At 42.0% G+C, this 121,896-nt stretch overlaps 6 protein-coding genes and 1 pseudogene across 8 annotated transcripts; 2 read left to right on the forward strand and 5 right to left on the reverse strand.

Moving 5' to 3' along the window:
* The first annotated feature begins 16,472 nt into the window (after positions 1-16,472).
* On the forward strand, positions 16,473-36,668 carry LOC127785690 (uncharacterized). Of its 3 annotated transcripts, none has more exons than XM_052313091.1 (2): positions 16,473-16,921; positions 34,841-36,668. In XM_052313091.1, exons 1-2 carry the CDS (start codon positions 16,547-16,549, stop codon positions 36,470-36,472), a joined length of 2,007 nt encoding a protein of 668 aa, XP_052169051.1. In that variant the 5' UTR covers positions 16,473-16,546; the 3' UTR covers positions 36,473-36,668. The 3 variants fall into 3 exon arrangements, 1 of the variants encoding a protein (XP_052169051.1); XR_008019852.1 differs by lacking the exon at positions 34,841-36,668 and adding an exon at positions 17,746-18,185 and having other exon boundaries at positions 16,809-16,921; XR_008019853.1 differs by lacking the exon at positions 34,841-36,668 and adding an exon at positions 29,965-30,422 and having other exon boundaries at positions 16,830-16,921.
* A 34,132-nt stretch (positions 36,669-70,800) lies between these two features.
* LOC127752623 (disease resistance protein RGA2-like) lies at positions 70,801-72,731 on the forward strand. Its single transcript, XM_052278033.1, has 2 exons — positions 70,801-72,381; positions 72,723-72,731. The coding sequence occupies exons 1-2, from the start codon at positions 70,801-70,803 to the stop codon at positions 72,729-72,731; spliced, it is 1,590 nt and encodes a 529-aa protein (XP_052133993.1).
* A 7,584-nt stretch (positions 72,732-80,315) lies between these two features.
* On the reverse strand, positions 80,316-95,636 carry LOC127752625 (F-box/LRR-repeat protein At4g14103-like). Its single transcript, XM_052278034.1, has 4 exons — positions 95,500-95,636; positions 84,564-85,455; positions 80,577-80,732; positions 80,316-80,498 (listed from the first exon to the last, which is right to left on the reverse strand). Exons 1-4 carry the CDS (start codon positions 95,634-95,636, stop codon positions 80,316-80,318), a joined length of 1,368 nt encoding a protein of 455 aa, XP_052133994.1.
* Positions 95,637-96,233: 597 nt separating this feature from the next.
* On the reverse strand, positions 96,234-99,616 carry LOC127753205 (MEIOTIC F-BOX protein MOF-like). The gene is made up of 4 exons (XM_052278671.1): positions 99,500-99,616; positions 98,281-99,211; positions 97,302-97,457; positions 96,234-97,205 (listed from the first exon to the last, which is right to left on the reverse strand). Exons 1-4 carry the CDS (start codon positions 99,508-99,510, stop codon positions 97,032-97,034), a joined length of 1,272 nt encoding a protein of 423 aa, XP_052134631.1. The 5' UTR covers positions 99,511-99,616; the 3' UTR covers positions 96,234-97,031.
* A 215-nt stretch (positions 99,617-99,831) lies between these two features.
* Positions 99,832-103,647, reverse strand: LOC127753206 (putative F-box/FBD/LRR-repeat protein At5g44950). Its single transcript, XM_052278672.1, has 2 exons — positions 103,580-103,647; positions 99,832-103,463 (listed from the first exon to the last, which is right to left on the reverse strand). The coding sequence occupies exon 2, from the start codon at positions 103,402-103,404 to the stop codon at positions 102,445-102,447; it is 960 nt and encodes a 319-aa protein (XP_052134632.1). The 5' UTR covers positions 103,405-103,463; positions 103,580-103,647; the 3' UTR covers positions 99,832-102,444.
* Positions 103,648-106,071: 2,424 nt separating this feature from the next.
* Positions 106,072-108,712, reverse strand: LOC127752876 (MEIOTIC F-BOX protein MOF-like). The gene is made up of 4 exons (XM_052278315.1): positions 108,651-108,712; positions 107,540-108,499; positions 106,652-106,807; positions 106,072-106,550 (listed from the first exon to the last, which is right to left on the reverse strand). The coding sequence occupies exons 2-4, from the start codon at positions 108,431-108,433 to the stop codon at positions 106,353-106,355; spliced, it is 1,248 nt and encodes a 415-aa protein (XP_052134275.1). The 5' UTR covers positions 108,434-108,499; positions 108,651-108,712; the 3' UTR covers positions 106,072-106,352.
* A 946-nt stretch (positions 108,713-109,658) lies between these two features.
* Positions 109,659-120,733, reverse strand: LOC127752626 (uncharacterized; annotated as a pseudogene).
* Between the last annotated feature and the right edge of the window lie 1,163 nt (positions 120,734-121,896).

A 121,896-nucleotide genomic window follows, 5' to 3' on the forward strand; every position in this document is an offset into this window, starting at 1 on the left:
TAGTGATAGGAGCTTAATCTCATATATTCCACAAGTGCTGATGTATATTTGTATGCAGATGATAAACCCTGAAGTTGGGAGGAAAATCAGACTAAAGTGAGGAGAAGTATGTATCCATACAAGGATGGGTTGTGAACTTCATAGAAGCATCAGTGAATCAGCCCAAAACTCCAAGAAATGGACAGAGGAGAGTCCAGGGAGTCCACCAACCGAAGGCCAGGCCAGGAGGGCCCAGCCCAGGTTCGGCCGAACCCCCCTGATCGCCGTTGATCCTGGGGTTTGGCGTGGACGCTCCAGATGTTCTCCCAATGACGGTTGCGGGGCAGTTCGGACATTTCCCCTTCTCACAACCGTCATAACTGCCTATAAAAGGACCTCACTTCATTCACTCTCGCACACACTTCCAAGCTTGAGCTGAATTATAAGAGGCTCTATTGTACTATATTGTATACTAGAATAGGAAGAGAGTAGAGTAGAAGAAGTCGGAAGAATTCTGGAGCTGTTGGTAATCTTCTCCTATTTCTTTTATTCTGTTTATTACTCTGAATTCAATATAATATTCTTCCTGAGTAATTTAGATTTACCTTTTGAGAATTATCTCTTGGTTAGTTCCTAAATAGCATACGGGATTATTGTTCACTATAATCAGCTAAAATATAGTGTTTGCTTTGGTGAGTTATAAACACTAAAGTAGATATTAATTGCTTAGACGTGGTGTTTAGGTAGTTGTTATCCAGTAATTACTGCATATCCCACAGTACGTTTGAGGTAGGCGTAGAGGTGGTGACAGCCCTCGAGATCACTTAAGTCCTTCCTGTCCGGGTACGTAGTAGAGCGACATCTGGGAACAGCGGGTTGTCAGTGCATGAAGTATTGCGTTAGGACTAAAGTTAAGCTTTCCCTAGACACTATTTCTCACTAGTAAATCCTCTCTATCCTGGCGTATCATTTGCTTGGTATCCTTGGATGAACCGGAGGAAGCTCTGATCACACACGTTCACTTGGATTCGATACCCTTGGAATACTCCATAGGGGAAGTGCTACATCGGTATATCCGTGCGCTTGCGAATTTTATCTGTGATCATAAGAAATACCAACACCGCCCTCGCCGCCGCTTCGGGGGAGGAGAGGGGGATGGATCTCGCCGCCCCGCCGCCGTCGCTGCCCCTTCGCCGTCTTCGCCGCATCGCCGCCAAGGCCCGCCGCCGGCGCCCTCCGCTGAGCCCGCCTCGAGGTCGTCCACCTCCGGGTCGTCCGCCGCCGGCTCCCGCACCACGTCGCTGCAGGCCAGCAGCCAGATCCGGAGGGGGAGAGCGGCGGAGGGGAGAGGGACGCCGGCGGAGGGGGAGAGGGGTGTCGGCGTGAGAGGAGAGACCGAGAGACGGGAAGGCGTGAGAGAGGGGGAGAAGAAAGGAAGCGGATAGAGAGAGGGAAAAAGTGGAGAAAAAAGAAGGAATATTTTATTTTTGTGGACTCCACGTGAGTTTGCTGTATTGTGAGACTTGTGGCCAGGGGCGGATCTACAGTATAAATGTCGGTGTCAGGTGACACCGATGACTTTCGACAAAACCTATAGCAAAACTACTTATCTATATATTATAACACTATGATCTAAACATAATTAGCATACCATGACACCGATAAACACGTTATGATACCGGATCCGCTATTGCTTGTGGCTATCACCGTTCCTAGCCCATGTGGCATCTCAGCTCCGGCAAATATATGGGATGCATTGCTATTGCCCTAAAAAGATCCCCATCTTTACCCGGTTTGGCAGTGTAGTACGATTTTGCTACTACTAGCTCACTTCTTCTGTTACAAACTGTACTTCTGTATGGTTTCGTCACAGTCGGAGGACGAGCTGGTCAGCTTGCTGCAGAGCCTCGCAGACATGGACATCACCTACAAGGCTCTCCAGGTCAAGAAGTACCACACCTTTCCGTGGTCCATTTCCTTTTCCGATTCGGTTTTCTTTGGCTTCGCACAAGATCAGGTTAGTGGTTGCTTGTTGGAGCAGCTGAGAGAGTGAAAAGTTTGCGTTTCTGATTTTGTGCAGGAGATTGACATCGGCTGCCATGTCAACGGCCTGCGCAGGCACATCGTTTACTCTACTACATCCTCCTCTACTCCAGTTGTAAGGCTAATCATATCGTCCTCTTATTTTGTTAAACCCGTTAGTTATTAATTGTACAGAGATTATGCTCTTGATTTTGTTTAGAATATATTAAGAAAGGTTCCCACGAACAAAAAGTTAGAGCAACTTCCATCAGCATGGACCCCAGATGTGGGCATCTTTTGACTAAAGATGCCTTGCTAGGCACCACTTATTGCACATTGATCTTATCATACAAAATAGTGAAAAAGTTACCCATGTTCCACTTGCCATGAGAAAATATGTTAGGAAACACATGAATATGGATCGTCTCTGCTTATATCTTGCAAAACAATGCTTACATTTTGACTGGTATTCGCAAATAATCTTTCAGAGGACTATGAAGGAGCAGAAAGATAATCTTCTTGATTCTGCTAGAAAGAGGCTCCAAGAAAACTACCAGGAAGCACAAAATGGTAACGATTTCATGACATATTTTTATGTTTTTGCTACTATGTGCCATGGACATAGAGGCATGTATAGTAGGATTAATTTATCATTACGTCTAATTGATTTCATCAAAATGGCATATTAACCTAATAGTGAGACTGATGGCCATGCATCTAACATTTTTTCCTCATCTTACACAGCGAAAAAGCAGAGGACATTGATGGATATCCACGATTATTTATTAAAAAAAATAAAATAAAATAAATATATATTTCATCTGACCTAACTCAATTCTGAACGAGTTAAGAGGTCGAAAGGCGGTGCGAAAGCGCGCGCTAGAGATTACCCAAAAATGCGACAAGTATACATTTTTTACAGGTCGTTGAGGTTTCGGCAGGAACATCGGCCGAAAAGGGACGTCTCATGCCATACTATACATTTTGCATGGTCTCGGCTAAAGCTCCCAACTCACCCTTGCCCGTGAGGGGCTTGTTGGAGGCACGTCATGAGGGCCTTCGACCGAAACTGCCGAAACCACTGTACCTGCGAAGCGCCGATCAGCGACCAAGGCGATTCATCTAGGGGAAAGCTAGAAGGGTTTGCCATCACGCCTAATGTCGGCCCCCGGTTTTAAAACACGGGAAACCACTTGTGTAATAATACCAAATCTCTGGATCAGTAGGTTGGTACACACATAATACATCACTAGTACAGAAGCGTCTGCAGCGTACGGATTACAATACATAATTTTACAAGGGATATCTGTGTGGAATCCCCGAATAGGACAGAGGCCGATACATTACCCACATAAGAGCTTAAGGTAGAGTAGCAGAAGCGAGGCTGCGGCGGTATGACTTTTTATTCCCACAGGCAACGACTGGGAATTAGTCCCTAAGGCGTCTGCTCGTGTTCTTCTTCTTCGAGGAGGTGTTCAGATGGGTCGTCCACAATTTCTGAGTGTAGGAGGTAGGAATAAAGCAAGAGTGAGTACAGGAGTACTCAGCAAATTACTACTGACAATATATGCATGTAATGTACGGGATATTCCAAGGGGGAAAAATAGCTATTTGCGTAAAGCCAATTTTAACAATTCTTTTCACAAACCTAGGACTTAGCAATTTTGACTGAAAAACACGTTAAGTTGAAGTTGTCATTTAACGGGAGTTCATCCACCTCTATAGGCCTTGCCTGGTTCGGTTTACCCCCACAAGTTTATCCTTCTCCACTATCTGTCAACCTTCCTACCCCGTAGGCAAGGTTATCACATTATCTCTTACTCTAACAGGATTAAAATTCTATGAGTCTAATCAAGAGTAGTACAAGTCCCGGCGCTCATTAACGGTGAGCACGGCTATTCGAATAGTTTGGTTTACTCACACTGCAGTGGATGTACGCTTTTAATCCCGCACTCCGCGGCTTGCCCAACACATGAGCCTAGTCCCAACACATGAGACTCGCCACGGCCCGGCTTTTCGGTCACTCTCGCATTTCGGCACCCGCTTCAAGGACTTTGAACCCCTATTGCACCCCAGCACTCCAAACTCCTACTACCGGATGGTGAAGGGAGTCCTGGCGCTCCAGGGGTAAGGGATATCTATTACTTGTCTAAGTTGTATTTTAGTTTTTATCTCTTGACGTCATTTTACCTTTCCGACACTGCCCTATTCTCATCAAACACATTCAGAACTACCATGACTTAGGTGCCGCCCCATGAGAGTTTCCTAATCCATCGGGTCTGCCCATACAAGAAATGCGGTCGTACTCAGTTCGTTTCTTGCATAGCTTCCTGACTCGGTCCTTAATTGACCAGGGTCGGCGGCTAACCGTTTCCTAGAACCACCCATATTCTATTCGTGCCGCCCCGGTCGAAATAGTTTTGTTGATTAGTTTTTGGTTTTCGCAGAAGTTTAGGTGTGATGGGCGGCGCTCATGTCTTCGCCCACAAATCATCTAGCACCCCTACCGGGTGTCCAACCATCCATAGTCTTATAGTGCATAAGCATGGAGTATATAGTCGTCTACAATAGTAATGCTAAGCCAGTGTCGATATTCGACTACGCATAAGTAAAGAACTCGGATGACAATGGAATGTAAAGTATGTAAGGATGAAACAATATCAAAGTAGGCATCATTCAAGTATAGGTACGCAATTTTTAAATAGCATGCATGTTTATTTTCAATCAACACATTTTATGATTGGGTTCAATATGTTCAAGAATGGGGTGTAGTAACTTGTCTTGGTCAGCTAAGGTCTCGGCCTCAACTGGTTTGCACTCCTGACACACGTAACTTGATAATTGAATGCGAGAATTAACGTCTAACCTATGTCTAACGCAAAGATTAAAATGGAGAAAATCCCTTGTGTGCCCATGAAAACTCACCTAATCCCTTCTATACCCCCGAATTTTACCCAATCCTCATGCTAGAAAAATCGGAAAAGTACCAAACCAGAGTCATTTGAAAGATCAAGATTTTAGAAGAATTTAGGCGAAGGTTTCATCGAAAACCGAGTTAAAATGAGGGGGGAAAACATAGACTTGTACTTTGGTGGGCTAGGCCGGGAAGGAAGCAAAGTAAACTTTGCGCGCAAAGCCGCACATGCTGAGGTTGGGTTCGGCAAGGGAGGAGAGACAGACTTTTCAGAGGACACATGAAATAAGTGCATCACCGGCAAGGAGATCAAATGAAAAATCCGGATTGATCCAAAACTTGACATGAAGCAACGACAGTCAAAAAGATTTTTGGATGACGGATTTTACTCGAGGGTTTTTATTTAGCGACTTTTCAGGATGTTACACCTAAGGACTTGCTGTCAAGTTTTCACTTCGGGTGAAGCTATAGGGCGAAGCAAGAGCGATTCGCCAAGGAGTTGGACGTCTTCGCCACCAAAACCGAAGGGGCAGCACAGTCCAAGAATACTATTCGCCATAGTTGGGCCGGTTTAGTGGCCCACTTAGGGGCCCATAGCTAAAAGGACACTATTTGCCCTCATAAATGCATATCATAAGGGTATCCATATAAAGGGTGCATGAGATTGTACTAAGGCTATAAATAGCCCCCTAGGGGCATGTCATGAGGGATTCCAAAAAATTCTATCAATTAATACATTGCTTTATTATTCCACCCTTCTAATATGTGAACCACGTCTTTCGACGTTCGCAGTCGTCTTTTGACAACACAATTATTATCTACAATATTATAAATCACACTTAGTATATCACATCATCACCCACTAGTAATTATTATTTAGAATATTTTAAATATCATGCAAATATGATATATCATTTACAATTTTGTTATATTTTTAGAACTCGATATGCAAGCAACATTAACTCATTATCTCCACATCATTTTCACATTGTTTAAACATATACATCTATTATTTTTATAATATATAACATGCATTCATCCACATATTCTGCAGCAAAGCGCATGATATCAACTAGTTAGCAAATGCTAAGGATCTGAATACTACTACCTCCGTTTCAAAGTATAAAAACTTTAAAATTTAAATCTTAGGGCACGTCCTAGTGACTAAGGGAGGTAGATACAGACCTTCCACTACTACAAAAACTAGATGATGTCCTGCGCTTTGCTGCGGGATATATGTTAGATATTGCAGAAATGATTCAATGATTTGGATTGAAATATTGTGAAAATGATTTGATAGTGATGATTTGGCATGTGTATGTTTAGTTTTAGAATGAAATAAATTATAGATATAATTACTATATGCTTGCATGTTGAGTTTTGTGTGCTTAGTGGGTTGATGTTGCATGGTTGCATGTTGATTTTAGGAGTGCTAATAAATACTATGCTTGCATGTTGAGTTTTAGGTGCTTAATGGGCATTAGCTTTATAGAAAGAAGAGATATGGATCGGTGCCGGTTGAGAAACTCCCATGGGTACCGGATTTCCCAACCGGCCCCCCACATATGGCACCTTTGAGGAGGACTCAAAGGTGCCGGTTTATGAACCGACACGTTTGAGGTTTCAGGAATGAAAAAAAAAAATCTATCTCGATGCATCGAGCAACTCCCCATCCCACATCCACATATCACCAACCATCCATCCCACATCCATCCGCCACACAAATCACACAACACCACAAATCAAAGAAATTCCATCCCACATCCATCCGCTGCACAAATCACACAGCACCACAAATCAAAGAAATTAAATCACATAAATTGAATCATAAATCACACATACGCCACACTATGCTGGGGAGAGGATGAGGCAGCCGCTGCCGTGCCGCGCCAAGGAAGATCTAGCCACACGCTGCGCCGCTTGCGCCATCTCGTCCCGGTCCCCCTCCCTCTCGTCTCCGGTGAGGTGGGGGAGGCGACCGGGGCTAGAGCCGGAGGGGGTGGCGCTGGATTCAGCCACCCCTGAACGCCTGGTGGGGAGGGGCGGAGAGGAGGAGGGGCGAGGAGGAGAGGAGGCGCGGTGGGAGGGGAGGGGGAGGAGTGTAGGATCGAGATGTCGACTTGAGGGGGGATGAATAGACGATATTAAAAACAAATACCACCTAATTAAAATTAACCTAAGTTGCTAGGCTTGGTGAAGGATAAGACTAACTAAGCAACTAAGTTATGTTTTGCAATCCTAAGGTGATAAGGGCTCAAGTATGTCTCTATGAATGTAAATTGTACAAAAGTAAATGTAATAAGTAAATGTGACAAGAAACAAGAAAATTTTCACCCGAGGTTTAGAAACTCGCCGGTTTTCTAATCCCAGTTGAGGCAAGCCCAACTTCACCACTCAAAACAACGAAGCCACTGCAAGCCCCCTTCGTTAAGGGGTGGGCAAGGTGGGAGCCGACCCATGAAGTGGACTACCCAAGCCTTGATCACTAAGGTAGTTCTTCCTTCACTTCGAAGGTGGTGAACTCCAAACCACTCACAAACCGGCACTGAGCCTTCTCCACAATCTCCTTGGAGAGGTCACTGGGAAACACCTCGACAAGATGTCTAGGCGGCGGCAACCTTCAAGGGTAACAAACAATGACCCGTCTCGGAAATGATCAAGTGCCACACTAGCTCTACAATAAAGCAATGCACTTTATTCTTGGCTCAATCAACTCTCAAACACACCGAATGGATGAACACAAGCTCAAGAGAGTGTGTGAGTAGATGGAAAGTTTGTATGCAAATGAAGCAAGTGCCAAGAGAGTCCCCTTGCTACTGATGGGGGTGTATTTATACCCCAATCCACAAAAACTAGCCGTTGGGGTCAAAGTCCTCAACCTTTGTTGCCTGCCGATCAGACCGCCATAGGGTGGCCAGTCAGACCGCCCATCGGTGTAACGGCTAGAAAACTAGCTGCTACAGGGCATTTAATGTGCAGGCAACAAGGAGCACGGTCTAACCACCATAGGCCAGCCGGTCAGACCACAAGAGGCTTGGTCAGACCGCCTGGGGCTCGGTCAGACCGACCTCGGCTCTAGCGGCTCTGGATCGTCAAGCCAAGGGCGTCCAACTGGTTCAGAGGGGGCCCGGTCAGACCGAGCCTGGCCTGGTCGGACTGGCCAGCACACGCCGGTTAGACCAGCATGGGGCCTTCAGTCAAACTGGCCATGGTCAGTGGATGCATGAATAAAAATAGTTAAACCAAGTCCAAATGCCAATGACCTAATATGGCATTTTGATAATTTCTTTGTTTAGGTCATTACTCCTCTTGATAGTACGGCAAAGCTATAAATAAGTCTAGCAAAATTTGATCGCCCAACACCTGAATCAATTAAAATAAAACCGCTAGTTTTTCCGTCTTTATTCCTTTTGCTTTGCGGCATCAATTTTAATCCTTGGTGATCATCCATGGCGTGCACATCATGTGGTCCTATCTAAAAAATGTATAACTAAAAAAAATAGTTAATCCACACTTAGTGCTTATCATTAATTATCAAAATTAACAACGGAGGCCTAAATGCTTCGAGAAGGCACATCAGAGGAGGGGTGGTGGGAGAGGAGGAGTGAAAAGGATAATGGGCTAATTCTTTTTTTGGACAAAAACGGTGGATACATGTGCTTGGCCCATTTCTCTTCTTTCTCATCACGTGGTGGTGATGGTGGTGGGCTTAGCCCTTTTTCTATTTATGTGAATGTATGGGCTAGATACATATATAGGGCTTCATATGTGTACGGACAAACTTGGTATATATACGTATAAAGTTTATACTACATATGTATAAACTTTATAACGTAGTATAAACTTTATACGTATATCTACAAAGTTTATATGTATAATTTTACACACATATGTATATATATGAAAAAAAAATTTATTCATGCCTTCATATATCATACCTATAAATATAAACTTTATACGTATACTTATAAAGTTTGTATATGTATATGTACAAAGTTTGTACATGTGTATATAATTTTTTTATGCATCAAAAGTGTAAATTTGTTTGGTACTCCATGGTACCCGGGCTCCATGATTCAAATTGAGTATATACCCAATTCAAATGAGTATGAAATTTTATTAAATGTTTAGGTATTAACATTAACTACTTTACTAACTAGTTCAAAACAAGTTTGAACTGAATTTGAACATGTTTTTGTTAGATTTTGATCCTAGGTATATAACATCTAAACATATAATTAGTTAGGTATGTAATAATGGATTGTGAAATAAAGTTGAATTTGAGTTGTTTTGATGCTACATATAGGTATGAAACAAATTCTTATACCTAGGTATATACTCACAATTTGACAATTTTGAAAAATTTGAGTGAACTTCTGTATTTCACACTATGGTGCCCCATATGGGTGTCATATTGTTGATGCAAAACACGGCGGCCTGGGAGATTTGCTTAACTCCAGTGCAGGTCCAAGGCTTGCCTCGAGTGTGCTAAGGGCGTGCCAGCTGGTTTGATCCTGCAACCAGCAAGGAAACAACAAATAGAGTTGGTCAGTCGATAGCCGATCGGCTGATAGGCCAATAGCGTATCATTGGTGGTCTCAGCCGATGAAGTTAGACCAAATCGGCTATGGACTGGATATATTAAGGAATATAAAGCCCTAAACATGCCTCATCGGCCGTAATACTGTCTATTAATGTTGATAAAGAAGTTTAAGACAATATTATGAAAATAGCCGATGGAATATCTTTTAGAACAGAAAAGATAGATAAAAATAACGTACCAGCTAATACTCTAGTACAAATCTATATTGGCAAATCAATCTATAATAATATATCAAGTAGAGATCAATAGTCAAATTGATAGCCCAGCCGATATAACCTAAACTTGATATATTACTATTAGGTGATCTGTCTATATAGATGACAAATATATATGAAACAAGTAAAGAAACATGCAATTAGATAAGATCGGCTGAAACCCCGATGTAACCCCTATTGGCAATCAACAAGCAGGCTAGAGATTATGGTTCTAAGTACGACTTAGTAGGTCAAACTTAACTGATGCAGCACTAAGTATGAAAATAAACATAATATCTAGATAATCAAGCCCTTGACTGATTTTCAGAGTGGTAGATGCCTAAGTTAATTTAATCTAGCAAGTTGATTTAGCCGATACCGGCAGAAACCCTAAATCGAGAGATAACCGATAGAGCTAAATCGATATGCTAAGATTAGATTAACAGAGACATATGATAGCAATGGTCATATGATACAAGAACTAAAATATCTATAACGACATAATAGCCCCGATAGCACAGGCTATCGAGATGGGTTACCTCTTATGAAGAGAACTCACCGAAAACAAGAAAAAGTAAAAGGGTGGCGATGCGCCGAAGTTGTATTGGATTGTTCCTCCCGTATTACAGAGCTATGGGGTTTATATTTACACCTCGAGTGCAAACTTAATCCATTATGGACACGACTCAAACCTTTCTAAAGATAATATACAAACAAGACCATGTACGGCAGTCCCTTGCCAAATCTATAACTAACCTAATTAATAGACACAATTGCCTGAAATGAGCTTTATCTCTAATTGACAATGATATTTATCCCGATCTAGGCCCATGTCAAGTCCAAATTATACCATATCGGTTGTATCAGCCATCAGCCTCATCAACCTTGATCGATTCATACTCTATTTTTAGCCGATACGGTATCCAGCCGATGCGCAGTCCGACTCCAAATCCAACTCGATTCAACACCAAATCCGCTTCAATCTTCTTCCTTCTCTGAATCTGATGCAAAATTCCAAATCTGATCAAAGCCTTGCCTTCTGAAAAGGCTCCGGGACTGGATGGGTTTACAAGTCACTTTTATAAGTCTTGTTGGGAGATTATCAAAAGTGACATACTATCAGCTCTTGCTGCAATTCAGCAGGGGCAGGTCTCAAAATTTAAGTTGTTAAATTCAGCTTTCATAACCTTTCTGCCCAAAAAGGTGGACGCATGCCGAGTTAAAGATTTTCGCCCAATAAGCCTTATTCATAGCTTTGCGAAATTGGTCACGAAGATTTTAGCCAATCGGCTTGCTCCTCTCCTGCCTTGCATGGTTTCAACTAATCAGAGTGCCTTCATCAAAGGAAGAAGTATTCATGATAATTTCTTCCTAGTGCAACAGAGGGCTAAATGTTTGCACGCAAAAAAAGAACCTCATGTTCTTCTCAAGCTGGATATCTCAAAGGCGTTTGATTCAGTGTCCTGGCCTTTTCTTCTAGAGGTATTGCAACAGTTGGGTTTTGGTCACCGATGGTGCAACCTCCTTAGCATGATTCTTGCTACTTCTTCTACTCAGGCTTGTTGGTATTTCTTAACGTCACAGATAGAATCCGCAAGCGCACGGAAGATACCAATGCAGCACTTCACCCGGGAGTATTCTCAGGTATCGATTTCCACAGGGAACGGGTGATATTTCCTTGTAAGGTTCACCCAAGGACACCAAGCTATGGTGGGCAAAGGATAGAGAGGATTTCCTAGTGAGAAACAGTGTCTAGGGAAAGCTTAATTTTAATCCTAACGTGATACTTCAGGCACTGGCAGCCCACTATTCCCAGATGTCGCTCTACTGCTTACCCGGGCAGGGAGGACTTAAGTGCTCTTGAGGGCTGTCATCACCTCTACACCCACCTCAAACGTACTGTGAGATGTGCAGCAATTACTGGATACTAATTACCTAAACACCACGTCTAAGCAATTAATAACTACTCTAGTGTTTATAACTCACTAAAGTAATCACTATATTTTAGTTGATTATAGTGAATAATAATCCCATAAGGTGATTAGGAACTAACCAAGAGGTAATTCTCACAAGTAAATCTAAATTACTCAGAAAGATTTTTCTATTAAAAACAGAGTAATTAACAGAATAAAAGAAACATGAGAGGATTACCGACAACTCCAGAATTCCTCCGACTTCTACTCTACTCTCTTCCTAATTCTAGTATACAAAATAGTACAATAGAACCTCTTATATTTCAGCTCAAGCTTGGAAGTGTGTATTGAAGTGAGTGAAGTGATGTCCTTATATAGGCAGGTATGATGGTTGGAATCAATGTGAAATGTCTGAAATGCCCCGCAACCGCCATCAGGAGGAGATCTGGAGCGTCCCTGCCAAACCCCACATCCAACGGTGTTTGGCCGAACCTGGGCTGGCCCATCTGGCCCTCAAATTTGGCCTGTGGACTCCTCATGTTCTGCCTTATCTATTTCTTGAAATTTTGGGCTGATTCTCTGGTATTTTGGTGAAATCTAAAGCCCAATTCTTGTATGGATACATTCTTACTTCACTGTAGTCTGATTTTCCTCCCAACTTTGGTGGTTTATGACCTGCATCAAATAAACGCCAACACTTGTAGAATATGTTAGAAATAGGTCCTATCACTATGTTTGATGTTTTATTATCTGAGTTTTATGCAGATGTTGGCGGTATAAAATTAGCACTTAATAGCCGCCAACAGGGTTCTGGTTAATGGGATACCAGGAGAGGTGGTTTATCATAGGTGTGGACTTCGGTGGCGAGACCCATCATCTCCAATGCCTTTTGTTTTGGTCATGGATGTTTTAAACTCACTGGTGTGCCAAGCAAGTAATGAGGGATGGCTGCAGCCCCTTGCGATCCGACAGACACAACAACGCTGTTCTTTTTATGCAGATGATGTCGTCTTATTCTCTAGACCCACAATTAATGACTTGTCGGTTATCAAGCATTTATTGGATTCTTTGGTCATGCTTCGGGCCTGGTTACAAATATGCAGAAGAGCTCACTCATTCCTATTAGACGTTCTAATGAAGAACTACAAGTAATCTCTAATACTTTGCCTTGTGAAGTGAATGAGTTTCCTTGCTCTTATTTGGGCCTCCCGCTGAATGTAAAGAAGCCTTCTAAAGCTGATTTTTTAGCTCTCATTGATAGAGTGGCGGATGAGCTCCCTTCGTGGAAGGCCTCGCTAATGAACAGGGCGGGTCGCCTAATAACTGTGAAAGCAGTTCTTTCAGCTATACCAATCTATCTCATGATCTCTATGGAACTTCCAAAATGGGTGATCAACTCCATTGACAAGAGAAGAAGAGGCTTCTTATGGGCAAGGCAGGAAAAAGCAAATGGAGGTAATTGTCTGGTCACTTGGAATAAGGTTTATCGACCCATTGAGTATGGGGGTTTGGGAGTGCTTAATTTGGAGTACGTGAGTTGGTCGCTCTGAATACGTTGGCTCTGGTTACAGAAGACTGACAGCGCTCGGGCATGGCACGGTCTACCACTCCAGGTGCCTTGTGTTTCTCGCGAGTTATTTAGTATAGCGGTAAAGACTTGCATAGGAGATGGACAATCCACCTTGTTTTGGACGAATAGATGGCTGGAAGAGGAAAACTGTTAGTGAGATAGCTCCTAATCTGACTAAGTTGATAGCCAAGAAGACTGTCAGGCGGTGTACGGTGGTGCAAGCCTTGGACAACAAAAAATAGGTAACAGATATTAACGGACCATTGACGGTTCAGGTTCTTGTGGAGTTTCTTCAGATTTGGGACTTGGTCGAAGGGGTGATCTTACAAGTTGGAATTCCAGATCAGCATGTTTGGAAGCTCTCAAACTCAGTTATTTATACTTCTAAATCTGCATATGAGGCCATCTTTGTTGGGACGGTAAGGTTTGCACCTTGGAGAAGAATTTGGAAGAGTTGGGCGCCTTTGAAATGCAAATTGTTTATATGGTTGGCGATTAATAACTGTTGTTGGACAGCAGACCGGTTGGACAAGCGAGGACTTCAACACTCGCCTGCATGTCCATTATGTGATCAAGCTGAGGAAACTATTAATCACATCCTAGTCACTTGCGTGTTTTCTCGACAAGTTTGGTGTTTGGTCCTACAATGGCTTGGTTACTCTAGCTGTCCAACCCAGGTTACTGCTAGGTTTGCCAATTGGTGGTCAAGAACAGTAAGGGGTTTACCTATTAATGAGAAGAAAGGGCTAATCTCTTTAATCATCTTGGTCGCTTGGGAAATTTGGAAGCACAAGAATAACTGTGTGTTTAATGGCGCTACCCCATGCTTGGCAGATGTCCTCCGAGCCATCACTAATGAGGGCGCTCTTTGGTGCCTAGGAGGAGCTGCTAGGCTACGTGATCTCTTTACTAGGACTGTGCTGCTAATGCACTAGTTTGTGCTTTTTTCCTTTGGGTGTGTGGTGTTCTGTTGTACCCTTAGTGTGCGGGTGTCGGAGACTTTCTCTAACACCGCACACTTTTTCTTCTCTACCTTAATGAAATGATACGCCGATCCCCTGCGTGTTCTAAAAAAAACACACATACACACATATATATATACACATACATATATACATATATGTATATACATATATATATACATGCATATACATATATATATATATATATACATACTTACATAAATTATATACATACGTATGTACATAGACGTATAGGAGGAGAGGACAGAGGGGGCAGCTGACTACGCGCATGCAGCCACGCGCGACTAGTCGTGGATCAGCACCCCCTCGAGGAGGTGGGGCGGAGAGGAGGAGGCGCTAGTGGGAGAGGATAAGGCAGACCGGATGTGGATGGTAACTCGGTGGGGGGGGGGGGGGTTAAAAGGATGGGCTCGGTTTGATCGGCTCAAGCACCTATTATATAAGTATAGGTACCGGTTCTTTTAAAAAAAGCCGGTACTAATACTATAGGTACCGGTTTTTATTTAGAACTACCACCTAAACTTTCTCAAAGGTGTTGGTTTCTTTTTTTTTTCCAATCCCGTGAAGGTGTTCAAAGGTACTGGTTTTTTTTCCCATCCTGTGAAGGTGAGAAATAGTTAATATATAGGTGTTGGTTTTAAATGAATCGGCACTTATGAGTCAGTCTCTATGTATATATTGTTCCGTAGTACTCCATCCGTCCCAAAAAACCTCAACCTAGAATAACTTATCCTAGAACAATGAATCTGACATATCCTAGGACAATGAATCTATACAAGCCTTTGTCCAGATTCATTAACATAGGATAGGTCACATGCTATCCTAGATTGATTCTTTTTGGGACGGAGGAAGTAGTGCTTAGTGGATGTAGTCTTCGCTTGCATTGTTTTTATTAAATTAAGTCACCGTTTTGGTTGGACCAATTTAAGAATTTTGCGTGCGAATGTAGTGAAAGCTTATTAGGATTTTCAGTTCCGGAATCCTTAACCTTTACAGCAAAAGGAGAACCACCACAAGCAAAATCGCCAATTTTATGGTAACCAACATACTTTTTTATACTAGAAGGTAATGTGGGCACGTCCTAGTGCCCAAGGGGAGTAGATACGGACATTCAGTGGATCTAGTCATCACTTGCATTATTTAGTTATTTAGATTAAATTAAGTTATCGTTTTGGTTGGAACAATTTAAGAATTTGATGTGCTAAGGTGATGGATATTTCAGTTCTATCCTTCAACCATGAAAGCAAAAGGAGAACTACCACACCCAAATCACCAACTTTGGTGACCAAAAGACTATATACCAGATGGTAGCGTCCACCTTGATAAATCTATTATTGTGTCATTGTTAAAAGTGAGTTTCGTCAAAATATCACTCCACCAAAATGTTTCGATAAAATGGTACTCTCAACCCATGGGTACATGCTAGAATACTATCCCGGACCAAATTATTTTTGACTCTCCATCCCCATCTTACCTTCCATCCAACTCTGGTGGTCCCTCACTGTCGTTGATGACACTAGACACCGGGGTGTGCATAGTATTTATTATAGTGATCCAAATGAGAAGGTGATAATAATATTTTTTTTTGGTTTTTGCGTTAGTTCTGATTACACCTTATATTTTTAGAATGGAGGGAGTAATTAATAACTACTTCTGAATGTGACCTCCATTGCAAATGCCTTGCTCCATCCCTTAAGCAGCCACAGGAGTTGTCACCTCTTTTCTTTTGTGACCCCCATCCATACAACTAACGTCTTTTTTAAATCGGTGAAGCCGTCGCCTGCATGACTCCCGGTCGACGACGACGCGCGCCTAGCACGCCACCAATGACTCTAGTTAGTGTCTTAGTTGTTCGTCCCATCAGGCGTCGTCATCCAATCATCCCACTCCAACTATTTCTGAATGCTAAAGATATATATGAGTTAAGTATACAAGAATTCACAATACAAAATTCGTAAGATAACTGGGCACAATATATATTTAAGTTTAATATTCCTATTATGCGCACGGGCTTCTTGCTAATAGTAAAGAAAAAAAAAGAGAAAGGTTATACGATGCATGAGAGAGCGAAGAGACCACTTAAATATATACTCTTTCTGTTTTATATTGTACAAAGAAGCTTTGATTTTTTTTCTAGTCAAATTTTTTAATTTTGAACGTTTTGTAATATTGAGCGGAGGGAGCTAGTACTGTACAATATAATAAAGAAAATGTGGTCAGGGCGACAGCTTGGCCGTGGATGCATACAAATATGTACGCCTATCAACCATTAGCACACGCAGATCGACCCAGCACACGCGCGAGCATCAGACCACCATCAAGTTAGCTAGCTAGAGAGCGAACAGGGAAGAAGCTAGCTAATGAAGGAATGCGTCACTCGGGTGCTACCGCTACAAGATGGTGGGACGAGTGGGGACTGCGCGTCCTGGTCCTTGCCAGCCTCGGCGTTCAGTATGCCATGTTGCTCATCGCCGGCAAGCGTAAATTCTGCACACCAGGCTGGTTCAGAATCATCGTGCGCATCCTATTCATAGGATGCGACGTTGTAGCGCTAGCTGCGCTTGCCACGCTCTTCAATCGTCAAAAGAGTTCCTCGCCGGCACACATAATTAGCAGCAGCAACCTAGAAGTTTTATGGGCGCCTATCCTGCTGATGCACATCGGTGGACAAGCTGTCGCTACCGTCTCCAGCATAGAAAAGCACGATCAGTTGCTGAGGTTCATCCAAACTGCCCTAACAAAGGTTAGTGTCGTGAACTCATAGCTTTAAATCTAGTGCCTAGCTGCATATTTCATGATCAAGAATCATCTTTAATTATTTTATTCCCTTCTATTTTTTACTCCATGCCTAGCTTCTGAATTGATCTTGTCAAAATTCCACATTCAGATATTTTTTTTCCAATCAGATGAATTTTCGCTATATAGTGGTTCCTAGAACTTGAACCTGCGAACTCAGTCAGCATAACTTCCTTCCCATACTCTCAATCTCAGTCTCAGGTGTCACTGATAGCAATGAGATGTTTTTTTTTTGGCAGTGTCTATACAACACCTGATCATTTTAGAGGCTTCTCTAACGCTTGATTTTTCAGCCATCCATTTTTAAGATGTTTTGCTCGGATTATATCTAACTTTATACTAACAAAAAAGATCAGGTGTTATGGGAGGTTCCAACACCCTAATTGTTTTATTCACTACCCCAGAATATCAAAAAGACACCCACCATTATATTGGTGCCGCTTCATCTAAAATTATCACATATGAGTCATTCTTCCCTCTCTACTCTACCACTCTACCCTAAGTCACAAGAAGGACCAACGATAAAAACCGGCACATATGACACTCCCATATATACCGGTTCTCAATAAAAAAGAGCACGCATGGTATCACATAACAATTGTTTTCTTAAAATACATAACTTTTTCATACCATCTTGTATAAAGATAAACTTTGTATCAAAGTTGTAGAGCTCGATGGCATCTATTACTTTGTAGTTGACTTGTGTGGCTGGAGATTGGTTTTTCGGACCACACAATTAGGGGTGTTAACGACCAAATTTGATAACCTCAGTATCGGAGATGAAGATCATATCGAAGCGGAGTTTAAGACGGAGATCGTTGCGAAACAGAGCAAGAATCGGCTGCAGTCCAAATCGGCTACGGTTAGGATCGGCAGAGTTCGAGTTGGATAGGGCTAGCCGATACAGCCGATTCCGATAATACGACTCGGTGTGCGTCATCGGGTTCGGATTGATGTGCTTCAAGATGATTGCCACGCATGGATAGAATCCTTGGAAGGCAATTGTATCTATTAATTAGGATATTCTATGTAATTTCCATAGAGATATGTTTGGGCAAAAGTCTGCCGTAAAGACTTATGGTATCTTAGAGTTTGTTAGAGATAATAGTCGTGTCCGTTATGGACGTATCTTGTAATTCTCGGGTATAAATAGACCCCGAGCCCTATGTACTAATAACAACACATTCAATACAATCTCGGCGCATCGCCACCCTTTTGCTTTAATTTTATTTCGACGAGTTCGTGCTTTCGGGTTGAGCTGCATCGATTTCGATCTTCAACAAGAGGTAAAACTTGTCATGACGACTTATGTTCTCAGGATTAGTGCTTCCATCTTTATGACACTCTAATCTTGTCTATATAATTTGTCGAGTTATCATATATCTCACATAATCTTCGATAATATCATTATCTAACCTATAATCGGCTAACATCTGTTAATGGAAGGTAGCCGATTAGGTTAGACAATGACGTTAACTTAGATTATGTGATATATCTACCATTCTATGAAACTTCCAGCGGCTTGATTGTCTAGATATTGTTCTTCTTTTCATACTTAATGCTGCATCAGTTGAGTTTGATCTATTATGTCATGCTTAGAACTGCAATCTCTAACCTGCTTTCTGGTTGCCGATTAGGGTAGTATCGGAGTTTCAACCGATCTTACCTGATTTAACTACTTTTGTCCCATATGCTTAATCCATATGATAAATCTGCCCTTTATGTTAAGATCTTGTCGCATCTAAATATATTAGGCTTCTGTTTGGTATATTCTACTTGCTTTAATATCTTAATATAGAGTGGTATCGGAGTATTAGCCGATACATGCTAGATCTATTTGATCGGCTATGCTATGAATGTATATAATCCCACTATTAATATATATTTCAATCAAGTGATTTATACTGTCTCGGCAAGGCGACCGATCTATCCCAATTATTTGATTTAAGTATATATCGATACAAGGATTATATATCGTTGATATCTACAGCCGATCGAGTAGATCTGGTTCTGGTTTGTTCATTGATATTTGCCGATCGATGTACATATGACATCGGCTTGAAATAAATGATATGTCATCAGCACCTAGCCGATCGGCTATCATTTATAGGATTAATTGCGGTTTCTTTGTTCTATTTCTTGTTGATTGCAGGATCAAATCAACTGGCATGCTCATACATCCGAAGGCGAGTTTTGGACCTACACTGGAGTTAAGCAGATCTCCCAGGCCTCGTGTTTTCTGTCAACACGCTTTTGGCACACCTGGTGGGACCAATTAGAAGTCAGAAATCAATCTTCCTCATGGCCGAGAAGCTGCCACCATCGCCATCCTCGGCTAGCCCGGGTACTGTTAAAGAGAAAATCCAGAGACTAGGTTTGAGTGAAGTCAATGAAGGGAATATTGTGACTATTGATCCGGAAAAGCTCACACCTGACCAGAGGAAGGATTTCGAAGCAATGATGCAACAAGCTCGAGATCAGTTCTTTAAATCGTTCACACAGACTCGCAAGGGAACATTTGTTCAAAAGTATAACGTAAAGGTGGTTCCCGATGAGCCTGAAACCAGTACCTCTAAGGATGGAGAAGGAAAGAGAGTCAGGGTGACGACTCTCAGGGGGTACATGGAGTTCAAGGTGATGGTGCTCACGAGTCACAAGGAGGAAATCTTAATCAGGACGGTGAGACAACACAAGATTTCTTCAACAATTTACAAGATCGAGTGGACTACGCCGTACACAATGCTTTGATCAATCAATCTGGAGTGTTAGTCAACACCTTGTCAAACATCATGAAGACGATAGCCGATGGATCAATAGCTGAGCATCAAGCTGCAGGCCCGGTCTATTTGCTGGGAGGTGTTTTTCTGAATTATCGGACTTTGATCACCGATGTTCAGCCACCTGCTCAAGCAGTTCTTCCGAGTGCACCATCGGCTCAGCCGATGGCACCGCCTTTGACTTCTCTGCCTGCTCCATCAGCATCGACACCAGGTCAGCCAATTAATCCTCGGCTATTGATGAGGGAGCAGCCACAGCATGGCGGGCAGACGGTAAATCGGCCAACACAGGATCAGGTGGCTGCTATGTTTCTACCCCTCCAAGCTACTGTCAATTTGATTCAGCAGACGCCACCAAGGCAACAGGTTGTGCAGCCGACTCAACAAACTCCACTAAGGCAGCAGGTTGTGCAGCCAGTTCAGCCAACACCTCCAGGACAACAAACTATATAGCCAATTCCACAGTAAGCCTTGATGAATCAATCGGCTAGACAATCGGCTAGACACGGCCTGAATCAGGTTGTTCCAGAGCATTTGGTTCACCATATGCAGCCAGATGGTACGGTGATGCCTCAGATTGTACCCGAGCACTTGGTGCAAAGTATTCAACCGAACTACCAGAATTACCAAGGGGGCAATCTAAATTATCAATATCAACCTCCTTCCCCGCAAGCCCAGTATCAGCAAGGAGGGCTAACCCAATCTCAGTTTGCTTCTCAATATAATTAGTTTGAACCAATGCAGCAACAGTCGCAAGGAGCAGCTCAGCAACGGCCATGGGCCGATGTAATTGCTGATGTGATGAGGGAACAATTTGGGCTTAAGCCGAAAGATACTGGAAAGTTGTATCGACAACCTTACCATGAGTGGTTTGAGAGAGTTCCTCTTCCTAACCGATTTAAAATCCCAGATTTCTCCAAATTTTCGGGACAAGATGGTGTGTCAACATATGAACACATTAGCTGATTTTTAGCTCAGTGTGGCGAAGCATCGGCTGTAGATGCTCTCAGAGTTAGGTTATTCCGGTTGTCCTTGTCTGGATCGGCTTTTACTTGGTTTTCTTCTTTACCATATGGGTCAGTCAATAGTTGGGCTGACTTGGAGAAGCAGTTTCACAGCTATTTCTACAGTGGAGTTCATGAGATGAAGTTATCTAACTTGACGGCAATTAAGCAAAGACATGATGAACCTGTACATGAGTATATTCAGAGGTTCAGAGAGATGAGGAATAAGTGCTTTAGCTTGATTTTGACTGATGCCCAGTTAGCCGATTTGGCTTTTCAAGGCATGATTCCTCCGATTAGGGAGAAATTCTCATATGAAGATTTCGATAGCCTGTCACATCTTATGCAGAAGGTAACATTGCATGAACAGAGGTTTGCAGAGGCCAGGAGAAGCTCTAAGAGGGTTAATCATGTTTGCCCTTACATGTATGTGTCGGATAATGATGATGATGACTCTGAAATAGCTGCAGCCGAATGGGTAAGGAGTAAAAAGGTTATACCTTGTTAGTGGTAAAGAATTCTGGAAAAGAGGAGAGATATGATTTTGATATTACCAAAGCTGACAAGATTTTTGATCTGCTACTCCGAGAAAAGCAAATTCAGCTCCCCGCTGGTCATGTAATTCCATCGGCTGAGGAACTAGGCAAAAAGAGGTATTGCAAATGGCATAATTCTGGATCTCATTATACTAATGATTGCAAGGTTTTTAGACAGCAAATTCAAGTAGCCATTGAAGGGGGGAAGATTAAGTTTGTTGATTCCAAAAAGCCGATGAAGGTTGATGGTAATCCTTTCCCTGTTAACATGGTGCATACCGTTGGTCGGATAGCCGATGCGGGACGAGCGAGAGGTTTTCACGTGAATTCGGCTAAAATTATAAATAAGTATCAGAGGAAGCACGACAAACAACACGAGAGGCATTATGAAGAAGATAATGGTGGTTTTGATCCTCATTGGAGTTGTGAGTTCTTTCGGTTCTGCTGGAATGAGGGTATGAGGCTACCATCTATCGAAGATTGTCCTGGGTGCAGTGATATTACAGAGAGTTGAAGCCGATCGTACAATAGAGGCAATCGGCTGAAGCAAGCGAGAGTTCCTGTTCATCAAAGATTGGGCCCGGTAAATCAAAATGATTACTTGGAGGGAGACGAGGATAGGAAGAATCAGTGGTGTCCTTCTGGTATTTTTACAAAGAATCAGAAAAGAAGGGTTCAAAGGTTGAGGAATAGGGAGCGCTTCCAGGATGTCGAGCAGGAAATTGGTCATCGACTGAGAAAAGCAAAACCGAGGAAGGAGTGGCGTGTTAAGATTCACGTTCCTGGGGCCGATGATATTTCAGCCGACGAGGCAAAGAGGTTGGCAAAAGGGAAAAGTATTGTAACGGCGCCAATTAACATGGTTTTTACTTTGCCAGCCGAATTCGGGATTGATCAAGCCGATGTTGACGAAGTGGAAGAGGAATCGGCTAAGTTGGTTCCATCACCAGAACGAGCAGTCTTTGAAAAGCCTGAGGGGACAGAAAATCGGCATCTTAAACCATTGTATATAAATGGCTATGTCAATGGGAAGCCGATGTCTAAGATGATGGTCGATGGTGGGGCTGCGGTAAATCTGATGCCTTATACTACGTTCAGAAAGTTAGGTAGAAGTGCCGAAGATCTCATCAAGACAAACATGACGCTTAAAGACTTTGGTGGCAATCCATCGGAAACAAAGGGTGTTCTGAATGTAGAGTTGACAGTCGGCGGTAAAACTATCCCTACCACAATTTTTGTCATCGATGGGAAAGGTTCTTACAGCTTGTTGCTTGGAAGGGATTGGATTCATGCCAATTGTTGTATTCCTTCAACCATGCATCAGTGCTTGATTCAGTGGCAAGGCGAAAAGATTGAGATTATGCCAGCCGACAGGTCAGTTAATGTTGCCAGTGCCGATTTGGCTCTTTGGGAGATGGATGGCCTTGATTGTTTATCTGGGAAGGTTTGGAATGGAGATTTTCTAAAAGTGTCCGATTCTGATATACAGCCGATTGAAGATGAAGAACCCAAGCTATTATTTTGAGGGTGTTGTGGAGGGTTCAAGCGTCTACGCCAAGGACACAGTAGATGATCTCGATGACAAGCAAGGTCAGGGTTTTATGTCGGCCGATGATTTAGAAGAAGTGGATATAGGTCCAGGTGATCGACCAAGGCCGACATTTATTAGTAAGAATTTGTCTTCAGAATTTAGAACCAAGCTGATAGAGCTTTTGAAAGAGTTTAGAGATTGCTTTACTTGGGAATATTATGAGATGCCAGGACTCAGCCGATCGATCATCGAACATCAGCTACCTCTAAAACCAGGGATTAGACCGTACCAGCAGCCTCCGAGGAGATGCAAAGCCGATATGCTTGAACCTGTTAAAGCTGAAATCAAACGTTTGTATGATGCTAGTTTTATCCGTCCTTGCCGATATGCTGAATGGGTTTCTAGTATAGTTCCTGTTATCAAGAAGAACGGAAAGGTGAGGGTCTGCATTGATTTCAGGGATTTGAATAAAGCTACCCCAAAGGACGAATATCCAATGCCAGTGGCCGATCAGTTGGTTGATGCTGCTTCAGGACATAAGATATTAAGTTTTATGGATGGAAACGCGGGATATAATCAAATCTTTATGGCCGAAGAAGATATCCATAAGACGGCCTTCAGATGTCCTGGTGCAATCGGCTTGTTTGAATGGGTTGTAATGACTTTCGGCCTGAAGAGTGCTGGAGCTACGTACCAAAGAGCTATGAATTATATATATCATGATCTGATCGGCTGGCTGGTTGAAGTCTATATTGATGATGTGGTTGTTAAATCTAAAGAAGTAGAGGACCACGTAGCCGATTTGAGAAAAGTTTTCGAGAGGACTAGGAAATATGGTTTGAAGATGAATCCGACAAAATGTGCTTTTGGTGTATCGGCTGGCCAGTTCTTGGGATTTCTTGTTCATGAGAGGGAGATTGAAATACCTCAGAGAAGTATCAATGCGATCAAAAAGATTAAGCCTCCGGGAAACAAGACAGAGTTGCAGGAGATGATCGGCAAAATTTATTTTGTTCGAAGGTTTATCTCTAATTTGTCTGGAAAACTGGAACCTTTTACACCATTGTTAAGATTGAAAGCCGATCAGCAATTTAGTTGGAGGGCAGAACAACAGAAGGCTTTGGATAATATCAAGGAATATTTGAGTTCTCCTCCGGTATTGATTCCACCGCAAAAAGGGGTTCCTTTCCGGTTATATTTGTCAGCCGGTGATAAGTCAATCAGCTCGGTCTTGATTCAGGAGCTTGAAGGAAAAGAGAGGGTTGTGTTCTATTTAAGCCGTCGGCTCTTGGATGCAGAGACAAGGTATTCTCCTGTGGAGAAATTGTGTTTGTGTTTATATTTTTCTTGCACTAAGTTAAGGCATTACTTGTTGTCCAATGAATGCACTCTGGTATGTAAAGCCGATGTGATCAAGTACATGCTATCGGCTCCAATTTTAAAAGGGAGAGTTGGCAAATGGATATTTTCTTTAACAGAGTTTGATCTTCGGTACGAGTCACCAAAGGCTGTAGCCGATTTTATTGTAGATCATCGTGATGATTCAATCGGCTTGGTTGATATTATACCTTGGATATTATTTTTTGATGGATCTGTGTGCAGTCATGGTTGTGGTATCGGCTTGGTTATAAATGTGCCTTGGGGGGCAAGTTTTGAATTTGCCTATGCTATTAAACATCCCGTGACTAATAATCAGGCTGAGTATGAGGCAGTCTTAAAAGGGTTACAGTTGCTTCGGGAAGTTGAAGCCGATGCTGTTGAAATCATGGGTGATTCGTTGTTGGTGATTAGTCAATTGGCAGGAGAGTATGAATGCAAGGATGATACATTGGTGATTTATTACGAAAAATGCCGAACGTTGATAAATGAATTTCGGCTGGTGACTTTGAAGCACGTATCTCGAGAACAGAATATAGAGGCTAATGATTTGGCTCAAGGAGCATCGGGATACAAGCCAATGACAAAATATATCGAGATAGAGATTGCTACGATTACAGCCGATGATTGGAGATATGATGTGTTTCAGTACTTACAAAATCCATCTCAATCGGCTTCGCGGAAATTGCGTTATAAGGCTTTGAAATATACTTTATTGGATGATGATCTCTACTATCAGACGATTGATGGAGTGTTGCTTAAATGTTTGAGTGCCGATCAGGCAAAAGTTGCAATTGGCGAAGTTCATGAAGGGATCTGTGGTACACATCTGTCGGCTCATAAAATGAAGTGGTTGCTCCGACGTGCTAGATATTTTTGGCCGACGATGCTGGAGGATTGTTTCAGATATTATATAGGTTGTCAAGATTGTCAGAAGTTTGGAGCGATCCAGAGGGCGCCGGCATCGGCTATGAATCCTATCATTAAACCATGGCCTTTTAGAGGTTGGGGAATCGATATGATCGGCATGATTAATCCACCCTCGAGTAAAGGACATAAGTTTATATTGGTGGCAACCGATTATTTTACTGAGTGGGTAGAGGCGGTTCCTTTAAAGAAAGTTGATTCTGGGGACGCTATACAGTTTGTTCAAGAGCATATAATCTATCGATTTGGTATCCCTCAAACTATTACGACCGACCAAGGTTCAATTTTCGTATCCGATGAGTTTGTTCAGTTTGCCGATAGCATGGGAATTAAATTGTTGAATTCTTCATCGTATTATGCACAAGCTAATGGGCAGGCCAAGGCATCTAATAAGAGCTTGATCAAGTTGGTTAAGAGGAAAATTTCTGATTATCCTCGGCAATTGCATACTCGGCTAGCTGAAGCATTGTGGTCTTATCGGATGGCTTGTCATGGATCGATACAGGTTCCTCCTTATAAACTTGTTTATAGTCATGAGGCTGTTTTACCGTGGGAAGTTAGAATCGGCTCGAGAAGAACAGAGTTGCAAAATACTTTAACAGCCGATGAGTATTATAACCTTATGGCCGATGAAAGGGAGGATCTGGTTCAATCGCGGCTACGAGCCCTTGCAAAGGTGACTAAGGATAAGGAGCAGGTTGCACGGCATTATAATAAGAAAGTAGTACCCAAGGATTTTTCGGAAGGTGAACTTGTATGGAAGTTGATTCTGCCGATTGGGACTCGGGATAGCAAATTCGGCAAGTGGTCGCCGAATTGGGAAGGACCATTCTAAATTCATAAGGTGGTGTCTAAAGGAGCATACATGTTGCAAAGACTCGATGGAGAAGTTTATGGCCGGGCTCTAAATGGCAAATACTTGAAGAAATATTATCCCAGTATTTGGGTTAATGCATGATCGGTTAGTGTTGCCGATACATAATAGCCGATGTGTTTGCATCGCCTTGAGATGGCCGATATTGTTATATCGCCCTTAGTTGCTTTTCACTATTGTAGTCGGTTGTGGTTTGCCGATGTACAAATGGCTAATGTTGTTATATCGCCCTTAGTTGTTTTTCCATATTGTAATCGGTTGTGGTTTGCCGATGTACAAAATGGCCGATATTGTTATATCGCCCTTAGTCGTTTTTATAATTTTATCAATGTTTTTGACATTGTAAAATTAGAGGGGCACATACATAGAGAATTGCAAATTGTTGAGCGAATTTGGAAGATATGTTAATCGGCACAAGGATGGCACAAGGATTGTATAGACAGCAAAGTAACTAGGGTGTCTTAGCCGATGACAAAAGTTTTCTAAAGACTATTACATGGGAAGTCACTGAGACAAGTATCGCTGGATAGCCGATATAGCTCTTTGCCTAATTTGCTCTATTTCTTCAATAGCTTGGGCGTCTTGAGCATCGGTTTTAGGGATGACTTTCAAGGACTTAGTCATCTCGGCGATGTTCTTGATAGTCGATTTTAGCCTTGCCTTCTGATCTTCGACAGCTTGAGGGAGATCGGCTAACTTCTTGTGCTCTAGATCCAGTTCAGCATTGCATTCTTGAAGTTGTGCCAAGAGTTCAATCTTGCGAGCTTCAAGCCGATCAATGTTGGACTTGATCGGGCCTTCAGAAAACTGATCAAGCTTGGCTTTCTCTTCAGGAACAAGCTGCCGATTGGCTTGGATTGTAGCCTTGATATCCTTGCGCTCCCGGCGATCGGCTAACCTCTGCCTGGCTTTCTCCAGTTTAAATTGGTGTTGCTCGAGATAGACGGCTGGAGTAAGAGCGTCGGCTAGTTCATCTGGGAGTAAGGCTTGGATATCTGCAAATCTTGCCCGGATCGAGCCACAGTTAGTCACCAGGTTATCTAGCGATGCTCCTAGCCGATGGGAGATGTCTTCGAGTGTTTTCTTTACATCATCAGACAGGAGAGCTGTTGCTTTACTGGTGGTGTCTTCTTCTGTTTCATCGAGGTAATCTTTAATGTCGAAGGAAAACAGATCGGCTAAGACCTGCAAGAGACAATATCATGGATGATTAAGGATCAAGATATGACTGGCCGATCTCAAATTTATGTCAACAAAACTTACTGGAATAGAAGGTGCTGCTAATTGTTCCTCCTCTTCAACATGATGACTGCCTGCAGCCGATGGAGTGCGGCCGCCTGATTCCGCCTGCACAAGAGGGGAAGAAGGAGGAGAAGGCTGCCAAAGGGATAAATGTTAGATATAATCAGCCCAAATCAGTTAATGAGATGATAGAAAGTATCTTACTAGTGGAGCTGGTTTAGGGGTTGAAGCAGCCGATCTCTTCCTCACAGCAATTTTCTCTCTATATTTATTAAAATTGTGAGGAATCGGCTATAAGGTAAATAACTACAAAAGTGGACAGAGAAAGTTGCTTACCCTTGCCAAGTGAGTTGGAGCAGAAGGGGATGGAGGAGCTTGCTTAGGCGAAGCCGATGGTGTTCTTTCAGTATCGCTTACTTTGGCTGCAGCTTGGTCGATGTCTTCCTCAATTTCTTCTTCATCCATAGCTTGTTCAATGGATGGATCTAGGGCGGGCAAATCGTCAGCTGGCTTAGCTTTCTTTGTCTTAGCCTTCTTCTTCGGAGCCAGGGCTAAAGTATCTGCAGCCGATGATCTGGTTCTCCACTTCTTGCCGGTATCGGCTGGTTCTCTGATGAGTCCTCGGAGAAGTGATGAGGTCTTTGGGGCATTGTAGCCGATGGCAGAAGGAGATGGCCCACCTCCATTGGGAATCAAGCTTGGGGCATACTCAATGTCTTTACCACTATTGCTTTGACGAGGAGGGGAGGATTCTATTGTCTACAAATCAAAAAGAAGATTAGTTAAGACTAGTCGGGTAGGCAGTTATTCAAATGGAATCAAGTGAGTTAAGACTTCCTTGAGGAATGGTGTCTGGGAACAGGTCCGTCATGTACATGGAGGCCGATTGATGGAATAAATGCAGCTTCCATTCACCCCACCATCTGTCAAATGCCCTGCTCCTGAACCTTGCCAGCTTTATGTTCTCAATACTGCCTAATGGAGGTCCAGGGATGTTCAATAGCCGTTCCATCATTAAGGTTGAAGAGATGTCGCCTCTGCATTGGATCTTGTCGGCAAAGAACAGGCCGATCGGCAGTTGTCCCATTCCGAGCTGTCTGGCCGATGACATCGGATGATAAAACTCATAGGAGACTTGAATATTTCTCCCTTGATGGATGCCAACTGGGAGAATACATGGGCTGATGGCAGTAGTAAAGATTTCTCTAGATTGCTAAAACTTTTCATGATTAATGTCTTCGAACCTGAAATCGGCTGGCAGTTCAAAATCCATTGAGTCGGCATAGAAGAACCAAACTCGGGCATCCTTTGAAATCCATCATAAAAACTGAAGAACCAATCCTTCAGAAGTTCAGCCGATAGCTTTGCTCCTGCATCGGCTGGTGTAGATGCATATTCACCGTAAGACATACACCTACGGTGGGTTTGCTCTTCCTCGTTTTCATCTGTGATCGGCTCCAACCTTGGAAATTCGGCTTCTGTCACAGATAGCCGATTGACAACTTTCATGACTACCAGGTTTAGCCAGGATTGCAAGAGCCACTATGGTCCATCTGCTCCAACCACTGAGCCGATAATTATCTTGGCTGATGCATTGTTTAACATCTGGTATAGATAGCCGAGAAGGATTTTGCCTAAGGGAAATTGTTTCTTCGTTACTAGGGCCTCAGCTAAGAATTGCCAATTGGTTGTAGGACCACAGCTTGATCCGCAGAAAAGGAATTTCTCCAACCACATTAGCAGAAAAGCTGCATGTTCTCTAGGAGTGACTAGCCCTTTGCCCATATATGCTGAAATATATCCTGACCAACCCCCAATGCTCTTAGTTTTGAACTCAAAGGTGTTCTTGGTGTTCAAGTTCATGGGGTTAGCCGATGAAGTCACATCTAGGCCAGTGAGCATGATGATGTCCAGCAGAGTAGGGGTCATCGGCCCTTGGTTGAAGAGGAAAGCATTGAGGGTGTTGGACCAAAAATAAGTTGCAGCAGCCATCAGGGGTTCATCTTTAGCCGAATTTGCTATTGTGAGAGCTAGGGCTTGGCTGATTCCAATCTCATCCCGATGGCCTTGTTTGCTAGCCGACATCCGTTTGTACCATACAGGCCAGCTTTTCTCCAGCGAAGGCCAGGATTTAAAGGTGTTTTTCCAGTGACTTATGTTTGGATTGGCCGACCTAAAAGGGGTTCTATTGGTTTCGGCTATGATAAACTCAGTGGGGTCTAGATTGCCAATTGGACCGAGAAAGTATTGTTGGTCATGCAACAAACTGGGAACCGCAACAAGATTGGAAAGATGCTACAAGAATAGAGAAGAAGAAAACAGGATAAGACAAGCGAAAACCGGTCTGATGAACAGAAAAGGGGATCTAGCCGATGGGGACTTACTTTAGCGTACTCGGCTGATGATACGGCGGTCGGACTGGTGGAGGTCGACATCGTCGCAGGCGGAGATCTGGCCAGGGGTGGAATCGCCTGGAAATCGCCCTGCGTGTTGAGGAGGTCGCCGGAGAGAGAGAAGACGGGATTTGCTTAAGCGGTGAAAACGGAAATCACGGCGTGAAGATTCCCAGGAGCAACGGTTAGTATTTAAAAGCGGAGTGATAATGGTCGGGAAAACGGCAAGTGCGAGTTTCTCTCAGAGTCGGTATGTGGCAAATCAGAAACATTATCCAATATTCCGGACTTGGGGGGCATGTGTTAATGACCAAATTTGGTAACCTCAGTATCGGAGATGAAGATCATATGGAAGCGGAGTTTAAGACGGAGATCGTTGTGAAACAGAGCAAGAATCGGCTGCAGTCCAAATCGGCTACGGTTAGGATCGGCAGAGTTTGAGTTGGATAGGGCTAGCCGATACAGCCGATTCCGATAATACGACTCGGTGTGCATCATCGGGTTCGGATTGATGTGCTTCAAGATGATTGCCACGCATGGATAGAGTCCTTGGAAGGCAATTGTATCTGTTAATTAGGATATTCTATGTAATTTCCTTAGAGATATGTTTGGGCAAAAGTCTGCCGTAAAGACTTATGGTATCTTAGAGTTTGTTAGAGATAATAGTCGTGTCCGTTATGGACGTATCTTGTAATTCTCGGGTATAAATAGACCCCGAGCCCTATGTACTAATAACAACACATTCAATACAATCTCGGCGCATCGCCACCCTTTTGCTTTAATTTTATTTCGACGAGTTCGTGCTTTCGGGTTGAGCTGCATCGATTTCGATCTTCAACAAGAGGTAAAACTTGTCATGACGACTTATGTTCTCAGGATTAGTGCTTCCATCTTTATGACACTCTAATCTTGTCTATATAATTTGTCGAGTTATCATATATCTCACATAATCTTCGATAATATCATTATCTAACCTATAATCGGCTAACATCTCTTAATGGAAGGCAGCCGATTAGGTTAGACAACGACGTTAACTTAGATTATGTGATATATCTACCATTCTATGAAACTTCTAGCGGCTTGATTGTCTAGATATTATTCTTCTTTTCATACTTAATGCTGCATCAGTTGAGTTTGATCTATTAAGTCGTGCTTAGAACTGCAATCTCTAGCCTGCTTTCTGGTTGCCGATTAGGGTAGTATCGGAGTTTCAGCCGATCTTACCTGATTTAACTACTTTTGTCCCATATGCTTAATCCATATGTTAAATCTGCCCTTTATGTTAAGATCTTGTCGCATCTAAATATATTAGGCTTCTGTTTGGTATATTCTACTTGCTTTAGTATCTTAATATAGAGTGGTATCGGAGTATTAGCCGATACATGCTAGATCTATTTGATCGGCTATGCTATGAATGTATATAATCCCACTATTAATATATATTTCAATCAAGTGATTTATACTATCTCGGCAAGGCGACCGATCTATCCCAATCACTTGATTTAAGTATATATAGATACAAGGATTACATATCGTTGATATCTACAGCCGATCGAGTAGATCTGGTTCTGGTTTGTTCATTGATATTTGTCGATCGATGTACATATGACATCGGCTTGAAATAAATGATATGTCATCGGCACCTAGCCGATCGGCTATCATTTATAGGATTAATTGCGGTTTCTTTGTTCTATTTCTTGTTGATTGCAGGATCAAATCAACTGGCACACTCATACATCCGAAGGCGAGTTTTGGACCTGCACTGGAGTTAAGCAGATCTCCCAGGCCTCGTGTTTTCTGTCAACAAGGGGTTAGGGGAATTTTCACTTTACCAACTTATTATATATATGATTTCTTAGACCTCCTCATTGAGAGACTTGTCTCCCAATAAATTAGTCCGAGGCGGGGAGTCCAACTAGGCGCAAATGCACCAGCAACACAAGTAGCGCACCATCTAGTTTTGATTTAGAATCGGACCAGGAATACACCGTTCTCAATTTTCTCAAACTTCAATTTAGGTTTCCTCCAAAACTTTCTACTCTTGTGACCTAAAACTTCCAACTCGGGGAATCAACTTTCAAATTGAATAAAAACATTCAAATCGAATCCCAAAAGCATTCAACTCGGGGGCTCAACTTTTAAATCGGGTAAAAAAACTTTCAATTCGGGGACTAAAATTTCAAACCAAATCCCAAAAACTTTCAACTCAGGAACTCAACTTTCATACCGAATCCCCAAAACATTCAAATCGATGCAGCACTAAGTATGAAAAGAAACATAAAGTCTAAACAATCAAGCCCTTGATTGATTTTCAGGGTGGTGGATACCTTAGCTAATCTGGATCGATAAAACAATTTAGCCGATACCAGCAAAACCCTAGAAAAGATATGACCGACACAGGTAAATTGAATCCTCAACTTAGATTAACAAAGATATACTCTCTGTTCACTTTTGATTAACATATTTTTAAAACACAAAAATTCATATTTGATTATCATATTAAGTGGGGTTGTGGCAGAAATGCTTGGTACGCTGCGTTGCTTGCATGCCTGCAGCTCCATTGACAGAAATTTTGGTCAATCATTTAATGCAATCACAACTAATTGGGCAGTCCATGAGGCACGCAAGGATATGAAATGTTGATAGTGCTAATTGATGTTTATCTTGGTATTGTTGCACAAGCCAAATATGATGATAAAAAATGAACGGAGGGAGTATGATAAATAGGTGTTTACATCGACAAGATTAGAGTGTTGAGGCCTGTAACAGCCCCACTCTAGAACCACGTAGCCAGCCCATCCGACGGATGGGCCCACTTACACATACCACTCCACTTACACTTTCGTCCTCGCTTCATGTAAAAGGGTTAACCCGGGAGTGGCATGGTTGGAGGGAAGAGGCCTTATAAGTTAGCTCCACTCTTGCTAAACTAGCAAGGTGGTACTAAACATGCACACAGCTCTAATGGGCCACACAAGCCATATCCTAATTGCGCCGGGATGTCACAAGACCCTAGCCCCACCGATACAAACAGCCATAACAAGTGTTATCCCACGTCAGAGATCGAAGCCAATGTTGCCTAAGTCGAAACAAGAACTCGTCGAGAAAGACAAAAATAAAAAGAATGACGATGTGCTGAAAGTATATTGATCGAGAGATAGTTTACAATAACCCCGAGTGTACATATTTATACCCATAGGCTGTTAAGACTCCTGATCGGACACTAAACACACTTTCCTAAAGATAAAAGGAAAATTACAAATCCTGATCGGATACTAAACACATACTTCCTAAAGATAAAAGGAAAGTTACTAAATCTTGCCTAATTAATTGATAGAATTAAACTGTCATGCCATGGTCTTCATGATTCCTCCTTGAACTTGGTCTCTTCTGGATAGGTTTTCATTGGCTAATCGACTTATTTCCTTAACCGAATCCACTAAAGATACCAAATTTTGGTGTTAACAGGTACCAATATGTATCATACATGGTACCACATACGTATACAGTGACATCAGCATTGATATGGTACCTATAGGGTATCAGACCTAGTACTCGGGTACATATTCGATACTAATAGGTATCATACATGGTACCGCGTACTTATATAGTGTCGTCAGCATTAACATTAATATGACGTCATCACTTAAAGTATCCCGTCCGGATGCGATACCCTTTTTTAGCAGCTCTCAAAAGTTCATTAAATGTCCTACAAAATCTCTAAAGTGCTATGTTGCGATTCTATAAACATTTCTAACACTGGTGGAGAACTCATCTTTACTCACGGTTCGCAACCCCTTTGAATCCTGGGTATGCAACCGAGACAACCAATCTAGTCCCGGTTAGAAATACAAACCAGGACTAAAGATAGGCATCTTTAGTCCCAGTTGGAAACACCAACCAAGACTAAAGAGTTTTTTCCTTTTCTTTTGTTGTTTGATAAAATAAATATTCACAGACCAAACTCACAGATCAAATAAACATTCACATGCCAATCTCACAGAACAAAATTAATCATCCACAAATTCACAAAAACATCTCTAAAAAGTCTACAACATCACCACACATTTACATAAAAAACAACTACAGATCTCAGGGCCGTCGCCGCCGCCTCCGCGCCCCCCCCCCCCCCCCCGGTGTGGTGGGCCGCCACTCGTCGTCATCGGAGGAGGAGGGAGAGGGGAGAGGGGAGAGGGGAAGGGAGGGAGGAGGCCGGGAGAAGAAGAGATCGAGAAGGAGTGGAGGAGGAGAGGTTAAGATAAAGGAAGAGAGAGAGCAAGACGTGGGAGAGAGATATTTACTTCCTGTTGGTAATACCAACCGGGATTAAAGTTATGATCTTTAGTCCCGGTTGGTGATACCAACCGGGACCAAAGTTCACTCAGTGCCTGATAGTTATTGAACCGGGACTAAAGATCAAAAAATACCTCTGAACTTATGAACCGGCACTAAAATAGTTTTTAGTCCCGACTTTTAGTTGAACCGGGACTATTGTGGTTTTTGCCCAACCCATGAAATATCCAGTAGTGTAAGCTATCACATGACACTCTATAATAAATTAGAGAAAAATAAAATATCTCACCGTCAATTTTTACTTAAATCGGTGGAACCGTTATTGTACGTCATTCGATTAGGTCAATTAAAAGAATTCATCCCGTCCTCCTATCAACCATATATACAGAGAAAATACGTAATACGTACGTAACTGTTTCACTAGAAAAAGTCGAAAAAACACAACTACGTATTTACGTATGATATAAAAAAAGATAAAGCTTACGATCTGTTCGCCAGCCCAAAAAAAAACCAAAATACCATAAGTACGTACGTATGATAAGAAAAAAGTACAGAATTTTGAATACCATAACTACGTATTTACGTACGTGTGATAATACCATAATCTCGAATTTTGAAGTAGTGGTATAGAGGACTAGAAGTTGATCTGGTGGTTAAAAGAAAATTTGAGGCCTGTATTAAGGAGTATTCTCTAAATTTCAATGTATAACCAACGTGGCATTTTTTCTGGCAAATTTATAATTAATTGCGAATAGCAAAAAAAAAAGTAAGAAAAAAAGAGTAACGTGTAAGGTTATACAAGCCCTTTGAACACAACCAAATTCAAGAATAATATATAGTAGCCCATGCATAGGCATGTCAAAATGATAGCTAGTAGTATTCTTAAAATTGTTGTGTACATTGTATGTGTAGGGTGCGGTGGCCGCCTACTTGTTTTACAAGTCATGGTCATCGACTGATATGAGGCTGTTGACCGCTGCAATTTTGCTCTTCATCGCGTTGATCCCCAGAGGAATAATTAAATCCTTGTCTCTCAAGCAAACTGGCTTCAACTACATGCAAGACAAGTCTAATTCTGTGAGTCATCGGATGGATCAAAAACAACTTCAGGAAACCCTAAAAGAGATGAGATTTCTTATCTCTATTATGCCAGAGACATCGAATCACTACGAGATCCCAGCATACGAGCGCTTGTATATTCTCAGGTACATGCCTTCGCAGCTATGCTTAGACTATGTGAGATCCTATAAATCTCGCAGACAAACTCTAGAGTCCTTTTGGCGCCTCGACGACAGTCAACTCTACCGAGTTATAGAAGACGGGCTCTCCTTAATCTTTAGCCGTCTCTACACCGAGGACAGCAGGGTGGACTATATTTATAGTTGGTGGCCAGACATAGCCGGAATGAACCTCTTTGTATTTCTTTGCCTGTTTAAAGCAATTGGGAACACACCGCTCATCATAGCCATCGCCCTCTTCCACACCAGCCATAAGGAAGCTTACAGCGGTGGGGATATCACGGTTACATTTGTGCTGCTGTACGGCACGCTCTTTCTGGAGTTTAGTTTCTTGTTCAAACTGTTAACTTTCCGGTGGAAGTGGCAGTGGCGTAGCACGGTTCCCCAACTCAGCATTCTGAGGTTTTTCACCCACCATAAAAGGCATAGCAAGCTGATGGGCATCGCGAGATGGTTCAGATTCAGTAGCTTACTCTACAGTCGCTGGGGCAAGGAGGCCGCATGCGATTCGAGCCTCAAAATTACAACATTAGTCCGCCAACACATTAAACTCGGGTGGAACAACACTATAAATGATGCTGAGACATACAAGATGTTCAATGATACCACAGGCGAGTGGACATTCAACTTGCATAACTGTAACCAATTTCTGGAATTGATGTCTCCGTATCCATTGGATGAGAGCGTCATTATATGGCATTTGGCCACGGATTTGTGCTTTTACATTGGAGGCGCTCCAAATCATGATAATGCCAAGCGGTCCAGAGAGATTTCCAATTACATGGTATATCTGTTGTTTACTAACCCTGATATGCTGACTGTCAGCAGCAGAAAGTCCCTGTTCAAAACTGGATGTAGGGAACTCGAATATCTCCTAAGTGATGATTATCATGAGGTACATTCGGACGATCCTCAAGAAAAACATTCGGACGACATGGAATGTCTTGCCAAACAAATAAATGACAGGTTGACATCGCAATCTGAAGATCCTATTCGCTTAAATTATATTAGCACGGCCTGGAACCTTTCTAAAAACCTGAGGGAATTAAATGAAGAGAAGATGTGGAAAGTGATCCAAGGCGTGTGGGTGGAGATACTTTGCTTTTCTGCTGGAAGATGTCAAGGAGTCTTACACGCCAAGAGTCTTGGCTCTGGTGGGGAGTATCTGTCTTATGTCTGGTTCCTTCAGGCATATGCAGGTTTGGAGACATTCCCGGATAAACTTCAGAAGACGCACCTTATGTCCACATTTCAATCTCCCCAACGTGAATTCACTCAAAACACCAGCCGAAGTGACCTTACCTAGCTATATATTTCTCGAGGGTTCTATATTTCATGGTTCTGGATTCTTTTCCACTGCACTTGTACCCCTACTTGCAAGACAACTCATTTAATGTCTTTCCTGTGCTGCTGTTTATACTACTGTTGTGCTGTTTATATACTGCTGTTGTGTCGTTTGTACTTACGCATATATCGGCATGTACAATGCCACTTGATCATCATGTCCATGCATGAATTTAAAGCTAACGGGTTCGTCCCAACTAGTTCTGTAAAACCATGTATGATGGTTTATTTTGGGCTGGAAATTGGCAGAGGAATTTGACCATGTGTTGGTTTTTGTTGGAAAATTAGGTTGGACAGTTGACAAATATCACCATTGAGTATGTGTGATTAAAGTGGGTCAGGTGACGATATTATCTTTGCGGGAAACGGTTTATTTGGGTCTATTAATTAATGTGTAAGGTAACTTCACGACAACACTACCAAAATCTGTAAAGGTCTCGAGTGTCAAAAACCTACGAAGAATAGGCGAAAACACTCAGGAGCAGAAGTCCCGTTCAGGAAATAGCACTCGAGAAAGCTTCAACGGGAAAGTCATGATCTCCGGAATGTTCTGGGTCTACACTCGGGAGGCTGGATAATCCCGAGTGTTTACCGAGCATCGGAAAAGAATGTGCACTCGGGACAAAACTAGCATGTGGCAGGTACTGAGCTTCCACGAAGACACTTGGGAAGTTATTTGACGACGGAGGGGTGCCAATGGATTGTAATCCAGGTCGAACCCGCCCTGATCCATTTTGTCCCACAGCGCGCTTCCAAACCAATCCAAATCAATTCATCAGCGATAAAACCCGAACCAATCCAGTTCGACGGTAGGATTAGTCCTAAACAATCCAAAACAAAGGTAGAAAAATAGGCGACACTCCGGTGCTTTCTACTAATAGTATTATATTACCAGTTGAATTATCTGAACCATCAGTTTATAAGGGCATATCAGTACTTTACTACTCAATGATTAGGGGTAATGCTGGTATTTGGGATTTTATCTATCCTCCTTAAATAAAAGAAGATTTGTGCCCATTCATCTTGGTAGTCGGATGGGAGACGCTAGGCAGGCAGCTGGCAAGCCTTGTACTTGTCATCATTAATAACTGAGGAGATCAGGTCTAGAGATTATGGGTACCGTATACTCATAGGACATATCTATCCGACTGGTTACAGGGTATAGGTTATATGAATAGAACATATGTATTAGATAAGACTCGGGTAGTATGTTTACTTGTGTATCAAGGAGATATCTTGTAGTCTTAGTCGGCTACAGTTGTAAAGTAGTTATAGAGATTTAAACCGTAAGGGATAAAGTTTTTATCTTGTAATCATGTTTCCTCCGACTATATAAGGAGGGCAGGACGTCTCCTATGGGCATAACCACACTTGAGATCGTCCTATCAATAACACAATCGGTGGAATATTTTCCTAGATAGAAGTAGGGTATTTACTTCTCATGGAGAAGGTCTGAACCTGTATAAATTATCTGTCTCATAACTCATCCACTTTCCTGCTTGTTCGCTACCTCCTTTTCATATTGCCGAGATCTAGTTTCAACACCAGGCAGGCAAGCGACAATGGCGAGGATGCACCCAACCACATGCAGTGCCGGCACGAGGTATGACATAAACTGAGGTCGTGCATGTTGATGGCGGCAATGAGCACCAGCGCCATGGCATCCACGACGAGAGCCCTCCTGGCACCGTCGCCCGCGGACAGCGCCATGTGCACTACTGGAAAACTGATCTTTGCCCGGATGGCAAAAATTATCTTCAGCCCTGGTTCTAAAGCCTAACGATACTTATGATCTTTAGTCCCTATTCTAAAGCCCAACCGGGACTACAGATCAATACTTTAGCTCCAGTTGTTTATACCAACCAAGACCAAAGATTGAAGCCGAGCAGCACACCTCGTCCTTATCTCCTTAGCCGCACGCCTCCGATCCCCTCGTCCTTCTTCTCATCGGCCTCCTCCTCCTCTCCTCCTCTCCTCCTTCTCCACGGCGGCACGCACGCCCCCGCTTCGCCCTCCTCCTCCACTCTTCCCCCTCCCCTCTCCTCCCTCCTCCCTTTCCCCTCTCCCTCTACGTCGGCGGCGGGTGGCGGCAAGCGGCGGCGGCGGGAGGCGCCCGAGGGGAGGCAGCGGGCGGCGGCAGTGCTCATTAACCAATCTTGTGCCTAGTCAGGCTTGTCATAACCGTAAACCCTTAACACCTTGAGATTGTTTGCCAGGGGAAGAAGGTCGTCATCAACAGCCTGCATTGCTGCACAAGAGAGGACACATCCTCCAAGTTGCAACCACTGGAGGGACGTGAGCTTCCCGAGCACTTCACTGTTCACATTGAGGGTTAGGTGATTCTTGGAGAAGATACCTAATCTGCTTAATGTGCTGATGAGCTTGGATGGGAATTGCAACATATCAACATCATTGCCATCACCGTCCATTTCATGGTCGCTCTGTTGCATGCTCAGCCCTGTTATGCCATTGCAATCTTCCATTTCTAAATGAGAAAGACAAGTATAGCAAGCAAGAATGTCCGACAGCTCCTTCCCTGTGATGTTGTAGTTTCTGAGAACAAGATGCCTTATTGATATCTGGATGACACCATTCTCTCTTCTTCCAGATGATAGGCTGCTGCAATCCTCGAAAACCAATGCTTCTAGCGAGGTTAGCTTCTGCAGGGTAGCTAATGGCACAGACGAGCATACCTTGATGGTGACACGAACTAACCGTTGCACGTCATGGAATGCCAACAAATTATCCAGTTTACTGAAGGCACACAAATTTTTATCTACTCCTCCGATTTCCAATGTGTATTTGTTGTACAGAAGTATATATTGCCGAGTTGCCACTTCCACCAATTGTAACATATGTGTATAAGGCATGGGAGGTAGAGACAACCGCGGACAGTTCTGAACAACAAGTTCACGCAGATTTGGCATTGAGCATTTCTGTTGCCCAGGAAAAGTCTGAAATTGCCTCCAAACAATTACCCCAAGAATCTGCAAGTCAGGACGGGAACTGTGCTATGTCAGAGTTTGCAACAGCTGCATGTTTTGTGAGAACGACAACTCTCTAAGAACAGGAAAATTCAAAACTTTTAATTGCTCAAGCTGAGTGATCAAATTTGTGCTCACCCATGTTTTCATGCTCAGAATACCAATAAACTCAATGCTCCTCAGATTCTCTAAGCTTTCGTCCCTTACTTCGAAGTTTTCTATTGCAATGTTCTCCAGCTTAAGCTTCCTGAGGTATGGAATTTGTCCAAAAGGGGGAAATATGTTCCAGGACACACCATGTAAGTGTAGAATCTCTAACGCTTTGAAGGAGTTGGCGCTGTGAAACCAAGAAGGACAAGTGATACCCTTATGATTCTTAATGCACAGCTCCCTGATATTTGCAGGTGGTTGGAGACCCTCAATGCTATTTGCTTCTTCCTCAGTTTGTTCGCTACCAGCTTCGTCCCAAACAAGTTTTAATCTGACTAGATTCCTTTTCAGCTTGAGCTTAGCTTTCTCAGCTTCTGCCCTTGTTTTGACTTGTGTAGATTGGAGATGGTGAGTGCTCCTCCAAGATGTCTCAACTCCCCCAACTGTTGAAGCTCAAATCCATCACGATCTTCCCTTCTAACCTGGAACATGGTCAACTCCTGCAATAACTTTAGCTTTCCGACCTCAGCAACACTGGATTGGAGTTTTTTTTGGTAGCATGAACACTAGAATGGGATCGCTTATCTCTAACAGGCTTCAAGCCTCATCACTTTAGGGTAGGGCCCCCGTCACTAAGCAAAGGTCACTGATGTGAGAAAATATCTCAATCGGGCAAAAGACCGTCACGGATGGATGTTATCTCAATCGGGCCGACAACAAAGCCCGTCACAGATAAGATTGACCAAGCAGTACGAGTCAAACAAGGTAAGGTAGGAGCCCGTCACGGATGAATAATCTCAATCGGGCACACTACAAAGCCCGTCACGAATGAGTAATTATCTCAATTGGGCCTTAAGGAACAACCCGTTACCGATAGGTTTGACTCACCTGTTGAGTCAAACTAGTCCCGGTTTGGATGATTTATCTCTAACGGGCTTACACTAAGAGCCCGTCACGGATGGCTATATCTCTATCAGTCTTTGTTTAGGGCCCGTCACAGATGACTTTCGGGTATTAGCTAATTACCCGTCAGGGATGAGTATGTAACAAAAAAAAATGTTTTTTTGGCTAGCCTCAGACCTTTACTAGCCATGCCCGCTGCAAAAATGACAGAAGTATATATGTATAGTCCTATTCTCAGCAACCCCATTCCTAGCATCCATTCAGAAATTCAGTCCATTCACATATTCAATCATAGCCACAGCCAATTCACATCCACAAAATCAAATACATATACATTCACATCCACAACCCATTCACATATATATGTCATTCACATCCATTTTTGCTCTCCAAACCGCTGACATGCATCAAAACCTACAAAACTAAGTTATAAATTGGAACAATTTTATATGTAATTAGAAATGCAAGTATATACAGAAACATCGTGCAGAATTGTATTACAAAGAATATTTACATAAATCAAATGTTTGTCGCAAACATTGCAAATGTTCAACCATACAGAGACGAGCTAGCTAGCACTTGACTCTAAACATTCCATTCGGGGACGAGATATCATCTAGTATGAATCGTGCTATCTTCTCTTTAATGATATCAAAGTTGTTCTCCGGGATCCTAGAAAGTTTTTCCTGCATGTGAGGCGCCAAGTTGGTGTATATACTTGGAAAGTTGTCATCCTATCTATATGTAGCATTGAAGTACACACCTCAAGGTCGAGCAATGTCACCTTGTCTGTGAAGCTCCTCATGTTATGGCAGACGTGGAACCCACACTGGTCGTCAATTTGTTGACGTATTGGGAAGTCTTTTTTGTGACCGAGTGTGGGATGCCCTTCCTTATGCCTCCCGCCTTTTGCCACATATTGGTCCCATGCCTCATTCAAGGCAGCTTCAATGCCCGACCATTTATATATTTTTGGATTGATATTGGAGTTAAGGTAGTGTACCAAACTGTACTTTGGTGTTATTACTAGAAGAATCCAATGACTCCTACGATATTAATAAATTGCAAGTGAAATACTAAAGCTATATGCGTCGCGCATTTGATTCAAAGTAGGGTACACGCTTACAGTTGATTGTAGGCACACATAATAAAATCCTTGTCTTGACGGGCGAATAAGCAGTCCTTGATATATTCCACCATGTTGGCTCGATCGGTTTTCAGATTTGTCTCGTTGACGACAGTTGGATCGAGTAAGGCAACATGGGGTGCATTACGATGGACATGCTTTCAAGTAAACCTAAGTAAGACAAGAATCCAGGGTAAGCGTAATATATGGATAGTTATTATCGTTGACACTATTTCCGTGCTCCCATTCTTTGCTGCCAAGAACCCTACTCCAGTGCCGCCTGGTAAGATCCTTCTTCAGTAACTGACCCACGGTTTTCACCGCGAGTGGGGAGTACCCAGGCTTCTTCACGATCTCCCGTCCTAAATCAAGCAATTCCTTGTGGTGCTCTGGTTTCTCGTCGCCGAATGCGCATGCCCAGAACGCCTCAAGATCGAGGCCATCTAGACGTATGAGTTTCAGATTTAACCATGTCTGCAGTCTCTTGAGATTGATTTGTGACTATGACCGTGCTACCCTTGACCCTTGTTTTCCTGAACGGGTTCAAGAATTTGTCCCACTTGTACTTGTTGTCACATGACCACATATCATCCAAGACGAGCAAGAACCTCTTGAACTGCAGCATTTGCTGGAGGCCTTTGTGGAGTTTTTCAAGGTTACGTGGCTCCTTCTCATTGCTTGGTCTTCGTCCCCAACTCACCTCACCGGCGACTATGCTGTCGAAGATCTCCTTGGTGAGGCGAAGCACATCGAAATTGAGAGACACATGTGCCCAGATCCTAACGTGGAAGTGTTTCTTAACCCTTTGGTCATGGAACAGGTGTTGTGTGAAGGTTGTCTTGCCGATCCCCCCCGGTCCTAGTACCGGTAGAACAGTGAGGCCGTCACGGCCACAGGTTATCTCTTTACTAGTGGCATAGAACTCCACGAACCTCCCGTGGAGCTTGGCCACCAGGCTGGTCGAGGTGGTGGTGACGACATGCTCGTTGAAAGCAGCTGCGGTGTTGTTGAGTGCAGTGGTGCGGTGCTTGGCGTCCATGACCTCTAGCTTGAGGAAGTTGGAGATCTTGGCGCACAATGGCTGCATATGCGCCATGAGCGACTTGATTCTCTCGGACTCGGTGGATCTATTGAAGAATTCCGCTTCGACGGTGGCGGAGCACGACAAGTAGGAGGTCAGGGATCGGTGGTATTTACCGAGGGAGTGGCGGGCGTTGGTGGCGAACCGACGGATGAGCCCGCGGGGGCGCCTTTGGCATCGTCGCGGATGCGGTAGTAGTCCACCTTGTCGAAGACGTTGTCGGCGTCCTCGGCAAGGTGGGTGAGGTGCAGGAGAAGGCTGGCCAGCTCCGGGCTGTGGGTGACGTTCCGGCCCTGCACCCTGTGCAGCAGGCCCTGCGTGTAGAGGAGCTCAGCCTTGATGGCGTGCGCGTTGGCGCCCAGGTTGTAGCTGTTTTCCAGCGCCTCCAGCAGCTCGGCAGACAGCAGGTTCACCAGCTTGCCGACCAGCCACCCCGCCGTTCGCAGCGCCACATCCATCGTCGTCGTCAATCGCCCACTCCTTCAATTATCGTCTACTGTAATGTAATGTAATGCAATGTGTGCAGCGCGCGGGGAATAACACACGCAGCGAATTAATAGCTTAGCTGTATATATTTATGTGCACCAACTAATTATGCATGGGAATGATCAATCCTAACCGTACATGGTGTGAGGCGCGTCTAGTCTAATCAATCCTTTATAGACTAACTAACCATGCCTAGTTAAATCCCTTCATGATAAGGGCTCGTTTCGGTTTACAGGATTTTCAAATAATAGGAATAGAAAAAACATAGAAATTACATAGGAACACATGTGCAAAACAAACGATAGGAAAAACGATCCTGTGGATGGTTGATAGAAAAAATACATGAATGCTTAGTATTAAGTTAACATGATCAATCTTGGAATGATTTAATCTATGCAACTTGAGGCTAAATACATAAAATAGTTAGTGATTTGCCTCGATCCTACACTTAGAAATAGAAAAAAAAGATCTCTAAGTGGATGCTAATTTTTCAATGGAATTCCTTATGAATCATAACCAAGGGAAATTTTCCTATGCTTTTCCTTTGCTCAAATCCTACAAAAGAATGGAAGTATATATAGTACATGAATCTTGTTCATACGTTTTCCCTTCAATTTTTCCTCCAAAAAATAATTCCTCTTTGACTAAGTGATGTTTTAAAACATGTAGTCTCAACACGTTTAGATTTTAGTAATTAATTCCTCTTTGACTAATTTCAACTTTTAAAATTGTATTGCTAGATTTGTCTTTAAAAACACTTTCAAACTATCATAAATTTCATATATTTTTATAGGTTTTATATGTACTTAGTAATTAACAGCGTCTTGGTGACCATGTTAATGCCCAAAATCACACTTGTAACAAGAAAGAGTACCACTCAGCTAAGCTGGCTTAAACGGTGGGTTTTCTATTTAATTGTAGCAACTCATTTACGATCCACTGGAAGGACGTAGAGGGGAGACAGAGAAGAGAAAAATAAAACTAAGACTAAAAGAAAACAAAATAAATGATGCAATATATCTTTTTTCACGCATAAAAAGGAGGCCGGGAGTTCCTACTTTTTATTTACTATAGAAAAGACTTGGCCCATTTTATTAAGGGAAACTAGGACCTAAAAACTCACAACTGTATGGTTAATTTGAAAGAAACCAACAAATATCTCCTGGGAGAAAATAACACAATTTTTCGAGGTAGCAAACTCGACACAAATATCGTTGCCATGATTAAAATCAAGGAAAAAGTACGTTTTACCCTGTACTATTGCGGTTGACCGAAAACCACCCCCCCCCCCCCCCCCCGAACTCAAAAACCAGTCATTTCGTACCCCCTAACTATTAAAACCGGGCACTTAACCCCCTTAATCAGACTTTGGGGTGGTTTTGACTGGAGACGTGCGCACGTGGTAGACCAGCGTGGCAAGGCGGGCTGAGTCACCAAAGTCGCGCACCGTTTATAGCCTGGACCCAAAAAAAATTCCTCTGTCTCTCTCTCTGTCCCTCCTAAAAATTTCCCCTTCTCCCAAAAACCCTAGTGCAGGCAATCTCGTCGGCGGTGACTGCACGGCGGCGAGGGTGGTGCGCTCCAAGGCAAGGTGGGTGTCGTGGTCAGAGGTGACAGGGCTGGAGCTCTCCACCACGGACGTGGCGGCGATGGTCTGTAGTACGGCCACCTCGACCTCCTTGGCATGTTGACGAGCTCAGGTACGTCCCGGGGCTCGGTGTCGTCTTCTTGGGCTGGAGGTGGTGAACGAGCAAGGATGCAACCGCCAGTGCCATATAGGGAGGGGCCTCTCGATTACGAGCCGCCAGTGTTTTGTGACTGCAAAGTGAAGGCGGCTAGGTGGATTTCGTGGAGTGTGGGTAACCCCGGGAGAAGATATTTCACATGCTACAATGCGCGTGTGAGTAAATTTGTAGTTAGTTTTTTTTGGCTCATTTGTTTGGTATCAAACTCATTCGATCTTGGATTATACATTTATTTGTGTAGTCTGGTGGTTGCGATTTTTGGGAGTGGCATGATCCTAGTCAGATCCATATTGGAAGCAATTGCTGCTTGATTTGAGGAATGCTGTGTGGACTGCAATAGAAGAAATCAAGGGCCTAAAGGCTCATCTCCAGGACAGCACGAATGAAGCCTTGAAGAACAGGGCAGTGAGCCGTAGCAAAGAAATCAATGAGCTTGAATCACTAAGAGCAGCTCTTAGGCAGATAGAAGCTACAAACTGTGTTTTAGTTGATAGGATTACTCAACAGCAGAAATGTATGAACATGTTGATTGGTGCTATGTATGTTTGATTTTAGTGCAGTCCTAAGTGTAAAATGCTAAGTGATGGCATGTGATGTATGGTTGCATTTGGCAGTAATATAAGCCTTAAGAAATTATGTTGCCTTTGGACCTTGTCTGGTAATTTGGAGTGACATTTGGAATAATTTGGAATGGCAGTAACGGCATTTGGTGATATAGCCTTAAAGAATAATGGTTAAAGTCAGCAAGCAACTTGTAATTGTAACATAAGTTTGCATAAGAACAGATTTACAACGGTTGCAGAGTAGCACTGCATACTGCATTTCTATCCCAAATTCAGACATGAATAGATTGCATTGCATTTACTGCATTACTGCCCCAAATTCAGACATTAACACCAAGCTTTGCATTACTGCCCCAAATTCCCACATTAACATTTCAGGAGTATGTCATGTCATAACATGCCATCAGGTACTTTACAAAAGATGTCACATGTCTTAGATTACAGAAGTTTCATGCCATATCTTACTGCACAAAAGATGGTGAACTTCTGCCTATTGCTACCCCAGTAATCTAGTCCAAAAGAATCCCCACTAAACAGGCCCAAAAGTATACCCACTAAACATAACTACTATGTGTCATGCTAAACATGTCCAAAAGTATCCCTAGGTTACTTTCTTATCCTATTCACTAGCCTTCAACTTGTAACTGTCAACTTTCAACATCTATCCAGAGGATCTTCTAACTTTCAACTTCTTCCTGGTTTGCTCCACTGCAACCATTCTAGCTGTAGCTGATGTTCTCTTTGCAGATGCCCTGGGTGAAGTCCTTGTCTGTGCCACAGTCCTGGGAGAGGTCCTTGTCTTTGCCACATTTTTGGGTGAAGTTCTTGTCTTTGCCACATTCCTGGGTGAAGTCCTTGTCTTTTCCATTGTCCTGGGTGAAGCCCTTGCCCTTGTAGATGTAGATGCACTTGCCATCTGCTGTATAAAAACAAAACAACAGCATTAGTTACAATTGGGGAAAGCTTCTGTATTGCAGTTCAAAATAGAATAGTGAAATGGAAAAAAATAAGCACTAGTTACAGTTGGTGCAGCATCTGGCTGAACAAGTGTGGAGCTGGGCTGAAAACCTGCAGCCTGCAAGTTCAAACTATATGAGCAACATAATGAAAAAAACTCAATCGGAAATATCAGGAAATGCAGGAAAAAAATCAGGACTTGTTAGGGAAATCTAACCTGCACATTGGGTTGTGTTTGAGATCTCTTAAGACAAGAAGCATTGTTATATCCAGGTTTTTTGCACAATCTGCATGTCATAACAGTTCCAACCCTTGACACTCTAATTGCCTTTGGCTTCTCATGTGGCTCTCTTCTCCTATCCTTTTTGGAAGGCCTTCCTGGCATTTTGACATAACCAGGTGCCTGTGGGCTAGGCCTATCAGATTTGGGCCAGCTCTCCATCCCCTCAACTGGTTCTAGGCAATAGCTATATGTCTTCTTGAATGAATAGATTGAATAGCAAGGTGCAATGTATCTGTCTAAATAGTTGGTCCTAAAATGTATGCAGGCTATAGCATGGCAGCAAGGGAGACCACTCAACTCCCAGTATCTGCATGAACATGTCTTTTTTTCAAGATCAACTGTGAACCTATGAGTTTGATGCTTCACTTCAAACTTGTCCATCCCATTACAGATTGCATGACAAGAACCTGAATCTATGATGTATGCATTCAGTTTCTTAAGAATGTTAGGACAAACTGATCCAACCCATTTATCCATCACTGTCCTTTGGGCCTGGATTCTAACCATTACTTTCCTTCTAATAGCTTCTAGCATGCTAATAATGGGTAGGAATCTAGCCTGGACTATCCATTTGTTGAAAGTCTCACAAATGTTATTATCTATAGAATCACAGTTAGAGCCAAACCTAAACCATGCCCTACTCCAGTGCTTTGGATCAGTGTTCATTATAGCTCTTGCACCTTCCACAGTTTCTTGTGCTAGCTTTGCCTTGGCTAAGTTGAACAGCATCACATTCGGTGCCTTCGCACACCTCCATAACTTCTTCTGCCACTGCTTTTTACTGAACTTCTTCTTCCAATTGGCATAAATATGTCTTGCACAGTTCCTGTGTTCAGCACTTGGTGCTCAATGTTCTACAGCATTTAGTATCCCCTGAAAAACAGCACAGAGCAGACAATACATGAATCATCACAGCAGAAATTAATAGCAAACAAAATCAGATTTTTTTTTCTAAAGTTATGTACCTTCTGCTAATCAGAAATAAACACCCAACCATTACCTTCACCAACTCCTAGGTCCTTGAAAAGCATATCACAGAACCAATCCCAGGAATCATTTGTTTCTTTCTCTACTATAGCCAATGCTATTGGGTACATTTGGTTGTTGCCATCCCTACCTATGGCACATAAGAGTTCCCCATTGGTTGATCCTTTAAAGAAACAACCATCCAACCCAACAACTTTCCTACAGCCTGCTAGGAATCCCTGTTTGCAAGCAGCCAGGCAAATATATATCCTTTTGAATATAGGACTAGGCTGGTCAGTATCTAACTTCACAATAACTGTACTCCCAGGATTACTCCTCAGCAACTCTAACTGATAGTCAAAGATTCTTGAGTATTCACCCCTGGTGGACTCATATATCTTCCTGAATACAAATGCTTTAGCTCTCTTGCACTGCCCAACACTAACATTTGCAAACATTTCCTCTGAAACAGTGGACTGCATGCTCTGTATACTCCAAGTTGGGTTATCTGTGATCATTTTCTCATACTTCTAAGCAATCCTCTTGTATGTCACTAGGTGGTTATCCTTCCTTGGTGGGCAGGTGTGTTCATCAACTAGACTAGCTATTTGCTAGCTTTCTGTCCTGCTATTCTTTGATAGCAAACAAGCCCATGGGCAAGTTGCCCAATCACACTTGGCCCTTGTTCTATAACCTTCATCCTTTATAAACCTTATGAACCTCTTGCTGTCCAGTGCAAGCTGCACCACTGCATCTTTGAATTCTTTCTTGCCATCAAATTTCATTCCCAGTGCAAGCCTAGCAGTTGGCCTGTTCACATTAAATCTAGGGTATTTGGACTTCTTCCTGACCAGCTGTCCATCACTATCCTCTTCATAGGAATCATCATCTACACTGCTGTTGTCATATGGGCTAGCACTATCCTCACCCTCAATCTGAACCAAAGCTCTACTGTTTGTCTGCCTAGATGACCCCTCACATATAACATCATCCAAATTCCCTACCTCACCATCCTTCAATTTTTTTCTTGAACTCTTTGTAAGCCTTCCTGATTTGCTGAACCTCTTCATCTTCTTCTGATGAACATGAGTCTCCACCAACATAATCAATGTCAGAGTCAGACATCACAGCTTTCTTCGGCCTCTCTTTACCTAGTACCACTGCCTTCCCCTTATCACTAGGTTCAGCTACTACCATTGCTTTTCCCTTATCAGGTGTACGAAATACTCGCACTTGTTCCAAATCTTTCTTTGTCTTCTCTGGTGTAGATACTATGACAAGAACTTCCTTCCCTATATTCAACTCAAACAAATCCTCATCGTCCTCATCATCCCATTCATCATCAGCTGAACCTATGTCCTGCAGTTCATCTTCAAAGTCACTATCCTCCTTGTTGCCAGACTCACTGGACTCCTCTGCCATTACTGTCTCGACATAAATATCAGCAACACCACCTTCCCCAACACAATTTGACATATAAATGCAGACCTCATCATCAATCAAAACCCTCAGCCCATCTGCATATTCTTTGCCAGGAAACAACCATTGCACAAGCATGCTAGGGATCACTTCACAATGATCTTTTAAATGTCCAATTATCTCAGGCAGAGAGACCTTATCACGTTCGATGTAGGACATCCCCTTAGATCCACCAATATAAAAGGTTTCCCTCCCATTGTTAATGAAATCCCCACCAAAGTTAAATCTAATAGGTAAATACTCTAGAGGATCCATTCTTAACCTAAAAACAATATATTAAAGACAGTACACAATCAATCCTTTTGCCTAAATCAACTACAAAAAGCAAAGGAAAACAAACTCTCACACATCCAAACCGATTCCATATGCCTAACTCAAAAAATCCCATACTTTACTTGGATCTACATCACATACCTGAAAAGCCAAACTGCGTCGCTCTTACTTCATCCTCCTCGACAAGTAGCTCGTGCTGGCCGTGGTGGACACCGTCGCCGCCGCGACCGTGGTGGACAACTCTATCCCTGTAGCCTTACAGTGCGCCATCCCCGTCGCCTTTCAGCGTGCCGCCCTCGTCGCCTTGGGGCGCAGCTCACTCGCCGGAGTGGAGTGCGCCGCCCAACCTCACTGGAGCCGCTGACAAGATCGCCTGCGCTAGGGTTTTTGGGAGAAGGGGAAATTTTTGGGAGGGACAAAGAGAGAGACAGAGGAAATTTTTTTGGGTCAAGGCTATAAACGGCGCGACTCTGCTGACTCAGCCCGCCTTGCCACGCTGGCCTGCCACGTGCACACGTCTCCAGTCAAAACCGCCCCAAAGTCTGATTAAGGGGGTTAAGTGCCCGGTTTTAATAGTTGGGGGTACGAAATAACTGGTTTTTGAGTTCGGGGGGGGGGGGGTTTCGATCAACCGCAATAGTACAGGGGGTAAAACGTACTTTTTTCTAAAATCAAAGACCAAGCAACTCTGACTTGCTATGACGATCCTCAACTCTCACAGTCAACAATGCCGACAAAAGGGATACTAGCAACCTCCCAACGTGAAGCGGGACCTTCTAGACGAAGCCTACAACGAGGACACAACAAGACGTTGTTACCGCAACACTAGGACTAGGTTTTTACCTGAAGAAAAAGAGAGAAGACACCAATATAACGCCTCCAAGGAGAGAGACGGTGCCCACACGACCAATCAAAACTGGAGCAAGCCTTTTGCCTAATGTTCTCACCTCCTATCAACCACAACCTAGCCTCCTCAGCGTGGCCAAAACAGAAAGTGTTGAGTGTTATTATTCCCAAGCTTGCCGCACCAGGCGTAGTAGCTCCGACTTCACCCGACAAACAACCGCACAACCACACCAAAATTGCCACCAAGAAATGGTAGCAACATCATCAGCCACCAAGCCATCATCCTCACACCATGAATCTCCGCCATCGAGCCTATAACGAGCAACAAGGGCAAAGGGGAAGGCCCAACCTATAGTAGGCAGACAACTTCGCAGTCCTTCATCCTTGCCATTGCCATCCAAGACGCCGCCACACCGTATGTCTAGATCAAGTTGGATCTAATTGCTACATCTCTATGCGTCCCACCGGGCGCCACATCAGCCACCGCCTTGGGCTAGATTTTCGCTCTCGAAGATGAACTCTCGCACCGACTATGGCCTTGTCGCTATGCGGCCTCTGCTATCGCACAACCTTGCTACACCTTGCCACTTTGTGTCATTCTAGCTACTTTCACACAAGTCGGACGCCTCCAACTGGTGGTGAGTCAACCTTGCTTCCTCACTGATATGTAGTAGCCTGCTCTCCAGAACCTAGCCCATTCGACGGGTGGGTCCACTTACACTTTCATTCTCGCTTCTTGTAAAAGGGTTAACCCGAGAGTGATATAGTTGGAAGGACCAACTCTTATAAGTTGGTTCCACCTTTGCGAAACTAGCAATTGATACTAAACATGCGCACACAGCTCTCATGGGAGGCCAAATTTTAATTGGGCCAGGATGTCACACGATTGTTGCTACATCGACTTGACCTCCACGCCCCGCAAGGTTGCGCCTTGCGGTAGATCCTAATTTCTGCACCACACCTACCAGCCACCACATGGCCTGGTCGTGTTGCCTCTCGCTGCCGTTTCAGGTCTCCTTGTCGCAAGCCAGTACCGCTTCAGTGCTACCCCAATCCGTTTAGGGAAACACTAGATCCGATCAGAGACGCTGGGTCTAGTCAAAGAAGTGCCAGATCTGGCCATCCTGTCAGCCTACCAGTCCCTCGTTTCCAACAACAAAAATACAAGAGTAAATTTCATAAAACTACATCTACTTTACTTTACATGATCTATCACAAAACTACAGATTTAAGAACTTATTTCACAAAACTACAGATTTAGTGTCTACATTTATCACAAAACTACATGTACTTTGCACAATATATCACAAAACTACAGATTTAAGAACTTGTTTCACAAAACTATAGATTTAATATCTTCATTTATCACAAAACTACTGATAATGGAGACACTAAACCAGTAGTTTTGTGATAAAAGAAGACACTAAATGTATAGTTCTAGGATAAACAAATACACTAAATCTATAGTTTTGTGAAACAAGTTCTTAAATATATAGTTTTGTGATAGATTATACAAAGTACATGTAGTTTTGTGATAAAAGTAGATACTAAATCTGTAGTTTTGTGAAACAAGCTCTTAAATCTGTAGTTTTGTGATAAATTGTGCAAAATACCAATAGTTTTGTGAAATTTACTCAAAATACAACATCAACACCTCGTCAAGTAGCGGCTTGACCGCTGCCTTTGCCTCCTCCACCTTCCCATCCCCAGCCCTTCATCTTCTTGGCAGTTGCAAGCACTATGGTACACGAGCTGCATGAGTTGTCTTGGGGCTATAGTTCAAGGAAGGATTGAAAAAGAGCCCCACTACTACCGTCCTTGTAGCTAGACAGGCTCCCGCCGTGTTGCTCTAGCAGCGGTGAGGGAGGGGAGGGAGAGAGATGGAGATACGGTGTCGTTGGGGTTCTTTAGAGCATGGCCAGCAGTTCATCTATCCGGTCCTCCATCCCTGATTTGGCGTATAGAAGGGAAAATTTGACTCCAGCAGATGCGCCAACCCATCCTCCAAAAGTGACGGATGCGCCAAATTAGGAGAGAGAAAAGGCAAAAATGGAGTGTCTCTCTCCTAATGCCATTTCTCAACGGCCAGGATCCCGCCCCCATCCGGACTTCCGCGAGCTCCTTCCCTCCGGCGCGACCTCAACTCCGGCGCCACCTCCCCTCCATCGCCGTCGTCGCCGGCCAGCGATGTTGAGTCCCCCTGTACCCGATTTTGGCTGTTTTTTCAGCGGATCGTGGAGAGGGAGGGTGGAGTGAGAGTGGAACGTACCAGATCTGGAGTCACGAGGCCGCCGTTTGCCATCGTCGCCCTGCCCGCGGCTGGCCGCTGCTGCCATCACCATGCGCGCGCCGGCCGACTTTCGTCGTCGCCCTGCCCGCGGCGGCCGTTGCCGCCATCGCCATGCGCGCGCCTACCGCTTGCCTCCCCCCCGCGGCTGCGCGCGCCTACCTGCTTGTCACATCCTGATTTTCGCTTTAGGATTCATAAATTATTTAATAAATTATTTTTAGAATTTATATTAAATGTTCATTAATTTACAAGTGAAGTTAAATATAGGAAATAAAATTTCCTAGATATAAAGCATGGCTGGATTTAATTTTTATTAAATTCTCCATGACTAATTATACTCTCTGGAATTTTCTCGGATTTTTTCAGAGCTCAACTCCTAATTTTAATAATACAAAGAACATTTCAGTAATTAATCACATATTAAATTAATCATTAAATGATCTGGTTATAATTTTGTTAAATATTTATAGTGTTCAAGTACTTTCAGGATTTTTCTTGAAATTATTCGAGCATTGGAAGTATTTTTAACAATTCAAAGATCATTTCAGTGATTAATTTAATTGGAAAAGTAATTAAAATCAACTTTTCCCTTTCGGGCCGAATTAGGAAAAGTCCTCTCACTCTCGGCCCAGTCTCCTCTCAGCCTGCAGCCCTCTCCCTCTCTTTCCCGAAGTCCAGTTTTTATCCTTCCTTCAATCGGGCCGAGGAAAAGGAAGCCCAGCCAAAGTGTACTTTACCTCCTCGGGTACTGTTCATCTTCCAGCTCCAGACAGAGCCCGAGCTACCATCCTGTGACTGTGAAGCCGACGCCGTTTTCTCCTCCAAATCTGGCCTCTCCTTTCGATCTTTTCTAGAATTAGTTGAGGGGAAATATTCCTCTTATCCTCCTCTATCTTTTCCCCCAAGAATCGGACTTTATCCCGAAGAAATCAACGCGGAATCGAGCTCGATTCGTTTTTATCTCTCCAAACCAAACCCTAGAAAATCCCGGCTCCGATTCTCTCGTTGTTGGATCGATCTCTCTCTCCCATGGCTATAAATAGAGTCCCCTTCCTCTCCTCTTTCGTTTCCAACCCCTAGCTCGATCTCCCGTGCCCTAGCCACTTCTCCCAGCGAGCGCCTACTCTCTCCATCGCCGGTAGCCGCTCCAGCCGCCGTTTGCCGCCGCCTCAGCCGACGCCCTCCTGTGCCGCCATCTCCATCATCTCCGCAAGGTCAAGCTCCACACTGGCCGCCGGTTCTTTTGTGCCGAGTTCCACCGGAGGTAGCCCGTCGCCGTGAACCAGTGGGTTGCCACTGTGTTTTGATCTCCAGCCGCTGCTAGTCATTGATCTCATCGACGCCAAGCTTCGTAGTCGCCTCCCTCGGCATCGCAGCAGCGAGGAGAACCCTGTCCACCCATCCGTTGCTGCTGCTCGTCGCCGGAAAGCTGCTGTCATCATTGACCAGTACCTCACCACCCTTCGGAGCTCGTCGCCAGCCGTCTCCCGTCGTTGTTCGTCGTCGAGCCTCCCCTCAGTGAGTTCCCCGCGTCGTGCTCGTCGCGTTCGTGCCCTCCGTTCTCGCCGCCGTGACCTAGATCGCTAGTGACCGTGATGTCCCGAGCCTCTCGCCGGTGATGACGTCATCAATGATGTCATAAAGCCATTTTCCCTTCTAAAAATAAATCTTAAAATCAGATTAATCTTAGAAAATTCATAACTAAATCATCGTAACTCGGATTCGAGAGGTTCAAGTTGCTAAATTCACTTAAAATCATGATCTACATGTTTGTTTACTTTTTATGTACTATTTATTTGGAGTTTCTTAGTATTTTTCCTCGTTTTGCGTGTTAGATTGTAGTTTCCGTCGTTGCGAAGGTTCGTGAGTACATCGGAAGTGTTCAAGAAGATTAATTGAAGACCGATTATTGCAAGGCAAGTCACACAGATCCTAAACACAATTCTTTTGACCATGTTGATCCTATATTTAAATACTCTATTTATTTCAACAGTGCATTTATTTGCGAATGTCACCGGGTGGTGTGAACCTATTCCTTTGTTATGGCCAATTTGCATTGAATACCCTATTCCTTGATACCTTGGATAATAAATTGATTAGCTTCAACCTTATATATTAGTTTGGTTCAGCTAAATGCTATATATATATATAATTGCTTAGCCATGCTTTGAAACATTAACATATATATATATATATATATATATATATATAGGGATGCGCTAAACCGCGTATGGGGTGCGCTATAACTAAAACACTCTCCTCACAGTATGCACCCCCCACCCACCCCCAGGCGCCCCACCCCACACCCCAATCCCCCTGAACACTCTTCACCCGCACCTTTTCGAAATCATGTATAGTAAAATGATTACTAAGGCCTTATCAGTAGTACAATACACTATCAGTAACATATTTACTATTCGTGAAAATTGGATGTTGAATCCATACTGCACCTTTTTTTTGACAGGTAAACATATTAGTATGTTATTTACTGAATGGTAGTCATCTTAGTAATTTATTTACTTAAGTGCTTGTGTGGTAACCATTCCGGTATGCTTGTGAGTAACAATTTTACGAAGAGTTCCTTACCGTTATTAATGATAAGTTAACAATTTAATATTCATGTAAAAGCCCCCACACAAAACCACTCTGGGTCGCAGGAACACCACGTGGAGAAATGATAGGAGTGATTGAGTAACTCAGTTACTATTATTATCTATATATTCAATTAGTAAAAAAGTTACTTGCGGTTTTATTGTACCATAAAGTTTGACTTTTTAGTAATTGTTTTACTGAAAGATAAAACTACCAGTAAACTTTAATTAGTAACATAGTTACTTAAGGTTTGATTGCTCCAACCTTCTATCAGTAAAGAAATTATTCTCAAGTTAGAAGTATAAACTTTTGATTTAGCAACAAAAATTACCCTAGTCTTATCTTAGTAAATAAATTATTTTATGTTTTTCTTGACCCACCTTCCTTGAGTAAATGAGTAAATTGATTGCTCTCAGTCCCAGACTGCTTGAGTAAAAGATGTATGAACATCCGAGAAATGTTTGAACAAGATTTAGTATTACAACAACTATCTAATCAACATACACAATGCGATATATTGGTAGAATACACAAAAACAAATAAAAGATTACAACAACACCAACAATGTAGATCAGGCCTAACGATATGGGTCGACCCTTGCCCGAATCCTGCGAGTAGGACGACTCCGGCGCCACATATCGAATCAAGCTGACAAAGTGCTGCAGAATCTCTAGGCCTCCCCATCAACAGATATCCATCACCCACGGCCATCATCTAGGGAGGCATCCCATGGCTACCTGGATATTTGCAAAAAAAGATTAAATCATCTAAGTGATTTACACTCATAAATGACTCTAAGTGAGATATAATTATCTGAAGAAGAAATAAAATGCTTCATAAGAACCTCACTTTATTATGCCTATTGTTAGCCAACAGTTATAAGTGAGGGGTGTCATATTTAAGCATATCAATGAGGCATAGAAATATACAAACTTGAAAATAACGGGTTTAATCCAAATATCAAGTCTACAAAATTTATTCAGAGCATTCCTGCAGTAGAACAAAATTCAGCTAACATATTTGGAGCAATCCACTCTAACTAATCTGCTCAACACAAAAAGTTCAGAACATGAACATTTAAAGCAGAGCATTGTGAACCGCAGTGCCATCAAGCTATGCCTCCAACGCAAGTTCTCGCGTCAAGTAAAATTCAGAGCATTCACTAGTTAATTATCCAAGTATTCCAAAAAAAAACATGCAGATATAGCAGTTAGGTAGTCAGGCAGCGGCAGATGTGGAGGTTGCCATCCCCGTCTCATTGGCAAAAACAGCCGATGCGGAGAAACAAGAGAGTATGTGCATGTTGCAGGTGTTGTTCTACAGCAAGGGCGCCAACTCCTGATAACTGAACAAATGAAAATTCAGATGTGAGCAGATTTCTAACAATATTGCACACACAAATTCATGTCTGGCCACATAAAAATTCATATGAGTATGAAAATTAGGTGATTAATGCATCGCAAAAACAACATCCAGGCCGCAGGACTATAAGTAGCAATCCAAAAAAGAAATTGTATATGACCACCACCACTCGCAATCATTAGGGCCTCAATCTCATAATGGTACACAGAAGCTCACCTGGTCTTGTTCCAATTTCCTGAACGTTGCATAGACGAATTCAGTACTCAAGTTAAAATTAAGATCAGAGCAAGGAACGAGGTGTTGAATGCATCATGAAGACAACAATCTAGGATCAGGCCTACCACAATGATCCACTGTATTCATCCCTGAAAAACAACGAGCATGTGAAAGATTAAAACAAAGACAAATGACCAATGCAGAATTCAGTCCTCCTCAATGGTCCATGGCCAAGGCGGACATCAAGGGCGGTGGTGACTCGGGGATCCTGAGGAGCGGGAGGCGGCCACCGTGTCGAAGATGGCGAGGGGGTCGCAGAGTGACGGGGCCGGCGGTGGAGAGCCGAACGCCAGTGAAGCTGGTGGAGCGGCGTCACGGTGGCTTGGGTGGAGCAGGTCGGCAAGGGTTGGCGGGGAGCGTGGTGGCGTCTGAAAGGATGCCGGTGGAGACCGTGGGCGGAGAACAGCGGTCACCCATCATCGTGGAGCCGGCTTCCATCGACGCCACTGCAAGAAAACGCTACCGTCGTTGTTACCGTCAATGAACACACACAAAAGAAAATCAAATCGAATCGAATCGCGCGGAACCTCGCCTCCGGCTCGATCCACGAAGTTGGCGGCCGCCTCCGCCGCTGAGCTGCTCCTTCGAACCAGGGCCACCGCCTTGACGTTTCTAGCCAGGGCCGCCGCCGCTCCTAGCCGGGGCTGCCGCTACTGCCGTCGCTGAGCGGCTCCACCAAGCCGCCATCGTGGCCAATCAACTGCTCCCCTGAGCGCCGCAGTCATCAGCCCATCACCTCTCTCCAGATCCGAAAAATGGGGAAAACTGAATGGGTGGTGGTTCATTTCTGTTGGATGGGTCTTGGACCAACATATCTAATATGTGTTTTTCTTTAGTAACCGTATTACTATCACATATGATTCACATACATACGGTCGTTTGTTCGAGCAGTAAAACAATTACTCCAATTGTGGGGTACAGGTAGGTGGGTGGGTGCGACGGGGTTGGGGTGGGGGTGGGAGGGGGGGCGGGCGTGAGGGGTGGGGTGGGGTGGGTTGTGTTGTAATACAACGCACCCCATCTGTAGTATAGTATATCCATATATATATATATATATATATATATATATATATATATATATATATATATATATATATATATATATATATATATATATATATATATATATATAATTGCTTAGCCATGCTTTGAAACATTAACTCATTAATGGGATGAATCATACTACATTATTATTTATGGTTATATTTAATGGTAGCTCACGATGGTTAATCGTGTTATGATAATTAATTGATAATTAACATTTTACAATGGTGGGTTGTGAGCACATGGTTTTGAAGGTCGTGCTCATGACAATTAAAGACCGGTTCGCGAGCTACTGTTGTGAAACTTTAACCGTGCCAACCACAAGCCAGCGTGGGCAACGGCTTTACCTTTTGTATAACATGGTTCATTACGGGGTGCAGACTGAGAAGCGGCGAGAAGTCCGTGGGGGTCGCTGGGGAGTCTATGCCTCTGGTTATTGAGGGGGTGATTATGATCCAGGAATGGTGCACTGTGGTGAGTTGTGTTGTGCGAGGGGTACTGTCACAGTCCCGTTTCGAGGTACCGTGGTGGTACTGAGGGCATGGTAACATGTTTTGGGGCTGTGTCTTATGGGTATAGTGGTACACCTCTGGCCAGAGTAAAACTATTCGAATAGCCATGCCCGCGGTCATGGGCGGGTTGAGCAATGTTTTTCGTGATTAGTCTCACACCTCTCACAATAATTATTGATGCTATAACTGGTAATAATTTGCTTAGCTCCTGGTTTGGAGTTGGATCTGTATAGCTGGGTATGGTTGTTCAGGATGGTTGGGCCTATGCAGCATGGGTGTGCTATTCAGTGTTGATTAAAATTGATGATTAATTACTTTACTGTTCTACTATTCTTAAATCTTTGCTAAATGTTGCTTTTGCAAATGAGCTTATATTATGCCATCCTTTGGTATCCTTGTGCCCTTGCATATTTGCTGTGTGGCTTGTTGAGTATATCATATGCTCATTCTTGCAATAATTAATCAACCTCAGTTGAAGAAAAAGGAACCAGAAGGAGAAGACGTTTGGCTTATACCCTAGTTGAGTTGCCTGTGGGAGTGGAGTTGAAGCCATCGCTAGACCGTAATTCCGCTGTTGTTTTTCTTTTCTTTTGTAAGTATGTAACGCTATTATTACGATGGATTTGTATATTAAATTGTCAGTTTGTGTACCTCGGCTGATTCCTGGACGAGGATTTTATGTACAAATAAGTTCGGAAATTACTAGTGAATTTCTGGGCGTGACACTGCTCGTGATGGCTGCCTGCCGCCGTCGCGCGCGTGCCTGCTGCTGCCCCTTCCCCGCCCGGCCGCTTGCCTCCTCGGCCACCCCCGCCCCTTGCCCGCCCGACCGCTCGCCTCTGCCGCCGCCCCCGCCACTCGCCCGCCGCCGCCTCATGCCAGCTCAGCCGCCCCGCTGCCGCCGTCACCCACGCCGAGAGGAGAGGAGAGGATAGCTGCGGTAGATAGAAGGGGAAAGAATGGAGAAGAGTGTAGAAGGAGCAGAGAGAAAAGGAAGAATAGAAAAAGAGAGAAAAAAAGAAATATAGTCTGGTAGAAAATCACAATTTAATGCATTAAATTATCCATTAAAAATATATAGGTTAAAATACACTCATTTAGATTATCGTGATAAATAACACAGTTAAAATTTAGTTGTTCAATATATAGCCCTTAAAAAATAATAGAAATATATGGTTAGTTGGAAGATATTAGTAAAATATAGGAGGGTGTGATATAAAGGATGTAATATGGATGATCTATTGGAGTGGGAAGGTATACGGAGGAGGAATCTTTTTTGGATGGCCATCCATATGAGGATATGGAGGATCAAATTTGGATGAGCTGCTGGGGATGCTCTTACCGTCTATGTCGCAACTGTGGCTACATTGGAGCAACCATATGATACATATATTTAAGAGAATCTACTATATGTCATTGAGTTTGTACCAGTTCAAGTATTTTCCATTGACATTATTCCTTTCTATAATATACTATTGAGTTTATTAATGTTTGTACGATATACATTTGAGCTAGATACTTTTTTAAAATGCCTAAAATGCCCTTGCAAGTAGATAAGATTGACAATTGATTTCTTTACTACATTAGAAGTTTTAGAAAATTATGGAATTTTTTGTGTAGCCACACGACATAAAAGTTTGGTATAAGTTCTAATATTTTTGCATTTCTATTTCTTATAAAATATATTTTATATGTTATATGCTATGTGGTGTATTTTCTTAATGCAAATGTCGGAGAAATGAGAACCCGGGTCCCAATAACGTGTTGCATGAGGTGTCTATGGACACCTTATCAAGAACATATGACCCATGTTGTCATCAACTGGATTCAAGCGACAATTGAGATACATTCGAAGAGGAACACTCCAAGAGCTACAGGTATGGCATCCCGTGGGTTGTGCTCGTGGCGAATCAACCACTAACCCCCCAAAAGAACGCCCCTCCTTAGGCTGTGCTGGGAGCACATCTACAGCCTGCCCCTGGGTGCGACCACCTGTGTGCCGTGATTGGGGCATATCTACAACCTGCGTCGGAGTACGTCCCCTCATGGACTGTGCTCAGGGCGCATCTACAGCCTGCACCTGAGTATAGCCTAGGGATGAAAATGGAGCGGATAGTTTCCGTCCGCTCTGGAGAAAAACGAATACGGATACCTTTCAGATCAGATAATTCTCGGATAGTTCGGATACGGATACAAATATGGATATTTTCTCCCGGATACAGATACAAATATGGTATCGGGGTTTCCGTCGGATACGGATAATAATTCGGATATCCGGTGATCAGTGCTATTCAGATATCCGCAGAAGCCATGAGACACACCCTATTTCTTTATAACTCTATAACCTTTAATATACCTTTTTATATTTTAATAATAGTTCATCTATTAACACTAGTCCACACTATTAATATTATTTAATTTTAAAAAAAATATTTATAAATTATACTACATTTTATATAAAATGAGTTAATTATATATGTTGGCACTTGTTTCTATTAGAAGTTAAGTTGGTTTTCGTGTTCCGAGAAAAAAAATGTTTCCGTATTCGTGCCCGATCATATTCGATTATTATTCGTATTCGAGATAATCCGTATTTGTTTCCGTATTCGAGCTATTCGTATTCGTTTATGTATCCGGCAAAAAATATGAAAACGAATATGGTATGAGCTTTATCCATCCGTATCCGCTCCGTTTTCATCCCTATTATAGCCCCCTACCACTAGGAAGAGGGTTCGATTGGGTTCAACTCAGTTCGACTAAGTTAGATCCTAGCTACAATACAGTGAAGAAAGGTTCATCCTCCCCTACTTAGAATAACATCAAAACCACATCGTCAACTTAGATCATATAGAGCTCAACCAAGAACATAGGAGTAAGGTATTATACTTTCGAGCGGCTCGAACCTGTTTAAACAGCTTGCCTCCCTCGTTTTCTCACGATAAATGCCTTGTTTGTGCGCACCCACTCCCTGGCGGAATCGCCACTCCTCCCCGCTAGAGGAGCACCTACTCCGACAACAAGTCATCTGCTTATCTATCGTGTAAGGATACTACACAAAACAAATTCCAGATTTTTTCTAGCCAGTCAATCAATTGTTCCTTATACGTATGTAAGGGCATTTTTTTTAGAAAAAGTATATGGTCCGATGGCATATTGTCGAAGGAATTGACGAACTCGATGGCAAATTATATACTCCCTCCATCCACGAATGTAAGATATTATGTCTAAAATAGCACAAATTAAGGAAGAGTAAGCAGTACATCCGTGCAATTTGAAAAAAACATCATTTGCACTGTAAACAAAGTAATAGTACTAGTATGATCTTTGTAATTTTTTTAGTTTTAGTAGTAGTACTACTGGACGTTCTCTGTATTTTTTTTTTATGTCTGAAAAAACCGATTGATGGGTGACTGCAGTCCTTGCTTGCTTTGGGAGGGGAGAAAAATCCACTATATTTCTGACATACCTAGGGAGCGAAATCCCATGTACTTCTAGACAGAGGGAGTAAGACAAAAAATTGATGGTAAATTGGTGAACTAATATAGATTCAATGACATTAAGTAAATTCTCTCTCTATATATATTTTTTTAATGAAATTCTCTCTATTTTAATGTGGCCATTTCTTTTCGTCTTATAGATGAACTAATGAAGGATTATATTTGGATTATTTGTGCCACACTTTTAAAAGTACTGTTTTTCCAAAACTAACATGTCAAAATTGTAATCTCCGACGAGACCTGTTATATTTGGTTAGTGATAGAGTTGGTGAATCGCTATTCCTCAACCGCTAATGAGATTTAGAGACTAGCTGTTCACAGATTATGAACCATTAGTGATAGGGAGTAACTATTGGTCAGTTGTAGGGTTGCTCATCGAAGTTATCATTGTTCGTTGTCAGCAGCAGCGGCGTGCTATGAGGGCACTGTACGGATCGAATGCCTTTACGTACAGCGGCGTGTTTCTTCGTCACCGTTTGTTGTGGTTAGTTGTGACCATAAAAACCCTGCTCGTAATCATTAATTGTTGCGATTGGCACAGCCACCCCTTTGTCGTTTTCACTGTCAGTCCGTCACCCTGGCTCGTCGTCGCCATTGGCCCATTGCCATCACGGGTGAAGCCGCGTTCCCTCCGTCCTATAGTCAGACAGTTCCAACACCACCAGTCTGACCGATGTGCACCCGTCGTTCGGTCTGACCAACCTCTCAGAGCCAACAAAACTATTCACAATCCGAAGACATTGTTCACCAATTTTCAACAAACACATACCTTTAACAATGGTTCATCACCAAAATTAATCATCACATGATTCTACATCATCACGTGTACGTAACATTTGATAGTTTAAGAGAAAATTCCATCCATACCACCAACTTTCTAGCAGTACCAATAAATACCACAGATTCTTCCACCTTCTCAAAAATACCACAAGGAGAGCACGGTTTGGACGGGAAGGTGAAGGATGGTAGTTGCGGCTATGTTGGGAGACGAAATTACCCCCATTGGTCCTCATCAACTAGCGTTCTCGCGATTTTCTATCCTCTCTTTTCTCACCGAAACCAAACCCTAGACCTAGTGAGACAATGGCGGCGGCGGCGACATGTGTGGCGGTGGGGAACGGCAGCGCCAAGCGGGGATGCTGAAGTGGGAGCCGCTTCTCCCGGTGGATGTGCTCTCCTTCCTCCTCCAGGCATGTGCTTCTCCCGGTGGATGTGCTCTCCTTCCTCCTCCAGGCATGTCGGGTCCCCTGTTCCATTCCCCTTCCTCCTGCTTCCGTGTTGGTGTCTCCTTGTTCGGCTGTGTTGGACTCCCTTAAAGAGATCTCTGTCTTGAAGAGATCTCTGCCTTGAATGGTGGTGCTCCTAGAAGCCCCTCACGGGTAAGTTTTTGAATTAGTGTTAACTCTAAGTACAAAAGATTTAGATCTAAGAGTGAGTTCTGAGATAACAGTAGAATCAAATCTTGTTATTTTCCAGGGCTATACCTGGAAGGGAATAATCTAAATCAAGTGGATGTTATAATCTAAATCAAGTGGATGTTATAGTTGATGCTGATGTTGTTTGTGAGAGAGAGGAGGACAACATAAATGTAATCGGTAATGTGAGAGAGAGGAGGACAACATAAATGTAGTCGGTAATGGAAGGGAGGAGAGAAATATAGCAACAGATGTAGATGTCTCTAGTAGAATAGAGAATGACACCCAAAATCAAGTTGAAGTGAATGTTGGATAATAGATAACGGAATGGCAGGCTATGTTCTGGACCGATGCTCAGATTAGTGACCCAGATTGTTTGTTTGAGGAAGATGAGCCAGTTGGTGTTGATGAGGAACACTTGTATGGAGTTAAAGATCCTATGTGTAGTAAAGAGGCAACGGTCCCAAATGCAATTGCAACTCAGGATGTCTCTAATATAATGAGTCTGATTCGCTTTTTGTTCCCGAATATGATGGACCATTAGATGAAAATGCAGTCCCTATTTATGTGTATAACAGGGAGAACCCAAACTTTAGTAAAGATGTAACTTTTCCTAATGGAAAAGAATTCAAACTTGCAATGAGACAACATGCTATCAATGGGGAGTTTAAGGTTAATGTAAGTCATAGTGATACGACGAGATACATAGCAACATGTGCTTCAGTTGATTGCAAGTGGAGGATTTATGCAGTCAAACTAAGAGATTCTAGTACATTTACGGTATATTTGGTGTTGCAAACTAACTTGTTAATTTTTGTAATGTTATCTTGCTTTTAAAATTAGTTTTGCTTACATTATTATCTATCTTATGCATATTAGGAGCATTGGTCAAAAACATACTTGTTCATCAATAAACAAAATGAGTGGCAGCATGGCATCTCAAGGATGGGTGGCAGATAGGGCAAAGAACCTATTGGTTGAGAAACCGAAGCTTGGTGCTAAGGAGTTACAGGACAGTTTGGAGAAAAAATACAATATCTCATTAAAGTATGGCAAAGTTTGGAATGGAAGGTAGAGAGCTTTGGATGGGCTACATGGGTCATGGGAATCTAGTTTTCAGCTGCTTTGGAGTTTTAAGGCTGAGGTTGAGAGGAGCAATCCGGGTTCTATAGTTCATATTGATGTGCAAGTTATAGATGACAGTCTTCTTTCATAGGTTTTTTGTTGCCCTAGGACCATGCATTGATGGGTTCTTGAGAGGATGTAGGCCTTACTTAGGAGTTGATTCTAGTTTCTTGACAGGCCTTACTTAGGAGTTGATTCTAGTTTCTTGACAGGAAAGTATACTGGACAAATTGCTTCGGCTGTAGGTGTGGATGGACATAATTGGTTATTCCCAGTTGCATATGGAGTCTTCCACAAGGAGAATCATGATAATTGGGAGTGGTTTATGCAAAGGCTAAAAATAGCAATTGGGACACCTACTAGATTAGTTATACACACAGATGCTAACAAGGGTCTCCAATCAGCTATAAGTGATGTATTTGGTCAGGATGTTGAATATAGGGAGTGTTTTAGGCATTTACTGTTGAACTTCAACAAGAAATTCAGAGGTGAAATTTTTGACACTAATATGTGGCCTGCTGCATGGACCTATGTGCGACACAAGCATGATGAGTTAATGGATGAGATTGCTCAAGTGTGCCCAGCTGCCTTTGAACACCTACAGACATTTCATCCTCACAAGTGGACAAGAAGTAAGTTTTCCCCTACAAGTAAAATTGAGTATGTTTGCAACAATTTAGCTGAGTCTTTTAATAGCTGGATCAAAGACATCAAGGCATTGCCACTTGTTGATCTAGCAAACAAGTTAAGGCAAATGATTATGAAACAAATGTCAAAAAGAAAAGAGGTTGCTAACAGCCTTACAGGAAATATCTTGCCAAGTGTAGTGAGAGCTCTACATGCCAAAAGTAGGGGCTTGAATTACACTATTGTGAGAAGTGGTGACCATGGTGCTAAAGTTACAACTTTTGATAAGCAGACCAAAAAGGAATTGACATTTGGGGTTTGCCTTGACAAAGAGGAGTGTTCTTGTAGGCAATGGCAAATCTCTAGGAAGCCATGCTTGCATGCCATAGCTTTTATTTGTTCAATTAGAGGAGCAAAGATTGAAGACTATATCGATAAGTGCTTTTCAGTTGATAAATTCAAAATGGCTTATGAGAGGTCAATAACACCAATTGGAGACAAAAGTCAAGTGCCAAAGGTGGATCCAGGATTCAAAATGCTTCCACCGAAGCTTGGGAGAAGTGCCGGCAGACCTAAGACAACTAGGATCCCAAATAGTGGTGAGGGTTGTACTAAGAAGGGAAGAAAGCGGTGTGCAAGATGCCATGAATTTGTCCACCATGCTAAAGGATGCAAAGAACCAGAGTTTGATCCTGGGTGCATGGTAGCACCACCACCACCACCAAGAGCTAAAAGACGGTATGTATAACCTGATTTTGGTTCATATTGCTAACTTTTTTATGGCTGATTGCATTGTATGTTTTCTGTATTTTAACAGGAAAACCAATAGTTCCTCCCAGCCCCCTCCAGTGAATGACACACCACCATCAGTACAAGAACCACCACCACCAGTACAAGAACATGCTACTTCCTCTCAGCCCTCTTCAATGGATGCCCCACCACCACCACCGAGAGCTAAGAAAATGTATATACAAGCTCAAACTTTTTACTGATCCCTTTATATGCCTAACTAAATGTATGATTTCTACTTTTATAGGACCACCAAGGGTCCAATTATAGTTGGTCAAACTTCACAAGAACCTGCTACATCCGCTTCCCAGCCAATTCCACGACGGACTCCACCAAGACAAGCTAAAGAAAGGGCTGCATCAAGGGTAGCTGCATCAAGGGCTCAAGCATCTTCAAGGAAGAAGAACCTTCTGGATACTATCATCAATTCTTAAGTTCTTAGTGATGAAAATTTGGTTGTATTGATGGCCTAGTGTGACTTTTGTTGAACTTGGTTGTTTCAGTTTCGTCATGTCACTTTTGTGAACTATGTCCCTAAGCTCTAATTTCTACTAAAGTGATGTCAGTTTTTAGAACTTCAATGTTCCAATGAAATGCTGCTACTTTTAGAGCTCCAAGTGGTACTAAAATGCTGTGAACATTTTTGAGTTATTGACTGTGCTACCTGAGTTGTTTAATATGGGAACCTAAATATGTTCTCAATTTTGGCCAACGAGCCTCTCAAAGGTTGAGCTATTCGGCATGCAAAGAAACAAATGGGGAGAAAAAACGAGAAAAAATAAAGAGAGAACGTGGGGAGAAAAAACGAGAAAAAAATAGAGAACGGGCTGCAAGAGACAAATGGGGAGAAAAAACGAGAAAAAAAACAGAGAGAACGTGGGGAGAAAAAACGAGAAAAAAGAGAGAGAACAGGCTGCAGGGGCGTCCAAACAAGAGAAAATGAGCGCAAGGTATTTTCGTCCGGAATGAAAGCGTCGTTACTTCCCGTAACGTTTCCGTTCCACGTTGTGGTATTTTTGAAAAGGTGGAAGAATCTATGGTGGTATTTATTGGTACTGTTAGAAAGTTTGTGGTATGGATGAAATTTTCCCATAGTTTAATCACTCGCTATAGCTAGCCAAGCCTCTTTCCTGATGACGCCTTCCACTGAGCCGACGAACGTGAACGTGCGCTGAACGCCTGCAATGCAACGCGGCCCACCGCGGCGTCCAAGGCGAGATCAGCCGCTGCACACAGTACATCTCGACGGGGAGCTAGGCCGGTAGATGGAGAGCGGCCAGAACACGAGCACGCCCAACACCTCGTTGAAGTAGGGGAACACTAATGCTAGTCCCATCGTGCTCCACCGGCGCCTCTATGCAGATGGAGGCAGGCTCGGGGAGGTGGTGTAACATGGTGGCACCGGTTTCTGGGCCGGCGGCACACACCGGAGAGAAGACGGGAAAGATTATGTGGGTCTCACTGAAATTTTTTATTTTTAACTCACAATTTTTCTGACTCTAAGTGCCTGATCCCCTTCCCATGTGTCGTTATCCCCCTTGAACTCGCATAAGTCGGCGTTGATGCGGGTGAGTGAGCGCCAGTGATCGCACCACCGCCGCGACAGCACGCACGTCCACGCGGCTTGGCGTGCGTAGAGGAAGGACATGATGCAGTGGATGAGGTCGTCGGGGAGGGTGCTGAGCCTGTCTAAGCCAGGTTCTTGCTCCGGTTCGATGATCCGCCCCGTCGGTCGTCGCCTTGGTGGCCCAGGACGCGCAGATAGGCATTTCTCCGAAAAAAAAAGATAGGCATTTCGTCGAACAGGTGGTGGGCATGGATGCTGCAGAAAACAGGTAAGACATGAAATCAACAGAATATTGAGTCCTGAACTCGAACGGGAGCAGAAAAAGTTGAGTTCTTCGATCGAAAGCTGAAGAAGCAACGAAGAGAGGGACGGCGGCGGGAGGAAGAAGAAGACCTCGAGCGCCGGTGGCGATGGCGGTGGAGCGCGCGAGCCAAGCGTCGGCGAAGTATATGTGGCGAGCCGTCTCTTCTGGGCCTTGTTATAAACGGCCCATACAATGGCGTTACCATCATTAGCGGTCAGCTGAGATGGGCCTAATTGAGGTGAAAGAATGGCCCATATAGCCTTTTTACGTGGTAACGTTCTTGGGCCCAGGCCGAGACAAGGGCGGTAAAAGAACTAAATTTTAAAATTTTTCTCAACAGGACAAACCTCCCAAAATTTTACAGCTAGGTACGGAAGGGTGAAAATTTTGATAATTCCTGGAGAGGATTTTTTTATGTTCATGGAATAAATTATGTTTTTATCAAGTTTTTAAAGAGGGATAGATTTCTCTCTAAAAAATTCTTTGCTTCCCAAGTGTAATTCTAAGGGGGCTTCTTTGCAAAGAAGCCGTGAACCCTGCTTCACATCTCTAACTTATTTTGCACGAAAAATAGGGTTGCTTATTAGCACGTGATTAATTATTTATTAGCTAAAAAATTAAAAATAAATTAATATATTTTTTTAACAACTTTGTTATTTTATTTTTATAAAAAATGTCATGTTTAATAGTTTAAAAAGCGTGAGCACGAGAGGGAGTGGAGGTTGGAAACCTTAACTCTAGTAGTTTACTCATGTTGTGTTCCAAAGGGAGGGCAGCTTGATCGGAACAAAATATCCGTGGTACTTTCAAACAATAACTGAAGGAAACTCTCGGCAATCCAAATCATGGTCACTCAGCTAACTTAAGTATTTGTTGCATTGGTAGAGCAGTTATCTTCGTTGCACTGGTAGCACAGCAGGAGGATTTGATTTGTAAAATGCTAAAATCGGTGAGAATTGGATGTATTGATAAATGATTAATAATTTTAAACCCACTTTTTGAGATTCATGTTTAGACTTAACAATGTCTTTATGGATTCATACATCCCCCAAAATAGCTCAGGATCACCAGAATCAGGAAATTAATTGAAGAAGCATCCTCCACCGCGATGAAACAAAAATTAATGAAGCACCCATAGTCAACATCCTAATTTTACTTTTAATAGGATAAAAGGAAGTTTCAAATTCACATCAAGACGCCATCTATTGTCAAACAATTCAGGCGCCTTGCTAAGACAGGAAATTCAAATTAATTAGATCCCAATTTCCACAATTGTTGTGGTTACTTCCTTTCCTGGATTCATCTCCTGAATTCTGATGAACTCTAGACAAATAAGAGAACACAATGTAATTACCCTCTCTTGCATATAGCGTATGGGGAAGAGAGGCTACCTGGCGGTGTCGAGGATGCCGTAGCAGTGGATCCTGACGGCAGTGAAGATCAAGCCTGAGCTCATCATCGTCTTTGCGGCCACTGTGAGCCATGGATTCCGGCAGCTAGGTTTTAGAGCTCTCGCGAATGCGGGCTTTTTTAAATCCACCTGTGAGATGCACACGAAATATGTTAGAGGGAAGAAAATGTGTTAGTGCGAGGGCAAGGATCTAACCACATTGGATCAGATGGACGGACAATCTTGATCGTTGGATCAACGGACTATGAAAACATATTTGAATATTTTTATAGTAGAGATAGAGATAGAGATTCATTCGAGTATCCAAGTTTTTCGTATTCGCATTTACTTTGAGTGAAAAAAGCATACACCTGTATTTTTAATAAAAATAATGAAAGCTGATGAGGTCCCCAAGAATTAATGGATCGAGCTAATCTTCGAGTGCCATTGGCCATGTTAAATTCACATGCTGCATGCCCTCTCTGGGAGTTCCGGAGTTGACAACTTGACATCTTCGGAAGATGCTTTACTGAATCACCGGTATATTATATACAGCTCAAACTAAACAGCTCACCAGTATAATCATATAAATGGACCTATATTCCATTGACTTGGACAATTGATAATCTGTCCTCGCAAAAAAAAAAATTGATAATCTGTCGACCAGCTAAGCTACATGTAATGTAACACCTGACCCCATACCACCAACTGGGAGATCCGTAGTACCTAGCTATCCATCTTAATTAATACTATCTCAGGTTTTAAATTGATGATGTCTGTAAAATTTAAGACATATTTGACAATTCATTTTATTTAAAAACTTTATGTAAATATAAATAATTAAAATACATTTAATGGTAAACCAAATTATAACAATATAGCTTTAATAATAAACCAAGTCAGAACGCAATAAATGAAAATTAATTTTCTTTAGTGAAATGAATAGTCAAACGTATGTATAAAAGTCAATGATGTCATCTATTAAAAATAGACGTTTGTTTGAGAAGCCCATGATCAATTTAAATTTAGAACTCCCTATTAAAATAAATTTAGAGATTTTCTCCACATATAGCAGAGTGCAGTAATTTCAGTCTCAGATGACAGTACTACAAAACCCCTTACAGGGAACGGCTCATTAGTGCAAGGGTTATATCGACCTATAAGGTGTTTTATAGTAGTGTCATCTCAGACATCGACCTCAGTGGTATTCTTGGTTACAAGTGTTCTTGACAAAGTCACCAAGAGTTCAAGACGCTGTTATAATTACTAAGTATAAAAACCAATAAAAGATGAATTTTGTGATATTTTGAAAGCATTTTCGAAGACGAATTTAATCATATCATTTTAAAAGTTGAATTGAAATTATTCAAATAGATAATAATAACTATAATCTAAACGGGTTGACTACATTTTTTAAAACATCACTTATCATGAAGGGATTTAAATAGGCCTGAGTAGTTTATAAAGGATTGATTAGACTAGACGCGTTTCACATCGTATACAGTTGGGCTTAATTATTCCCATGCATTAGTACACAAAAATACACATACACAGCTAAATCTATTCCCCTCGCGCAACACGCATTGCATTACAGTAGACGACTACGATCGACGAACTAAGTGAGTGCCTGAGTGGCCGGTGCCGGCGAACCGGCGGCGATGGAGGTGGCGCTGCGAACGGCGGGATGGCTGGTCGGCAAGCTGGTGGACCTGCTGTCCGCCGAGCTGCTGGAGGCGCTGGACAACAGCTACAACCTGGGCGCCAACGCGCACGCCATCAAGGCTGAGCTCCTCTACACGCAGGGCCTGCTGCACAAGGCGCAGGACCGGAACGTCGCCCACAGCCCGGAGCTGGCCGGGCTGCTGCTGCAGCTCAGCCACCTCGCCGAGGACGCCGACAACGTCCTCGACAAGGTGGACTACTACCGCATCCGCGACGAAGTCAGAGGCGGCCGCGGGTTCATCCGTCGGTTCGCCACCCACGCCGGCCACTCCCTCGGTAAATGCCGTCGCTCCCTGACCTCCTCCCTGTCGTGCCGTGACATTGCCGCCGCCGCCACCGCCACCGCCACCACCGGACCACGTCCGGTGGAAGCGGAATTCTTCAATAGATCCATCGAGTCCGAGAGGATGAAGTCGCTGATGGCGCAGATGCAGCCTCTGTGCGCCAAGATCTCCGACTTCCTTAAGTTTGAGGTCATGGACCCAAAGCACAGCACCACTGCACTCAACACCGCAGCTGCTTTCAGCGAGCGTGTCACCACCACCACCTCAACCAGCCTAGAGGCCAAGCTCCAAGGGAGGGACTTGGAATTGTATGCTGCCGCCAAGGAGATAATCAGCGGCCGCGACGGCCTCACCGTTCTCCCGGTACTAGGGCCGGGGGGAAGCGGCAAGACAACCTTCACCCAACACCTTTACCACGCCGTGAGGGTCAAGAAGCACTTCCATGTTAGGATCTGGGTGCATGTGTCTCTCAATTTCGATGTGCTTCGTCTCACCAGAGAGATCTTCAACAGCCTAATTGCCGGTGAGTTGAGAGGGAGGCAAGGACGAATCAGCAATATTGAGGAGCCACACAACCTTGAACAACTCCATATACAGCTCGAGCAAATGCTGCAATCCAAGAGGTTCTTGCTCGTCCTGGATGATATGTGGTCATGTGACAGCGAGTACAAGTGGGACAAGTTCTTGGCCCCGTTCAGGAAGACAATGGTGAAGGGTAGCACGGTCATAGTCACAACTCGATTTGACAAAATTGCAAAAATGGTTAAATCTGGCACTGAATTGCCCATAAGTCTGGATAGACTCGATCCTGAGGCGTTCTGGGCGTTGTTCTTAGCGTGTGCATTCGGCGACGAGAAACCAGAGCACCACAAGGAATTGCTTGATTTAGGACGGGAGATTGTGAAGAAGCTCGGGTCCTCCCCTCTCGCGGCGAAAACCGTGGGTCGGTTACTGAAGAAGGATCTTACTAGGGGACACTGGAGTAGAGTTCTTGAAAGCAAAGAATGGGAGCATGGAGAAAACGTCAACGATATTATGCCAGCTCTCAAACTTAGCTATGACTGTCTCCCATTTCATCTACAGAAATGCTTCACATTCTGTGCCCTTTTCCCTGATGATTACCAGTACCAAGATTCAGAGCTGACTCACCTGTGGTCGGCCCTTGGTGTCATAACCTGCAGTGGTCAGGATGGTACAATCCAACACATAGGGCTGCAATACATTAACGAACTGGTAAACAATGGGATTTTTCAGAAAGTTGATGGGGTGAAATTCTCACATGAAAAGGGGAGAGAAGTAAAGCACACATACTATGTCATGCATGGTTTGCTTCATCAACTAGCACGGATCATCTCATCACGTGAATGCCTCAGCATAGACTGCTCCACCTCCAATCCCAGCCTTGCATATATTCCACCTTCCATCCGACACTTATCCATCACGATTAGAAGTACAGGTGATACTCTAGGTGTAGACCATTACCAGAACTTTAAGGAAAATATGACAAACCTGAAGGGGCAAATAAGCATTGCTAATCTGCACACTTTGATGTTTATTGGGGAATGTGATGAAAGGTTCTCTGAAGCTTTTAAAGAAATACTCAAGGAGATCAAACACGTCCGTGTCCTCCGCCTTTTCCAAACAACGGTTGAATTTCTACCCCGCAAACTTATCCACCTCCGGTACTTAAGAATCCAAGCATCTAAGTCACAATCGACACGAGAAACTCAAACTCCTGCCGCAAATGATCCCCTGACATCCTTACCCTCTAGCATCCCTCAATATTATCACTTGAGATTCTTAGACCTGCAGGACTGGATGGGCATGCCTGAAGTGCCTGAGAGCATGCACATAAGCCGCCTCATACATTTACACCAGTTTCTTGCTACCAAGGAACTCCAATCCAGTGTTGCTGAGGTAGGAAAGCTAAAGCTGTTGCACGAGTTGGCCATGTTTCAAGTTAAAAGGGGAGATCGTGATGGATTTGAGCTTCAACAGTTGGGGGAGTTGAGAAATCTTCGAGGAGCACTCACCATCTCCAATCTACATAAAGTCAAAACAACGGCAGAAGCAGAGAAAGCTAAGCTCAAGCTGAAAAGGAATCTAGTCAGATTAAAACTAGTGTGGGATGAAGCTGGTAGTGAACAAACCGAGGAAGAAGTAAATAGCATCGAAGGTCTCCAACCACCCGCAAATCTCAGGGAGTTGTGCATTAAGAATCATAAGGGTAACACTTATCCTTCTTGGTTTCACAGAGCCATCTCCTTAAAAGCATTAGAGGTTCTCCACTTACATGGTGTGTCCTGGAATACGCTTCCCCCTTTTGGACAAATTCCTTACCTCAGGAAGCTTAAGCTGGAGAACATTGCAATAGAACACTTTGAAGTAAGGGGCAAAAGCTTAGAGAATCTGAGGAGCATTGAGTTTATTTATATGCTGCGTATGAGAACATGGGTGAGCACAAATTCGTTACCTCAGCTCGAGCAATTGAAAGTTTCGAATTGCCCTGTTCTTAAAGAGTTGCCATTATCACAAAACTTGCAGCTGTCACAAACTCCGACACAGCACGATTTCCATCCTTACCTGAAGATTTTTGCAGTGATTTTTCAGAGGCATTATTTTCAGGCTTTTCCTGTGCAACAGAAATGCTCAATGCCAAATCTGCGTGAACTTGTTGTTCAGGACTGTCCGCAGTTGTCTTTACCTCCCATGTCTTATACACCTACGTTACAGTTGGTGGAAGTGGCAACGCGACAATATATACTTCTGTACAACAGAAACACATTTGAAATCAGAGGAGTGGATAACAATTTGTGTGACTTGGGTAACCTAGATAATTTGTTGGTATTCCATGACATGAAATTGTTAGTTCGTGTGACCATCAAGTTATGCTCGTCTGTGCCATTAACTACCCTGCAGAAGCTAACCTCACTTGAAACATTGACTGTAGAGGATTGCATCAGCCGAAGAGGAGAGAATGCTGTCATCAAGCTATCAATCAAGCATCTTGTGCTCAGAAACTGCAACATCACAGGGAAAGAGCTGTCAAAGATTCTTGCTTGCTGTCCTTCTCTTTCTCATTTGGAAATGGAAGATTGCAATGGTATAACAGGGCTGTGCATGCAACAGGACGATGATGGCAGGGATGTTGGTGCATTGCGATTCCCATCCAATTTCACCAGCACGTTAAGCAGATTAGGTATCTTCTCCAGGAATCACATAACCCTCAATATGAACAGTGAACTGCTTGGGGAGCTGAAGTCCCTCCAGTGGTTGCAGTTTGGAGGGTGCGTCCTCCAGGCTGTTCATGAAGACCTTCCACTGGCAAACAGCCTCAAGGTGTTGAGGGCTTACGGTTGTGACATGCCTAACCTGGAACAAGATCAGCTAGTGACAAGGATGGCAATAACAGTGGTGGTTGGCTCTTCCCAGCTGGAGGAGCTGGACATTGGCAGCATCTCAGGCATTCTTGTTGATTCAATCTGCAACCACCTCTCAGCCTCCCTGCGCAGATTAACCTTCCGGAATGACACATTGATGCAGAGCTTCACGATAGACCAGGAGACTGCGCTACTGTTGCTCACCTCACTCCAAGAACTCGTCTTCTATGGGTGCGACAGTTTGCAGTCTCTGCCCTCATCATTGAACATGCTTCGTTCACTTACGAAGCTCGAGGTGTCCTTCCAGCAGTTGCAAGGTTATAGCCCAGAGCTACTAAGGCAATGCGATGAACTGAGACGAGATATGCCAGAAATCGTTTTGACCGGCATCCCGTTACTTTAGTTCCAAGGTAATTTACCTGCTACTTCAACTTATTGTTTTTTCTATCCCATGCTTATCTATATATCCGGATTAATAGTATATTATTGATTACCAACTTATCCTCTTTAATATTTCTACTTTTCTAGTGAGGGCAAACTAACTAGCTCAAAACATGTTCCTCATGCAAACACAAAACACGCAAATGAATTATTCTAGTATTTTTGTTGTTTGTCAAATTTATTTTCCAATACCACTCATAATTTAATGTAAAGCATGAACAAAGCATCCTGCCATTCTAAAACTGTATGATCAGAAATGTGCACTGCAACTGATAGGGAAAAAAGGTTATTACAAGACAAGACAGTAGACGTGAAGCAAGCTCTGAACATGACTCAACCCCCCCCCCCCCCCCCCCCCCCCCACAAGATCAAATATTTGTACTTGCCAAGGGTATAATATAGTGGTACTATTTTCTGCCAAATTCCTAACATTTTCTAGATATTTGTTAGTTTATTGCCGATGGTAATATTCATCTGTAATGTGTAGGAATCTGCCTGAGCCAGCGTGAAAATATCGAGTGCACCTTTAATAAAAAGGACTGTCTGGAGGCTAGCAATGGGTCAACTTACATGGGATAAATCCAACAAACATGGACTAATGGTTCATATCATCAATGAAGAAACAGTAGATGAGTGAAAAAAGATGAGGAATGTTAGTTATCCCAATTGGCCAATTTTATGGCAAAACTCTAAGTGGAATGAAACAAGAGTGTGTTTCAGAACAAAAGAAGCTAGGTGATTTGAGCAAGCCATCACCAGGGAGGAAGCTGAAGCTTGGGGGCACATTAGAAATCGTCAGGAGCTTTGGCAGTTTCCTAATGGAGCAGAAACAGTAATTAGCTAAAAGCTTTTTATTAAGTTGGTTAACTTAATTTTCTGTTCACAACTACTAGTGCACATAGGAGGGCTGTAGCTTTCCAAATATTCATACATAACAGTAATTATTCATTATTATCTTCTTCAAGGAAATATTGAAATGATAGGAGATCTCATGCTGCACTTAAAGGAAATTCTTTGTAATATCTTTATTGAATGCTTATCATATTGTTGGCTCAGCAAACTTGGTTACTGAACCATTATTATTACCATTGGAAATATTTGAATTGCACTAGAAAGCCAGCTGTATAGAATGCTAAATGAATGGTGATAAGAACCATCAACGACTCACCCAAATAGTAGCCTTATAGCTCATTTGTAATGAAACTAAAAAAGAAAAAAAAAACTATATCAATAACCTTCCCATCTTTGGCATCCCAGGCCAGGGAGCATCACACAGATAAGCACAGTACACCAATCATGTTCACTGATGATATCATTACAAATGAGATGCAATGGTAGCTAGCCTATACTGGTAGCTCATATTAGTAGGGGCATAAAAAAAAGCACAGATTTAACTAAAATATGTGCTGCCTGAAAATATTAAAAAATATAAGGGCAGCCAGCATTCCTGAAGGTTCAACAAGTCACATACATCGGATGAGGGGATATAGATAGCACAGAAATGCATTTTGTCAGTTTATTTTACCTCATGAGGGGCACTTGGAGAACGAACAGGTCAATAATGAAGGTGCCAATAAAAAAGATGGAATAAATTAGCAGTACGGTACTTATCTTTATTTCGTTGGCGCGTTATAGTAGAATCTTCATCATTGAATCAGGGATTTCAGGAAGAACAGGTTGTTATAGATCGATACCGTCAAGAAGAGATCTTACAAGTGTAGAACTTCTGGAGTGACCTGCAAGGCTGCAAATTTTGAGGTAAGTGACATTGGTCAAACAAAAGGAACTACATACCTTTATATGCAAAACATAACTGTTTGTTTCAGTAAGAAAATGAAAAGGGCCAACAAGATTTTACACAAGTCTAATCTTTCGTCCCTACGTTCTTATGCTCCCATTAGCTAAGGAGCAAGATCTCCTGAAACAATATATGACTAACACTAAATCTAGGCTATACTCACAGAAACAAATAGTTCAGAAACAAGTGTAGAACACCAACCAAAAGGGGCGAAGCATTGCATCAAACAGTTAGCGTGCAAGCCAAACAGCACGCGGCGAACCCACTTAACAATTCAACCGCCACCGCGCCTCGCTACTCGTATACCTTATCGGCGAACGCTCCTCTCCTGCGCCCTCCGACATCCAGCTTCCTCCAGTCCTTCGACGCTCATCTCCACTCCACCACCGCCGGTCGCGGGCTGACGGCGCGGAATGCGCTTGAAGCCGATGCGTCAGCGTCACGCATGCCCTCCCTCAACCACCAGTACATACACGCGTGGCGCGCGCGCGCGCGCACGCTTCCCACCCCCCCTGCGGCGCCGCGCCCCTGGGCCGCGCCGCCTACCTCTCGCCGTCTCACGCGGCCCCGCCTCGCGTCGCGCCGTGTGTCTCGCCAGCGGTGGCGGAGAGGTGGAGCCCCGCCGCCTGAGTTGTTTGTTCGTCTTCCATTCTTCCTGACTGCTACTGGGCCGGATGTGATCGGCCGAGTCCGGGAAACGGCATTAGTGGGCCGAATTAATGGGCTTGTGGCCTCTGGTGATCTTTAAGTAAGATTATGTTTGCTGCAGTGAATTAGTCATGCTGTAATTATATTTTAGGGTTAATTGGATCATGCAATTATAATTTTAACTATTTTAAAAAATACCATTACTATTCACCTATTTGATGCCATGCCATTATTGATATTTGGAACATGCCACTGCTTACCCCTCAAAGCAATTATAATTCCTTTTGGACAAATTTGCCCCTTTCTTCTTCTCCATCCTTCCCTTACTTCTTCCTTCATCCTCTCCTAATCTTTCATGTTCATCTTTCTCCACCAATAGATCTAGCTAGCTAATCCGTGTATGAATCAACCTGCCCACGATGGCCAGTGGCTGGCGGTCGGCGGCGAAGGAAGAGCAGCCGCCAGAGCACCGTCAAGTCGAAGTTCCTGGTTCGCTCATCTAAATCCCACGGAGTTCATCTTCCTCAACAAAGCTGAGAGCGCGAGGCCGGAGAGCTGCGTGGTGGAGGTTCTGCTTGGATTGGACCCGCTGGAGATCTGCCGAATGGAGCTGTCAGATCCATTGGTTGGAGAAGATGAACATGAAAGATGAGAAAATGGAGGAAGAAGAAAGGGGCAAATTTGTCCAAAAAGAATTATAATTGCTTTGAAGGGGTAAGTAGTGGCATATCTCAAATATCTATAAGATTGTAATGGCATGAGTTCAAATAGGTGAATAGTAATAGTATTTTTTAAAATAGGCAAATTTGTAATGGCATAGGTCCAATTAACCTTTTTTAAAATAGGCAAATTTGTAATGGCATGGGTCCAATTAACCCTATATTCTAGTAGGAAAATAAAATTATGTTTTTGTTTTATGACTTTTTTTAAAAAAAATTATCGCAATGAAATGGCAGTCTATGTAATGACACTTGAAAATTTCTTGATAGGGTACATATGTTATATGTGGTATTTTAAACAATGACAATTGTGCAATGAAGCCGCTCCATCGTTCTTACGCTGTCTCTGACTTGAATTTTTCTTTTTTACGTGGAATGTTAAAATGAAGCCGTCTCTGATGAGCTATCTCCATTTTTCAGCCATTTTCTGATAGTCCTGATTTATATTTTCGCGATATACTTTAAGCAATTAAACTGTACCTAGTCCTAAATTTTACTGTACTTTGGGTCACCTCAAAACTGTCAAAGCCCTCAAATTCTCTATGTTATATGTTAATTGTCAGAATTTTCTACGCAATGGTTTGGATGAAAAATATTTGGTTATCCCTTGGGTTTTATTATGAACCAAAGGAGATGAAAAATAAATATCATCTTGTTAACAGCCTCATCAAATGCCCACATTTCTTAATAAACCGAAATAAAAAAATTATAGATAAAACTTTTGTATACGTGTTCTTGGTAACCTAAAAGCCAATATAAGAAAAACTACGTTGAAAATATCTTAAAATTAACTTTAAAATTAAATTTGAAATTTAAATTTTGGCTTTAATTTTGACTTATTAGGCCAACCAATGGAGCTCTAATTGTTGATCTTTTTACAATGATTTTCTTGAAGAGTAAGTTTCAGTAAAATACTTGCTCATCTGTCTTGATAGAGTGATAGTCAAATAAGAGTTACCGTGTTTGCATTGCTAAGTATAGATTATTGACTTAGAATCTTTGGTAAGAGAGATAGATAACTAGGAAGCTTTGGTTTATCACTCTAAGTATGATTTACATTTTCACATATTTACACTTTTTTCAATAAAACAAATGGTCAAACGTGTGTCAAAAAGTCAACGATGCCATCTATTGAAGATTGGAGCGAGTTTTGTTTTTTCACAAATGATGAAATAATCTTTTTTCTTATATAATGTCGAACTAACTAAATCAAATTGTTGAGATCTTTTTCTTTCTTTTTTTAAGGAAAATTGTTGAGATATTTGATATTAAGAATTTTTAAAGTATGTATAGCACTGATCGATACAATATATCTGACTTGGTTTTTATAAGCACGCTTCTGTTAGTGGCTTTTCAAATCAAAGCAAGGATAGTTGTACAATGAAAAACAACCGTCTGTTGATGTTTTGGTTCGTTGTGGGATGTCAAATTGAGCCATCTGTTACAGTGGGCGATGTCCATGACTCCATCTAGAGCCATTTCTGATAGTTAGTGTCCGAGAATTGGTTGACTCCAGATTTTGCTGCTTTGCTATAACTTACTCCCTCCGTTCCATAATAGGTGACGTTTTTGACTTTTTATTTGCAACGTTTGACCATTCGTTTTATTTGAAAAATTAGTGCAAATATAAAAAAAGATAAGTCATATGTAAAGTACTTTTGATAATAAAGCAATTGACAAACAAAATAAATAATAATTCTAAATTTTTTTAAATAAGACAAATGATCAAACATTGACAAACAAAAACTCAAAAAGACAAGTAATATGGGACGGAGGTAGCAAGAAAAATGATAGTAAACATAGAATTTGTTATGGCAAGTCAGATCTCAAGGTGACAGTGGTGGGTAATGAAAATGTTGATTGGTATCACCTAAAAGGGAATGCAACTCATAGGATTGTAGCAACACATCAGGAAAACATGACGCCCATATGGGATACTCAAACATCCTGTGATCAATGTTTTTGCAGCAAACATATTGACTCCCGCACAAAGAACATTTCAACAGGACAATACCTACTGACAATATAATTTACAAGCAATTGAGACAAGAACAGAAGGTAAACTAGTCTTATGCGCCATCCCAGAAAGAGTAAGATTTTTCAATGGGACAACGAGCGAATAGATCCTTCGATACTTCATATCTACTCAGACTGGAACATCGTAGGTTCTTGATGCTGTATCTACCAGCAGTGTTTGATATGAATCTGAGCAGAGGTCATACCACTACTGAAAAGGAAATCCACCACGTGGTTGGCCAGAGGATCATTTTTGAAGCAAATGACTTCGACAATCTTAAGGTGCCCACATGTAAATAGTCTGTCATTAAGCTCAACAATGGTTCTCTTTGATGTTCGCTGACCGAACTAAAGCAAGAAACAAGAAGTAAGCTATATCCCAATGACAAATATTCAAGTAGTACAAGTTTGGAGGAGATCATTTACCTCATAGAGTTTCAGAGCTAGCTTCTCCAGTCTGGGTGAGTTCTCGATGAATACAATTAAAGCATAGAAGTTTGCATGAAGACACCATTCACCGAGAGTCAGGTTCACAAGATTGTTGAATTTTGGACACCACTGCAAATTGTCTTCGATTGTCAACTGCACAAAATTCAAAAGATTAGCTGACAAGGAAAAAACCAAACATGCCAACAAAACTGAGCACATTAACATTATATGATAAGTGTTCTGTTTGCAGTGCAGGGTAACTATTGCTTCGACAACATCTTTAAATATGGACTTTGTATTTATAGTAGTATATTGTTTATCTAGTGTTTAGTTATAAATGCAATGTTATTGTATACACATTGCATTTGAGTGGGGGTGTTAAGAGTATTATGTGTTTAGGTGTATATTAGTAATTTCTCATATGTGTTTAGGGGTATATTAGTAATTTCTCATATCTATTGTACTCGTATATGCCCTTTGGGCTTACTCAATGGCAGATGGTTAATTCCCAAATTTTATCTCAGAGTGACATGGTATCAGAGCGCTGATCCAAAATCCTAGCCACTAAATCCGTCATCACCGGCGCGCCGGCGGCGGCTCACCGCCGGCGAGCCATCGTCGTTGTTCTCCGCTGTTAATCGTTGAGGCATCAAGCAACATTTTTTGGCCTCAGCCAGCAGCAGTGACCGGCCGTCTTCTACAGCAAGCAAGCAGTCAGATCCAGTCCTCCCAGTCTGCCGCCCGTTGCCGTCCGTCGTGGCGCCTTCTTCACCGCTGCAGGTCGCGGCGCTCTTCCCAGCTGCTCCTCCACTAGTCGCGTGGTTGTCCGGCGCCATCCTCTCGTCCCCAACCATGCGGCGCTCGTCTCGCCGCCCGTCGCATGGATCGAAGCAACCTCGACACCTCGTCGATCTGTAGCAGCAACAGCAGCAGCAGGCCATCGTCCAGTTCGCCTTCAACACTTCAAGCAGCAAACAAGTAGCAGCAACCAATCAAAATCCCATTTTCATCTTGATTCTCTCCCAATCTGGTGATGTTCTCTGGCTCCAGTCGAGTCTGATCCTTGTCCTCGAGCTTCTCTTTTCTTCAAACAGTAGCAGCAGTGAAGTTCCAGATGCAGCAACAAGTCTCATTCCCGTTGTGAATATTCTGCTCTTCACCTAGTGGTTATCTTGTCCTTCTCTATGCTCATTCACTCTCTACATTAATTTTGCATATTTTTGTTGTGGCTCTGTGCTGCTACAGCCTACTATTTGATTAGGAGAGGAGTACATGCCATATCATGACATAATTAATTTGATTGCTCATCATTATCATCATCTTGTGCAGCTGCCTGCTCCCTCGATCGATTCCTACTTTCAGTGGTAGAATTTGTTAAAATCATCCCCTTGATTTATATTGATTCCTATTGTCATCATCAGTGGCTTATGCATCTATCAAGGGCAAGGCACCTTCTTTCGTTGCTCATTTCCTTAGCAGTCACCAAGTTCATTGCTTGTATATATTCTCAGTATTGTGCTTGCTTATACACTGCTGCTGTCAACCATCAAGTAGTATCTATCCTGTGTCCTTTTGCTAGTATATCAATGTCATCTACAAATTAATTTCCCATGTTTCCTATCAAATCCGTCAAAGTCCATTGTATGGTTCAGTTCGTCCAAGTCATGCTAGTCTATCTTTTCCCAGCTCCAAGTCGGAGTTGGTCCTCATCATAATCATCATCGTTCTACCATCATCAACTCCATGTATTCGTCATCAGTTCACCAGCTCCGTACCGGAGTTGGTCATCATCACTTCATCAGCTCCACGTCGGAGCTGATCATTATCATTTCACCACCACCATCATCAATCAGTGAAGGACTGAAGAACAGTTCGTGAAGGTCCTTCACCATCATCGTCACCGTCTTTGAATCAATGAAGAGCCGAAGAACAGTTTGTGAAGGCTTCTGGCACCAAGGGCTGAAGAACAATTTGTGAAAGCTCAAGGTCCACTTCATTGAGGAGGAGATGGTTCTCTTCTTCTTCATTCAAGAGCCATGCTTCGACAACATCTTTAAATATGGACTTTGTATTTATAGTAGTATGTTGTTTATCTAGTGTTTAGTTATAAATGCAATGTTATTGTATACACATTGCATTTGAGTGGGGGTGTTAAGAGTATTATGTGTTTAGGGGTATATTAGTAATTTCTCATATGTGTTTAGGGGTATATTAGTAATTTCTCATATCTATTGTACTCATATATGCCCTTTGGGCTTACTCAATGGCAGATGGTTAATTCCCAAATTTTATCTCAAAGTGACAACTATATGTTCAAGACAGTGAAAGTTCAAAGACCATGAAAGAAGAAAAAGAAAGAACTTATGACAATAAAAATACAGCATTAAGCCATCAGCCATGCTACACTTATTTTCCATCAACATAGAGTCCATAACCAGGAGAGTATGTGAATTAATTGGCAGGATGCTTTCGAAGAAAGTCAGGTAGTTACGCTAGTGAAAACACTATGCGATTATGTCATGATTCAAGGAGGTAGCACTACGAATCAGACTTCCAACAACTGCTAAAGCATTTTTCATTTGCATCTTGCCTTCGAATGTCTCTTAGTTTTCAAAGTTATGCGTAGTAATGTCCACTGAAATTAAATAATCACTCAAATATTAGAAAATATTCATTCTCTGTCACTAATCCCAGTATTGCATCCACATTAGAACATGTCAGAGTTGTCGAATAGGAAACGCTCCAGTTTCCTTGTGAAATAAAGCAACCAACTTCCTTGCAAAAAACAAATAAACAAATAAATAAAGCTGCCAACTAAGATATCCGGATCATCAACAGGCTGATTTATCTACAGATGGCCATTGAGTGTTGATCACATCAGTCATCATATCGGCATATCATGAGGTTCGTATCCTCGGCCATTGCTACATAATGGCAGGCAGTAACATTCTCTCTATCCTAGCCCTCTATCCAATATCAACGGCTGATAGTATAGGATGTACTAGTTGGCACACCACATAATAGCGATTGCAGTTAGCAAAACCTCACGCTGGTTGGTTTCTATCCGGGAAAAATATTTTATAGATAAAATTTTGATATGGATGTTCGTATAGATTTAAAATATAAATGATGAAGAATAAAGTATAGTAAAAAAATTAAAATTAGTTGCCAGTCCCATCATTAAGATATCCAACCCGTCGTATATTGCAATACTTTACACTTCATCTTTAGGTTGTGTTCGTCCCAGGAGATTGAGAGAAGATTTATCTTGTTTTTCGTATACTTTCTGAAAGTTGTTTTAAAAATTATATTAGTTTATTTTTTAAGTTTGAAATAATTAATACCCAATTAATTATATACTGATGACATACCTCATTTTACGTATCATCTCAATATTCTCTTTTCCCCTCCGATTAAACACTCCCTCAGTCTTAAGCTTATAAGAGTAAGCGAAAATTTAAATTTTAAATGCTTTACACTTCATCGTTTAGTCTACACTATATGAGTAGGTGACATTTTAAATTTTTTATTATACTTTATTTTTCATCATTTATATTTTAAATCGTTATGAATATCTATATAAAAAAATTATCTATAAAATATTTTTCCCCGGCTAGAAACCAATAAGCGTGGGGTTTTGCTAACTGCAATCACTATTACGTGGCATACCAACTATTACGCGAGTATGTTATCAGCCGTTGATATTGGATAGAGGGCTAGAATGGAGAGAATGTTACTCCCTGCCATTATGTAGCAATGGCAGAGGATACGAACCCGATTACGTGACATAAGAATTAGCCATGCAATGCTTAGGTCTTTTTTTTTTCAGGAGAGTAGTAGAGGTAACTAATATAGCGCAGTGGTTAACTGTCAAGACGAACACTTAAGTTTCACCTTCTCAAATTGATACCTAAATTAAGACGAATGGATACAGTAAGACAGAGGGGAATATGTAAGTAAGTTTAGTAAGCATAGCTTTCTAACCGGATAAAAGAACTCCAAGTTTTTAACACCAGAAAGGGTCAAGAGATATTGGTGCAAACCCGTAATACACTTCCTGAGTGGCATAAAAGTTGGTTTCACTGATGCAGTCACTACTGATGCCATGTCCTTCAGTACAAATATGCCGCAGATAGGATCCGACAAGGTCAGAGAAGTAGCACTTGGAGTAGAAATAGAAGTCTTGGGATCGGTAGAGAAGTCGGCGCGCTTGATGGTCAAAACCTTCAGTGTCTGGGAGGAGATCTCAACATCACTAATGAAGCATTCATCTAAGAAGAGATCTTCCAATGCTGGACAGCCCGCCTCAAGTTGCTTGAAGAAACCATCGTCCAGAATAACATTAGAGAACCAAATTATTTGCAGGTAGGTTGAAGTGAACACGGAGTGATCGAGCACCAGCGGTTTGAGGTAGCCGTAGAACATTTCGACGTAAATCTCTACAGCCCAGGCCTGCTTCTGCAAAGCGTTGCTGATCCACCTGCCCGTGTCTTTCTTGACAGTGTCACAACCAGAACCAGTCATGGAGTACCAGAGACTGAACTTGCTGATAGGGGCGACAGGGTCGCGGAGTTTCAGCAGCCGGTTGACAAACTCAATGAACACCGCCTTGTCCGTCACCTCGAACTCTTTGCAGTCGATGTTGATGCCAGGCATGGAGCGCCAGAGGTTGCGCCACCGCTGCGACAGCACGCACATCTGCACGGCCTGTCGCGAGTCCAAGAAGGACATGATGTGGCCCGGCGTAAGATCAAACCAACCGTGAGCAAGAATCGAGCAGAAAATTTGATGTCCATCGATCGAAGAGGGGAGATGCAAGAAGAAGAATTGGAAGAAGAAGAAGAAGCAAACAAATGATTCGGTGATTGCCTCGCAACTACACCACCATCGGAACTTAAGTGGTTATTCTAGCAGGTAGGCTCCATCAGGCTCTAGCCTACCCTCTAATTTTTGCAAAAAAAATTCAACTAGGTATCCTCAAGCATCAGCCGGCGTCCTGGAGTTCATGGCGACATGTGCTCGGCGCTGGGAAGAAGATGAACAGGGCACATGGGAGAAAGAAGAAGCGAAGCGTATGCAGATAAACTAGGTTGGTCCAATTCGATAGTAATGGCCCAGTTCAGTGGCCCACTTCCCACACTTAGGCCCTGTTTTTTTAGCTTGGGATTATTATAATCTAGATTATTGAGTCAGATTACTATAAGGTAGATTGTTATAATCTGTAGTAGAATAAACGGTTAGTTGTTTCTTTCCTAGATTATTAGAGCCTAAATTATTGGGTTTGCAAGTTTAAAGAGGGAGTAGGGTGGCATGGTGGGTAATTTTTCACCCAATAATCTAGAAAAAGCTCACCTAAATGAGCTTATCAGATTATAATAAGCTGGACTCCAGATTATAATAAGCTACTTTAATAAGTTATCTGTTTCTTTCAGCTTACTCCTAATAATCTGGATTATAATAATCTCAAGCTGAAAGAAACATGGCCTTAGCCACTTAGGGTTGGGGGCGTTTGGGGTGGGGGCTGGCGGCTGGGAGCGGCCGACGTCGACGGCCGACGCGAGTCGCAAGAGCTCGAGGCCTCGAGCTGCAGCGTCGTAGCTAGCTGTCCGGTGACGAGTAAGAGCAAGCGTAGGCGGCCGCAGGCGCGAGCGGGGCGCGGAAGCCGGCAGGCTGCAGGCGGAGCGGCCGCGCGGAGCAGCACCACAGCAGCCGCTAGCACTAGCAGAGCAGCAGGCTCAGGATCAGCGGGTCAGGCGGCGTCGCGGCGAGGAGCAGCCAACAGCAGCAGGATCAACTAGCGTCCGGTGAGTCACTGAATAAATGGAATCATGGTCTTGCTGGTTGCTGCCTATTTGGCTGTATTGGTTATTTCTATTATTCTATTCAATTTCTGCAAACTAATCTATTGATTGAGTGGAGCGCATATTTTCAAGCATTAGCATTTCAAGACAGATTTGCACAATAAGATATCGGATGAGTGGCTTATAGATTTGATGGTCTGCTATACTGAGCGAGAAATATTCAAAAAAAAAAAAAGATGATGATCATCATATATATATTCCAAGCATTAGAAACCCATAGAATATCCTTGCCTCTTAAATGAATTACATGTATTTTGATTAATGGGCCAAATCTCTCAGTTAATGTTATTTTTCCTTCAATTTACCACTAATTTTGCTATGTTTACTATAGAGTAAATTGCACCCACGGTACAATAACTTGGCGGGTGGGTGTGATATGGTGCAAGAACTTGAGAATTGAACGTTAGAGTGCAACAACTTGACAAGTGGATGCGTTCTTGTATAAGAACTTAACAATATAATATTTTGGTGCATCAATTTAGCTAAGCATATGCTAAGTGTGTTTTTCCCGCGATGTCAATATGTCATTACATAACAATCCTACGGATATTACCTTATAATATTGAATTTAATTTTTAAGAATTATATTGCACATGCAATTTACATCCAATTACCTTTAAGAATTTTTGTTTTTTTTTCACCTTTCCAAATCTCAACCGAAATATAATAATTTCTACATCAATTTAATTGACTTATTAGTTATTAGGATAAAAATATAAATATGCTTATATGCAAATCCACGCTAGCATATTAATTGTCAAAATAAATACTTAAAAATTGAATATGTATAAAAAAAGTACTCCAAATAATTAAGTTATCGTATAACTTTTTAACTTATTATATGAAAAGCGTACATATCTTGCAAGTTGTTGTATTTATACGATCACTTATAAAGTTCTTGTACTAATTAAATTGCACCTATCTGCCAAGTTGTTGTACTAGAATGCTCATTTCTCAAGTTCTTACACCAAATTACACCCACCTGCCAAGTTGATACACCATGGGTGTAATTTACTCTTTACTATATGTATAGGTGTTTGCTATTCTCATATGACTGATGTAAGCAATTACTTCGCATTGGCAAGGTATTTTTCTTTATTTCTTTCTTATCTATTCAATCATGTATCCGTAAGTACTGCAATTTACTTTTTATTAACTTAGCACTTGGAGGTCAAGCCTACCCTCTTTTTCTATCCTGGATTCACCACTGCCGGAACTTTGGAAGGGTAACTAACTCCAACGCAGGAAGAGGAGATTCGTCTATTGCAGTGGGCCTCTGCGTGGTTTTGTGCCGTTGATACAAAAAGTTGACGGTTCAGATTAACCCACTCCAGGGGCGGAGCCAGGATTTCAAAGTTGGATATTCCCGTCTAAAAAAAAGTTTATAAAGTTTATAGTAAAAAAAATTAACAGTTTTTGCTATATTTGTGTCGCCACAAAATCTCGTCGATTACAGTAGACTAGCCGTCAACCCGTGCGTTGCACGGAATGTTAATCTAAAATTTGTTGTCGTGTGATAAAAGTGTTGATTTTCTTGGTATAAATTATAAGTAGACTTCCGATTACTGACAGTTAAATGTAATGTAAACTTCAATTTAGTTTGCAGTTCTAAAGACAAAAGATTATTTTGTCTCTGCTTGATACATTTTTTTAAGAGCTAATTTTTTTTAAAGTGACTTTCAGAAATACTATTTTGGACAAAAACTTCAGAAATAATATCTTTGAAATAAGGCTGACTATCCAAGTGGCAAAGAAAACACCCTAAAATTAATTTATTTGACTAAAACGAAAGAAATGATTTTAAAATTGAATCATGATGCTATAAAGTTTTCAAAATTTCATAAAATTAAAATTCATAGCTACTAAATATCAAGTTGTACTCGTTTTGAAATCTTTTTAAAATTTTAATTAGAATTTTAAATTTCTAAATTTAGAACTAACAAATTGAGTTTTATACGATTGGGAGCCTCAACAATCAATAGCCTTTTCATGATTTGAAATAAATTCGGCATTAATAAATATTGATCTGTTATTTGTATTATGTAATAATTATGGATTGTATAATATTAATCACACTTATTACCAATTTTGCAATTGATCACTACCTTTCAGTTCGGATGGTGATATCTCAAATTCTCAATTTGGCATTATTTTCTTATTTTAATAATTCCATAGTTTAGAACTAATAATTGTGAGCTCTACACTTATACTCATTGGACTCTCTCCTTTAGACTGAGTAAAAAAAACTATATAATTCACTTGATTTTTAGTGGCATGTTTATTTATCACATAAATTCGATGCATGGCAAAAGTGGCCAACATCATTGCAAATAGGCATAGCACAGATTAAATTAGTGGATTGCAATTAAAAGGAAAAGCTAGCTTTGAATTATTCTGCTAAATTTTCTTTTCCACTGGAATCACTGAAATTTTCAATTAAATGGGTTGTACCTAGAGAAGATTTGTTAGGAGGACAGAGGTATTACTTGTCTGGAAAATTTGACATAACAATCAAAATCCAACGACATTACCTTCAGTTATGTGATATAGACTATGTTTAGTGCATGTGGACAATATATTAATTTCCATATATAAATGTTATTATTGAACACATTTATTATATTTCAATCAAAATCATAAATCGTAAAAATGGCTTAATTTCATATAAAACTGAGTTTGATGGAATACCTTTGTAGATTAATACCGATATATGCGATGGTGACCGACGGATCACCTTGGTGTAAGGTGATTTTTTAATTTGTGGATCAACATTTTAACGACTGGTACTGGAGATTCACAGGTGATGTGGTATCTAAGACATGATCATTGTCGTTTTAGTCTGGGGGTACGACACAATTAGAAATCAATCAAGAATAATAAAAAAGAGTACCAGAGTTGCACGTACGTTAAGGTCTCGAGGTCTTGAGCGTGGCCGATGGGAGTCCAACTCTAGTTGTGCATGCATGCACCCTGCACCGCGCCGCGTGATGAGATGTTGATGAAGCATCATGGCGCATGCAGGTCCCAACGTCGTCGATCGCCGCCGATATGGATGAAGGTGGCGCGATTGGAGTCGGCGAGAGGCTCTCATCAGCTCTGCTCTCATGATCGATCTCATCTATAATATATCTTGTTAGTTAATTGTGAGAAATCGGTAGCAACGTGGATACATGAGGTTAGATCGGCTTTAAAATTGAACGTAGATATCAGATCGCTTTAAAGTGGAATTTGATTCTATTATCAACGGCGATGATTGTACGACCCATCTAATTAACGATTAGATCTTTCTATTTAACGTAAGAGTTCCTAAAAAGTGTCCGATTAGTATAGGTATAGATTCTTCGACCCTCCGATTTGCTTTAGATTAGTGCTGAATATTATGATTTGCGTATGTATGGTTTGCGATCCGCGCTGGCTACCTGTGATCTATCATCGATGTATTACTAATCAAGAGCAGATTATCGCTCAAACATCAAATGAGAGAGAGAAAGAGGCCCCTAAAACTAACACTACAGACCTATATGTGCACATCTTTTCTAGCTAGGTAATGTGTTAATTAAGTGTAATTATTAGAGATGACTAACAAAGTTAATTACACACCACTTACATCCCACTTACACAACACTTACATATGTAATTTTGGGATTTACATATATAATTTTAAAATTTACATTGTAAATACACTAAATTTACATATGTAATTTAGGGACTTACACTGTAAATACATGCTGAATATTTTTTGGTGAAAAATATGGCACCATAAATATAGCTACTCCCAAAATTAATGGTTCTCAGTATGTCAATACTGATAATCGAAGAAATAAAACTACAAATTATTACATGGTACCTCTAATTTTCTATTTCGGTTCCTTCATAACTTGGAAGAGTAGCTTTAATTCTGCGTTCATTTATGGCTTAAAAGCGGTTTATAATATCACAGTTTTTGACTTTCAAAAACATCTCACGCTCAATAAATGTAATCAAGCAAATCATTCAAGTATTGATCCCCCAGCCTGTTTCTCAATTTATTCTTCAAATAATTTATGGCAGAAAGGATTATTTCAACACTAGTTGTTGCTACTGGAAGTACTAGAACCAATTTGAGAAGCTTGTAAACAATATCATGTCTATTGTGCAACTTTGTTTCCAACAATCATAATGGAAAGATCAGCAAGATTTTTCACTTTTCTAAACCTTTCATCTATACGCATCTCAGTGAGAAAGAGTACTTGGTTAACTAATATGTATACATGTGTATATATTGAAGTATACTTGTTTCTTGGTAAAAAAAAAGTTGGGTATTCCTAGGAATACATAGGAATCATTGTAGCTCCGCCCCTGACCCACCCACCTTATTTGATTTCTTAAAGCTGATTTTGTTTGATTTTAATTATTGAGTGAAGTATTATTGCTATTATTTACGTACTCAATTGTGAGAATAAACTAAATACTGAAAAAAATAAACTTAACAGATGGCTTAAATCGACTGGTTTAAACAATGCAAGAAAATGTTGGTGAGAAAACTTATATTTCAAAGCGTATAGCAAAAAATCCGTTTTAATAGGCCAGGCCAGTAAATAATCTCAAAAGAATAATTTGTAATTTGTAGTTTTGCGGTAATTTTGTTACTAAATCTGTAATTTTATGATACTTCATTTTAAATCTGTAGTTTTGTGATATACCACCTTAAATCTATAGTTTTGTAATAATTTAGCCAAAATATCTATAGTTTTGTGAAATTTACTCTAAAAAATAAAATGAAGATATATATGTTCATCGCAGTTGGTTACTCACTCCATTCCAAACCACCCTAAAATAATATAGCTATTTTTAGCTATGCACTAATGGATTTTTAGCTATACACTAAAGGAGCTCCTATAGAAATTTTTACAAAATACACACCGTTTAGCAATTTAGGAAATGTGCACGCGACAAACAAGAAGATAAGTTGGGAACAAGCACAAAAGTTCCTGGCAAAGCTTCCCATCTTGTTTTTTTTTTCTGAAAAAAAATATCGTCCCTTTTCATGCCTTCCTACCTAGATCAAGTAAAGAATAATCGTTTAATAACAAATGAAGTATCTCCTCCGCAATCAGAGTGGTCTCAGCCTGACAAAAGTAGTCAGTGATAACAAAAGTAATTCGATTTTAACTCCACGTCAGCAAAACATAAAAGCCAAATAGAGCACTCAGACATGTAACATAAAGTCTTTGGTCTTGGAATATCAACAGAAGCAAACGAGTAGAAGACGACTAGACATGATTGTTTTGTACTCAAGATCAGTAAGCATGTCTATATGTGCTTACAAACCCAACTAGAACCAATGAATGAAGTCGAAAGAAAGCGATTTTCGGATGGAATGATAAGCTAATGCATGCTCCTTCGGCGTTTCACATGCCCTAAGACTAAAAAAAGTTAGGCTGTGTTTAGATATAGGGGTGTAAAGTTTTAGCGTGTCACATCGGATATACGAACACACATTTAAAGTATTAAACATATAGACTAATAACAAAACAAATTAAAAAATCGCCTGAAAACTGCAAGACGAATTTATTAAGCCTAATTAATCCGCCATTAGCAAATGTTTACTGTAGCACCACATTATCAGATCATGGAGCAATTAGGCTTGAAAGATTGTCTCGCAATTTACACGCAATCTGTGTAACTAGTTATTTTTTTCGTTTATATTTAATACTTCATACATGTGTTCAAACATTCGATGTGTCAGGGTGAAAAATTTTACTAGGGATCTAAACAGGGCCTTAATGTTACTCATCCTCATCCTCGGTCTTGCTCCAGTATTCGATATGAATCTGATCAGAGGACATTCCACTATTAACAAAGAAATCAACAACGTCTCTGACCATGGGATCATCCTCCGAGCATGTGACTTCAACACTCGTAAGGTGTTCACATGTAAATGATCTAATCTCGCCAATTAATGTTTCCGATGTTTTCCAGTGATCCTATAGCAAGACAAACAAGTGAGTTATATCCTCCGATAACATGTGCACTTTTGCAAAAGCTTTTAAGTAGTAATATACATTTGGAGGAAAAAATTTACGTCTGAGAGTTTCAGAGTTAGCTTCTCCAGTCTTGGTGTGTTCTGAAGGAAGACAATTAATGCATAGAAGTTTGAATGCAGACAACATTGACCAAGAGTCAGGGTGACAAGATAGAAGAATTTCGGGCACCATTTCGAATTGCTTCCAATTGTAAGCTGCACAAGATTGAGGTGATTATGTAGCTACAGAAAACCAAACTTGCTAACAAAATAGAGCGTATAGAGTAATATTATGTGGTAAGTACTATGTTTGAAGTGCAGGTATATCAGCATCTTCAGGACAATGAATGATAGAAGGCCATGAGGGAGAAAAAAAAGAAACTTATGCCAACAAAAATCCAGGATCAAACGAAGCTATAATTTTTTTTTGGCCATCAAATGGGAGTCCATAACCTGAAGCATATGTGGATTAATTGTCAAGATGATTCCCAAGAAAGTCAGGTCGCTATATTTTTTCTTGAATATGCAAGAGAGTTGGGTATCATTGCCTTAATAGAAGGAGAAGGCGTCAAAAAACATGCCAAAACATAACCAAGGTGATAATGGTGATATACGGTCCAGTAAATATCCAAGGTTATTCTCTTTCGCAAAACATAAGAATGATACCATTGCTCAGCACACTATGAGGAACACACAAGATCAATTTTTCCTGCCTTTGTCTGCCCAAGCATTTTCTGAATTTGAATCTCTCCAGCTTAGCCTACAGTCCTTCTCTCTAGGCAGCTCTCATGATTCTTGGTCCTACATCTGGGGCTCTTCCAGTTTTTCCCCACAAAAGTTCTATAAGCTCAGCTTCTGGACTATGGCTCCCCCAGTCACTCTTGGTTGGATTTGGAAGAGTAGGCTCAATATGAAGATAAAGGTTTTTGCTTGGCTCATGTTCATGGATAGAGTAAACACGAGAGATCTTTTGGATAGGAAGCATTGTGCCCCTCCAAATGCAACTGTCCTGTGTTCCTGCTGTTCTCAAGGTTTGAGGGAAACAAGGGAGCACCTCTTCTTCTTCTGCTCCTTTAATGCTCAGTGCTGGTCTGTTTTGGGTTGGAACTGGAATGCTAATCTCGAATTTCATGGAATGATCTAGAATCAGAATAATGTCTTCTCCAGTCCCTGTTTCATGGAGCTCCTTCTGCTGGCAGCCTGGAATATTTGGAAGGAGCGAAACAATCTGATTTTCAATGGAGTTCAGCCGAGTGTAGCCTCTTGGAGAAGAAATCTTAAGTCAGATTTGGGTCTACATTTACTTAGACTCAAGGAGCCTCATCGCCCTTTGGTTCAATCATGGATTGACTTTCTGTAACATTCCTTTTCCTTTTCTTTTGCTTGTTTTCCTTTTTTGTTTTGTTTCTCTTGTAAATATCCTTCTTTTTAATATATCATACCGTGGAGGCCTCCTCCACTGTGTTTTCTTCCAAAAAAAAAATGCCAAAACAGCAAGAAGTAGGAGTCAGACTTCTATTAATGCAATGCGACATTAGTGAAGGTAGCTACATTAGTGAAAACACAATGCGACTATGTCATGATTCACAAGGTAGCATTTGGAATCAGACTTTCCAACAATTGCTGAAACATTTTCCATTTGTATGTTGCCTTTGAATATCTCTTAATATTCAAAATTATGTGCAGTAATTTTAATTGAAGTTTATTAAAATAACAACTCAAATTTAGACAAGATGCATTTCAGTTGCTAACCAGATTGATTTATCTAAGATACTTATGGTCAAGCCAAGTGATAAACAGATTGATTTATCTACAAATGTTCCAAGTGCTTAAACAAGATTGCATCGAGTGGTTGTAACTAAGCATCAGTCATTCTACCAGTAGATCATGATTTCACGACATTGGAGTCAATTATCCAACACTCAGTTTTGGATGTGTACGTGTAACTAATCCAGCTTATTTGCAAAACTGTCCAGACAAAGCATCACGGTCAGGTCTCAGATTTTTCATATTGATTTACATAAATGAAGATGCGAAGATATAGTAAGAAAAGGGGAACATGTCAATTTAATAAGCATACCTCTTCCCCATTATATCTGAACTTGAGTTGTTTAACACGAGAGAGGCTCGGGAGAAACTCTTGCATATCATTAGCATCAAAATGAGCCTCTTTATCATTCAGGTCAACTGATGCAGTTACTAGTGATGGCATGTCCATTAGAGAAGGCACTTCTTGCCCAGGAGAACACAAGGACAGGAAAGGTGACTGCCGGAGTAGAAATAGAAGTAATCCGGTGAATTTTGATAATTTGACGCTTTGAAAAAACTAATTTTACAAATGAACCGTCGCCAAAACTTATTTTAAAAGTGACCCTTTTGTTCAGCGCCAAATCGTGTGGCGCTGAACTTAGACACCTCAGCGCCACATCAACTGGCGCTGAATGCCGTGGCACCGCGGATGGAAGGTTGAGTCAGCGTGCCAACGGACATTCAACGCCGTGCTATTTGGCGCTGAGGTGTCTAAGTTCAGCGCTACACGATTTGGCGCTGAACAAAAGGGTCACTTTTGAAATAAGTTTTGGCGACGGTTCATTTGTAAAATTAGTTTTTTCAAAGGGTCAAATTGTCAAAATTAATGGAAGTAATCCAGTTCTCATTGGAGAACTCAGTGTAGTCACTATTTGGGAACAAATCTCATCATCACTGATGATACAGGTATCTAAGTTGAGTTCTTCCAACACTGGGCAGCCCGTCTCGAGTTGATTGAAGAAACCTTCGATCACTAATTCACCATTGCATAACCCAACTCTTCTCAAGTAGCGTGAAGTAAACATCTCGTAATCGATCTCCAATGGTAAATTTGGCGTGACAAGATCCACAGACCAGGCTTTGCTTCTGTATGGTTGGGTCATGGAGCTCCAGCAATCGGTTGACGAACCTGACTTGAACAGCACCTCGTCCTCCGCTATGACCTCCATTCTCTCGGTCCCTCAAATACTGAAGTCGAAGAACTCAGCATTGATGCAGGGCATGAAGCGCCAGAGGCAGCACGCACGTCTGCACGACCTGGCGTGCGTTCATGAAGAACATAATGTGGAGGATGACGTCGTCAAGGAGGGCGCTGAGCCTGTCTGTGCCGGGGGCATCCCATGGGTCCGTGTACCGCACGACCTTGCAAAGCGATCCCTCCATGGTGGTTGTGCACGCAGAGGCCTTTCGTCGAACAGGTGGCGCGCGTGGGAAACTGCAGAACGAAGAATCGACAAGCCATGGATCCGCAGCTCAATCGTAAGCAAGATTGGATGTCGTAGTGCAAGAATCGAGCAGAAATCGTTGCGTGAAATCTCCAGCGATCGAAGATGAAAGATGCAACAAAAACCAAGAAAGCCATGAACACCCAGCTCAACGGTAAGCAAGATTCGAGGTCGCAATGCAAGCAAGATCCGACCAGAAATTGATGGGTGAATGCTCCAGCGATCGAGGGGGGGGGGGGGGGGGGGGGGGGGGTTGAGATGCAATAAGCATCGGAAGAAATGATGAAGCAAACCTCGATTTGGAGCAACACGGAATGGGAAGATATGCGTTGCTGAAGAAGATGCTGCGGATTGCGTATTTGAGTGATATCTGGGTGGTTTTGGCCGTTGACGGAATAATCAAACGGTTCTGATTGGTTGATAAATTACTTCATTATTAGTTACCTTGTGGGAAACTTTTTTTTTTTTAAAAAAAAGAATGAAATGGATTTGTTTTCACCAATAGTTTATAGGATAAGTATAATATCAGCAGAATTATTTTTGGCAGTGTTTTTCTCACAATTTTGGTGTTAGACAATAAGAATATGTTTTGTGATCAAACTGAGTAATTTAGCTCCTCTAGAACGCGGGAATCTAGAAGATTTTCACACTACCTAGCGGATTTTCCCACGCAATTTTGCACGGGTTAGATGAATTGGATTTGGAAATTTTGTCATGACATAAAGAAATTTGGTCATATACCTCCCTTTTGATTGAAAATTGATATTATACCGGTGACCAAAGCAAACGGCAATCGTTCGAAAAACAAATGACGAGTCAGAACGGATTGTATGTGAAAACTGGGTCTCAGAGTGATAGAAGTTGGACAATGGGAAAAGCTGATTGATATATCAACTAAAAGTGAAAGCAGGTCACGGATTGTAACAAAACTATCAGAAAAAAAAAAACATGACTCCCAAATGGGGATACTCAAAACATGTAACATACAGTATTTTGATCATGTGATCAATGGTTTTCTAGCAAACAAGGTAACCAAACAGGCAGAACGAATATCGGCGAATAGAACAACACGGAGTGACATTACAAGGTACAAGCAACGGAGCAACTCAAGATCCAAGACAACTGATTGGGTGCACTCAAGTCGTAGCACCAAACAAGAGCGGAAGATAAACCAGTCTTATGTGCCATCGAACTCAGCTGGAATCAACCAATGTATGTATATCCGTCCCCAAAAGAATAAGATTTTTCAACGGGACAACAAGAGAAGAGATCCTTTGATATTTCATCTCTACTCAGGCCAGAAAATTAGAGGCCCTTGATGCTGCATCTGGCTCTAGTGTTTGATATGAATCTGAGCAGAGGTCATACCGCTACTAACAAAGAAGTCGACCAAGTTGTTGACCAGGGGATCATTCTCCGAGCACATGACTTCAACAATCTTAAGGTGCCCACATGTAAATGATCTTTCAGTAAGCTCACCAATGATTCTTGGTTGCTGATAACGAAACTATAGCAAAGAAAACAGGTAAGCTATATCCTGAAGACAAGTGCATGTGCAAAATTTTCAAGTTGGATCAGTACACATTTGGAGAAGATCATTTACCGGATGGAGTTTCAGTGTTAGCTTCTCTAGTCTTGGTGTGTTCTGCATGAATAAAATTAAAGCATAGAAATTCGCATCCAGACACCATCGACCGAGAGTCAGGTTGACAAGATTGTTGAATTTCGGACACAATTGCAAATTGCCTTCGATTGTCAGCTGCACAAGATTGAAATGATTAGCTGGCTAAAAAAAACTTCCAACAAAATTGAGCGAGCTAACATTATGTGATATATATCCTGTTTGCAGCGCAGGTATAACTGTAAGAATGTCAAAGGAACACGAGAAGAAGAAAAAAACTTATGACAACAAAAATGCAACATTATAACATGCTATAGTTTTGTTTTTTTTTTGCCATCAACAAGAATCCAAAGCCAGGAGAATATTTGAATTAATTGTCAGGATGCTTTCTAAGAAAGTCGAGTACAATAATGAAAATACAACACAACTATGTCATGATTCAAGAGGTAGCAGTACAAGACAGACTTCTTGCTAAAGCATTTTCCATTTGCATGTTGCCTTTGAATGCCTCTTAATTTTCAAAGTTATGTAAAACTGTCAAATGAAGTTAAATAATCACTCAAATATGAGACAAGATACATTTTCAGTTGGTAACCCCAAAATTGAATCCACATCACAAAATATTAGAGTTGTCGAATAGGAAATGCTCCAGTCCCTTGTGAAGAACAAAAAGCTTCCAACTAAGGTATTTCCAATAAAGTGATCAACTGGTTGATTTATCTACAGATGACCTGGGTACATGAACGAGATTGCATCAAGTGGTTGACAGGTTGAGTTATCATATCAGCGCATCATGATTTCATGACATAAGAATTAGCCATAGAGGCAACTAATTATAGTGCTGTTATGAAGTGTCAGGAAGCATACCGCGCTTTAGATTTCACTTTTTCAAATTGATACCTAAATTAAGATGCAGGTATATGCTAAGATAGAGAGGAATATGTAAGATCAAAAATCATACCTCGCCCAGATAATAGAACTCCAAATTTTTAACACCAGAAAGTGCCCATAGATATTGGCGCAAACCCCTAGCATCAAATTCATCAATAAACTCACTAGGTTTAACTGATGCAGTCACTACTGATGCCATGTCCTTCAGTACAACTATGCCGTGCGCAGGCCTCCACAATGTCAGAGAAGTAACACTCGGAGTATTAATAGAAGTCTTGTGTTCCATGGAGAACTTAGTGTCCTTGATGGTCAAAACCTTCAGTGTCTGGGAGGAGATCTCATCACCGCTAATGATGCAGTCATCTAAGGAGAGATCTTCCAATGCTGGACAGCCCGACTCGAGTTGCTTGAAGAAACCATCTTCCAGAAGAACATTTGAGAACACAACTTTTGTCAGGTAGCTTGAAGTAAACACAGAGTGATCAATCACCAACGGGTAGAGGTCAGCGAAGACGAGGTCACCGTAAACCTCTACAACCCGGGCCTTCTTCTGCAAAGCTTGACTGATCCACCTGTTGGCGGCAGCATCTTGCGACTCGGTGTCATCCTCGTTGTCATCAGATATGGAGTACCAGAGACAGAACTTGTCAATAGAGGCAACAGGGTCGCGGAGTTCCAGCAGCCGGTTGACAAATCTCTTGAACATCGGCACCGCCACCGCCAACGCCTCATCGTATCCCGCTTTAGTGTCCGTCATCTCGAAGAACTGCTTGTAGTCCGCGTTGATGAGAGGCATGGAGAGCCAGAGGTTGCGCCACCGGCGCGACAACACGCACGTCTGCACCGCCTCGCGCAAGGAGAGGAAGGACATGATGCGGTGGAGCACTCCTTCGGGGAGACCGCTGATCATGTCAGTGCTGGGGGCGTCCCTCGTGAACATGGTGTCCGAGCCGCGCCCGCGGAGGCCATTCGTCGAACAGGTGTCGTGCGTGGACTGGAATCTGCAGGACGGGAGGGAAAGAACAATCAATCAAGGATCAATAACCCATGGATCCGCAGCTCAAAAGTATAAGCAACAAAGATTTGAGATCGCAGTGCAACACTCGAGCAGAAAAAAATCAATCGGGTGAAATGAAATCTCCATGGACCGAAAGAGGAAAGATGCAAGAAAGAAACCATGAATCGAGCAAGATTCGGCATCGCAGCAAAGCGAGATTCGAGCAGAAAATTGATGGATGGGTGAAAATTCTCCAGCAAATCGAAGAAGGAAAAAGGAAGAAGAAGCATACTTGATAATCATTTGGCGATCGCGCCGCAAGCGCAGTTCACCTCACAAGGGAAGGGGAGTGAGGAAAGGGGGAATGTTCCAGAAGGCAGAGCAGCTTTGCCTTTGTATATTTTTCCTTTTTTTATTTTGGGTGAATAGCTAAACTAGTCCTCCAAATTTTATGTGAGGCTCAATTTAATCCTTAATATTTCAATATGTTCATATCAGTACTTCAGGTTTTTGTTTAGTTCAAACTTATCCTTGAACCCACATAACCAACAACTCTCTTGATAAAAAACACTTATACCCTCTCATTCACATATATAAGAGAAATAATTGCGTGCCATGAATTCTTTTTATAGTAGCAATTTATGTAAAAGACCAAGGCTCAGACCCTAGTTGAGTTTTGCCTGTGGAGTGGAGCTGAAGCCCCACTAGGATCGCCTTTTTCCGCTGCTGCTGCTTTGTTTTCGGTGTGAGGACTAAGCGCCTCTTCTGTAAGTATTTACGTTTTATTTATGTTTGGATCTGTTTATTACTTGTCGTTTTGTGTATCCTGGCTGGTTCTGGACAGGGATTTAATACACAAAATAGTCTGGAAATTTGGGCTAAATTTCTGGGCGTGACAGCCTCGGACCGGAAGGGCACAGTCGGCGATGCCGTGTGGGAGGGCAGCGGGGCCATCCCCGTGCGCTGCCGTCCGCCGTCCACCACCCGCCCCTCCGCGTCGTCGTTCGCCGCTCACCACCGACACCTCGCTGTGCGCACCTGCCGACCTGTGTCCGTGAGAGAGAGAGAGAGATTTAGGAAAAGGGGAAGCAAAATGGGAGCAAAATGCAAATATGTTGCCATGCTGGACCGCCATGTAAGCCAGTCAACCCGATCAGAGGTCCTTTGGACGTCGATGACTCACTTAAACAAGATGGTGGACCTAGATGTGCAATTTACAAGATTATGGACCTAAGTGACACCCGCGCTCAACTTTAAGGATCGGACGTGTATTTTACTCAATTTTTTTCAATGGTTTTTGCTAGAAATTCGGCAACATAATTTGTGTTGGATTTCCTCACCATTGGTGACTGGTTCGCCGTCAAGATTCATTCAGGGGAGTAGTTTATAAACGGCAAGAAATTTAACCAATCTATTTTAGTACTGTAGCAAAATAAAAAATAATTCACTTAGATTACTACAGCATTTATACAGTGAATGAAAAAAACTCATATATTTCAGATATAAGTTTAGAACTCACATGCATGATATATCAAAGACAAAAAGTTAATGGTGTGGTATTATGAAATTACATGTGGTTATGTGCAATGCGCAAAAAAACCCATGATTTTATACAATTTGGACCATAATAATACCTGAGGTTTTTATGAATTTACTCAAAATAATATTAATTGTATATACTTTCCACAATTAGAATGATCTCAGTTTATCCTGATAGAAATACTACAAGTTGGACGTTAATACCTGGGGTTTTGTTTTTTTATTAATGTGTTTTGTACATGAAATTTAAGTATTCATATAACCTTAACCTTGGGTTATGTGTATCCAATTGTAGATATAGAGACCAGATTTCTATCCATTATCTTAAAAAGATATTGTTTTATTTCCTCATCTCTAGTTGATTACTTATTTACTTGAACACAAGGCGTGCCATCCATCGACAACCCACGAGGCTCAATACTATTATCCACTATAGCTTTGTAGTCCATTTCCGTTATATTTTCACCTCCATTTTTGGCCTATTCACAAGTTTATATTGGCGTGATGAGTGGTAAAGTTTAACACACATATATAATATATAACAACTTAGCTGGTTACAAAATCTGTAATTCTTCTGTTTTAGTTTTGTTTTTTTTTGTTTTTTTTTTGTAAATAACACTTCTTTCTTTTTAATATATAACTACCGGGCACAGTCCTGGTAATATTTTGCATAAAAAAACTTATGAGGCGGAGAGATGCTAACATGAATTGCATGTGTTAATTACTACCCACATCTTAAAATGTAACAATCTAGGATATGTCTAATCATATATCATGTCCAGATTTATAATCCCAGGATGGGATTAGGGACGGAGGGGAATACTTGGCTTCCTTTCTACTCCCTCCGTCCCCTAATATAAGGAATTTTAATATTTTACTTGCACTGTTTGACCATTCATCTTATTTAAAAAAATTTAGAATTATTATTTATTTTATTTGTGACATACTTTATTATCCAAAGTACTTTAAACACAACTTTTCGTTTTTTATATTTGCCCAATTTTTTTTGAATAAGACAAGTGGTCAATTCAAGATAATGGATAGTAAAAGACCACAAGGAAAGAAGAAAGATATGATGACTGCCAAAAACCAGATTAAACAATGCCATACTTGTTTGGTCCCACGTAAACTCTATAGAGCATGTGCGAATTATTTATCAGGCTTTTTTCCATGCAAGTTGGGTAGCTAAGCCAGTCGACACAATACAAATGTATCACGAGGTAGCAGCAGGAGTAAGACACTGAAAAATTGCTGAAGCATCTTTCCATTCATTTGTTGACTTTGAATGTCTCATAATTTTGAAATATATGTGTAGTATTCCTCTCAGGAAAGAAATATATATGGAGTAATGTGAACTGAAGTTAAACAATTACTCAGATTTTGGATGATGCATTTTCAGTTGCCAAACCAAATATTGCAGCCACACAAAGCACATGTCAGTTATCAAACAGGAAAGACTCCAGTTCCATTGTGAAATTGAACTGCCAACTAAGATGCTTCAGGTCAAGTGATCAACATGTTAATTTATATAGAAATGAAACAGAGTACATGAACTATATTAGATGATTGGTTGATATAACATCAGTTATCCTATTGATATGTCATGATTTCACGACATAAGATTTAGTTAGCAACACTTAGTTTTGCAGGTACAGGTAAACAATGTCATGTAATTGTGAAGTATCAAGAAGAGACACTTCACCTTTTCACATTGACACCTAAGTCAAGATGCATAAGACAAGGTGGAATATGTAAGATCAGTAAGCATACCTTTTTGCCCTGATAACTGAAAATCAAATCTTTAACATGAGAAAAGCTCCAGAGATAGTGGCGGAGATCATTAGCATCGAAATCGCCGCTTTCCACACAATAAAGTACCACTGATGCGCTCACTAGTGATGCCACGTCCTTTAGTACAGGCTTGCCGCAAATAGTATTGCGCAGGGCCAAAGTAGTAACTGTCGGAGTAGAAATAGAAATCCTGTGCTCATAGCAGAATTCAGTAGTATCGAAGGTCAAAACCTTCAGTGTGTTGGAGGAGATCTCGTCATCCGCAACGATGCAATCATCTAAGTAGAGACGTTCCAATGCTGGACAGCCCATCTGGAGTTGCTTGAAGAAACCTTGGTCCATGAAAACATTGCCGAAGGCAATTCTTCTCAGGTAGATTGAATTGAACACCGAGCGATCGAGCTCCAATGAGTTGAGCTGCACGACAACCTCCAGAAACCAGGCGTTCTTCTGCAAACCGTAGGAAATCCACCTGTTCGCGTCTGCGGATCCATCGTCGTCTTCGTCTGGTATGCAGCATCTGAAGAAGAACGTCTCTATTGAGGCGGTGGGATCGCGTCGCTCCAGCAGCCGGTTGACGAACCTGTTGAACACCACCACCACCTCGGCATCCTCTACGTCCTCCTCTCCCTCGCCGTCGATGGTCCCGTCCGGGGTGAAGTCGTAGATGTCGGCGTGGACGCGGGGTACGGAGCGCCAGAGGTCGCGCCAGCGCCGCGAGAGCACGCACGTCCGCACGGCCTGGCGCGAGTCCAGGAACGACATGATGCGGTGGAGGACCCCCTCGGGGAGGCCGCTGAGCCAGTCCCTGCCCGAGTCTTGCGCGGGGTCCATGGCCGGACCTTTCTTGCCAGGCGGCTCTTCCATGGCCGCCGAGCACCCGCTCAGACGCCTTTCGTCGAACAGGTGGCGCGCGTGGAAGCCCGCTGCAGAGAGAGGAAAAACCAAGAAACCAAGCACGCAGCAGATCAACCGTAAGCAAGATTCGACAAGGCAGCAGCTCTGGCAAGCAACGATGATTGGAAGAAAGGAAGAAACAAACCTCGATTGGTTTGGTGCTCGTCTCTCGGTGTTTGGGCTGTGAAGAGAAGGAAGACGAACAATCTCTTTGTATTTGCTGCGCGGAAATAAAGCGGTGATGCCTCGTTTTCCCTCCACAACTCTAATTATTTCCCGCGCATTTAGTTTCAGCTACTTTGATGGGCTTCCCATCAGAGCCCAATAGCCACAGAATGTAAGCTTGATCCGCTTCGTCCATGAGTAACTAAGTTTCGAATTATAAGTTCATATTATAAAGGAAAAATTTGTCACAGGACACACAAAAAACGTGTAATTGACTAAGAGATACCGTGAAAACGTGATACGGCTGGTAGACACTACAAACAAAACGTGTAATTGGCCGTAGGACACCGGTCGTATTATTTTATTATTTCCAGGTCAAAATAGGTGAGATATTTTTCTAAATGCCTGGATTGCCCCTTCTCTTTCCTTCTTTAAACACTGGTGGGTCCCACGTGTCATGGACCGTGTATGCTTAATCTAATTTTTAATAGGTTTTTAACCACCTGGGCCCACGCATCATGGACTAATTTGTTCCTAATTAGTAGGGTGATTACTATTTGCTAATCATAAGTGGGGCCCACATCTCTCTCCTATCCTTCTTCTTCCTCACGCATGCGGCGGAGCGGAGGAACGGCGCGCGGCCGGCGCGATGGCCCAAGCCAGGGCGCCTCGGCGCTCGGAGGAAAAAGCGGCGGCGCTCTGCCGGGGTACCACTGCCGGCGACAGCGAGGACCAACACCGGGATCTCCTCGTTCAGCGAGGACCAACGCCATGGCGACGAGCAGCGCTGGGATCTCCTCATTCAGCGAGGACCAACGCCATGTCGACGAGCAGCGCCCAAGTGGTCCACTCTGGAAGCAACGTGAACCAGAAGGCGGCGAGGACGGCGATGGCAACGAGCGCCAGCGCGACGGCAGTGTTGGGGAGGAGCAGCGCGAAGGAGACGGCGTCGAGCGGGAGGCGGAGGCGCCGTGGGAGGAGGAGGAGGGCGATGTGGCCACCGAGGAGGAGGAGGACGGAGAGCGAGGAGAAGCCGAGGTAGGCGCGGAGGCAATCTGATCCGATGAATTGGCGGTGGCGGTGCTCCATGGCAGGGGCAATCTCGCCATTTGAAATATATTATCACCTCTTTTGACATGGAAATTATAAAATATTACCTCCGGTGTCGTATAGCCAATTACACAAATTTTAGAGTGTCCATCAGCCGTGTCACTTTTTACGGTGCCTCTCAGCCAATTACACTTTTTTGCATGTCGTGTAGCAAATTTTGCCTATTATAAATTGTTTGATTTTTCATCAAACTTCTTTAAATTTAACCAAATTTATATAAAAATATAGCAATAATTACAAGACCAAATTAGTTTCGTTCAATATATTTTGATGTTATGTTGTTTTGCATTGAAAATATTGCTATGTTTTTGTATAAGATTATTTAAACTTAAAAAAGTTCAACTTAAAAAGAATTGAAGTGACGTATAATATAAATGGAGGATGTAAAGTAGTTATATGCCCCTATCCCCCATTGAAATGGTTGTGTATTTATTGGGACCATTTTGAATCAGACATGTAAACACTTCATATTAATTTATATAGCCACCTACATGACTAAGGGTGTGTTCGGTACCACAACTTCCCAACTTCTAATCCTTAATTCTTCACGAGCACGTTTTCCGAACTAAACGATGTATTTTTTAAAAAAATTCTTTATAGAAAAGTTGCTTTAAAAATTATATTAATCTATTTTTAAGTTTACGTTAGTCAATAATTAATTAATTATATTAATCCACTTTTAAGTTTACGTTAGTCAATAATTAATTAATTATATGTTAGCAAGTCAGCTACGTTTTGCGTGCGCGAAACACAAGATTACAACATCAACTCCTGAGCGCAGCCTGAAGTCATGATTCACAAGGTAAGAAAACTGTCAGACTTCCAACAATTGCTGAGACATTTTCCATTTGTATGCTGTCCACATTCTGTGATTGCCGCCGACAGGTAGTACAAGACTATCTTACATGCAGCTAAAGGCACGACTGTTAAAATTTTCACAGCACCAAACAAGAGCAGTAAACATTTCTCTCTGCCTTGAAAGTTGATCACAAGATCAACACAATCTACTTACATCATGTGATTTATGTTTTAATTTGCAGTAACAAGGTAACAAGGTATGCCCGCTCTGGCAGAAACAAACATCATCAAACAGTAGAAGAACTGCTGACCATACAACTTACAACTTTACAAGTTACAAGCAATGAAGCAACCCAATGCAAGACACGCGATTGTTTGTACTCAAACATGTCTATGTTCTTCAAAACTCAGCTGGAACCAACAAATGTATAACCAGCCCAGAAAGAGAGGCTTCTTCAATGGAACAACAAGTGAATTGATCTTTTTGCTATTTCATTCAAACATTTCCAGGAAAAGTACAGTACCTCACGCTGGAACCGGCTCCAGTGTTTGTCCAGGGGATCATCCTCCAAGCATATGGGGTATTTAAACAGAAGCAACATATATACAGTCATGGTCCTTGGAGAATCAACAGAAGTAAACAAGTACAGGACTATTGACCTTACAAGCAAGAAAGACATGATTGTTTGTACTCACGTCATAGCACCAACCAAGAAGTCTATGTGCTTTCAAACTCTACTAGAATCGAGTAATGTAGCTGAAAGAGAGTGATTAATTTGGATGGAATGACAACCGAATGTATGATCCTTGACGTTTCATATCTCCTCAGACTGGAAAAGTGGACGTTACTCATACTCACTCTGGCTCCATTTTTTGATATGAATCTGAACAGAGGACATTCCACTATTCACAAAGAAGTTGACCACGTCGTTGGCCAGGGGATCATCCTCCAAGCATATGACTTCAACACTCGTAAGGTGCTCACATGTAAATGATCTTTCTTCAATCTGGCCAATGATTCTTTGTAATTTTCCTGTACGATACTATAGCAAGAATAAACAGGTAAGCTATATTCCTGATGATATGTGTTCTTGTCAAAAATCTTTCAAGTAGGGTCAGTATACATTTGGAGGAAAATATTTACCATTGCGAGTTCTAGGGTTAGCTTCTCCAATATTGGTGAGTTCCGAAGGAAGACGATTAGTCCATAGAAGTTGGCATCCAGACACCATGGACCGAGAGTCAGACTGACAAGATGGATGAATTTTGGACACAATTGCAAATTGTTTTCCATTGTCAGCTGCACAACATTGGAGTGATCATGTGGTATATAAAAGACATGCCATATTATAGACAAAAAAAATCAAAAAATATGGCAACAAAATTGAGAACATGGGCATTATGTGATAAGTACTCTGGTTGTAGTACAAGTACAAATATAGCTTCAAGACAATGCATGGTAAAATACTACAAGAAAAAATATAAATTATGGCTACCAAAAACCAGATTAAACAATGACATACTTGTTTGGTTCCAATGGCAGTTTATAGAGCGTGTGTGAATTGATTATCTGGATGTTTCCAAGCAAGTATCACGAGGTAGCAGCAGGAATAAGACTTTCGAAAATTGATGAAGCATTTTCCATTCATTTGTTGACTTCGAGATTTGAATATCTCATAATTTTCAAATATATATGCAGAATTCCTGTAAATGTGCAGTAATGTCAACTGAAGTTAAACAATCACTTGGATTTTGGACAGGATGCATTTTCAGTTTCCAAACCAAATATTGCAGCCACACAAGAACATGTTGTGCCATCAAACGGGAAATGGATCCAATTTCATTTGTGAAATCAAATTGCTAACTAAGGTTCGTTTATGTAGAAATAAACAGAGTACATGAACAGATGAACTAAATTGGACGGAATGGTATGGTTGATAATATCATCCACCCTATCAACACACGTTTTCACATTGATACCACAGTTAGGGCACATAAGACATGGGAAAATATGTAAGATCAGTAAGCATACCTTCTTCCCGTGATAACTGAAATCCAAAATTTCAACATTATAAAGGCTCCAGAGATAGTCGCGGAGATCACTAGCATCAAAATCGTCGTCTTCCACATGACAAAGCAACAGCGACGCGCTCACTAGTGCTTCCATGTCATTCAGTACAGGTTTGCCACTCATAGGATAGTGCAAGCCCAGAGAAGTAATACTCGGACTAGAAATGGAAGTCTTGAAGCCACAGCAGAAATGAGTGGCATCGAGGGCCAAAACCTTCAGTGTCTGGGAGGAGATCTCATCATCCACAATGAAACATTCATCCAAGAAGAGCTCTTCCAATTCTGGACACCCCATCTCGAGTTGCTTGAAGAAACCTTGGTCCATCACAACATTGCTGAAGTCAATTGTTTTCAGGTAGCGCGATGAAAACACCGAGTGATCGAGCTCCAATGCGTAGGACAGCACGGCAACCTCCAGAACCCGGACATTCTTCTGCAGAGCGTAGCTGATCCATCTGTTCCCTTCTGCTGAGCCATCATCGCCTCCATCCGATCTGCAGAATCTGAGGAAGAACGATCGAATCGAGGCATTGGGATCACGGAGCTCCAGCAGCCGGTTGACGAACCTGTTGAACACCACCTCGTCCTCCGCTACGGCCGCTTCGTCCACCTCGTCGTCGTCGCTGGTCCAGTTCAGAGTGAAGTCGCAGAAATCGGCGCGGACGCGGGGAACGGTGCGCCAGACGTCGCGCCACCGCCGCGACAGCACGCACGTCCGCACGGCCTGGCGCGAGTCCAGGAAGGACATGAGGCGGTGGAGGACACCCTCGGGGAGGTCGCTGAGCCGGTCCTCCCTGCCGCCGGCGTGCTCCGGGGCCATGATCCGCCACCCGCGCTTGACAGGCGGCGCCTCCATGGCGGGCTGGAAGCCGAGCGCGTCGCAGAGGCGTTTCGTCGAACAGGTAGTGCGCGTGCGTGGAAGCTGCACGCACAAAAACCCCCAAGACCAACCAAGAATCAACCAGACATGAGTCCGCATGCAATTCTAAGCAAAGATTTGTGGATGAACTGATGATGATAAGTGCAAGGAACAGAAACTAGGGATCGATCGAAGGAGGGAGCCATGCGCATACCTCGAATTCGTCGAAGCGCGGCACGGAATTGGAGATTGGGAGGCGTGCTGCTTTGGACCTGGCTGTTCATTTCGGTAGATAGACGCTTTGCTTGTATGTATAGTATAGGACGACGTGCTTGTAAATTTGTTCCATCGGATTTCCTCCTTTCTCCGTTATCGAAATATGGAAAAAAGCTCCTCGAAAGGAGATTATTGGATTACAGTAATCTAATCTAGCTTATAGATTACAATAATCCAGCATAATAATCTGCTTGTTTGTTTTAGCTTACTTCTAATAAATCTAGATTATAATAATCCTCAGCTGAATTAAATAGGGTCTAAGGATTAATTTGTATCTATATAATCTAGAAAATGAACTATAAACTCATGTTAAGAAATCTAGAATTAAATTTAGAGATATAATATTTATTTATTTTTTTCCTCAAAAATATTCGAGATATAAATATTTTGTCACAAATATATCCTCGTCGCTGGGTGAAAGTGGGAAAGCGTCGCGGAACTATTGCGCGAGAATTACCTTTCGCAAGGGACAACCAATGTGCGAGACCGCACGGCATGGCTGCCACAGGACCAATGATTAAATGTTTTAATCACATTGATTAGCAACTAATTAATCATTAATTATCATTAAATAATCACTAATGATGGTAATTAATCACTAATTTTGGACCAGACATCCGATATCGCTGTTTCCTTTTGTGACACTGTTCGGTCTCGCTATTTCTCTATACGTACGAGACCGCGGTCTCTTGTAACGATTATGCGAGATCGACGTATATTTTTGCCAAAGAACTTGCATCCTAGATATTTTTGAGAAAAAAAAATAAATGAACAGTATATTTTGAAATTTATTTCAAGAAATCTACCATTTCTAGACTAGATTTTCACCAGCTGTTTTTAGAATCTCCAACTTTGCAAACAAGGAGTTGTTTAGCATAGTAAGATTGAGAAGAAAAGACTACAATTGCCTCGTTCTGTAAGCTAAGAAAAAGAAACAATAGAACCTACAAGTGAAAGGCCATATTTACTCAAATATGTAATATACATACACAATACTAGTTCTTAGAAGATCATTTTAGGCTAGCTCCCTGCATCATGTGATTGCAGCAAACAATAACGACTGAACTTACATGCAACGAGACACGATTATTTGTATTCGCACAATAGCAGATAGCGTTTTAGAGCCAAAAGAAACATCATAGCAGACAGCACCAGACAGGATAAGTATGTCTCTGTGTCATCGAACTCTTTGACATTTCATCTGTCCTCATCCCCCGAATAAATGCAGGTAACTTATCCGCTTTTAGCTGGCTCCAGTGTTTGATATGAAACTGAACAGAGGGCATGCCACTATTAACAAAGAAATCTTTCACACTGATGACCTGGGGATCATCCTCCAAGCATACAACTTCAACAATCTTAAGATACTCACAAGTAAATGATCGTTCTGTAAGCTCGCCAAAGATTCTTGGAGATTTTTCCCAATTACACTATAGCAAGAGAATAAATAGGTAAGCTATATATCGATACACAGACTCTAGGGCAAAAAACAAATGAGTAGGATCAGTAAACATTTGGAGGAAAATGTTTACCCGTGCGAGTTTCAGTGTTAGCTTTTCTAGTCTTGGTGAGTTCTGAAGGAAGACAATTAGTGGATAGAAGTTTGTATCCAGGCACCATTGACCGAGGGCCATGTTGACACATTGATGAATGCCGGACACCACTGCAAATTGTTTTTGATTATCAGCTGCAAAAGATTTAAATGATTAATATTCCAGAATCACAAAACTTGTCAACTAAATTGAGAACTCTAACAGTATGTGATAAAATATTCTATTTCAGTGCATGCCTAACCAATGAACCATTGCTTCAACGTCAAGATAATGGATGGTAAAAGATCCCAGGAGAAAAAAAATGAAATTATGTCAACAAAAGACGAGACTAAACAATGTTACACTTGTTTGTTTTATGCGAATTTCTTGAGCATATGTCAAGGTTTCCATGCAAGTCATGTAGACAAAACCATTAAAAATATACACAAGTATATCATGCTAAAGCAGTAAAAGTGAGACCCTCAACAATTTCGAGTGAAGTAAAATAATCAGCAAGATATCATAAAAGATGCATTTTCGGTTGGCAACCTGATATTGTATCCTGACTAGAACATGTAAGAGTGCCCACAAGAGAAATGATCCTGTTTCATTTTGAGATAAAATTGCCAACTAAGAAACTTCAGGGAAAGTGATCAACGGATTGATTTACCATTTTCATCGAGTGAACTGCACTTTGGACCACTTTTTATTATCGAAGTTTCACTTTGGACCGCCCTATCCAATCTTTTCACTTTGGACTAGGTATTTTTACCTTTGTTGCACTTTGGACCACCCTAACAATTTTTGTGTAGCCACATCCAAACCTCTCATATGGCAAAGATGTGACCTACACGTAAATAGGGAAGATCATTGGCACGAGGGTGCCAATGTGCTGGAGGCTATTGATATGCTCATGAAGAGAGTTTGGGTGTCCAAAATGAAAAAAAAAAAGGGCACAAATACCTAGTCCAAAGTGAAGATTAGGAAAAAGGTGGTCCAAAGCGAAACTTAGGTAATAAAAGGTGGCCCAAAGTGCAATTCACTCTTCGTCTTATCAATATATTATGATTTCATAACATAAAAAATAACTATGTAGGCAGTTGTCTAGTCAATTGGAATTGTATTTGCAAGCCAAAGGAGTTGGAAGGCCTAGGCATTCTAAATCTAGAAAAATTTGCGCGAGCTTAAAGAATTCGATGGCTATGGCAGAGCTGGAAGGAGGACACCAAGCCATGGGCAAACATGGAAACGCCATGCGATAACACTGACCGAGATCTCTTTCGTGCAAGTACTACCATCACCATTGGAAATGGAGAGAAAGCCAGATTCTGGACAGATCACTAGCTGCAAGGACAATGTCTGAAAGAAATAGTGCCTGCGATTTTTTCTCTAGCAAAAAAGAAAACAACATCTTTGAAAAAGGGGCTAGATAATAATCACTGGATGACGTCACTTCATTCTATCACCTCGATTGATCAAATTGATAAATTAGTGCAGCTGGGAAACATCTTGCAGAATATTACTTTCAACTCAAATATATATAACAGATGACATCACGTGGAAATGGACTGCAAATGGCCAATACTCAGCAAAGAGTGCTTACTTAGCACAATTTCAAGGAGGGACAGTAAACACAAGTTTCTTACCCCTCTGGACAGCGACTGCTGAACCGAAACAACGTTTTTTCGGTTGGCTGCTCCTACATCAGAAAGCACTTACGGCTGATAATTTACTAAAAAGATATTGGCCATGCAATTGGATCTGTTGCTTATGCAGGAATGCCTTTGAAGATGCTAACCATCTAGCCAAAGAATGCCCTTTCACAGCTATGGTATGGAACAAAATTTGCCTTTGGCAAGGACATAATGCCTATACCCTTCACAGCTCATCTTGCACTTTCAAAGATTGGTGGGAAACATTATGCAAGGTAACGCCTGCAGCTACAAGGAAGCTAATTCTTGGAGACCTTACAATAACGTGGTGGAATATTTGGCTAGAACGAAACAGAAGGATTTTCTGTCAGTCTTCACAAAATGAGAACCAGGTGGCCTCCTTAACCAAGGAAAATATAAGCCAAATTAATTTGTCCAGATGTTAAATGTTGCTGTTTTTTAAGTTGCCTGTATCCTGAGGACTTTGCCTAGTTGGCAAACCTCTTCTTTCGACCATTTAGACGGTCTCTGTGTTTCTGTATTCTGACCTTTTATTCCCTCTAATATATTCGGCAAGTCTTTTGCCGCTTTTCGTTTCAAAAAAAAAAAACTAACTATGCAAGGGTTAGTTTTGCAGATACAGATAAGTAAACTATTGTAATTATGAACTGTCAACAAGATTTTCATATTGATAGCTTCATGGATACACTATGTAATATTAGTAAGCATACCTCTCTACCCTCATAAATAAACTCCAATTTTTTTGCAGCAGAAAGGCTCCAGAGATTGTGGCGGAGATCATTAGCATCAAAACCGAAGTCGACTTCAAATTCGACGACGTATTTAAGACATGTAACTGACACTGATGCAGTCATTAGTAATGGCATGTTGTTCAGTATAGGTGTGCAACCCTCAAGACAAGACAATGTCAGAGAAGTAACACTCGGAGTAGAAATAGTGGTCTTGTTCTCCATTGAGAATTGAGTTCCATCAATTGTCAAAACCTTCAGTGTCTGGGAGGAGATTTTGTCATCCGCAATAGTGCACCAATGTAAGAAAAGATCATCCAATACTGGACAGCCCACGTTAAGTTGCTTGAAGAAACCTTGGTCTAAAGAAACACGTGAGAACCCAATTCTTCTCAGGTAGCGTGAAGTAAACACCGTGTGATTGAGCTGTAACGGGTAGGACATCACGACAACCTCGATAGCCTGCTTCTGCAAAGCATGGCTAATCCACCTGTTGGCATCTACAGAGGCACGCATGCTTCCATCACAAAATCCACTCAGCTTAGAGCACTAGAGCCAGAATATGTCCATCACGATGGTGGGATCACGGAGCTCCAGCAACCGGTTAACAATCAACCTAAACTCCTCATCGGAGTTCCCATTGTCCCCGTAGTAGAAGTCAAACTCGTTGATGTCGGCGTTGATGTAGGGCACGGTACGCCAAAAGTTGCGCCACCGCCATGACAGCACGCACGTTCGCACGGCCTGGCACATGTTCAGGAAGGACATGATGCGGTGGAGGACTCCCTCGGGGAGGTCGCTGAGCCGGTCCCAGCCGGCGGTATCGTCCTCCATATGGCTGCCGAGCACGCCGCGACGTTTCGTCGAACAGGTGGCGCGCGTGGGAGCTGCACAGTAGCGGGAAGACCAAAGAACCGGTAAGCCATAAATCCGCAGCAGCTTAATTGCAAGCAAGATTTGAGAATTGAGATCTTAACCGCAAGAACTGATTCCCGCTCGAGCAGAAGCAGAGATTGGTCGTCGGTGAAGAACATCCAGATGGGAGCGATCGATGATTCAAGAAGAGAAAGATTGGACGGGAGGAGATCAACCATACCTCGAGTGGTGAGGTGAGAGGTATGCTTCCGGCCACCGGCGAGCGGATCATCCGGTGCTCCTCGCGTATGAAGCTCGCCACCATGGAATGGAATGGGGATTGGGGAGATCGGGAGGCGCTCTTCCTTTCCCTTCCCTTCGCCTCACGCTCATGGTGCCAAGTACTGAAAGTGAAGTGAACTGGAAGCCACTGAAGCTGCCCCTGGCCCAAATTGGCTAAATACTCCTTTTTTTTCCTTTTAGCAATTGGACTAAAGTTACGTATGTAATTTGGTTGAAAGTTATTTTTCTTGAATAGTTTTGTAATTTGAGTAAAATCTCAGCAGACACTTCTTAACGAATAGTGGTTTTTTAATGGAATACTGTAGTTTTTTCAAGAGAAAAGTCTAGTTTTCGTTAAAAATGTTCTGAGTTTTTTTTTCAATATAATGTTTTCCTAAGAGAAATATTTTTCAGTTTATAGTGGAAGTTTTTAAGCAAGTATAATATTTTTGAAAGTTTGTTGTAGAAATATTTATGTAGAAAATTCTTTATGAATTCATTTTATATAATGTTAGAAGATGCCTAAAGTACAAATTTCCTTTATTCTCCCACCACCAAAGGTAGCAAATATGTTCCAGAATTGGCTACAAGATGTCAAGATCTAATAATAAGCTTATGTAAAAATTTTAACAAGGGCCTCTGCTGTATGTTACTCAACCTAGCTTCATGGAAATGATTTTGTCTTCGATAGGAAGAAGATGTGTAATCTTATGCAAGTACTCCCTCCTTTTCATATTAAAAGTCATTTTTTTAATCAAAATTCTTTAGGTTTAACCAAGTTTATAGAAAAAATTAGCAACATCCACGACACTAAACTTGTTTCACTAAATTTAACATTGAATATATTTTGTTACAATGTTTGTTTTTATTGAAAATGTTACTATGTTTTGCTAGACTCGGTCAAACTTGAAGAAGTTTGACTAAGCAAAAAGTCAAACGACTTATAATATGAAACAGAGAGAGTATTATATATGTACAGCAATTGACTTAGCATACATGAAGAAAAAGATTTATTCTATATCCTTTGCTACTTTACTTTAGCATTTCATGATGCACATATTTGTCCCATCCATTTTATTTTAAACGGTTAGGGTGTGTGCACCTAGTGCAAAAGACCGAAAATGCAACACTCTTCCATTATGAAAAACAACAAGAAGAAGAAGTCTAAAGGAATCTCTACTTTTTCTATTTTACTAGTGAAATATCCCTATATTTTATTGTAATAGGCCAAGTCCATATATATAGAGATAGACTGTAAGTGTTATTGGGTGATAGAAACATTCTGGTGGTTACGTACGTACGCTACGCGTGAGGGTGTGCGTGGTTACTGTGCGATGGAAGTTCGGTAAGAAGAGAGGATGTCTCCGCTTTTAAGGTAGTTGACATATCCAACTTTTGCTATATTCACAAATATCAGTGTTAAATTGAACTAGTATTAGTATGTTTATATCAGGTCTCTTCAGTAGATAAGGGCTTCAGCTGTAGCTGTTGCTTTCCTTATGCTTGCAGGATTTTTCCGGTTGGTTGCCGCACAACCATAGCCCCAGCAGCCGAACATGCCCATCACTTGCTAACTACCTATTTTCAGTAATGGGACTCGTAGAGGTGAGCTTGCATGCATGCCTGCTTGACTTACACGCAGCCACGCGGGTGCATGGGTTGCATATTAGATACCTCATTTGGACGTCAAGTGCAAGGCATCAGTGTATTAAATTGCATCGTGCATGTATCAATGGAGAATCATGGGATAGAATATAGGAATATGGGGGTGGTATTCCACATGCATAAAGGGATATCTAGAATGACAGCGTCAATAGCGGCATTGGTGTGCGGTAACAGAAGATGGGTGGTTTGGCAAGATGATGGTAGCGCCGCCAAAGCCATGGGTAGGTGAGATTGTGGTGTGTGGTTTAGTAACAAGGTTGAGGAAATCTAGTACTCCCGCTGTCCCAAAATATAAGAAGTGTTGGACACGGTTATTAAGAAAGTAGGTAGAAGTGAGTGGTGGAGGGTTGTGATTGGATGAGTAGTGGAGGTAGGTGCGAAAAGTAAATGGTGGAGAGTTGTGATTGGTTGGGAAGAGAATGTTGGTGGAGAAGTTGCTATATTTTGGGACAAATGCTAAAGGCTAAATGTTGTTATATTTTGGAACGAAGGGAGTATTATGTATCTGGCATGAGTTGCTAGAGACATGAATACATAATAATTGAAAGGTAAATATTATTATACAACTGATGAAAAAGAGAGCAGAAGAATTGTGATTTCTCTTTTAATAGGGATCGGATCTTTGTTCCAACTCCCTAAGATTCAAGTGAATTTTGGGAATATAATCATTATACTATGTAGTCAAGGATGCGAGGGTACGGGGAGGAGGGAGGAGAAGGCCGTGGCTGCTGGGTAGGGGGGGAAGGAGGTGACGGCAGCGGGGAGACGTGGGCGTGGAGAGGCAGTGAGCCTTCTAGGGAGGCAGAGCGGCGGGTGTGGAGGCGCGGTGCAGGGATGAGATGAGATGGAAACAGCGACGCGGAGGAGGGGAGGCATCGTGCGGCAGTGAAGGGGAGGGAGTAAATACTTCTCTCTGTTTTTTTTTTGGTCTAGGAACGTGGAATGATGACAATGTAAAAGAAGTTTCTTGAAGTACCGAGATATTCTGCCAACCCAATGATCTGACGGTTTGCAACCTCTGGAGCGAAAATCAGTCGTTCCATATCCGTTTGATAATGTGACGCTGTAGTTTTGCATGGAGGGTTTCACATTTTCACTTTTCAATTATTTAGATGGAATAAGTCTACTTCACTCCCTGAAGTATTAAGGTTGGTCTACTTAACCCCCTAAAGTACGAAACTGGTATGAAAACCGGTTTAAATATAGTGATTTTGTAGGTGGCTTTGACATGTAGATGGTCATGTGGCAACGGTATTGGCTTGCATTGCATAAAGATTAGTCTAGTAAACCCAAGTTGATAAAACTATTGTTTTTCACTACCAGATCGACAAGCCTAAAAATTATATAACAACACTAATTTACATCATTATCAGCCCATTTCACTTGTGAATAAAATGTTTAGCCCATTTCAATAGTCTCCTCTATAGTCCATGTCATCGTGTGTATAATAAAACCACTCTAGGAGGCTATTTGAATTGGTTTTGATACTTTATGGGGTAGAATATCCTGTTTCGTACTTCAGGAGGGTGAAGTAGGCTTATTCCTATTTAGATTAAAAATGAGAAATGAGAATGAAGCTCCAGCTGTTAATGACTTCAGGGGGTTATGATCTTGAAGGGTTTGACCACAGTTGTTAACGACTACTTCAGTTGGAAAGTCAAAAAGTAGGGGGGGGGGGGGGGATTTGGATCGTCTGCCTTCGCAGAGTGAAGGCACGAGCATGCAGTCAGCCCCTTATCCACCATTGAAGTAATCCAACAGCTCACGTCGCATGTACGCTTAAACAGACGAATGAATTTGTCTGTGAAAGACCACGATGGTTCTATCGCAAAAAAAAAAATCCCACGATGATTGTTTTGGTCTGGGAAGTGTACGTGAGCTGAAGAAACTTACAAACTATATTAGTGCTAATACACATAAAAAAAATGGATGATATCACCAAATTAAAAATACAAGAAAACCGAAAGTTTCAAATAACAACACTAATTCATTACAAAGTAGTTCTCCATCTTTTTCATATTATAAGTCATTTGACTTTTTTTCTAGTCAAAAATCGTTAAGTTTGACTAATTTATATAAAAAATAGTAATATATAAAATATCAAATTAGCTTTATTAAATCTAACGTTGAATATATTTTTATAATATATTTGTTTTGTGTTAAAAAGTAAAAAAAAGAAGTTTGACTTGAAAAAAAAAGTCAAGCGACTTAGGCCTTGTTTAGTTGGAGAAAATTTTTGGGTTTGGTTGTCACATCGGATATACGGACACATATTTGAAATACTAAACGTAGTCTAATAACAAAACAAATTACAGATTTCACTAGGAAATTGCGAGACAAATTTATTAAGCCTAATTAATTCGTCATTAGTAAACGTTTACTGTAGCACCACATTGTTAAATCATGGTGCAATTAGGTTTAAAAGATTCATCTCGCAATTTACACGCACACTGTGTAATTAGTTTTTTTCCACATGAAAAGTTTTTATTTTGGGAACTAATGGAGGGAGTATGACGCAATGTCAAGTCACATCATAAAAAGCAAAATAAAAATTATGATTAGAGCATAGGATTGATAAGAAAAATTACGAAATTTATAATGCAAACATCATTGGTATTCGGACTGAGATATAGCAGTAGTACTTCGTGGGCTTTGACAGACATATATCCATTCAGATGTGCACAGGCGACGTGAGCCATTGGATTATTTGAACAGTGGATGAGGTGCCGACTGCACGCAGAGCCGGCCCTGGCCCTATGCAGCCGAGGCGACCGCCGGGGGCCCATGATAGTGGGGGCCTATGATAATGGGGGGACCAACACCTAATATTAGTAGTCTAGTACCTGTCTATAGCCTACCTGGAAGCAAAAACGCCGAAACGAGAGGAGTTGGAGTGTCGTTGCCTCGTCGCCCGATCTGAGACACTATTGATCTTAATACCGTTATTGATGATTTTGCATCAAGAAATGCTTGAAGAAGTATATTTTCATGAGAAGCAATGGATATGATGGGGTTCTTTTCTTCATTAAGGTGATGATATTAGTTCCAAGGTATAAATATATTGTTGTTTTGGTTGATTTTATTTCTCGATAATTACCTGATATGTTTTTTTTTAATATATGGATGTATTTGTTTTCGTTTTGCAAGTAAAATTAGCGTCTATATATATCATAAAATTTTATTTATAGCTTATAGAGCACATCGCGATGAGTTCGCCTAGGGTCCTCAAAATTATAGAACCAGCCCTGACTGCACGCTCGTGCCTTCAAGCCGTGAAGGTAGAGGATCCAAATCCCGGGGGGGGGGGGGGGGGGGGGGGGTTGGCCTTAAAATTGCCATTTCCGATCACTCCTGTTTGTTTTGTTTTTCGTTCTACTGTTTTGTATAAATAATGTCGACGGGAAGTATCGAGTATGCCCCGTAATCACCAGCTGAAGCTTGACCAGGGTACCAAATCAGCCTAAAACGAAAGTACTATAGAATGGACTCATCCGGACAGATGCAGGCAATGAAAAAAGACCAATAGATCCTACAAGTGAAACTGTGAAAGCATACCCTAGTTCATGGAGGAACATTTTAGGCTAACGACTGAATTTGTGTTTCCCCCAAAAAAAACCACTGAACTTATTACATGCAAAGAGACAAGATTGTTTGTACCCACATCACATCAGAGAGGATCAAACCAGATCAGTAAATATGCCTACGTGCCTTAGAACTCAACCAGCCAAGTAACTTATCAATGGGACGGAATAGGAATGCGGGTAAACGCCGGTAACTTATCATCCTCTTTTAGTTGGCTCCAGTGTTTGATATGAAACTGAACAGAGGTTATGCCACTACTAGCAAAGAAATCTTTCACACGGATGACCTGGGGATCATTTTCCAAGCATATCACTTCGATAATCTTAAGGTGCTCACATGTAAATGATCTTTCTGTAAGCTCACCAATGATTCTTTGGTGTATTTCCGAAGTACACTATAGCAAGAAAAGCAGGTAAGCAATATTCTGATGAGCAAACTTGTGTGAAAAATAATCAAGTGGAATCAGTATACATTGGGGGAAAGTATTTACCTTTGCAAGTTTCAAAGTTAGCTTCTGTAGTTTTGGTGAGTTCTGAAGGAAGACAGTTAGTGCATAGAAGTTTGCATCGAGGCACCATTTGCCGAGAGTCAGGTTGACAACATTGACAAATTCAGGACACCATTGTAAATTGTTTTCGATTTTCAGCTTCGAAAGATTAAATTATAATCAGAAAACTTGCCAACAAAAATATATTGAGAGTACTAACGGTATGTGATACATGGTATCAAACCCTCAGGAGTATACATGGTTAGAGAAGTAACACTTGGAGCAGAAATAGATATCTTCTGAACTTCAGTGGCGTTGATCGCAATGGAGAAATAAGTTCTATCGATGGTCAACACCTTCAGTGTCTGGGACGATATTTTGTCATCCTCAATGGTACAGTGATGTAAGAAGAGATCTTCCAATGCTGGACAGCCAGCTTCAAGCTGCTTGAAGAAACCTTGGTCTAAACGAACACCGGAGAACCCAATTTTTCTAAGGTAGCGTGAAGTAAACCTTGAATGATCGAGCTCCAATTGGTGCCAGGGGTACATGACAACCTCTAGAACCCGGGCTTGCTTCTGCAAAGCATGGCTAATCCACCTGTTGGCGTCTGCAGAGGAAGCAGTATCGATATCCAATTTGTGGTACCTGAACCAGAACGCGTCCATCATGGCGATGGGGTCGCGGAGCTCCAGCAGTCGGTTGACGAACCTCTTGAACTCCACCTCACTCCTTCGGAACCCGAAGAAGTCAAACTCTTTGCAATCGGCGTTGATGCAGGGAACGGTGCGCCAGAGGTTGCGCCAGCGCCGCGACAGCACGCACGTCTGCACGGCCTGGCGCGCGTTCAGGAGGGACATGATGCGGTGGAGGATTTCGTCGGGGAGGTCGCTGATCCAGTCCATCCCGGCAGCGTGCGCTGGGGTCTTGACCTTCCTGCGTCTGCAAGAACGCCCCTCCATGGCGGCCGAGCACGCATAGGCGTTTCGTCGAACAGGTGGTGCGCGTGGGGAACTGCACAAGAGCGGAAGAACAAGAAGCCATGAATCCACAGCCCAAATCAAATCAAAAGTTGAGATGTCAGTGCAAGGATCGAGTCCCGAATGCCTACCAGGAATCTGCCCGTGAAGAACTCCCAGAGAGGAAAGATGCAGCAAAGGATGGGGGAAGGAAGGAGGGAAGGAGGGAGCCGTACCTCCAGCTCCAATGGCGGTTGCGTACTCGAGTCTCAACCACGTCTTTTCCATTTTAATAGAAAAGAGAAAACCTAACTACTCTGCTAGATGGGCTGATAATCTCCAATGGGCTGGGCCCTGTTGTCTACTTGGCCCAAGATGTACAACTGTCTTCTTCTTGTTTTTTTTTTTTGTGCGTGTTTTGCAAAGCCACAATTACCGTCCACTCTAATTGTTCCACAAAATTCAAAAAAAAATATTATATTATTATGTTTAAAAAACAATGATGAGTTTTTGCTTATATTACCATCAAGAAGATAATGGCATTACCACGCATAGTTTCTCTTTTGTTAGACATGGTGCATGTTATGGAACAGAACATGACAGATTATGCATGATAGGTGAAACAAAATGTTTTCCATACCAGTAAAAAAAGTGCAATAATTTCTGAAATGGCCAATTTATTTGAGCTACCTTTGATGGCCAAATTCTATGGTAGTCCTGAGCTCTTGGCTACGTCTCCTAGATAGCAAAGATGCAAGAAGAGAACCGTACCTCCAATGGCGCTCGTGTCGCGTCTCGTCTCTCACTCTCCAGCGCACCACGGAATGGGAGCAGCCATGGCCCGAGACGGCGTCCTTTGCAGTCTGTAGCACGGAATAGGCTGGTGTCCCGCCTGATGGCACGGCGAACATCAGGGCAGCAGCGACACATGAAGAGGAACAGGAAGCAGAGAAAAGAGAAGAGGCGTAGTGGGTAGAGTCGTTTCCTGGTAAAGAAAGCATAAAGTAGAAAAAGTAGAAAATGACATGTGGACCGACAAGGGTTGGTGAACTGTGATGTATTTATAACCTCCAAGCTATATGGTGGAAATTAATTATGAAATGAAAAGGGAAAAACCTCCCCAATCTGCTCTATCTTCTTCCCCTGTCTCCCTCTACCTCTCGCTCCTCTGTTTTGCTCTGTCCTACTGATTTCAGCGAGTCTCGCCACCAACGTTGGGTTGTGACAAGTTGGTATTAGTCGCTTTCGGTCTTGGGGTTCTTCTCCACCGTCTGTGGGTTAGTGCTGGTAATTCGCTTGAGTTGGTGCTTTTCCTTTGGATTGCGTCATAATCCTCTGCTCGGGTTCAGTCGTGATCGACAGCGTTCCACCACTGCACCGGCAAAGCAGAGTGTCCAAGTCCGCCAAGTGGTTGCCACGAT

The sequence above is a fragment of the Oryza glaberrima genome, chromosome 10 (genome assembly GCF_000147395.1).
Source record: "Oryza glaberrima chromosome 10, OglaRS2, whole genome shotgun sequence".
NCBI classification, from domain to species: Eukaryota; Viridiplantae; Streptophyta; class Magnoliopsida; order Poales; family Poaceae; genus Oryza; species Oryza glaberrima.

Coding starts and splice junctions, on each gene's coding strand:
- LOC127753206 (XM_052278672.1), bottom strand. CDS start 103,404: ATGGAAGAGCCGCCTGGCAAGAAAGGTCCGGCCATGGACCCCGCGCAA.
- LOC127785690 (XM_052313091.1), top strand. CDS start 16,547: ATGCGTCACTCGGGTGCTACCGCTACAAGATGGTGGGACGAGTGGGGA. Junction 16,922..34,840: donor TCCAAACTGCCCTAACAAAG/GTTAGTGTCGTG, acceptor TTGTATGTGTAG/GGTGCGGTGGCCGCCTACTT.
- LOC127752876 (XM_052278315.1), bottom strand. CDS start 108,433: ATGGAGGCGCCGCCTGTCAAGCGCGGGTGGCGGATCATGGCCCCGGAG. Junction 106,808..107,539: donor TCAGTTATCACGGGAAGAAG/GTATGCTTACTG, acceptor AATGTTGTGCAG/CTGACAATGGAAAACAATTT. Junction 106,551..106,651: donor TAACCCTAGAACTCGCAATG/GTAAATATTTTC, acceptor TTCTTGCTATAG/TATCGTACAGGAAAATTACA.
- LOC127752625 (XM_052278034.1), bottom strand. CDS start 95,636: ATGGAGGGATCGCTTTGCAAGGTCGTGCGGTACACGGACCCATGGGAT. Junction 85,456..95,499: donor GCACGCCAGGTCGTGCAGAC/GTGCGTGCTGCC, acceptor ATGGTGGTGTAG/TTGCGAGGCAATCACCGAAT. Junction 80,499..80,576: donor TAGCTCTGAAACTCTATGAG/GTAAATGATCTC, acceptor TTCTTGCTTTAG/TTCGGTCAGCGAACATCAAA.
- LOC127752623 (XM_052278033.1), top strand. CDS start 70,801: ATGGAGGTGGCGCTGCGAACGGCGGGATGGCTGGTCGGCAAGCTGGTG.
- LOC127753205 (XM_052278671.1), bottom strand. Junction 97,458..98,280: donor AGTTCTATTATCTGGGCGAG/GTATGATTTTTG, acceptor AATCTTGTGCAG/CTGACAATCGAAGGCAATTT. Junction 97,206..97,301: donor TAACACTGAAACTCCATCCG/GTAAATGATCTT, acceptor TCTTTGCTATAG/TTTCGTTATCAGCAACCAAG.